Source organism: Myxocyprinus asiaticus, chromosome 19, assembly GCF_019703515.2.
Source record: "Myxocyprinus asiaticus isolate MX2 ecotype Aquarium Trade chromosome 19, UBuf_Myxa_2, whole genome shotgun sequence".
Classification (NCBI taxonomy): domain Eukaryota; kingdom Metazoa; phylum Chordata; class Actinopteri; order Cypriniformes; family Catostomidae; genus Myxocyprinus; species Myxocyprinus asiaticus.
Genome location: NC_059362.1, coordinates 3,521,258 through 3,657,500, shown reverse-complemented (window position 1 = coordinate 3,657,500; position 136,243 = coordinate 3,521,258). Strand labels below are relative to the sequence as shown.

General features: G+C 38.2%; 2 protein-coding genes and 48 non-coding genes across 50 annotated transcripts; all 50 read left to right on the top strand.

The window, feature by feature from the left end:
• The first annotated feature begins 38,374 nt into the window (after positions 1-38,374).
• trnav-uac (transfer RNA valine (anticodon UAC)) lies at positions 38,375-38,447 on the top strand. The gene has a single exon. It is a non-coding gene; the product is annotated as a tRNA-Val (tRNA).
• A 612-nt stretch (positions 38,448-39,059) lies between these two features.
• trnav-uac (transfer RNA valine (anticodon UAC)) lies at positions 39,060-39,132 on the top strand. The gene has a single exon. It is a non-coding gene; the product is annotated as a tRNA-Val (tRNA).
• A 1,834-nt stretch (positions 39,133-40,966) lies between these two features.
• trnav-aac (transfer RNA valine (anticodon AAC)) lies at positions 40,967-41,039 on the top strand. Its single transcript has one exon. It is a non-coding gene; the product is annotated as a tRNA-Val (tRNA).
• A 1,313-nt stretch (positions 41,040-42,352) lies between these two features.
• trnav-uac (transfer RNA valine (anticodon UAC)) lies at positions 42,353-42,425 on the top strand. Its single transcript has one exon. It is a non-coding gene; the product is annotated as a tRNA-Val (tRNA).
• A 1,287-nt stretch (positions 42,426-43,712) lies between these two features.
• trnav-aac (transfer RNA valine (anticodon AAC)) lies at positions 43,713-43,785 on the top strand. The gene has a single exon. It is a non-coding gene; the product is annotated as a tRNA-Val (tRNA).
• A 2,182-nt stretch (positions 43,786-45,967) lies between these two features.
• trnav-aac (transfer RNA valine (anticodon AAC)) lies at positions 45,968-46,040 on the top strand. Its single transcript has one exon. It is a non-coding gene; the product is annotated as a tRNA-Val (tRNA).
• Positions 46,041-47,354: 1,314 nt separating this feature from the next.
• Positions 47,355-47,427, top strand: trnav-uac (transfer RNA valine (anticodon UAC)). The gene has a single exon. It is a non-coding gene; the product is annotated as a tRNA-Val (tRNA).
• Positions 47,428-48,714: 1,287 nt separating this feature from the next.
• trnav-aac (transfer RNA valine (anticodon AAC)) lies at positions 48,715-48,787 on the top strand. The gene has a single exon. It is a non-coding gene; the product is annotated as a tRNA-Val (tRNA).
• Positions 48,788-50,284: 1,497 nt separating this feature from the next.
• Positions 50,285-50,357, top strand: trnav-uac (transfer RNA valine (anticodon UAC)). The gene has a single exon. It is a non-coding gene; the product is annotated as a tRNA-Val (tRNA).
• Positions 50,358-50,969: 612 nt separating this feature from the next.
• Positions 50,970-51,042, top strand: trnav-uac (transfer RNA valine (anticodon UAC)). Its single transcript has one exon. It is a non-coding gene; the product is annotated as a tRNA-Val (tRNA).
• A 1,287-nt stretch (positions 51,043-52,329) lies between these two features.
• On the top strand, positions 52,330-52,402 carry trnav-aac (transfer RNA valine (anticodon AAC)). The gene has a single exon. It is a non-coding gene; the product is annotated as a tRNA-Val (tRNA).
• A 1,998-nt stretch (positions 52,403-54,400) lies between these two features.
• trnav-uac (transfer RNA valine (anticodon UAC)) lies at positions 54,401-54,473 on the top strand. Its single transcript has one exon. It is a non-coding gene; the product is annotated as a tRNA-Val (tRNA).
• Positions 54,474-55,085: 612 nt separating this feature from the next.
• Positions 55,086-55,158, top strand: trnav-uac (transfer RNA valine (anticodon UAC)). The gene has a single exon. It is a non-coding gene; the product is annotated as a tRNA-Val (tRNA).
• Positions 55,159-57,150: 1,992 nt separating this feature from the next.
• On the top strand, positions 57,151-57,223 carry trnav-aac (transfer RNA valine (anticodon AAC)). The gene has a single exon. It is a non-coding gene; the product is annotated as a tRNA-Val (tRNA).
• A 265-nt stretch (positions 57,224-57,488) lies between these two features.
• On the top strand, positions 57,489-57,561 carry trnav-aac (transfer RNA valine (anticodon AAC)). The gene has a single exon. It is a non-coding gene; the product is annotated as a tRNA-Val (tRNA).
• A 1,498-nt stretch (positions 57,562-59,059) lies between these two features.
• On the top strand, positions 59,060-59,132 carry trnav-aac (transfer RNA valine (anticodon AAC)). Its single transcript has one exon. It is a non-coding gene; the product is annotated as a tRNA-Val (tRNA).
• A 953-nt stretch (positions 59,133-60,085) lies between these two features.
• trnav-aac (transfer RNA valine (anticodon AAC)) lies at positions 60,086-60,158 on the top strand. Its single transcript has one exon. It is a non-coding gene; the product is annotated as a tRNA-Val (tRNA).
• A 966-nt stretch (positions 60,159-61,124) lies between these two features.
• On the top strand, positions 61,125-61,197 carry trnav-uac (transfer RNA valine (anticodon UAC)). The gene has a single exon. It is a non-coding gene; the product is annotated as a tRNA-Val (tRNA).
• Positions 61,198-63,036: 1,839 nt separating this feature from the next.
• Positions 63,037-63,109, top strand: trnav-aac (transfer RNA valine (anticodon AAC)). The gene has a single exon. It is a non-coding gene; the product is annotated as a tRNA-Val (tRNA).
• Positions 63,110-63,383: 274 nt separating this feature from the next.
• Positions 63,384-63,456, top strand: trnav-aac (transfer RNA valine (anticodon AAC)). Its single transcript has one exon. It is a non-coding gene; the product is annotated as a tRNA-Val (tRNA).
• A 621-nt stretch (positions 63,457-64,077) lies between these two features.
• On the top strand, positions 64,078-64,150 carry trnav-aac (transfer RNA valine (anticodon AAC)). The gene has a single exon. It is a non-coding gene; the product is annotated as a tRNA-Val (tRNA).
• Positions 64,151-65,988: 1,838 nt separating this feature from the next.
• trnav-aac (transfer RNA valine (anticodon AAC)) lies at positions 65,989-66,061 on the top strand. Its single transcript has one exon. It is a non-coding gene; the product is annotated as a tRNA-Val (tRNA).
• Positions 66,062-66,335: 274 nt separating this feature from the next.
• trnav-aac (transfer RNA valine (anticodon AAC)) lies at positions 66,336-66,408 on the top strand. The gene has a single exon. It is a non-coding gene; the product is annotated as a tRNA-Val (tRNA).
• Positions 66,409-67,020: 612 nt separating this feature from the next.
• trnav-aac (transfer RNA valine (anticodon AAC)) lies at positions 67,021-67,093 on the top strand. Its single transcript has one exon. It is a non-coding gene; the product is annotated as a tRNA-Val (tRNA).
• A 274-nt stretch (positions 67,094-67,367) lies between these two features.
• Positions 67,368-67,440, top strand: trnav-aac (transfer RNA valine (anticodon AAC)). The gene has a single exon. It is a non-coding gene; the product is annotated as a tRNA-Val (tRNA).
• Positions 67,441-69,285: 1,845 nt separating this feature from the next.
• On the top strand, positions 69,286-69,358 carry trnav-aac (transfer RNA valine (anticodon AAC)). Its single transcript has one exon. It is a non-coding gene; the product is annotated as a tRNA-Val (tRNA).
• A 274-nt stretch (positions 69,359-69,632) lies between these two features.
• On the top strand, positions 69,633-69,705 carry trnav-aac (transfer RNA valine (anticodon AAC)). Its single transcript has one exon. It is a non-coding gene; the product is annotated as a tRNA-Val (tRNA).
• A 612-nt stretch (positions 69,706-70,317) lies between these two features.
• On the top strand, positions 70,318-70,390 carry trnav-aac (transfer RNA valine (anticodon AAC)). The gene has a single exon. It is a non-coding gene; the product is annotated as a tRNA-Val (tRNA).
• A 275-nt stretch (positions 70,391-70,665) lies between these two features.
• trnav-aac (transfer RNA valine (anticodon AAC)) lies at positions 70,666-70,738 on the top strand. The gene has a single exon. It is a non-coding gene; the product is annotated as a tRNA-Val (tRNA).
• Positions 70,739-71,699: 961 nt separating this feature from the next.
• trnav-aac (transfer RNA valine (anticodon AAC)) lies at positions 71,700-71,772 on the top strand. The gene has a single exon. It is a non-coding gene; the product is annotated as a tRNA-Val (tRNA).
• A 275-nt stretch (positions 71,773-72,047) lies between these two features.
• Positions 72,048-72,120, top strand: trnav-uac (transfer RNA valine (anticodon UAC)). The gene has a single exon. It is a non-coding gene; the product is annotated as a tRNA-Val (tRNA).
• A 1,991-nt stretch (positions 72,121-74,111) lies between these two features.
• On the top strand, positions 74,112-74,184 carry trnav-aac (transfer RNA valine (anticodon AAC)). The gene has a single exon. It is a non-coding gene; the product is annotated as a tRNA-Val (tRNA).
• Positions 74,185-74,449: 265 nt separating this feature from the next.
• Positions 74,450-74,522, top strand: trnav-uac (transfer RNA valine (anticodon UAC)). Its single transcript has one exon. It is a non-coding gene; the product is annotated as a tRNA-Val (tRNA).
• A 1,481-nt stretch (positions 74,523-76,003) lies between these two features.
• On the top strand, positions 76,004-76,076 carry trnav-aac (transfer RNA valine (anticodon AAC)). Its single transcript has one exon. It is a non-coding gene; the product is annotated as a tRNA-Val (tRNA).
• Positions 76,077-76,350: 274 nt separating this feature from the next.
• trnav-aac (transfer RNA valine (anticodon AAC)) lies at positions 76,351-76,423 on the top strand. The gene has a single exon. It is a non-coding gene; the product is annotated as a tRNA-Val (tRNA).
• A 952-nt stretch (positions 76,424-77,375) lies between these two features.
• On the top strand, positions 77,376-77,448 carry trnav-aac (transfer RNA valine (anticodon AAC)). Its single transcript has one exon. It is a non-coding gene; the product is annotated as a tRNA-Val (tRNA).
• A 3,048-nt stretch (positions 77,449-80,496) lies between these two features.
• On the top strand, positions 80,497-80,569 carry trnav-uac (transfer RNA valine (anticodon UAC)). Its single transcript has one exon. It is a non-coding gene; the product is annotated as a tRNA-Val (tRNA).
• Positions 80,570-80,835: 266 nt separating this feature from the next.
• On the top strand, positions 80,836-80,908 carry trnav-uac (transfer RNA valine (anticodon UAC)). The gene has a single exon. It is a non-coding gene; the product is annotated as a tRNA-Val (tRNA).
• A 621-nt stretch (positions 80,909-81,529) lies between these two features.
• Positions 81,530-81,603, top strand: trnav-aac (transfer RNA valine (anticodon AAC)). Its single transcript has one exon. It is a non-coding gene; the product is annotated as a tRNA-Val (tRNA).
• A 273-nt stretch (positions 81,604-81,876) lies between these two features.
• trnav-aac (transfer RNA valine (anticodon AAC)) lies at positions 81,877-81,949 on the top strand. Its single transcript has one exon. It is a non-coding gene; the product is annotated as a tRNA-Val (tRNA).
• A 1,317-nt stretch (positions 81,950-83,266) lies between these two features.
• Positions 83,267-83,340, top strand: trnav-aac (transfer RNA valine (anticodon AAC)). Its single transcript has one exon. It is a non-coding gene; the product is annotated as a tRNA-Val (tRNA).
• A 273-nt stretch (positions 83,341-83,613) lies between these two features.
• On the top strand, positions 83,614-83,686 carry trnav-aac (transfer RNA valine (anticodon AAC)). Its single transcript has one exon. It is a non-coding gene; the product is annotated as a tRNA-Val (tRNA).
• Positions 83,687-84,306: 620 nt separating this feature from the next.
• trnav-aac (transfer RNA valine (anticodon AAC)) lies at positions 84,307-84,380 on the top strand. The gene has a single exon. It is a non-coding gene; the product is annotated as a tRNA-Val (tRNA).
• Positions 84,381-84,999: 619 nt separating this feature from the next.
• trnav-aac (transfer RNA valine (anticodon AAC)) lies at positions 85,000-85,072 on the top strand. The gene has a single exon. It is a non-coding gene; the product is annotated as a tRNA-Val (tRNA).
• Positions 85,073-86,374: 1,302 nt separating this feature from the next.
• trnav-aac (transfer RNA valine (anticodon AAC)) lies at positions 86,375-86,447 on the top strand. Its single transcript has one exon. It is a non-coding gene; the product is annotated as a tRNA-Val (tRNA).
• Positions 86,448-87,388: 941 nt separating this feature from the next.
• Positions 87,389-87,461, top strand: trnav-aac (transfer RNA valine (anticodon AAC)). Its single transcript has one exon. It is a non-coding gene; the product is annotated as a tRNA-Val (tRNA).
• Positions 87,462-88,765: 1,304 nt separating this feature from the next.
• Positions 88,766-88,838, top strand: trnav-uac (transfer RNA valine (anticodon UAC)). The gene has a single exon. It is a non-coding gene; the product is annotated as a tRNA-Val (tRNA).
• Positions 88,839-89,797: 959 nt separating this feature from the next.
• On the top strand, positions 89,798-89,870 carry trnav-uac (transfer RNA valine (anticodon UAC)). The gene has a single exon. It is a non-coding gene; the product is annotated as a tRNA-Val (tRNA).
• A 22,290-nt stretch (positions 89,871-112,160) lies between these two features.
• On the top strand, positions 112,161-120,064 carry mmachc (metabolism of cobalamin associated C). The gene is made up of 4 exons (XM_051644901.1): positions 112,161-112,441; positions 112,732-112,929; positions 113,055-113,207; positions 117,966-120,064. The coding sequence occupies exons 1-4, from the start codon at positions 112,352-112,354 to the stop codon at positions 118,305-118,307; spliced, it is 783 nt and encodes a 260-aa protein (XP_051500861.1). The 5' UTR covers positions 112,161-112,351; the 3' UTR covers positions 118,308-120,064.
• Positions 120,065-126,742: 6,678 nt separating this feature from the next.
• Positions 126,743-135,504, top strand: leg1.1 (liver-enriched gene 1, tandem duplicate 1). Its single transcript, XM_051644877.1, has 6 exons — positions 126,743-127,072; positions 127,326-127,418; positions 127,535-127,719; positions 129,356-129,474; positions 133,872-134,110; positions 135,130-135,504. Exons 1-6 carry the CDS (start codon positions 126,778-126,780, stop codon positions 135,279-135,281), a joined length of 1,083 nt encoding a protein of 360 aa, XP_051500837.1. The 5' UTR covers positions 126,743-126,777; the 3' UTR covers positions 135,282-135,504.
• Positions 135,505-136,243: the final 739 nt, after the last annotated feature.

The window sequence follows — 136,243 nt, the reverse complement described above, 5'->3', positions numbered from 1 at the left end:
CAGGTATTCAAGGTGCAAGGAAACTATTTTAATGCGTTTTACTTGATTGGTGAACCACATGACACTTTTAAAGTCATTAAATTTATTAAATTTTTTACAAAATGCCCAAAAAGTTTTTCAAACAACTTGTAAAAACAACATGAACTCAAAGATTACATACTGTATCTACAAACTTGGCACATGTTTAAAACAAGATTTTTAAAATTTGTATCACCTCGGACAAACTTATTTGTCAATGACCCATTTACAAACAATCACCAGAAAAAAAAAGTTAACAGGCCAAATGTTGATATATTTTCTAACTTTAACTATTTTAATACTATTAAAATAGAATATAAAAGAATAGAATTAGAATATCCTTAGAAAATAATTTTCTATTACTGTAAAGCTTGTAGACTTAGAAGTGTGGTGTGCAAAATTGACAAATACAGAATAGTTTGTTGTGTCGGAAACAACAACTGTGTGACAGTTATAATTTTTTGAAAACATGATATAAATAATTTTCAAATCAAAAACTGTGTTCATTTCATTCTTTGTTTAGATTATCAAAGGTTTAAACATGTATTAATTCATTTTTTTCATAATGGATTTTCATAATTTAAGATGATTTTGTCTTGGTCTGGGACAAGGGTAAAACAAATTCTAAAAATAAAAGGCATTTAAAAGTAGCTAACATAAATGATGAAGGCAAGATAAAAAGTTTTCCAAGACAGTTTTAATGTGACCTTCATATAACAAAAAGAACAAAAGTTAAAATCTTATATATTTAAAATCAACCCCTGTGACATAAAGTGCCTGAAATTTAAGAAACACCCACCTACAGTGCACCCAGACAAGTTTATACCTGTAAAAGCCTGAAAGTTCTCAGTCTGAGTCAAACATACCCAAATTTGACGACATATCTCTTACTAGTAGTGATTAAAGTCAACATGAAATCATTAAATGTATTTATTTATTAGTTTTTTTAGTGGTCGACCAATATATGGCAGAAGCCGATAAATCGGACGATATTCTGACTTTTTTAATTATCAACATCACCCGATACATTTTCCCATTTGGCCGATTTGTTTCTTGAGGGCGCCGAAAATCGCCTGCTTGCATGTGAAGCATCTGAGACATGTAAACGACCAGTCACGGTTCATTTTGTTGTTACGTGCTATCATGTTACTACAATAATAGACCGGTGTGCAACACAGTGTCATTTAAATGGTCCGCAATTAGAGCCGTGGCAGACACATTTGAGCTCATAATGTTAAAGTGCTCGCCTGGTTCATTCTCCCTCTCTCTTCTTAACAGTTCCCTGTAACTTTTAACTGTCTTGTCTAATGAGAAAAAGGCAAATATCTATAAAACTAAATATCATATACCGTCTGCTAATATGCACATATCTCGTTTAAACAGATGTAATAACCCAACCTCACACAACTTCAGGAGATCCAGCATCCTGTGGAATGTTCATAAATCAACTATATTAAAAAACTTTATTTTCTAATGATAAAAGGCAAATATCAATAAAACTTGTATTATATACCATTTGCAAATATGCAGATATCTCGTTTAAAACAGATGTCATTCACGAACCTCATGAAAATCCAGCATTTTCTTCCTGTCGAGCGCTCATCTAATATCTTCCTCTGAAGCACGTATTCTATCAGCCAGAATCAAAAACTTCAGGATCAGGATCAAAAGTTCCTCTGATTCATAAATCATGACGGTCTGACCTGTGACAATCCAAGCAGGCGATCCAGGCCATTTAAACTGTCAGGAGATTACTGCTGTTCGAGCTGGATCCACACGAGTGCATGAGTGCAACTTCAAGGCTGTGTCCTAAGCCAGGAAAATGCTGCCTCCGGAGGCTGTATACGGAGGTAGGAAGAAAATAAGATGCTTTTCAAACTGTTTGGAGATCAGCTTCCTTAAGAGTTCCATTCATTCAAAATAGATGTCAGTTAAGCCAACTGTCACATGACAGAATTTACATCATATCTGTCCTCACAACAAACAGCATAGCGGAGAGGAACACTTGGACTGATGAGGAGACTTGAGTTTTCCTCAGTTTCATTAAACGACATTACCTTTATTATTAGTTAATTAGCTTGTAAGATTCCTGCAGCATTCGCTTGAACAGTGGCTGTGCTGGATGTAGAGAGAGCGGAGATGGAGGGGAGCACCTGAGGGGGAGAAACCAAGGCGGGGCTCTGACGTACTGGCATCCTCTAAAACTAAGTTTCCGAACTCGTCAGGAAACGGCCAATGTCTCTTCATATTGTGCTCACGAAATTGATTGCGTAAAGGTTGACCGTCACTGTAGTTTTAGTGCCTTGCTGTAGTCTAGAGAAAATGCACACTGGTGATTGGTTCATTTTTAATCAGCGCAGGCTACATTAAAAATGTTGTTCTGTTGGTTTAAAAACTTGTATATCTTTTTTTATATACTGCCTATAACCTACAATCAATGCAGTAGCACCTTTCAGAAATATAATAAATCAGCAATGTCATTAAATCAAATTTATTTTTTTTATTTTTTTTTTTTAATTTTGTATTTCATATTTTATCAGACTTCAAAAGTAACCCGGGCCCTAGTGGTCCCTCGCTTCCGCGATCCATGTTTGGTACCCTTTTTTTAAATGTAGATATGCAGCTGCTAAAGAGATTCCACAGAGTTCAATAAGGTGGTTCCACATGCAGTAGGTGTCACAAAAAATCAAATGCCTATAAACAACATTTGACTACTTTGTCTACTTTTGACGACACTGGATTAGGAAATAGGACTATGTATTTTTCTAGTCCAATGTGGTCAAAAGTAGCCCCTAATTGTGCAGGAATCTAAACAGCCCAATCTGGCAACACTGGATAAGCGTGCTGCCTCAGGACCACATATTGTATGCCAACTACTGAATTAACTATATTTGCATCAAAAGTTGATATCTTAGTGATGTTTTGAACTCTGTTTAATGAACCTAAAGCATCTGAACATTTTGTTTAGTCCATGTTATTTGTTTTCTACAATAAACTGAAGCTATTGTAGTGTACTGCACAGTCTTGTTTTGCAACAGACATCTTTCATATCTCTACGGAATGCTGAAAGTAAAAGAAAGCAAAGGCTGATTCACACAGGATGCGGAAAAAAATTCCACGCGGCCACTTTCTCTTGTAGTAAACAGGTTCTGTAGTGGACCCTTTTCACAGACCTATGATGCGTTTCCACCTTCTTTAACAATGTAAATGTTGCACATTTTTTTATACTTCCAATTTATAAATATTTTGTGTAAATTTATAACATTGTAATTTGCATTATATTACCATTAAATAAGTTTTAAAAAATCAGTTACCATGGCTGCGATGAGGTTTTTAACACAGCTGCTGAGGGAGTGACATAAACTTAGGCATGTTTCTCTGTTCTTACTGCTGTTATCCAGTGCTCTATATTTAGGGCCAAAGCACTGAAAGCGCAGAAGCCCTATTTTCTTCTAAGGATTATTAGGGCCCAAGCACTGAAAGTGCAGAGACCCTTTTGTTCTTCTAAGGATTCTTCTTCTTCTTTTCAAGGTTTTTAGTATTTTGGGGTAGTTAACATGGATGAAAATTCTTGAAAATTTGCACATGCATCGGAGTCATCGGCCATTAGGGCTTGGCGAAAGTTCATACATGGGCGTGCAGAGGGGGTTCTGTAGCACCACCTAGAAGATGGGCATGTTTGGGGGCTTTGTAGCACATACCTTTTGAGCTATCATCACCAAACGTTGTACACATATAGATCTCATCAAGCTGGACAATTTTTGCGTTGACAGTCATAAGCTCCGCCCAATAGGAAGTTGGCCATTTTGGATTGTTTGAAAAATGCATGCTCTGGAATTTGAAATACTGCTCCTAGGGATTTCATGTTACAAGTACCAAATGTGGGCGACATCATGCCAAGACATTGATGATGCTAAATTGCGAACAGATTTTTGATATATCAAGCGGTGTTGCCATGGCGATGCGATAAATGAACGTCAAAAAATGGGAAAAAGGAAGTGTCTCATATCTTCTGCATGCATCGTGTGATTTACATCAAAATTGAGCCAAATGTTTGGCCTTGCGGGCTGATCACATTGATGTGGTTATTATGGGTTACGGTCGTAGTGCCACCAACTGGTGGAAGAAAGTGGGGCACTTTTAACAGACGTTGAAATATCCCTCTTATGTTTACCTGAATTGCTTCAAATTGTTTTGAATAATGTCAAGACAGTGCAGATTTAAAATTCTGAAGGTATTCTTGATATCTTAAATACTGTTGCCATGGCAATGCATTAAATGTCATCATTCCTTTTTGTGCATATTCACATGTTTTGAGTTATTTGGCATGCTTGGATTTGAAAGTTTATTGTTAATAAACATATTTCTTAATTTTTATATAAATAAAATATATAATAAAAATATCAACTGAAATGTAAAAATACTAGAAAACCCAGGCTATGTCTAACCCAGTGTGTTGTAATTGCCAATCTGAGTGGCAATTACAAGAAATGTCCAATAGAGGGCATCCAAACTCCATTGTTGAATGATTCCCAAAAAAAACACTTTGAGAAGATTTTTTTTGTGTCCTGTCTAGAAGGGATCCCACTTTCGTCCATAATGTATATGAAGTATAAGTAACTACGTTTTTCAGTTAACTATATTTCTCATTTCATGTGTTAAACATCTCCAGTTCTTGAGTTGGAATTTCTGTTTCATCTGATCTATGTATGTTTTGATTGCCGATCTGGCGCTTGAATGTGTTATTTTGAATTTATGATAAATGTTTGTTCTGGCTGTTATCAATATCGTTTTGTGTCAGCAGTTTTTTCTGCATCTCGCGCTATTTTCCAGGAAATAGAAAAGCGAAATATGTCGCCCATTGTGATGGCCTTCTCGGCCATATTGTTTGTGTGTATGTAGAGCGTGTGTTTTGTCTTTATCTCTCTCTCTCTCCTAATTGCTCTCAGGTGTGGGTTAACCAGTTGATCTGATTGTTAATGTGCAGCGCCGGCACGCAGTGTGTCATGGCTGGGTTGTGCGATGGGTGTTTGTGAGCTGTGCCATCTTGGTCACCGGTGCTCTCGCACAAATTCCCTCTGTTAGAGCAGATTTTCCTGCAATTTTTTTATCTATACAGTGTTGATATGGCAACAAGTAAACAAATGAAATTTCGTCTTACCAGCATTTGTGGAAACATTTAAACTACGTGTGTGACAACTAACCTCGCTTTAGTTTGTGCCCCGTGCTCCCCTGCGACTGCTCCTGCTGCTGTGAGTTCATGAGTTTGAGCTCTTTTCCAGTCGAACCCCATAGAAAAATGCAAACAAATGTGTCCCCACTCAATATATACATCAACTGAGGTGCGGATGCAATCTTTGTTAATTAAAACACATAGTTTTATATGGATGGATTAAAACCTTTAACCTCTTATACAATGGGCGGATTGATTACCACTAGACCACTCAGTCGGACTCTTTTTATCAGCACAGATTTATGTACTTCTCCACTGACGTAGAATATCTCATGACCGACAATAGCACACACAGAGATGAAGTTTTCAAATGTATTATGTTATTATGGGAATCCCATCTCTTTCCTTTATTTTTGACAGCGGCAAAACAAATGCTTGAAAAGTCTGAAGCAGTCGCAACATTTCCAAATATACAGCAGCTGTTTGTATAATCTACATATTAACCGTGTATCCTTCTAAACATTCACAGCACCGCAGACAGTAATTTCACACGTGTCTATTACACGTATGTGGTCTTGTTTCATGAATACAGCGTGTACTTTTTTGCAATCTACCTCGAAAAAAGGAAAGTGAAATGTTACAATGTGCCCCATAGGCGGGCACATTGTAACAAGACACCCCCCCCCCCCCACCACTCCCAATGTATCTGATCTAATTAAAAAGCCTAGAAGATAAACTAAATTTTCATGTCAATAAAAGCCATTTATTAACTTTACAATAATTTTGACACTTGACAATAAATACACAACAAAGCCACAGCACTGACCGAAATAATGCATGGATTGATGACAAAACACACACACACATATTAAGGGAAATTATGTAAATTACATATTTGACTGCATGGAATTTCATGTAGTTTTTTGGAATTGGGGCACATTGTAACGCAGTGTTACAACGTGCCCCATCGGCGCAACTGGGATTTAATCCTGGCTGGTCACTTCTGCTGGCTATCTGAGAATTAAAAGACTATGTAAGATGCTAGCTAAAAGATTGGAGATTAAAATTATACCAAGTTTGTTTCATTTTAAATAAACAGTACAAACAGAGATGAAAATTTACTTTTGCTTCTTTAAAATGAACTTTTGGCGAAAAAGAACTTTTGGTTAGTTTGTGCCCCGCGCTCCCCTAGGCTACGAATCTGAAAATGGCAATATAAGCTGAACACTTGTATGCTGAAAGTAAGTGTTCATAAATGTTTTTACTGATATAATAATGTCAATTATATACAGTAGATATATGCAATATACAGAATATGACAATATGACAAAAATGACAATTTTCATATATGTATCATGTTTTTTTAAACACTTGTGGAATTTAAAGTGTACATAAATGTTCAAATATATGAACTCTAATTGTATTTGTTCGCAGTGGCGATTTCTTAGGGCCAGCAAAGCCTTCTCTGCTGGCATAACATGCCTAATAAATAAATATTTTTTATCCTTTCATTCTCATTGACCTTTTTGCCTATGTATTTTCAATTGCTTTCCACTCCTAATTAATCTACAAACGAATAGCAAAAAACTAAAAAATGTATCCAATCAGAATTTATTCCTAGATGCTTTCTAGCAAAGTGTGACAACTGTTTCACAAATCGCATGACCAAAGCCATGCTCCTTAGCTGAAGCAGCGCGTGAGTTTGAGCTCCACCTCTTCAGGCCTTCAGAATTTCCACAGAATCCCTTAACACTGCAGTGAATAGGCATCTAAAGACAGATTGTCAGATTCATCAGCCAATCAGATTGATATATTTGTTCTTGTGGGTGTGGTCTTTAGGATATGTCCCAGTCCAGGCCTTCTAGCTGGCCTTGAGTGACGCAATCACGCTTTAAGTGATGTAAGTATTTTGAAAGCGAAGAGCACGAGATCTTGCTGACGAGTCGGCTGTCATCACTGCTGGTATTGCCGTTGAGAAAGAGATCCTTACGGATTTACAAACCTGAGATGTTCTGCATGATCATGCGATTGATTAATTAAACAGGAAAGGAGGGCTGATTTTCACTTCAAGCAAATTGGTAAGTGCTTTTTGTATTGTTATAGCATCATCAGGAGTTTCTTAGTGTAAATTAGGCTGCTTGAGCATTCAGTGTCGGATCAAGTTTTGAAAAGTAACCATGTACCCTGACGAAACAAAATTTATTGCAATCAAAATTTAAATCACAAATATTATTAGAGAGCTTTTTCTTGGTATTAGACCTCATTGGTTCTGGCTTTCTTGCGTGGACGTGTTTTTAAAATGTCAGTTGGTATTATTAGTTGACTGCCACGTAATGTATGATTGGCATACGGTGTCTTATTCATTGTGAAACTGTGTTTTCTTAATGGCAAGAATTGCACTGAAGGCCTAGACTTAAAATGCACGGTCCACGGCCATATAACAGATTTAAATATCAGACAATGTAATAATGGCAACAGGCCTAATTCATTATTGAATCCTCATTTGTGTTTTTAACTTACATATTTATTGTATGTCTTTTTTAAACTTAGACAAGTTTTATTGCATTCTCTGAGGCAGAAAATTATAATACAAAAATAATTAAGGATCTTTCAATGCCCACAGCTTTCACTTAAATGGATGCTATTTTTGTGTGTGTGTTTTTTGTGTTTTTTTGGTTGCTGACTGCATATTTAGTTATTATGCACTAAAATATTTACATGTAATTGCATTTAAAATATAATTAGCACAATTACAGAGGTATATAATGATGATTTGTGAGTTTTCACTGCAAAACAACCCCAAAAATGGCAGCAAATTGCATTGCAAAATTTGAGAAAAGCAGCAGCAAATTCAGCCATTTTGTAATCCCAGCTAGCCAAATTACATGGCTACTTCCTAACTACACCGTAATTTGATGACCAAACTTTAGGTGTGGCAATGTAACTGATTACGTTGTGACAACTGGAAAAGTGAAATTTCTGTATTCGTTGCCACAACATAACTTTGGAGCAGTGCCAGTCCGTCATGATGACGTTGTGGCAAGGTCGTGGTTCAGTAGTGTCACGGAGGGGACAAAGGACACAAAAGCAGAGATGACGGTTCAATGGTTTCATTAACAAAGTTCTCAATGTCAAGATAAGGCGCACCTGGCGCCGGCTGCAGAAGTCTGAAATCCAGCGAGCCGCAATGGGCTAGTGAATGATGTGTTCGTATGATAAGTGTGCTTTGTGGAGGTCAGGAACAATCCAAAGAGAATCCGTTGAAGTTGGTGTGTTGCGAAGCAAAGCCCAGATGATATAGTCCCCGAGACGCGGGCAGAGACCGAGGAATCCTCCTCCACATGAACTGCGCACAGAATTGGCGAGGGTGACGGCAAGCAGGAAGGTAACCGCACCTCTACAGAGGGGCAACCAACAGACACACGAGCATGCTCCAACTACACGAGAGAGCACAGTTAACATGACAGTTAACCATATCAGGCAAATTACGAGGTGACACACAAGGAATGAGTAGGGAGTGCAATCAGAGTGAAGCAGATGGTAACAGGTGAGTAAATCATTGCTGTGATCAGCATCTCCCCGAGATCGATCACCGTTCCCATGTTAACGCTGATCGCGTGCCCTCTCCACCTGTGAGACAAGAGGGAGAGAGAAAAACAAACAACAGTATGAGCCGGCACAAATGCCGGAACCGTGACAAATAGTTGTTTGTTGGTAACCAGTTGGTAATTTATGCTTTGAATAAATAAAAATGTAAATGAAATCATTACAATATAATTGTTAGATCTACATATTTTTTTCAATAAATAATTATATTAAATTATAACAAAAATGTAAAATTAATCAGTTACCAAAAAAATTTACAATTAAAAATAGATAGATAGATAGATTATCTGAATAGAGATTTTTAAATATCAAAGGTTGCCATGGCGATTCACTAAATTAATGGCAAAAATAAGGAAACAGGAAGTGTCTCGTATCTTCTGCATGCATTGTGTGATTTAGATCAAAATAGAGTTGTATGTTTTTTCTTGGGGGTTAATCACATGGATGTGGCTATTGTGGGTCACGGTCATAGCGCCACCAAATGGCAAGTGTGGCACTTACAACAGACTTTGAAATAGTCCACTTACTTTTACCCAAATTGCTTCAAAATTGTTTAGACACTGCTAATGGAAAATTTTGAAGGGATGCTTGATAGCTTTAATAGTGTTGTCATGGCAGTGGATTAAATTACATGAAGTTGTAGTCAAACTGGAATGGTGATATATATCTATTACACATTGTATGTTTAGGGTCTAAGTTTACATTAATGTTGAGTTGTTGCTGTGTCCATCATGCTTTGTTTTCTGAAAGCCACAGAGTGGAAATGGACCCATGGTGCTTGGGCCCGTCATCGCTGCTTGCAGCTATATTTATTATTATTATTAGGGCCCAAGTACTGAAAGTGCAAGGCCCTATTGTTCTTCTAAGGATTATTATTAGGGCCCAAGCACTGAAAGTGTGGCGCCCTATTGTTCTTCTAAGGATTATTAGGGCACAATCACTGAAAGTGCGAGGCCCTATTGTTCTTCTAAGGATTATTATTAGGGCCCAAGCACTGAAAGTGCGAGGCTCTATTGTTCTTCTAAGGATTATTAGGGCCCGAGCACCGATGGTGCGAGGACCCTATTGTTCTTCTAGGCGTTTATAATTTTTTTCCCAAATGAATTGCATTTTTGAGGGCCTAAACATACTCGAAAACTCATGAATCTTTGCACACGCATCAGAAGTGGCGAAAATTTACATCTGATATGGGTTTCAGAATTAGGTGTGGCAAAATGGCTCAATAGCACCACCTTCAAACTTTCAACGATGTGCGGTTTACACTACGTTTCACCTACACGTACGAAAATCGGTACACATGTGTAACATGCCAATACTTACAAAAACAACAGGAAGTCTGCCATTTTGATTTTTTTCTTAAATTTTTGCTCAGTTTTTGCCATTTCCAGGCCTCGTAATTTAACGAATTCCTCCTAGAGATTTCATCAGATCTACTTCATATTTGGTTATTCTAATCTAAAGGCCTTGGCGATGCTAAATTGTGAAGCTTTTGAGTTTTCACTGCACGCCGTGGCCGTGACAGTCTGACAAATTTCGATGTTTCGCTATGAAAGAGGAAGTTGTTATAACTCATACATACAATGTCCAATCTGCCCCAAACTTCACGTTTTATAATAGTACTAGCCTGAATACATCTACGTGCCAATATTCAGTTATAATTATAGCGCCACCTACTGGCAACAGCCAGTTCCAGGTCTTGTACTTTAACAAACTCCTCCCAGAGCTTTAATCAGATCAACATTATATTTAGTCAGTTTTTTAGCATTTAATCTAAAGGCCTTGGTGATGTTAAATTGTGAAGCTTTTGAGTTTTCGTTGAAGGGCGTGTCTGTTGTGGCCTGACAAAGTTCGATATGAAGTGAGTCACATTTTTGAGGCTTAAACATGCTCGAAAACTCATGAAACTTTTCACACATCTCAAAAGTGGGAACAATTTACATCTGAGACTGGTTTTAGAATTAATTGTAGCGAAATGGCTTGATAGCGCCACGACAAAATTTCAATGAAGCAGCCCTCACGCCACGTTTCACCTACACGTAAGAAAATCGGTAGGCGTATGTAACATGTCAACACGTACAAAAAAGTCTCTTAGAACCATATCCTAAACCCAACAGGAAGTCAGCCATTGTGATTTTTCTCTTAAATTTTTGCTCAGTTTTTGCCATTTCCAGGCTTCGTACTTTAACGAACTCCTCCAAGACATTAATTCAGATCAACATCATATTCGGTCAGTCTAATCTAAAGGCCTTGGCGATTTTAAATTACAAAGCTTTTGAGTTTTCTTTGAACATCTTGTCCGTGGCGGCCTGACAAAGTTCGATGTTTCGCCATGAAACAGGAAGTTGTTATAACTCAAACATAAAATGTCCAGTCTGCTCCAAACTTTACATGTTTTATAAGAGTCCCGGCCTGAAAACTTCTATATGCCAATATTCAGTTATAGTCATAGCGCCACCTACTGGCAACAGGAAATGACATGTTTTACACTGTGATACACTCTTAACAACATTTAAGTGCAAAAAAATGCTAAAAAAATTGGAGTGAAATTCCCCTGGCACAGCAGCCCCAACGTGTACCAGGATGCGAGGGCCTGTTCATTGCTGCTTTCAGCTTTAATTAGGGCCCTAGCACTGAAAGTGTGAGGCCCTATTGTTTTTCTAAGGATTATTATTAGGGCCCAAGCACTAAAAGTGCGGAGACCCTATTGTTCTTCTAAGGATTATTATTTTTATTATGGCCCAAGCACTGAAAGTGTGAGGCCCTATTGTTCTTCTAAGGATTATTATTATTATTATTATTATTATTTTAAATTCTTCTTTTCAAGGTTTTCGGTACTTTTTGGGTACATAACATGCGTGAAAACTCTTCAAAGTTTGTACACACATCAGAGTCGCTGGCCATTAGGGCGTGGTAAAGTTACAGGTGGGGGGGGGGGTGCAGGGTGGGCTCTGCGGCGCCACCTAGAACTTGGGCATGTTTGGGGGGCTATGTAGCACATCTCTTTTGAGCTACAGTCACCAAACTTTGTACACATGTACAGATGTGCTCAAAAGTTTGCATACCCTGGCAGAAATTGTGAAATTTTGGCATTGATTTGGAAAATATGACTGATCATGCAAAAAAGGATAGTGATCATATGAAGCCATTTATTATCACATAGTTGTTTGGTTCCTTTTTAAATCATAATGTTAATAGAAATCACCCAAATGGCCCTGATAAAAAGTTTACATACCCTTGAATGTTTGGCCTTGTTACAGACACACAAGGTGACCCACACAGGTTTAAATGGCAATTAAAGGTTAATTTCCCACACCTGTGTCTTTTTAAATTGCAATTAGTGTCTGTGTATAAATAGTCAATGAGTTTGTTAGCTCTCACATGGATGCACTGAGCAGGCTAGATACTGAGCCATGGGGAGCAGAAAAGAACTGTCAAAAGACCTGCGTAACAAGGTAATGGAACTTTATAAAGATGGAAAAGGATATAAAAAGAAATCCAAAGCCTTGAAAATGCCAGTCAGTACTGTTCAATCACTTATTAAGAAGTGGAAAATTTGGGGATTTCTTGATACCAAGCCAAGGTCAGGTAGACCAAGAAAGATTTCAGCCACAACTGCCAGAAGAATTGTTCAGGATACAAAGAAAAACCCACAGGTAACCTGGAAAAAGATGGTGTGGTTGTTTCAAGGAGCACAATACAACGATACTTGAACAAAAATGAGCTGCATGGTCGAGTTGCCAGAAAGAAGCCAATGCCACAAAAAAGCCAGTTACAATATGCCCGACAACACCTTGACACGCCTCACAGCTTCTGGCGCACTGTAATTTGGAGTGACGAGACCAAAATAGAGCTTTATGGTCACAACCATAAGCGCTATGTTTGGAGAGGTGTCAACAAGTATTGTGCTCCTTGAAACAACCACACTGTCTTTTTCCAGAGCAGTCTGTATTTCTCCTTAGGTTACCTGTGGGTTTTTCTTTGTATCCTGAACAATTCTTCTGGCAGTTGTGGCTGAAATCTTTCTTGGTCTACCTGACCTTGGCTTGGTATCAAGAAATCCCACTTTTTAATAAGCGATTGAACAGTACTGACTGGCATTTTCAAGGCTTTGGATTTCTTTTTATATCCTTTTCCATCTTTATAAAGTTCCATTACCTTGTTACGCAGGTCTTTTGACAGTTCTTTTCTGCTCCCCATGGCTCAGTATCTAGCCTGCTAAGTGCATCCACGTGAAAGCTAACAAACTCATTGACTATTTATACACAGGCACTAATTGCAATTTAAAAAGCCACAGGTGTGGGAAATTAACCTTTAATTGCCATTTAAACCTGTGTGTGTCACCTTGTGTGTCTGTAACAAGGCCAAACATTCAAGGGTATGTAAACTTTTGATCAGGGCCATTTGGGTGATTTCTGTTACCATTATGATTTAAAAAGGAGCCAAACGACTATGTGATAATAAATGGCTTCATATGATCACTATCCTTAAATAAAAGACAGTTTTTTTTTTTTTTTTGCATGATCAGTCATATTTTCCAAATCAGTGCCAAAATTTCACAATTTCTGCCAGGGTATGCAAATTTTTGAGCACAACTGTAGATCTCATCAAGCCGGACAACTTTCGCGCTGACAGTCATAAGCTCTGCCCAAAAGGAAGTTGGCCATTTTGGATTGTTTGAAAAATGCATGCTCTGGAATTTGATATACTCCTCAGAGGGATTTCATGTTACAGGTACCAAATGTGGGCGACATCATGCCAAGACATCGACGATGCTAAATTGCGAAGGGATTTTTGATATATCGAACGGTGTTGCCATGGCGAAGCGATAAAATAACATCAAAAAAACTGAATAAGGAAATGTCTAAAATCTTCTGCGTGCAGAAAATTAAAAACCTCAAAATTGAGCTAAATGTTTGTCCTTGCAGGCTGATCACATTGATGTGGCTATTGTGGGTCATGGTCGTAGCACCACCAACTGGCGGAAGGAAGTGTGTCACTTTTAACAGACTTTGAAATATCCCTATTATGTTAACCTGAATTGCTTCAAAACATTTTAGAATAATGTCAAGACAATACAGATTTAAAATTCTGACGGGATTATTGATATCTTAAATACTGTTGCCATGGCAGTGCATTAAATATCATCATTTTTTTTGTGCATATTCACATGTTTTGAGGTATTTGGCATGCTTGGTTTTTAAAGTTTATTGTTCATAAACATATGTCTTTAATTTTTATATAAATAAAATATAATAATAATATCAACTGAAATGTAAAAATAATAGAAAATTGTGTCATAATGTGTAAATGTGATGAGTGGCAATAACAAGAAATGTCCAATAGAGGGCATCCAAGCTCCATGAATGATTCTGTAGGTTCTACTGGTTGTTTAGATCAGTGTTACTATCAGAAATAATTAATAATTATTTCTTTAGTCATTAATTAATATTTAAATTAAATAATAGAATCTAACTCATTAAAACATCACACGGCGCACCATTAAATGTAGTGCGCCACGTTCAGGAGCGGGTTTGGTTATTAGCAATAATTAATAATTTTCAAAGATAATTATTAATTATTAAAATCAATAGAACATTGATGAGAATCAATGTTAGCTTTTTTAATCATTTAAATCAACAATTATCAAAGATAATCATTAATTATTAACATCGATGAAACATTGATTAAAATTAACACTAGTTTATTGATCCTTCAAATTCAACAATCATCAAAGATAATTATCAATTATCAAAAATCAATAGAATATTAATGAGGATTAATATCGCCGGGGCACCACCCTGGAATCAGGGACTAATAACCAGATAGTATAACAGTCTCAATATTAGATTGTTCTCTTAGGAAAATCGACATCCGAAGAATATCGATTTTCGAAAAGAAACAATGAAGGCTTGAATCCGAGCACTGACATCCCCTGTCAGCATTTGACACAGGTGTATGCAAAACAAACCAAAACATTTCTCTTTGAAATATAACAAAGTTTATTTATGCAGTAATATAAATTAATAATCAATACAATGCAGTCAATAAACTTCTGACTTACAACTACAAACTAAACAGTGACATGATTAGATATGGTAACCAAAATAAGCCTATAACACATGAGAAGAAGGTAGGTAGGTGTGTGTGTGTGTGTGTGTGAATGTGTGTGTGTAAGGTGTGACGCGCACAAAATGGCGGATGTCACGCGAGATTTCCGGCCAGAGAATATGGCCGCGAATGTGGGCGGAGAGAAGACGATCAATGGTGTCTGCCCATTTACCGCGTTTCTCCGCTTGTACGATAACTTAGGGACAAAGCTGAGCTTTATCACGAAGCTATCTACTAGCCAAAAATGTGTGCGAGAATGTTTGTGAGGGGTCGTGTGTGTGTGTGTGTGTGGTTAGTATGAGAGAGAGAGAGAATAAAGTGGCGGCACCAAAGCCGGTTTCGCGATCGTGAGAGAGAAAGCAACTGTTAGTTTATCACTCAGAGATGTGGTGGACGGCTTGTAAACCGTCCCACGGTCTTTGGTTCTTTAATGGATAAACTCAGTGTGCCGGTATCACCCGCAATGGCGGAAATACACAACAGTCCAATGTGGTTGGACTACAACACAGCAGATCTCATTCGTGATAACAGTACATTACAGTAATACCTTGAGTATTATTAGCAGCAATGAGTGGACCCGGCGTTCCGTAAACTGTACAAGCAATAACCTTGATACACAAGAATAACACACTATAATAGTCTATCTCTGCCCAGACGTAAACCTCTTACTTGAATCGCATGAGGATGCAGCTAGAATGTGTGTTCATCCGTCGTTTGACTCCGACTCGTTTCCTCGAGGCTCGGGCGATGACGGGAGGCCGTTTCCTCACTCTGTCAGCGGGCGGTACGGCTGCTGATTCTCGGCGGGCTGGTGGAGAAATCAGCGACGTCGACTTGATTGAAGAGGGAAGAGAACTCTTTTTCTCTTCACTTCTGCAGGCAAACGGATGAAGATGCGGATTGCTCTGTGGTCTCCTTCGGATCCGTTAGAGTGCGGTGGAACACAGAGTAATCTCAACTCGTCCACCGAGATGGAGATTGTATGGCCACAGTTTCAAGTCGGATGTTACTTCCTTGTGCTACGAGGCTACACCTGAGAGCAGCAATGAGCTGCGTCTACGCATGGCGAGCAAAGTTGCTGGAAGCAAATCCTGGAAGGATCTCAGAGTTATTTCTACTCCCGATGACGTCATGGTTGAGGGGCGTTCTGTTGTGTGCCTCATCCAATAGGAGTTGAGAGTTCGATCCTTTAGTGAGCAAGGCTTCATGGGATTTGTAGTCTGTTTTGGACTCCCTTTGTTTGATTTTGGCATGGTTTTATCAGTAAGACTTTATGACTTTTTGTGTGGGCCTCAGGTTTTACGACTGTGTTAGGCCTGCCTTTGTCTTCTATCCGAATACATGAGGCCCAACAATTCCCAAAATAACAAGATATTTGGTGTCCTGTTTAGAAGGGATCCCTGTTTTGTACCATATGTATATGAAGTATGTGTAACTACGTTCTTCAGTTAATTATATTTCTCATTTCATGTGTTAAACATCTCAAGTTCTTGAGATGGAGTTTGATTCATTTGATCTGTGTATGTTTTGATTGCCGATCCAGCGCTGGAATGTGTTATTTTGAATTTATGTTTGTATTGGCTGTTATCAATGTCGTTTAGTGTCAGCAGTTTTTTCTGCAGCTTGCGCTATTTTCCAGGAAATAGAAAAGCGAAATATGTTCCCCATTGTGATTGCCTTCTCTGCCGTATTGATTGTGTGTTTTGTCTTTATCTCTCTCTCTCTCTCTCTTAATCGCTCTCAGGTGTGGGGTAACCAGGTGATCTGATTGTTAATGTGCAGCGCCGGCATGTAGTGTGTTTTCTTCCTATATAAATCAAGTGTTTCATGGCTCTGTTGTGCCATGGGGGTTCGTGAGCTGTGCCATCTTGGTCACCGATGATCTCGCGCAAATTCCCGGAGCGGATTTTCCTGCAATGTTTTATTTTTTTTAAATCTACGCAGTGTTGATATGGCAACAAGTAAACAAATTAAGTTTCGTCTTACCAGCGTGTGTGGAAACGTTTAAACCACGTGTGTGACAACTAACTCTGTGTTTGAGTTTGAGCTCTTTTCCAGTTGAATCCCATAGAAAAATGCAAAAAAATGTGTCCCCACTCATTATATACATCATAACAAAACATATACAGTGCATCCGGAAAGTATTCACAGCGCTTCACTTTTTCCACGTTTTGTTATGTTACAGCCTTATTCCAAAATGGATTAAATTCATTATTTTTTCAAAATTCTACAAACAATACCCCATAATGACAACATGAAAGAAGTTTGTTTGAAATCTTTGCAAATTTATAAAAAAATAAAAAAATTAAAAAAATAACATGTACATAAGTATTCACAGCCTTTGCTCAATACTTTGTTGAGGCACCTTTGGCACCAATTACAGCCTTAAGTCTTTTTGAGTATGATGCTACAAGCTTGGCACACCTATTTTTGGGCAGTTTCTCCCATTCTTCTTTGCAGGACCTCTCAAGCTCCATCAGGTTGGATGGGGAGCATCGGTGCACAGCCATTTTCAGATCTCTCCAGAGATGTTCAATCGGGTTCAAGTCTGGGCTCTGGCTGGGCCACTCAAGGACATTCACAGAGTTGTCCCGGAGCCACTCCTTTGTTATCTTGGCTGTGTGCTTAGGGTCGTTGTCCTGTTGGAAGATGAACCTTCGCCCCAGTCTGAGGTCCAGAGCACTCTGGAGCAGGTTTTCATCAAGGATGTCTCTGTACATTGCTGCATTCATCTTTCCCTTGATCCTGACTAGTCTCCCATTTCCTGCCGCTGAAAAACATCCCCACAGAATGATGCTGCCACCACCATGCTTCACTCTAGGGATGGTATTGGCCAGGTGATGAGCGGTGCCTGGTTTCCTCCAGCCATTCAGGCCAGAGCGTTCAATCTTTGTTTCTCATGGTCTGAGAGTCCTTCAGGTGCCTTTTGGCAAACTCCAGGTGGGCTGTCATGTGCCTTTTACTGAGGAGTGGCTTTCGTCTGGCCACTCTACCATACAGGCCTGATTGGTGGAGTGCTGCAGAGATGGTTGTTCTTCTGGAAGGTTCTCCTCTCTCCACAGAGAAAATGCTGGAGCTCTGTCAGAGTGACCATCGGGTTCTTGGTCACCTCCCTGACTAAGGCCCTTCTCCCCCGATCGCTCAGTTTGGCCAGGCGGCCAGCTCTAGGATGAGTCCTGGTGGTTCCAAACTTCTTCCATTTACGGATGATGGAGGCCACTGTGCTCATTGGGACCTTCAATGCTGCAGAATTTTTTCTGTACACTTCCCCAGATCTGTGCCTCGATACAATCCTGTCTCGGAGGTCTACAGGCAATTCCTTGGACTTCATGGCTTGGTTTGTGCTCTGACATGCACTGTTAACTGTGGGACCTTATATAGACAGGTGTGTGCCTTTCCAAATCATGTCCAGTCAACTGAATTTACCACAGGTGGACTCCAATCAAGTTGTAGAAACATCTCAAGGATGATCAGTGGAAACAGGATGCACCTGAGCTCAATTTTGAGTGTCATGGCAAAGGCTGTGAATACTTATGTACATGTGATTTTTTTTGTTTTTTATTTTTAATAAATTTGCAAAGATTTCAAACAAACTTATTTCACGTTGTCATTATGGGGTATTGTTTGTAGAATTTTGAGGAAATTAATGAATTTAATCCATTTTGGAACAAGGCTGTAACATAACAAAATGTGGAAAAAGTGAAGCGCTGTGAATACTTTCCGGATGCACTGTAGTTTTATATGGATGGATTAGAACCTTTAACCTCTTATGCAATGTGCCGTTCACATGCTTGAATGCATTTGTTTTTGCACTAGAATTACATGCAACGCCACAAAAGAGCAAAACGTATGTGTCTCGACTCAAGACGTTTCACAGTTTAAGTTCTTTAAGTTTGACATGGCGTCTAAAAACACAAATAAGCCATCAAAGACGTCTGTCTAGCACACATTTACATTGAAATCATTTATAAAACAGTGCAGACAGACACAAACACACTCAATGTGAATGGCCCCTCAGTGGAAGACTAGAACTTTGTAGAAAAGTTTGATCACACTTGCCTATTCTTTATTATTTGTTACTGCACATTTTCACTTCAAGTGAACTGGTAAGTGCTTTTTGTATTGTTATAGCAACATCAGGAGTTTTCTTAGTGTAAATTAGGCTGCTTGAGCATTCAGTGTCGGATCAAGTTTTGAAAAGTAACCGTGCACCCTGACGAAACAAAAGTTATTGCAAATAAAATTGAAATCGCAAATATTATTAGAGAGCTTTTTCTTGGTATTAGACCTCATTGGTTCTGGCTTTCGTGCGTGGACGTGTTTTTAAAATGTCAGTTGGTATTATTAGTTGACTGCCACGTAATGTATGATTGGCATACGGTGTCTTATTCATTGTGAAACTGTGTTTTCTTAATGGCATGAATCGCACTGAAGGCTTAGACAAGTTTTATTGCATTCTCTGAGGCAGAAAATTGTAATACAAAAATAATTAAGGGTATTTCAATAGGGCATTTTTTTTTTTTTTTTTTTGGTAACTGCATATTCAGTTATTATGCACTAAATATTTACATGTAATTGCATTTAAAATGTAATTAATACAATTACAGAGGTATATAATTATGATTTGTGAGTTTTCACTGCAAAACAACCCCAAAAAAATCAGAAAATTGCATTTCAAAATTTGAGAAAAGCAGCAGCAAATTCAGCCATTTTGTAATCCCAGCTAGCCAAATTACATGGCCATTTCCTAAATACACCGTAATTTGATGACCAAACTTTAGTTGTGGCAACGTAACTGATTACGTTGTGACAACCGGAAAAGTTAAACTCCCGTATTCATTGCCACAACGTAACTTTGGACCGGTGCCAGTCTGTCATGACGAAGTTGTGGCAACATCAAAGAACAATAGTTGGTTACCAGTTGGCTATTGAAAATGTAACATTTTAATTTAATTCTGCTCATGAATGAAATTACTTGAATAAAGATTCATTCATTTTGCTGAACACGACTCAAAGATCCAAGTCAGTAAAATGATCCGATCTTCCCATCACTACTGGCGCTGTCTCTTCTCCTTAAATACTTCCGCCTCCCCTCGCTGGAACGCGAGGCCGGTCTGGCTCGCAGGTGAAAGTCATTCGCCTCTTATCTTCCCGGCCTTGCTCTGCCCAGATGCTGCTCGGCTCCGCCCTGCTCGCTACAAAAGGCTATTTGAACAGTTGCGTATGAATAACGAATGCAGACGTATTTCATTTATTTTGAAAGAGAACAGAGAAAAAAATGCAACAATAAAAGAAACTGAGACCTATTGCCAAATAATTGCAACAAAATTACAAGGCTAAATGACTTCTGTGCTCATTAAACTCTACCTAGACCAACTTAACACCTAATGCATTGAATTACATTTGTTAATTTAATTTAAAGCAATTTTAGGGATATATAAAAATGGTAAATTACTTCATTACAATATAATCTTCAGATCTACATATTTTTTCAATAAATAATTATATTAAATTATAGCAAAAATGTAAAATTAATCAGTTAGAAATAAAATAACAAATTAACAATTAAAAATGAAATTTTAACCACAAAATTAACAGTTACTGTCATGGTTACAATACTACAGTAAAATCAAGGTTACTATATGGAAATTACAGTTACTATTGTAAAACAATGGTTAATTGTATCAACTATGATTTCTGCCAAGAAAACAATGGTGACAGCAGTCATTGTTACTTCAGTTATGACTACTACAGTATTACTGAAGTATTACATGGTTAATTTTCGTTAGTGTCCTTAACTAACAAAAAATGCTCTAATTACTAACTCAACATTTAACTAAATACCTGCATTTATGCATCAACATAATGTGCATTTCATATTCAACTCAACATACTGTATATTCAGAAGTTGTACATCACTATAGAATGAATAACATCGCTGTAAAAATTTATGCTAGAAGAGATGTCATAATGCAACATGAGTGTTTTAATCATATGTGTAAATCCCACATCTTCATCAACAGAGTAAGGGCAACATAACTTTGGCAATGAACACCCCGAGCACTTTAGTTTTTGTTTCATGTCTGTCTGAACTAGCAGCGAGTGCCTGTTTAAAGACGGAAGGGATTGTGTCTGTGTGCAGTTTCGGGCTCACCTGTGGCTCTGTGTGCACCGTGCACTATATATTCCCAGGTGATGACAGCGTAAATAAATAATCAAACATCGATGTATTACCAGTAAACGGCACTCACGTCAAGCAATGTCTGCAAACACTGCCTGTTTTGTAAAGGTTGATTGACCATCGCTGTTTTGATTGACCTCAAAATGAAAAAGTTTCTAGACAGGAGACTTCAATGAGGCAGGGGCTTCTATCTTGTGGCTTGTTTTCTCAGCTTGCCATTTTCAACTTCACACTAATGCATGCAGAACTGTGAATCATCAACTGATTTAACAAACTTACAGTTAATAGGACAACTTCTCCCTGTAGAAAGTTAACCCACGTGAAACACAGGTGAAGTGTGTCCATCTACAGAGCCATACAGGTGCATTAGCGGAGGTTACAACTGCGCATGTCTATTTGACGCTTTATTTTCTTTGCCAAAGTGTATGATCCAGATGCGTTATTAAACTAAAGATGAACCACGGAGCAAATGCTTACCAAACCGTGGGTGGTGAACCGTATGTTTTTTTTTGTTTTTTTTTACCGAGAACAGTTACACCCCTGATAGATAGATTCACATTTATATTATGTATACATTTATTTTAACAAATAGCATCAAACATATTTACATACATAAAAGCTTATCCTGTATAATAAACTTCCGTTAGATCACAGATTTAAAAATATTAACAGATTTTAAACTAGAAGGTAATAATGTTATTAAACCAATCTAATGTTGTTGTTGCATTTTCATCAGTGGACCCTCACAATGAAATGCATGCTGTTTTTTCTTCAGTCATTGGATTGTATCATAAGCAGAGAACATGAAACATAAGTACTGTCGCTCACATGTCGCATGTTTTAAAAATGCACTCTTAACATTTTTAGATGTTTTCACTGTAATGTTCTAATTGCAAAATAGACAAAATAGACATGATATAGTTTTTGATATAAAACAAAGCATTTGTTTTATAACCACATTCAAATGGCCCACCTGTTGGCCAGTGACAGTTAACAGGTTTAAAATGGGCATGTAAGACGGCTTCTGTAGCACCCCCATTTTCACGCACAGTCACCAAAATTTGTACATATATAGTTATCATCAAGCTGGACAACTTTCAGAATTATAATTATTAGCTCCGCCCAACAGGAAGTCATCCATTTTGGATTTTTTTAATATTGCATTCTCTGAACTTTTAAATCCTCCTCCTAGGGGATTCATGAGACTGTCACCACATTTAGACAACATTATGCCAAGATATTGAAGATGCTAAATTGCGAACAGATTTTGAAATATCGAACGGTGTTGCCATAGCGAGGCATTAAATTAATGGCAAAAAATGGGAAACAGCAGTGTCTCACATCTTCTGTGTGCAATGTGTGATTTAGATCAAAATTGAGATGTATGTTGGGGGCTAATCACATGGATTTGACAATTTTGGGTTACAGACATAGCGCCACCACCGGGAAGCAGGAAGCATAGCTATTAAAAGAGACTTTAAAATAGTTCTCTTATATTTACCCAAGTTGCTTCAAAATTGTCTAGAATAATGTCAAATGCCTAATGCATGTGTCCACCTTGCATTGTTTTCCGAAAGCCAATGGGTGGGCCCATCATTGCTGCTCACAGCTATATTTATTATTATTATTATTATTATTTTATTCTTCCTTTCAAGGTTTTCGGTACTTTTGGGGTACATAACATGCGTGAAAACTCTTGAAAGTTTGCACACACATCAGTGTCGCTGGCCATTAGGGCGTGGCACAGTTACAGGCGGGTAGGGGGCCTCTGTGGCACCACCTAGAACATGGGCATGTTCGGGGGGCTATGTAGCACATCCCTTTTGAGCTACAGTCACCAAACTTTGTACACATATAGATCTCATGAAGCCAGACAACTTTCACGCTGACAGTCATAAGCTCTGCCCAAAAGGAAGTTGGCCATTATGGATTGTTTGAAAAATGCATGCTCAGGAATTTGATTTTATGTGGACGACATCATGCCAAGACATTGACGATGCTAAATTGTAAAGGGATTTTTGATATATCGAACGGCATTGCCATGGCGAAGCGATAAAATAACGTCAAAAAAATGGAATAAGGAAATGTCTCATATATTCTGCATGCATGGCGTGATTTTACATAAACACTGAGCCAAATGTTTGTCCTTGCAGGCTGATCACATTGATGTGGCTATTGTGGGTCATGGCCAGAATTGCTTCAAAAGATTTTAGAGTAATGTCAAGACAGTGCAGATTTAAAATTCTGAAGGGATTCTTGATATCTTAAATACTGTTGCCATGGCAATGCATTAAATCTCATCATTCCTTTTTGTGCATATTCACATGTTTTGAGGTATTTGGCAAGCTTGTTTTTTTTCTCCCAATTTGGAAGGCCCAATTCCCAATGTGCTTTTAGGTCCTCATGGTTGCATAGTGATTTGCCTCAATCTTGGTGGCAGAGGACGAATCCCAGCTGCCTGAGACCATCAACCCACACATCTTATCACATGGCTTGTTGAGCACATTGCCACAGAGACATAGTGTGCGTGGAGGCTTCACGCCATCCACTGCAGCAACCACGCTCAACTCACCAAACGCCCCACCGAGAATAAACCACATTATAGCGACCACGAGGAGGTTACCCCATGTGACTCTACCCTCCCTAGCAACCGGGCCAATTTGGTTGCTTAGGAGACCTGGCTGGAGTCACTCAGCACACCCTGGGATTTGAACTAGCGAACTAGCAAACTCCAGGGGTGGTAGCCAGCTTCTTTTACCACTGAGCTACCCAGGCCCCCGGCAAGCTTGGTTTTTAAAGTTTATATAAATAAAATATAATAAAAATATCAACTGAAATGTAAAATTCATAGAAAACTGTCATAATATGTATATGTAATGAGTGGCAATTACAAGAAATGTCCGATAGAGGGCATCCAAGCTCCATTAATGATTCCCAAAATAACAGAAGATATTTGGTGTCCTGTCTAGAAGGGATCCCTCTTTCTTACGGTATGTATATGAAGTATGTGTAATTACATACTTCAGTTAACTATATTTCTCATTTCATGTGTTAAACATCTCCAGTTCTTGAGTTGGAGTTTGATTCATTTGATCTATGTATGTTTTGATTGCCGATCCATTGCTGGAATGTGTTATTTTGAATTTATGATAAATGTTTGTTTTGGCTGTTATCAATTTTGTTTAGTGTCAGCAGTCTTTTCTGCAGCTCGCACTCTTTTCCAGGAAATAGAAAAGCGAAATATGCCCCCCATTGTGATTGCCTTCTCGGCCGTATTGTTTGTGTGCATGTAGAGCATGTGCTTTGTCTTTATCTCTCTTTCTCTCTCTCTCTCTCTCTCTTAATCGCTCTCAGGTGTGGGGTAACTAGGTGATCTGATTGTTAATTTGCAGCACCGGCACACAGTGTGTTTCCTTCCTATATAAACCGAGTGTTTCATGGCTGGGTTGTGCGATGGGTGTTCGTGAGCTGTGCCATCTTGATCACCGATGTTCTCGTGCAAATTCCCGCTGCTGAAGCGGAGAGTTTGTGGTCGCCACTGTCTAAGCTTCAGAGGTCGCTGGGTTTATTTTTTCAAATATAGAACGGTCAATAAATGTGTCTGTGTTTCCGCTACTCTCATCTCCCCATATCTTTTATTGCATTTTATTTTAAAAGTGTAACACCTATCCACTGACATACAGTGGCAGACATATTCATTTCTTTGTATTTAACAAGACTGCTTTTGGGAGCCGTGAAATTATTCCAAGTTTTTTCGCAAGTGAACAGCCAGAGTGTTCAGCTCTGAATACGTTTATTAGTTTTAATTCTGCTAGAAGCTGGCGCGACTTGTGTTGACAGTGTTTGTGTAATCACATAGTCCTATATATGAGCTAATATTCAAAATATTTTTTTACATTTCAGCGCAGTGTTTGAAATAATTTTACATGCCGTTCACATGCTTTAATGCGTTTGTTTTTGCACTAAAATTACACGCAGCGCCAAAAAAAGAGCAAAACGTATGTGTTTTGACTTGAGACATTTAACAGTTTAAGTTCTTTTTAACTTGACATGGTGTCTAAAAACATGAACAAGCCATCAAAGTTGTCTGTTTAGTGCACGTTTACATTGAAATAATTTTTAAAACAGCGCAGATGGACACAAACGCGCTCAATGTGAACGGCCCCTCAGTGTAAGACTAGAACTCAAGTCAAGTGAGCTTTATTGTCATTCCGCTATATGTATAGACATACAAGGGAACTAAATGTCGTGCCTCACAGGACCACGGTGCTACATATATAAACATATTACACATAGACCTATCTAATTTACATACTTTACATATACTTTACATTGCCTATATTTTATTATTTGCTACTGCACATCTTCACCCTGCGTGCTGAGCATGACACACAATTATGACATACTTATTTAGATTACATGAATATTAATGCATCTCATAAGCTTCGAAGTGGAAAAAAAGAATTAAATGAGCGAATTGTTGCATGACACCGGAACTATTTTTTCTTCCGCTCATCTTGATGCGCAGAAATGCTAAAATACACCAGCAGTCAGACAGCACTCACCCTTTCAGTCACAGCGCTCGTTCAAAGAGGGAGCAGTGCTTTCCTGAGGTAATGACAGAAAAACAGCATCTGGAGTTATTCACACTAAGTAATGACAAACCTAGACGTGACGTATTATAATAGGTTTGTTTGACAATTTTTACAGGTTTATTTAAATTCAGAGTTGTTAAAACATTGATAATGATCTTGAATCCTCATTAATAAATGATACCCTTATTAAAACTTGCCATGGCTTTACTGTAGTAATATTGTATTAGTATCCACGACTGTAGTAACCATTTTTGTATTTTTTTTATTTATTTTTTTTTTTTTTTTGTCAGTAACCAAGGTTTTGATACAATTAACCATGGTTTTACTACAGCATTACTGTAGTATCCATATGGTAACTTGGTTTCAGTAATAGTAACCATATAATTATATCTATGGTTCATTTTGAGGTTTTATATGTGGCTTATACTAACTAACTTTTTAAGGGTTAACAAAGCAGCCCAATAATTTTCTGTTTAGGCCCATACATTTATATATAAAAAAATGAAGTAATATATTTACTAATTTTATCCAAAGAATTCGTAAAAATTCAGTTTAACAGAGGTATCGGTTTTGGTATCGATATCGGTGATATTGGCCTAAAAGTACTTGGTATCGGATCGAAAAGTAAATAAGTGGTATCGTCCATCACTACCGTCGTGCCTTCAGAATCCCTCAACAGTGCAGGTGAATAGGCATCTAAAGTCAGTTTGTCAGATTCATCAGCCAATCAGATTGATTTATTTGTTCTTGTGGGTGTGGTCAGTGTGAACATGCAGTATTCTAAACTAATTTATGTCCTCATTTGCCCTACATTAATTTAGAGGCTATTTAAACAGTGGTGCATATGAATAACGAATGCAGACTCAAATTTAATATACTTAAAATTTATTTTGACAGTGCACAGAGAAAAAAATGCAACAACAGAATTGCAATGAAATTACAAACCTAAATGACTTAAGTGCTCATATTAAAATCTACTTAGACTACCTTAACACCTAATGCCATGAATTACATTTGTAAATTTAATTTAAAGCCAGTTTATGGATAAATAAAAATGGTAAATAATTTCATTGCAATATAATCTTTAGATCTACATATTTTTTTCAATAAATAATTATATTGAATTATACCAAAAATGTTAAATTAATCAGTTAGCAAAAAATTTAAAATTACAATTAAAAATTGATATATATAGATTCTCTGAATGGTGATTCATGAGACTGTCACCACATTTAGACAACATTATGCCAAGACATCGAAGATGCTAAATTGCGAACAGATTTTTAAATATCGAACGGTGTTGCCATGGCAATTCACTAAATTAATGGCAAAAATAGGCAAACAGGAAGTGTCTCATATCTTCTGCATGCATTGTGTGATTTAGATCAAAATTGAGCTGTATGTGTTTTTTCTTGGGGGCTAATTGGAAGTGGACCAACATGGACGTGGCTATTTTGGGTCACGGTCATAGCGCCACCAACTGGCAGTAAGACTTGGTATGGTTTCTGCTCTCATCATACAAAGACAAAGTTCACTTGGTTGTATTTGACTCCGCCCAACGGGAAGTCAGCCATGTTGGATGGAATGTGGGATTTTCACATTTTCCCACTGTGTTTTGGGGGGCTTATGATGGCTGAAAACTTATGAAAGTTTACACATACATTTGTCTTAGGACATCTTTTGATTTGATATTGCAGTTCAGCATAGATGTGCCTCATCGGTTCCACAGCGCCCCCTAGTTCGTAAATGCTTATTACTTTTTCAAAACTCTTGAAACTTGGCACACCCATCAAAGTTTGGCAAGATTTTATAATTATTTTGTCATTTGTCTTGGGTGTGGCCAGTGGACTCCAAAATGCCCCCTAACATTTTGAGTGAGTTCATCACTGTGGTTGCCACAGAGTTTGTCTGATATTCACAAGTTTTGGTGAGGACATTGTTCTCACCATGACAGTCATATTTCCCATTGGCTTGTATTAGCTCTGCCCAACAGGAAGTCGGCCATTTTGGTTTGTTTGAAAAATACATGCTCTGGAATTTGAAACACTCCTCCTAGGGATTTCATGTTACAGCTACCAAATGTGCGTGACATCACGGCAAGGTATTGACGATGCAAAATTGCGAAAGGATTTTTGATATTTCGAATGGTGTTGCCATGGCAACGCGATAAAATAACTTCAAAAAATTGGAATAAGGAAATGTCTCGTATCTTCTGCACGCATGCCGTGATTTACAACAAAATTGAGCCAAATGTTTGTTCTTGCAGGCTGATCACATTGATGTGGCTATTGTGGGTCACGGTCGTAGTGCCACCAACTCACGGAAGGAAGTGTGTCACTTTTAACAGACTTTGAAATTTACCTCTTATGTTTACCTGAATTGCTTCAAAAAAAATTTGAATAATGTCAAGATAGTGCAGATTTAAAATTCTGAAGGGATTCTTGATATCTTATATACTGTTGCCATGGCAATGCATTAAATGTCATCATTCCTTTTTGTGTATATTCACATGTTTTGAGGTACTTGGCATGCTTGAATTTTCAAGTTTATTGTAATAAAAATGTACTGCATATACTTCTTATTTTTTATGTAAATAAAATATAATAAAAATATAAACTGAAATGTAAAAATACTAGAAAATCAAAGCCATATGTCTAATCCAGTTCTAAGTGGCAATTACAAGAAATGTCCAATAGAGGGCAGCCAAGCTCCATTTTTGAATGATTTCCAAACTCTCAGTCCCTTTAGGATGTCTAGAAGGAATCCCTCTTTCATCAACTTCTCGCACATGCGCAGTCTGTTATGTATGTCTAAATATGTGTAACTATGTACTTCAGTTAACTATTTTTATCAAAAGAACGACAGATAAAGTTAAAGATCCGTTAAGATGGCTAGCAAAATAACAACATCATGCTCATAAACTGCTTTTCATTTTAAACAACATAAGTATTGTATTACTGTAGTATTAAGAAGATAGCAAAATATGTGCCGCAGTGATGAACTTGAGGAAACGAGGATGGGTGGTGAGCGCTCCTCGTTGCTGCATGTTAAGTTTATGCTCTTTTCCAGTCGAATCCCATAGAAAAATGAAAAGCAAACAAATGTGTCCCCACTCAAGATATATATCCACTGAGGTGAGGATGCAATCTTTTTTAATTAAAATATATAGTTTTATATGGACAGATTAGAACGTTTAACATTTTATGCAATTAGCGAATTAATCTCATGACCGACAATAGCACACATAGAGATGAAATTATCAAATTTATTATGTTAAATATTTATTTTAGAGCTTGAATTGATCATCAAGAATGACTTTTTATCAAAGCAGACCATTTAAAATAATCTTTTACTAGAGCTCATCGTTGCTGTGCAACTTAAAACGGTGTTTCATGAGCATGACGCTGTTTTTTTGCTAGCCATCTTAAACGGATATGTCATTCTTTTGATAAGCACAGTTAAATGATGAACACAATTACACATACTTAGACTATACATAACAGACTGCGCGTATGCGAGAAGTTGACGAAAGAGTGATCCCTTCTAGACACGACCAGTTTTGCGATCTTGCCAATTCGACCAATCTCCGCATTATTTGCGGTAGCTTATAATTCCCACAAATTTTGCGAAAAAAAAAAAAACACAAATCTGAGGGATTCCCATCACTTTCCTTTATGTTTGACAGCGGCCAAACAAATGCTTGAAAGCCTGAAGCAGTCGCAACATATTCAAATGCACAGCTGGCGTACAGTGTAGCGTCTCCTCCACGTTGTGTGTTCACTATCAAAATCCTTCTAATCTTTCACGGGACCGCAGACAGCACACATACATCACAGCTAGGATTTAATCATCACCCTGAGTGCTGCGAATGAGACACAAAAACCTGTGTTTATACAAAGATTCCCTAACATTCACTTAAAATCCCCATTAGTTGTGTAATAAAATGTGATTAGAATTTGAAGTGCTATTAATACAGTAGGCTATGAATCTGAAAATGGCAATTTATGCTGAACACCTATAGGTTGAAAGTAAATGTTCATAAATGTTTTTATTGATATAAAAAGGTCACTTATATAGATATATGCAATATACTGTATATGTCAATATGACAAAATATCAGACACATTTGTGACAGAATAATTGATATTTGGTTCCAGAAATATTTCGGTAGCACAAATGTGTAGCAGAAAATTAAAGAAAGTGTTCTGTAGTATTGAGATTTTTGGGATGGAGTGTCTTGTCTAAATATACATTTAGACAAACAAATGTGTAGGAAAAAATATTCGGAAAACCCTAATAGACATGTTTCCATAGTGTAGTGGTTATCACGTTTGCCTAACACACGTCGGCCAGTCGCGTATAGGTGTAAAGGGCTTTTGTGACCTCAAGTAACCTCTTCAGCCAAGATTTGAGATTCATGGTTCGATTCCCGGCTGAATTATTTTTTTTTTTCCAATATTTATTATTTTCCCTATTATTCACATCAGGCCATTATTCAATTGTATTTTAACCTTCCACAAAACTGGATACTTCATATTTTTATTTTTGGTTTGTATTTCCACATGTATAGCTGTAGAGGAAATTTGCAACCTATGTAACTTTTTTTATAAAGTATTTGAGAAAGAATCATTCTTAATACATTTTGCAATAAATTGTCCAACCATTGTGTTTACTGATTTATTTGTTTACTTAAGTTTTATTCTAATTCTGTATTTTAAAAGAAAAGACAACATTAGAGCAGTTGTGAAATGGTCCTGTAATGAAAAGATGTATAACAGGAAAAAATGGTATCAAAAATACAAATAACAAAGTCAATATTAATCAGTTATGTATATATACATGGAGTAACATTCAGAACTAAATAAAATAAAATAAAATCATACTTTATTTGTGTAGTGCTTTTTACAAGCAATGTCACAAAGGGCTTAACAATACCCATAGACATCCAGATATCCAAACTTAACCCTCAAAGACAAGGAAAAACTCCCCAAAAAAAACTCTTAAAAAGAGAAATGAAAGGAAGAAACCTTGGGAGGAGCAATTCAAAGAGGGATCCCTCCTCCAGAGATGGATGGTTAACAAATGGTTAGGCCAGGGGTTTGGCATAAAGACAAAGACAAAAACACAATAAACAAAAAGAAAACAGTTTCTGCACCTATGTTTGAAAGTCACTATGTAATTTGTGTTGTTGTTTGCTCAATTGATGAGGTGCAAAAAGTCATTGTGGCATAGGGTATAAGGGTAGAAGTGGCTGTCTAGGTGGCTCATTGACATCCTGGAGTGGAACATGGAGAAGTATCAGTGTACAGAAGCTGGGAAAAGCTAGGTCAAGGTGGCAGCGGCGTAAGGGCGACCTAAGAGCAAACTCAGCCCCCCACCCAAGAAGGGGTGGGGTGGGGACATAAAGAGGGCGAAAAAGACAGTATCAGGAAAGATAGAGAGCTGCAAGGCAGTATAAAAATGAAGGGGCTGGTTAAAAGTGTGGGAGGGAGATAGGGAGGGAAGGAGTCCCCACTGGTTCAAATCTAACTAGTGCAGCGGTGAGGGTGGTGACACCACAGACTATTAGGCTAACCATATGACTGACTGAAGATACGTTTTAAGTCTAGATTTAAATACTGAGACTGTGTCTGCCCCCTTAATAGAAACAGGAAGTCTATTCCAAAGGAAGAGAGCTCTATAAGAAAAAGCTCTGGCCCCTACAGAATTTCTCTTGATTCGAGGAACTACCAAATAACCAGCATCTTGTGATAGGAGTGCCCTTATAGGTGTGTACTGTATAAGAAGTTCTGAGAGATATGATGGCGCGAGTCCATGAAGTGCTTTGTAAGTTAATAATAGAACTTTAAAACCAGCTCTGGCCTGCACTGGAAGCCAGTGAAGTGAGGCTAAGACTGGGGTGATATGTTCAAATTTCCTTGTTCCAGTTAATAATATAGCAGCAACGTTCTGCACTAGTTGCAGACTCTTGAGACGGGTGCTTGGTAGACCTGAAAAAAAGTATGATTATGAAACTATAGATTACAATGCATTCAATAGTATATCGTTTTTTTTACTATGGATAAGACCTCAAGGACAGTACAGGAAAACTTAAAATTCAAAACAATAGCAAATGCAATACTCATTAGACTGTCTGGATTGATGTCAGTTTAAACTGAAATGGATGCATTTGTAGAACAATCTCAAAAAGTAATAATGAATATAATAATTAGTTATGTATGTATACATGTATACAGAACTGCAGAAATATGTATGTCAAAATGTGTATTATGTACAATAGTATAGACAACATCCTAAAAACCTATTTACAGATAGAGAACCCAGGTAGAGATTATTTAAACTTATACATAAACACACACACACACACATACATATATATATATTAGTAAAAATGGTTCCAAATAAAAACCTCAGTCAAGTAAATAATATAAATAGACAACAGAACATTTGACTGCCAACTGACAGTATGAGTGTCATTGAAAACATCAGTTTTGTCTAAGTTTGTGAGTGAGTGAGTGAGTGAGTGAGTGTGTCTGTTCTACGCTCGTTTCTCCACCATCCATCTCTGCTTTTTAGTCTCATAAAATGCAGACTTCTGGAACTCAGTCCAAGTCATCTCTCCCATCATGCCCTGGGACTGGTACATGGACAAAACCTTGGTGGGACAGTAAATGTACTCCAGGGAAATAGGCATGGATGTGAGGGCTGTTGGGGCCTTGTTTGAGAGGCAGATGACAGGACCTGCACAGGCGACCAGGAGGATGAAGCTCTACAGATTTCCTCTTTTTCCTCTCTTCTGTTACCCTCTTTTGTTCTGCCCCTCTCTGTTTTGAGGCTTCGAGCTCCCGCTGGAAGAAGGCAGTTGATGCAAAATCCTCAAAGCACATTCTGGGATTGGTGAGTCCTTCAGCTGCGTAAGTCATGAAGACTTTTTTGGAGCAGTAAAAGTATTTCACCTCTGCTGACTGATAAAAAAAATGGACAGAGGAGCCGTCGCCAAGGTAACGAGACTTTGGCTGCCCACAACTGAGACAAGTCCTGGTTTTCTTTGGCTGTTGTTGTTGTTGCAACTGCTGAGCTGCTAGCTGCCTCTCCACAATCTCCTTCACCATCATCACAAGTGTAGCCTGGGTCAGAGGAGCATCCTGGGAAGGACTCACCACTGGTGGATTTACAGGAGCAGGTGTCAAGGCTGTGACTGGTACGCAGACTGTTTTACTGCCTTCTGTCAGACGCTGCCAAAGCTGCTGAGTCTCCAACATCTTCTCTGGGCAGGTGTTCAAAGAGGAGCTGGTGTTTATTAGCTTGGCAAGGTGTTTCACATACCGAGAGATATGCTGCTTTGTGGTTGGATGAAGGGGACTATTGGGGTCTTTGCAAGATCTGTGCACAAGGGCAGCATAGTCAGCATCCACCTGCGGAGGAGACAGTCTGTCAGGTAGTGTGAAGACACAGAAACACCATACCAGCCATCTGTGTCTTCATAGCCTCCAAAAGCAGCAGGTGAGTCCCCCTGTCTCAACATCCCTGTGATGCTCTTCTGCCCATACAGTCCTGCCTCAGCATCCTGGACATTCTGCACACTGAGCAGGTAAGCTAGGTGGGCCCTCTCATACTTCAGGTGCAGAGTCTCCATCACCTGGTTGGCCATGTTTTTGGGGGACTTGCCAGTGCGTCTCAGCTCATCCATCACAGTCTTACAGATGACCTTCTTGTGGGTGAGGAAGGCTGGCAGGATGTTGACAAAGCGTCTTGGCAGTTTGTCTAGCCACTGGGGTTTGTCAGCAAACCAGTACTTTTTACAAACCTTGCAGTTGAGACGGGATGCCAGAATGTAGTACTGGCCACTGGTTCCGATGATAACACGAGGCCTCCCCACACCGGCAGACACCACCTGGGGGCTGTGGCAGCCATAGAGACAAGGCAGGATGTAGCTGTTACATAATCTCTCCATTATTTCATGCTCAGGTTTCCAGATGAAGAAGGGATGGAGCTGAAAGTACTTTGGGGACGGCAGCTCAGAGTACGTCTCGATGAGCTCAGGCTGAGGTGGGTAACGCCACAAGGACACCATGTTCATGAGATGCCGTAACGGTCGGGACCCTGGCCACAGACCCATGGTCTCCATCTCTGTCTTCATCCAGATTCTCTGCTGTTGAGAGCTGTTCCAGCGGCTGACATCATGGTCATAGCTGGGTAGTGGAGGAGGAGGACACTCTGCGGTCTGTTTTGGGACAGGAGGAGAGCCTGCAAGGCATACCATTCTGAAGCCAAATGTATTTATTTATTACATTCTAAAACATGAAATCCTATTCGAAAGGTACCTTGAGAATGCAACGTTTCCTGTTGTGCTGTGGTGGGAATATGTGGCCTCACATTCCGTGGTAGAGAATCTGTTGTAGTAAGAAGTAATCAAACAAATTTGTAGCTTGTTAACATAAACAAAGTAGGTCATAACATCCATTAGAATAGCATTGGGCTGTGAGCAGCAGCTTTCAGTTCGAAACAAAAACATAATAATAATAATAATAATAATAATAATGTATTAATTTAAACAACACCTGGTCTTAAATGACTACTTATGAGGTTAGCCTACTTATTATGGGGTACTCTGGTAAATCCTATACAATGAGATCACATACCTTCTGTAGCCACCACACGCTGCTCTGACAGAGGACGTGGAATCAGGGATGGAGCCAAGGCAAGCAGCTGAGGAGGTACTGGCACTGGCACCTAATGAAAATAACACGATGAAGCACTATTCTGAGAGAAATCAGTGTTTCTAAGAATAAAAGGTGGATTGTACAGAATGTAGTGCTTTCAACCTGCTAACAAATCTTCAGGAGCTCTTGACAGCGTAGCTTCTGGTCTTCTTTGTACTGTTCAGGAAAAAGTGTTACTCTTCCCTCATTATGGCCTGGCTTACCAGTATAAACTTTAATTGTGCTAACAATGACACAGTCAAGAATTTGGCATGGTTTGTATAACATTCTAAATTTAGCTGGTTAGATAATATCCAAATTAAGATTCATACTTCAATGTAACATGCCAAAATCTTAAGACAAACTTTAAACATGTATACAAAAAGAGAACTCATGCACGCTTACCCTCTCCCCTGTTATGTTAAGTCCTTAGAACAGTTATTAATAGAACAAAAGAACACAAGCATCAGAACAGGCCAGAACATGGCCAAAATAATAAACTAAAATATGGAAAAATAATTCTGTCGTGGTTCAACAAAGTCATCCTTCCAAATCGGTGGAGCAAAACCTTGCGCTGTGGATGGTCCAATTACTGCTGCTGCTGGTGGTGAACCTGTGGAAAAGCACATTACAGTGAAATGTAACAGACTGGATAGATGAAAAGATTTAAAAATACAGGCTGTTGGTTCACTTACTGAGCTGGGTGAGGAACTTTGAAGGAGACAGGCTCATAATTTCCTTTTCCAAATCCTCATCCTCCTCCATCACTGAGAAAGAAATTTAGATGGCATTATTTATGACCAAAGGAAAGGGAAAACACCAGGACCAGGTTTAATATTTTGAACTAACCTGGAAGATCACAGGTCATGGTTGAGGTGATGGTTGGCTGTGGGGCAGAAACCACCGTGGGGGGAGGAGCTGGAGATGTAGTCAGCAGCTGGCTCTGCCTCAATAGATACTGCTGAAGCTTGTGCATTTTACTGCCAGGGACACACTTTGTCATCATGATGAATGCAGCGTACCCATCAGCCCTGCTTTTCCATATCTGCTCCCAGGTGTTTTGAGCTTTGGCCCCAAAGCCAACAAGGTTGTCTTCTTCTCTTGCCACAACAGGTGCTGCAGGTCTCTCGGAGAGGAACCTACGAAGGTCCTCAACTTCCTTGAAGCTCCTGGAGTACTCAAGAAAAGACAGTAGGCTGTCCTTTCTGTGGCTGACTGGGTTGAACTATCCAGCATTCTCCTCCTGTTCAACCTTACCGGTGAGGTACAAGGTGTAGCCAACATCATTCTCCAGCAGCCAATGAAAGGACTTGCCTTTGTATTTGCCAAACTGTAGGATGTAGTCTCCTAACACCTCCTGCCTGTCAGACACATCACCTCCTCTCAGGAGCACCTCAGAGCGGGCATTGGCCTTGACAACCTCCTCCCGTTGAGGTGCAGATTTGTCTTGCAGGGAGGGGTTGTTTTTTATTGTCATTGCATCAGCGGAGGGGTCCTGTCTTAAATGCCCCGATGGGCCTCTTCTAAACTGAACTGTCCTCCTCCCGGGAAAGAACTCTATCTTCATCATCCTGTAGATTAAAGCACATTAAAAAAAATATGTAATAAAGACTAATTTAGTAATTGTACAGTTAAAGTGTTGATAGAGATAGATAAAACAAATATGAATGAAAGTAATACGCAATAACATGTAATATGTCATTATAAATAACACATACTTCACATAGTAATACTAATATTAATACTGATAAGAGATTTAACATTACTTCACATGTAGATCTTAATGTCCTAGAATTATGTTTCAGCTCGAATGTTATAATATATTTGTATTACCTATATTGAAAGGTGCAATATAGATAAATTAATTAGTAAACATACAAAATTGAAAAGTGGTACCAGTACCAGAATAGTGATATAATTGCTGTCATTGCAGACAAACAAAACAGTAACTATCTATATGAGATAATGTCCTTAACAGTAACAGTAACAAAGGTAAGCTAATAACTAACTGGTAAACATGTAACGTTATGGTACTTCACTTTATCATTCTGGTTTCTTTATTTGATTTGGGCCCTACTATAGCATAATCTAAATACTCGGATGACAGACTATGTTACAGTTCGAAACTGGGTGGAAAAAAATGATGTCCTTATACTAACAAGGCATATCCTTGTGAAGTGGCCAAGAAGTTCTCAACACAGTGTCAACCTTTACCAGGTTCCACACAATATCAGAAACATTTGTAAAAGAATGATTGACATTTGGTTCAAGAAACATTTCGGTAGCACAAATGTGTAGCAGAAAATTAGAGAATGTTTTCTGTAGTACAGAGATTTTTGGGATGGAGTGTCTTGTCTAAATATAAATTTAACAAATGTGTAGGAGAAAATATTCAGAAACCTCTAATAGGCACGTTTCCATTGTGTAGTTGTTGTCACGTTTGCTTAACACGCGAAAGTTTCCCAGTTCGAAAATGGGTGGAAACAATTGATGGATTTACTATCAGGGCATATCCTTGTGAAGCGGACAAAAAGTCCTCAAGAAAGCATCCACTTTTACCAGGTTCCAGGCAATATCAGACACATTTGTAAAAGAATAATTGTCATTTGGTTCCAGAAACATTTCGGTAGCACAAATGTGTAGCAGAAAATTAGAGAAAGTTTTCTGTAGTACAGAGATTTTTGGGATGGAGTGTCTTGTCTAAATATAAATTTAACAAATGTGTCGGAGAAAATATTCGGAAATCTATACTATGCATGTTTCCATAGTGTAGTTGCTGTCACGTTCGCCTAACACGCGAAAGCTCCCCAGTTTGAAACTGGGTGGAAACAAATGATGGCCATATACTAACAAGGCATATCCTTGTGAAGTGGCCAAAAAGTCCTCAAGAGAGTGCTCACTTTTACCAGGTTCCAGGCAATATCAGACACATTTGTAAAAGAATAATTGACATTTGGTTCAAGAAACATTTTGGTAGCACAAATGTGTAGCAGAAAATTAGAGAAAGTTTTCTGTAGTACAGAGATTTTTTGGATGGAGTGTCTTGTCTAAATATAAATTAAACAAATGTGTAGGAGAAAATATTCAGAAACCTCTAATAGGCACGTTTCCATTGTGTAGTTGTTGTCACGTTCGCTTAACACGCGAAAGTTTCCCAGTTCGAAACTGGGTGGAAACATGTGATGGCCTTATACTATCAAGGAATTTCCTATTGAAGTGACCAAAAAGTCTTCAAGAGAGTGTCCACTTTTACCAGGTTCCAGACAATATTAGACACATTTGTAAAAGAATAATTGACATTTGGTTCAAGAAACATTTCGGTAGCACAAATGTGTAGGAGAAAATTAGAGAAAGTTTTCTGTAGTACAGAAATTTTTGTGATGGAGTGTCTTTTCCAAATATAAATAAACCAAATGTGTCGGAGAAAATATTCGGAAATTTATAATGGCCAAAAGTCCTCAAGAGAGTGTCCACTTTCACCAGGTGTGAAAACACGTTCGCTTAACAGGCGAAAGTTTCCCAGTTCGAAAATGGGTGGAAACAATTGATGGCTTTTACTATCAGGGCATATCCTTGTGAAGCGGCCAAAAAGTGCTCAAGAAAGCATCCACCTTTACCAGGTTCCAGGCAATATCAAGAAACTTCTAATAGGCACGTTTCCATTGTGTAGTTGTTGTCACGTTCGCTTAACAGGCGAAAGTTTCCCAGTTCAAAAATGGGTGGAAACAATTGATGGATTTACTATCAGGGCATATCCTTGTGAAGCGGCCAAAAAGTCCTCAAAAGAGCATCCAGGTTGCAGGCAATACTGGACACATTTGTAAAAGAATAATTGACATTTGGTTCCAGAAACATTTCGGTAGCCGAAATGTGTAGCAGAAAATTAGAGAAAGTTTTCTGTAGTACAGAGACTTTTGGGATGGAGTGTCTTGTCTAAATATAAATAAACCAAATGTGTCGGAGAAAATATTCGGAAATATATAATATGCATGTTTCCATAGTGTAGTGGTTATCACGTTTGCCTTACACGCAAAAGGTCCACAGTTCGAAACTGGGTGGAAACAAATGTTGTCTTTATACTAACAAGGCATATCCATATAAAGCGGCCAAAAAGTCCTCAAAAGAGCATCCAGGTTGCAGGCAATACTGGACACATTTGTAAAAGAATAATTGACATTTGGTTCCAGAAACATTTCGGTAGCACAAATGTGTAGCAGAAAATTAGAGAAAGTTTTCTGTAGTACAGAGATTTTTGGGATGGAGTGTCTTGTCTATATATAAATTAAACAAATGTGTAGGAGAAAATATTCAGAAACCTCTAATAGGCACGTTTCCATTGTGTAGTTGTTGTCACGTTCGCTTAACACGCGAAAGTTTCCCAGTTCGAAACTGGGTGGAAACATGTGATGGCCTTGTACTATCAAGGAATTTCCTATTGAAGTGGCCAAAAAGTCTTCAAGAGAGTGTCCAATTTTACCAGGTTCCAGGCAATATCAGACACATTTGTAAAAGAATAATTGACATTTGGTTCCAGAAACATTTCGGTAGCACAAATTTGTAGGAGAAAATTAGAGAAAGTTTTCTGTAGTACAGAGATTTTTGGGATTGAGTGTCTTTTCCAAATATAAATAAACCAAATGTGTCGGAGAAAATATTCGAAAACCTCTAATATGCATGTTTCCATAATGTAGTGGTTATCACGTTTGCCTTACACGCAAAAGGTCCCCAGTTCGAAACTGGGTGGAAACAAATGTTGTCTTTATACAAACAAGGCATATCCATATAAAGCGGCCAAAAAGTCCTCAAAAGAGAATCCAGGTTGCAGGCAATACTGGACACATTTGTAAAAGAATAATTGACATTTGGTTCCAGAAACATTTCGGTAGCACAAATTTGTAGGAGAAAATTAGAGAAAGTTTTCTGTAGTACAGAGATTTTTGGGATTGAGCGTCTTGTCTAAATATAAATAAACCAAATGTGTCGGAGAAAATATTCGGAAATTTATAATGGCCAAAAGTCCTCAAGAGAGTGTCCACTTTCACCAGGTGTGAAAACACGTTCGCTTAACAGGCGAAAGTTTCCCAGTTCGAAAATGGGTGGAAACAATTGATGGCTTTTACTATCAGGGCATATCCTTGTGAAGCGGCCAAAAAGTGCTCAAGAAAGCATCCACCTTTACCAGGTTCCAGGCAATATCAAGAAACTTCTAATAGGCACGTTTCCATTGTGTAGTTGTTGTCACGTTCGCTTAACACGTGAAAGTTTCCCAGTTCAAAAATGGGTGGAAACAATTGATGGATTTACTATCAGGGCATATCCTTGTGAAGCGGACAAAAAGTCCTCAAGAAAGCATCCACTTTTACTAGGTTCCAGGCAATATCAGACACATTTGTAAAAGAATAATTGACATTTGGTTCCAGAAACATTTCGGTAGCACAAATTTGTAGGAGAAAATTAGAGAAAGTTTTCTGTAGTACAGAGATTTTTGGGATTGAGCGTCTTGTCTAAATATAAATTAAACAAATGTTTCGGAGAAAATATTCGGAAATTTCTAATATCCATAGTGTAGTGGTTATCACGTCTGCCTTACGCGTGAAAGGTCCCCAGTTCGAAACTTGGTGGAAACAAATGATGTGCTTATACTAACAAGGCATATCCTTGTAAAGTGGCCAAAAGTCCTCAAGAGAGTGTCCACTTTCACCAGGTTCCAGGCAATATCAGACACATTTGTAAAACAATAATTGACATTTGGTTCCAGAAACATTTCGGTAGCAGAAATGTGTAACAGAAAATTCGAGAAAGTTTTCTGTAGTACAGAGATTTTTGGGATGGAGTGTCTTGTCTAAATATAAATTAAACAAATGTGCAGGAGAAAATATTCAGAAACCTCTAATAGGCACGTTTCCATTGTGTAGTTGTTGTCACGTTCGTTTAACAGGCGAAAGTTTCCCAGTTCGAAACTGGGTGGAAACATGTGATGGCCTTAAACTATCAAGGAATTTCCTATTGAAGTGACCAAAAAGTCTTCAAGAGAGTGTCCAATTTTACCAGGTTCCAGGCAATATCAGACACATTTGTAAAAGAATAATTGACATTTGGTTCCAGAAACATTTCGGTAGCAGAAATGTGTAACAGAAAATTCGAGAAAGTTTTCTGTAGTACAGAGATTTTTGGGATGGAGTGTCTTGTCTAAATATAAATTAAACAAATGTGTAGGAGAAAATATTCAGAAACCTCTAATAGGCACGTTTCCATTGTGTAGTTGTTGTCACGTTCGCTTAACAGGCGAAAGTTTCCCAGTTCGAAAATGGGTGGAAACAATAATGGCTTTTACTATCAGGGCATATCCTTGTGAAGCGGCCAAAAAGTCCTCAAAAGAGCATCCAGGTTGCAGGCAATACTGGACACATTTGTAAAAGAATAATTGACATTTGGTTCCAGAAACATTTTGGTAGCCGAAATGTGTAGCAGAAAATTAGAGAAAGTTTTCTGTAGTACAGAGACTTTTGGGATGGGGTGTCTTATTTAAATATAAATTTAACAAATGTGTCGGAGAAAATATTCGGAAATCCTTAATATGCGTGTTTCCATAGTGTAGTGGTTATCACGTTCGCCTAACACGCGAAAGGTCCCCAGTTCGAAACTGGGTGGAAACAAATGATGGCCATATACTAACAAGGCATATCCTTGTGAAGTGGCCAAAAAGTCCTCAAGAGAGTGTCCACTTTTACCAGGTTCCAGGCAATATCGGACACATTTGTAAAAGAATAATTGACATTTGGTTCAAGAAACATTTCGGTAGCACAAATGTGTAGGAGAAAATTAGAGAAAGTTTTCTGTAGTACAAAGATTTTTGGGATGGAGTGTCTTGTCTAAATATAAATTAAACAAATGTGTAGGAGAAAATATTCAGAAACCTCTAATAGGCACGTTTCCATTGTGTAGTTGCTGTCACGTTCGCTTAACACGCGAAAGTTTCCCAGTTCGAAACTGGGTAGAAACATGTGATGGCCTTATACTATCAAGGAATTTCCTATTGAAGTGACCAAAAAGTCTTCAAGAGAGTGTCCACTTTTACCAGGTTCCAGACAATATTAGACACATTTGTAAAAGAATAATTGACATTTGGTTCCAGAAACATTTCGGTAGCAGAAATGTGTAACAGAAAATTCGAGAAAGTTTTCTGTAGTACAGAGATTTTTGGGATGGAGTGTCTTGTCTAAATATAAATTAAACAAATGTGTAGGAGAAAATATTCAGAAACCTCTAATAGGCACGTTTCCATTGTGTAGTTGTTGTCACGTTCGCTTAACAGGCGAAAGTTTCCCAGTTCGAAAATGGGTGGAAACAATAATGGCTTTTACTATCAGGGCATATCCTTGTGAAGCGGCCAAAAAGTACTCAAGATAGCATCCATTTTTTCCAGGTTCAACACAATATCAGACACATTTGTAAAAGAATAATTGACATTTGATTCCAGAAACATTTCGGTAGCAGAAATGTGTAACAGAAAATTCGAGAAAGTTTTCGGTAGTACAGAGATTTTTGGGATGGAGTGTCTTGTCTAAATATAAATTAAACAAATGTGTAGGAGAAAATATTCAGAAACTTCTAATAGGCACGTTTCCATTGTGTAGTTGCTGTCACGTTCGCTTAACACGCGAAAGTTTCCCAGTTCGAAACTGGGTGGAAACATGTGATGGCCTTGTACTATCAAGGAATTTCCTATTGAAGTGACCAAAAAGTCTTCAAGAGAGTGTCCACTTTTACCTGGTTCCAGGCATTATCAGACACATTTGTAAAAGAATAACTGACATTTGGTTCAAGAAACATTTCGGTAGCACAAATGTGTAGCAGAAAATTAGAGAAAGTTTTCTGTAGTACAGAAATTTTTGTGATGGAGTGTCTTTTCCAAATATAAATAAACCAAATGTGTCGGAGAAAATATTCGGAAATTTATAATATGCATGTTTCCATAGTGTAGTGGTTATCACGTTTGCCTTACACGCAAAAGGTCCCCAGTTCGAAACTGGGTGGAAACAAATGTTGTCTTTATACTAACAAGGCATATCCATATAAAGCGGCCAAAAAGTCCTCAAAAGAGCATCCAGGTTGCAGGCAATACTGGACACATTTGTAAAAGAATATTTGACATTTGGTTCCAGAAACATTTCGGTAGCACAAATTTGTAGGAGAAAATTAGAGAAAGTTTTCTGTAGTACAGAGATTTTTGGGATTGAGCGTCTTGTCTAAATATAAATTAAACAAATGTTTCGGAGAAAATATTCGGAAACCTCTAACATCCATAGTGTAGTGGTTATCACGTTTGCCTTACGTGTGAAAGATCCCCAGTTTGAAACTTGGTGGAAACAAATGATGTGCTTATACTAACAAGGCATATCCTTGTAAAGTGGCCAAAAAGTCCTCAAGAGAGTGTCCACTTTTACCAGGTTCCAGGCAATATCAGACACATTTGTAAAATAATAATTGAAATTTGGTTCCAGAAACATTTCGGTAGCACAAATTTGTAGGAGAAAATTAGAGAAAGTTTTCTGTAGTACAGAGATTTTTGGGATGGAGTGTCTTGTCTAAATATAAATTAAACAAATGTTTCGGAGAAAATATTTGGAAACCTCTAATATCCATGTTTCCATAGTGTAGTGGTTATCCCGTCTGCCTTACGTGTGAAAGGTCCCCAGTTCGAAACTTGGTGGAAACAAATGTTGTCTTTATACTAACAAGGCATATCCATATAAAGCGGCCAAAAAGTCCTCAAAAGAGCATCCAGGTTGCAGGCAATACTGGACACATTTGTAAAAGAATAATTGACATTTGGTTCCAGAAACATTTCGGTAGCCGAAATGTGTAGCAGAAAATTAGAGAAAGTTTTCTGTAGTACAGAGATTTTTGGGATGGAGTGTCTTGTCTAAATATAAATTAAACAAATGTGTAGGAGAAAATATTCAGAAACCTCTAATAGGCACGTTTCCATTGTGTAGTTGTTGTCACGTTTGCTTAACAGGCGAAAGTTTCCCAGTTCGAAAATGGGTGGAAACAATTGATGGATTTACTATCAGGGCATATCCTTGTGAAGCGGACAAAAAGTCCTCAAGAAAGCATCCACTTTTACCAGGTTCCAGGCAATATCAGACACATTTGTAAAAGAATAATTGACATTTGGTTCCAGAAACATTTCGGTAGCACAAATGTGTAGCAGAAAATTAGAGAAAGTTTTCTGTAGTACAGAGATTTTTGGGATGGAGTGTCTTGTCTAAATATAAATTTAACAAATGTGTCGGAGAAAATATTCGGAAATCTATACTATGCATGTTTCCATAGTGTAGTGGTTATCACGTTCGCCTAACACGCGAAAGTTTCCCAGTTCGATACTGGGTGGAAACATGTAATGGCCTTATACTATCAAGGAATTTCCTATTGAAGTCACCAAAAAGTCTTCAAGAGAGTGTCCACTTTTACCAGGTTCCAGACAATATTAGACACATTTGTAAAAGAATAATTGACATTTGGTTCAAGAAACATTTCGGTAGCGCAAATGTGTAGGAGAAAATTAGAGAAAGTTTTCTGTAGTACAGAAATTTTTGTGATGGAGTGTCTTTTCCAAATATAAATAAACCAAATGTGTCGGAGAAAATATTCGGAAATTTATAATGGCCAAAAGTCCTCAAGAGAGTGTCCACTTTCACCAGGTGTGAAAACACGTTCGCTTAACAGGCGAAAGTTTCCCAGTTCGAAAATGGGTGGAAACAATTGATGGCTTTTACTATCAGGGCATATCCTTGTGAAGCGGCCAAAAAGTGCTCAAGAAAGCATCCACCTTTACCAGGTTCCAGGCAATATCAAGAAACTTCTAATAGGCACATTTTTTATTGTGTAGTTGTTGTCACGTTCGCTTAACACGTGAAAGTTTCCCAGTTCAAAAATGGGTGGAAACAATTGATGGATTTACTATCAGGGCATATCCTTGTGAAGCGGCCAAAAAGTCCTCAAGAAAGCATCCACTTTTACTAGGTTCCAGGCAATATCAGACACATTTGTAAAAGAATAATTGACATTTGGTTCCAGAAACATTTCGGTAGCACAAATTTGTAGGAGAAAATTAGAGAAAGTTTTCTGTAGTACAGAGATTTTTGGGATTGAGCGTCTTGTCTAAATATAAATTAAACAAATGTTTCGGAGAAAATATTCGGAAATTTCTAACATCCATAGTGTAGTGGTTATCACATCTGCCTTATGCGTGAAAGGTCCCCAGTTCGAAACTTGGTGGAAACAAATGATGTGCTTATACTAACAAGGCATATCCTTGTAAAGTGGCCAAAAGTCCTCAAGAGAGTGTCCACTTTCACCAGGTTCCAGGCAATATCAGACACATTTGTAAAACAATAATTGACATTTGGTTCCAGAAACATTTCGGTAGCACAAATTTGTAGGAGAAAATTAGAGAAAGTTTTCTGTAGTACAGAGATTTTTGGGATTGAGCGTCTTGTCTAAATATAAATTAAACAAATGTTTCGGAGAAAATATTCGGAAATTTCTAATATCCATAGTGTAGTGGTTATCACGTCTGCCTTACGCGTGAAAGGTCCCCAGTTCGAAACTTGGTGGAAACAAATGATGTGCTTATACTAACAAGGCATATCCTTGTAAAGTGGCCAAAAGTCCTCAAGAGAGTGTCCACTTTCACCAGGTTCCAGGCAATATCAGACACATTTGTAAAACAATAATTGACATTTGGTTCCAGAAACATTTCGGTAGCAGAAATGTGTAACAGAAAATTCGAGAAAGTTTTCTGTAGTACAGAGATTTTTGGGATGGAGTGTCTTGTCTAAATATAAATTAAACAAATGTGCAGGAGAAAATATTCAGAAACCTCTAATAGGCACGTTTCCATTGTGTAGTTGTTGTCACGTTCGTTTAACAGGCGAAAGTTTCCCAGTTCGAAACTGGGTGGAAACATGTGATGGCCTTAAACTATCAAGGAATTTCCTATTGAAGTGACCAAAAAGTCTTCAAGAGAGTGTCCAATTTTACCAGGTTCCAGGCAATATCAGACACATTTGTAAAAGAATAATTGACATTTGGTTCCAGAAACATTTCGGTAGCAGAAATGTGTAACAGAAAATTCGAGAAAGTTTTCTGTAGTACAGAGATTTTTGGGATGGAGTGTCTTGTCTAAATATAAATTAAACAAATGTGTAGGAGAAAATATTCAGAAACCTCTAATAGGCACGTTTCCATTGTGTAGTTGTTGTCACGTTCGCTTAACAGGCGAAAGTTTCCCAGTTCGAAAATGGGTGGAAACAATAATGGCTTTTACTATCAGGGCATATCCTTGTGAAGCGGCCAAAAAGTCCTCAAAAGAGCATCCAGGTTGCAGGCAATACTGGACACATTTGTAAAAGAATAATTGACATTTGGTTCCAGAAACATTTTGGTAGCCGAAATGTGTAGCAGAAAATTAGAGAAAGTTTTCTGTAGTACAGAGACTTTTGGGATGGGGTGTCTTATTTAAATATAAATTTAACAAATGTGTCGGAGAAAATATTCGGAAATCCTTAATATGCGTGTTTCCATAGTGTAGTGGTTATCACGTTCGCCTAACACGCGAAAGGTCCCCAGTTCGAAACTGGGTGGAAACAAATGATGGCCATATACTAACAAGGCATATCCTTGTGAAGTGGCCAAAAAGTCCTCAAGAGAGTGTCCACTTTTACCAGGTTCCAGGCAATATCGGACACATTTGTAAAAGAATAATTGACATTTGGTTCAAGAAACATTTCGGTAGCACAAATGTGTAGGAGAAAATTAGAGAAAGTTTTCTGTAGTACAAAGATTTTTGGGATGGAGTGTCTTGTCTAAATATAAATTAAACAAATGTGTAGGAGAAAATATTCAGAAACCTCTAATAGGCACGTTTCCATTGTGTAGTTGCTGTCACGTTCGCTTAACACGCGAAAGTTTCCCAGTTCGAAACTGGGTAGAAACATGTGATGGCCTTATACTATCAAGGAATTTCCTATTGAAGTGACCAAAAAGTCTTCAAGAGAGTGTCCACTTTTACCAGGTTCCAGACAATATTAGACACATTTGTAAAAGAATAATTGACATTTGGTTCCAGAAACATTTCGGTAGCAGAAATGTGTAACAGAAAATTCGAGAAAGTTTTCTGTAGTACAGAGATTTTTGGGATGGAGTGTCTTGTCTAAATATAAATTAAACAAATGTGTAGGAGAAAATATTCAGAAACCTCTAATAGGCACGTTTCCATTGTGTAGTTGTTGTCACGTTCGCTTAACAGGCGAAAGTTTCCCAGTTCGAAAATGGGTGGAAACAATAATGGCTTTTACTATCAGGGCATATCCTTGTGAAGCGGCCAAAAAGTACTCAAGATAGCATCCATTTTTTCCAGGTTCAACACAATATCAGACACATTTGTAAAAGAATAATTGACATTTGATTCCAGAAACATTTCGGTAGCAGAAATGTGTAACAGAAAATTCGAGAAAGTTTTCGGTAGTACAGAGATTTTTGGGATGGAGTGTCTTGTCTAAATATAAATTAAACAAATGTGTAGGAGAAAATATTCAGAAACTTCTAATAGGCACGTTTCCATTGTGTAGTTGCTGTCACGTTCGCTTAACACGCGAAAGTTTCCCAGTTCGAAACTGGGTGGAAACATGTGATGGCCTTGTACTATCAAGGAATTTCCTATGTGAAGTGACCAAAAAGTCTTCAAGAGAGTGTCCACTTTTACCTGGTTCCAGGCATTATCAGACACATTTGTAAAAGAATAACTGACATTTGGTTCAAGAAACATTTCGGTAGCACAAATGTGTAGCAGAAAATTAGAGAAAGTTTTCTGTAGTACAGAAATTTTTGTGATGGAGTGTCTTTTCCAAATATAAATAAACCAAATGTGTCGGAGAAAATATTCGGAAATTTATAATATGCATGTTTCCATAGTGTAGTGGTTATCACGTTTGCCTTACACGCAAAAGGTCCCCAGTTCGAAACTGGGTGGAAACAAATGTTGTCTTTATACTAACAAGGCATATCCATATAAAGCGGCCAAAAAGTCCTCAAAAGAGCATCCAGGTTGCAGGCAATACTGGACACATTTGTAAAAGAATATTTGACATTTGGTTCCAGAAACATTTCGGTAGCACAAATTTGTAGGAGAAAATTAGAGAAAGTTTTCTGTAGTACAGAGATTTTTGGGATTGAGCGTCTTGTCTAAATATAAATTAAACAAATGTTTCGGAGAAAATATTCGGAAACCTCTAACATCCATAGTGTAGTGGTTATCACGTTTGCCTTACGTGTGAAAGATCCCCAGTTTGAAACTTGGTGGAAACAAATGATGTGCTTATACTAACAAGGCATATCCTTGTAAAGTGGCCAAAAAGTCCTCAAGAGAGTGTCCACTTTTACCAGGTTCCAGGCAATATCAGACACATTTGTAAAATAATAATTGAAATTTGGTTCCAGAAACATTTCGGTAGCACAAATTTGTAGGAGAAAATTAGAGAAAGTTTTCTGTAGTACAGAGATTTTTGGGATGGAGTGTCTTGTCTAAATATAAATTAAACAAATGTTTCGGAGAAAATATTTGGAAACCTCTAATATCCATGTTTCCATAGTGTAGTGGTTATCCCGTCTGCCTTACGTGTGAAAGGTCCCCAGTTCGAAACTTGGTGGAAACAAATGTTGTCTTTATACTAACAAGGCATATCCATATAAAGCGGCCAAAAAGTCCTCAAAAGAGCATCCAGGTTGCAGGCAATACTGGACACATTTGTAAAAGAATAATTGACATTTGGTTCCAGAAACATTTCGGTAGCCGAAATGTGTAGCAGAAAATTAGAGAAAGTTTTCTGTAGTACAGAGATTTTTGGGATGGAGTGTCTTGTCTAAATATAAATTAAACAAATGTGTAGGAGAAAATATTCAGAAACCTCTAATAGGCACGTTTCCATTGTGTAGTTGTTGTCACGTTTGCTTAACAGGCGAAAGTTTCCCAGTTCGAAAATGGGTGGAAACAATTGATGGATTTACTATCAGGGCATATCCTTGTGAAGCGGACAAAAAGTCCTCAAGAAAGCATCCACTTTTACCAGGTTCCAGGCAATATCAGACACATTTGTAAAAGAATAATTGACATTTGGTTCCAGAAACATTTCGGTAGCACAAATGTGTAGCAGAAAATTAGAGAAAGTTTTCTGTAGTACAGAGATTTTTGGGATGGAGTGTCTTGTCTAAATATAAATTTAACAAATGTGTCGGAGAAAATATTCGGAAATCTATACTATGCATGTTTCCATAGTGTAGTGGTTATCACGTTCGCCTAACACGCGAAAGTTTCCCAGTTCGATACTGGGTGGAAACATGTAATGGCCTTATACTATCAAGGAATTTCCTATTGAAGTCACCAAAAAGTCTTCAAGAGAGTGTCCACTTTTACCAGGTTCCAGACAATATTAGACACATTTGTAAAAGAATAATTGACATTTGGTTCAAGAAACATTTCGGTAGCGCAAATGTGTAACAGAAAATTCGAGAAAGTTTTCTGTAGTACAGAAATTTTTGTGATGGAGTGTCTTTTCCAAATATAAATAAACCAAATGTGTCGGAGAAAATATTCGGAAATTTATAATGGCCAAAAGTCCTCAAGAGAGTGTCCACTTTCACCAGGTGTGAAAACACGTTCGCTTAACAGGCGAAAGTTTCCCAGTTCGAAAATGGGTGGAAACAATTGATGGCTTTTACTATCAGGGCATATCCTTGTGAAGCGGCCAAAAAGTGCTCAAGAAAGCATCCACCTTTACCAGGTTCCAGGCAATATCAAGAAACTTCTAATAGGCACATTTTTTATTGTGTAGTTGTTGTCACGTTCGCTTAACACGTGAAAGTTTCCCAGTTCAAAAATGGGTGGAAACAATTGATGGATTTACTATCAGGGCATATCCTTGTGAAGCGGCCAAAAAGTCCTCAAGAAAGCATCCACTTTTACTAGGTTCCAGGCAATATCAGACACATTTGTAAAAGAATAATTGACATTTGGTTCCAGAAACATTTCGGTAGCACAAATTTGTAGGAGAAAATTAGAGAAAGTTTTCTGTAGTACAGAGATTTTTGGGATTGAGCGTCTTGTCTAAATATAAATTAAACAAATGTTTCGGAGAAAATATTCGGAAATTTCTAACATCCATAGTGTAGTGGTTATCACATCTGCCTTATGCGTGAAAGGTCCCCAGTTCGAAACTTGGTGGAAACAAATGATGTGCTTATACTAACAAGGCATATCCTTGTAAAGTGGCCAAAAGTCCTCAAGAGAGTGTCCACTTTCACCAGGTTCCAGGCAATATCAGACACATTTGTAAAACAATAATTGACATTTGGTTCCAGAAACATTTCGGTAGCAGAAATGTGTAACAGAAAATTCGAGAAAGTTTTCTGTAGTACAGAGATTTTTGGGATGGAGTGTCTTGTCTAAATATAAATTAAACAAATGTGCAGGAGAAAATATTCAGAAACCTCTAATAGGCACGTTTCCATTGTGTAGTTGTTGTCACGTTCGCTTAACAGGCGAAAGTTTCCCAGTTCGAAAATGGGTGGAAACAATAATGGCTTTTACTATCAGGGCATATCCTTGTGAAGCGGCCAAAAAGTCCTCAAAAGAGCATCCAGGTTGCAGGCAATACTGGACACATTTGTAAAAGAATAATTGACATTTGGTTCCAGAAACATTTCGGTAGCCGAAATGTGTAGCAGAAAATTAGAGAAAGTTTTCTGTAGTACAGAGACTTTTGGGATGGAGTGTCTTGTCTAAATATAAATAAACCAAATGTGTCGGAGAAAATATTCGGAAATATATAATATGCATGTTTCCATAATGTAGTGGTTATCACGTTTGCCTTACACGCAAAAGGTCCCCAGTTCGAAACTGGGTGGAAACAAATGTTGTCTTTATACTAACAAGGCATATCCATATAAAGCGGCCAAAAAGTCCTCAAAAGAGCATCCAGGTTGCAGGCAATACTGGACACATTTGTAAAAGAATAATTGACATTTGGTTCCAGAAACATTTCGGTAGCACAAATGTGTAGCAGAAAATTAGAGAAAGTTTTCTGTAGTACAGAGATTTTTGGGATGGAGTGTCTTGTCTATATATAAATTAAACAAATGTGTAGGAGAAAATATTCAGAAACTTCTAATAGGCACGTTTCCATTGTGTAGTTGCTGTCACGTTCGCTTAACACGCGAAAGTTTCCCAGTTCAAAACTGGGTGGAAACATGTGATGGCCTTGTACTATCAAGGAATTTCCTATTGAAGTGACCAAAAAGTCTTCAAGAGAGTGTCCAATTTTACCAGGTTCCAGGCAATATCAGACACATTTGTAAAAGAATAATTGACATTTGGTTCCAGAAACATTTCGGTAGCACAAATTTGCAGGAGAAAATTAGAGAAAGTTTTCTGTAGTACAGAGATTTTTGGGATTGAGTGTCTTTTCCAAATATAAATAAACCAAATGTGTTGGAGAAAATATTCGAAAATCTCTAATATGCATGTTTCCATAGTGTAGTGGTTATCACGTTTGCCTTACACGCAAAAGGTCCCCAGTTCGAAACTGGGTGGAAACAAATGTTGCCTTTATACTAACAAGGCATATCCATATAAAGCGGCCAAAAAGTCCTCAAAAGAGCATCCAGGTTGCAGGCAATACTGGACACATTTGTAAAAGAATAATTGACATTTGGTTCCAGAAACATTTCGGTAGCACAAATTTGTAGGAGAAAATTAGAGAAAGTTTTCTGTAGTACAGAGATTTTTGGGATTGAGCGTCTTGTCTAAATATAAATTAAACAAATGTTTCGGAGAAAATATTCGGAAATTTCTAATATCCATAGTGTAGTGGTTATCACGTCTGCCTTACGCGTGAAAGGTCCCCAGTTCGAAACTTGGTGGAAACAAATGATGTGCTTATACTAACAAGGCATATCCTTGTAAAGTGGCCAAAAGTCCTCAAGAGAGTGTCCACTTTCACCAGGTTCCAGGCAATATCAGACACATTTGTAAAACAATAATTGACATTTGGTTCCAGAAACATTTCGGTAGCAGAAATGTGTAACAGAAAATTCGAGAAAGTTTTCTGTAGTACAGAGATTTTTGGGATGGAGTGTCTTGTCTAAATATAAATTAAACAAATGTGCAGGAGAAAATATTCAGAAACCTCTAATAGGCACGTTTCCATTGTGTAGTTGTTGTCACGTTCGCTTAACAGGCGAAAGTTTCCCAGTTCGAAACTGGGTGGAAACATGTGATGGCCTTATACTATCAAGGAATTTCCTATGTGAAGTGACCAAAAAGTCTTCAAGAGAGTGTCCAATTTTACCAGGTTCCAGGCAATATCAGACACATTTGTAAAAGAATAATTGACATTTGGTTCCAGAAACATTTCGGTAGCAGAAATGTGTAACAGAAAATTCGAGAAAGTTTTCTGTAGTACAGAGATTTTTGGGATGGAGTGTCTTGTCTAAATATAAATTAAACAAATGTGTAGGAGAAAATATTCAGAAACCTCTAATAGGCACGTTTCCATTGTGTAGTTGTTGTCACGTTCGCTTAACAGGCGAAAGTTTCCCAGTTCGAAAATGGGTGGAAACAATAATGGCTTTTACTATCAGGGCATATCCTTGTGAAGCGGCCAAAAAGTCCTCAAAAGAGCATCCAGGTTGCAGGCAATACTGGACACATTTGTAAAAGAATAATTGACATTTGGTTCCAGAAACATTTCGGTAGCAGAAATGTGTAGCAGAAAATTAGAGAAAGTTTTCTGTAGTACAGAGACTTTTGGGATGGGGTGTCTTATTTAAATATAAATTTAACAAATGTGTCGGAGAAAATATTCGGAAATCCCTAATATGCGTGTTTCCATAGTGTAGTGGTTATCACGTTCGCCTAACACGCGAAAGGTCCCCAGTTCGAAACTGGGTGGAAACAAATGATGGCCATATACTAACAAGGCATATCCTTGTGAAGTGGCCAAAAAGTCCTCAAGAGAGTGTCCACTTTTACCAGGTTCCAGGCAATATCGGACACATTTGTAAAAGAATAATTGACATTTGGTTCAAGAAACATTTCGGTAGCACAAATGTGTAGGAGAAAATTAGAGAAAGTTTTCTGTAGTACAAAGATTTTTGGGATGGAGTGTCTTGTCTAAATATAAATTAAACAAATGTGTAGGAGAAAATATTCAGAAACCTCTAATAGGCACGTTTCCATTGTGTAGTTGCTGTCACGTTCGCTTAACACGCGAAAGTTTCCCAGTTCGAAACTGGGTAGAAACATGTGATGGCCTTATACTATCAAGGAATTTCCTATTGAAGTGACCAAAAAGTCTTCAAGAGAGTGTCCACTTTTACCAGGTTCCAGACAATATTAGACACATTTGTAAAAGAATAATTGACATTTGGTTCCAGAAACATTTCGGTAGCACAAATTTGTAGGAGAAAATTAGAGAAAGTTTTCTGTAGTACAGAGATTTTTGGGATTGAGCGTCTTGTCTAAATATAAATTAAACAAATGTTTCGGAGAAAATATTCGGAAACCTCTAACATCCATAGTGTAGTGGTTATCAGGTTTGCCTTACGTGTGAAAGGTCCCCAGTTTGAAACTTGGTGGAAACAAATGATGTGCTTATACTAACAAGGCATATCCTTGTAAAGTGGCCAAAAAGTCCTCAAGAGAGTGTCCACTTTTACCAGGTTCCAGGCAATATCAGACACATTTGTAAAATAATAATTGAAATTTGGTTCCAGAAACATTTCGGTAGCACAAATTTGTAGGAGAAAATTAGAGAAAGTTTTCTGTAGTACAGAGATTTTTGGGATAGAGCGTCTTGTCTAAATATAAATTAAACAAATGTTTCGGAGAAAATATTTGGAAACCTCTAATATCCATGTTTCCATAGTGTAGTGGTTATCCCGTCTGCCTTATGCGTGAAAGGTCCCCAGTTCGAAACTTGGTGGAAACAAATGATGTGCTTATACTAACAAGGCGTATCCTTGTAAAGTGGCCAAAAGTCCTCAAGAGAGTGTCCACTTTCACCAGGTTCCAGGCAATATCAGACACATTTGTAAAACAATAATTGACATTTGGTTCCAGAAACATTTCGGTAGCAGAAATGTGTAACAGAAAATTCAAGAAAGTTTTCTGTAGTACAAAGATTTTTGGGATGGAGTGTCTTGTCTAAATACAAATTAAACAAATGTGTAGGAGAAAATATTCAGAAACCTCTAATAGGCACGTTTCCATTGTGTAGTTGTTGTCACATTCGCTTAACAGGTGAAAGTTTCCCAGTTCGAAAATGGGTGGAAACAATAATGGCTTTTACTATCAGGGCATATCCTTGTGAAGCGGCCAAAAAGTCCTCAAGAAAGCATCCATTTTTTCCAGGTTCTACACAATATCAGACACATTTGTAAAAGAATAATTGACATTTGGTTCCAGAAACATTTCGGTAGCAGAAATGTGTAACAGAAAATTCGAGAAAGTTTTCTGTAGTACAGAGATTTTTGGGATGGAGTGTCTTGTCTAAATATAAATTAAACAAATGTGTAGGAGAAAATATTCAGAAACTTCTAATAGGCACGTTTCCATTGTGTAGTTGCTGTCAAGTTCGCTTAACACGCGAAAGTTTCCCAGTTCGAAACTGGGTGGAAAAATGTGATGGCCTTGTACTATCAAGGAATTTCCTATTGAAGTTACCAAAAAGTCTTCAAGAGAGTGTCCACTTTTACCAGGTTCCAGGCAATATCAGACACATTTGTAAAAGAATAATTGACATTTGGTTCAAGAAACATTTCGGTAGCACAAATGTGTAGCAGAAAATTAGAGAAAGTTTTCTGTAGTACAGAAATTTTTGTGATGGAGTGTCTTTTCCAAATATAAATAAACCAAATGTGTCGGAGAAAATATTCGGAAATTTATAATATGCATGTTTCTATAGTGTAGTGGTTATCACGTTTGCATTACACGCAAAAGGTCCCCAGTTCGAAACTGGGTGGAAACAAATGTTGTCTTTATACTAACAAGGCATATCCATATAAAGCGGCCAAAAAGTCCTCAAAAGAGAATCCAGGTTGCAGGCAATACTGGACACATTTGTAAAAGAATAATTGACATTTGGTTCCAGAAACATTTCGGTAGCACAAATGTGTAGCAGAAAATTAGAGAAAGTTTTCTGTAGTACAGAGATTTTTGGGATGGAGTGTCTTGTCTAAATATAAATTAAACAAATGTGTAGGAGAAAATATTCAGAAACTTCTAATAGGCACGTTTCCATTGTGTAGTTGCTGTCACGTTCGCTTAACACGCGAAAGTTTCCCAGTTCGAAACTGGGTGGAAACATGTGATGGCCTTGTACTATCAAGGAATTTCCTATTGAAGTGACCAAAAAGTCTTCAAGAGAGTGTCCACTTTTACCAGGTTCCAGGCAATATCAGACACATTTGTAAAAGAATAATTGACATTTGGTTCAAGAAACATTTCGGTAGCACAAATGTGTAGCAGAAAATTAGAGAAAGTTTTCTGTAGTACAGAAATTTTTGTGATGGAGTGTCTTTTCCAAATATAAATAAACCAAATATGTAGGAGAAAATATTCGGAAATTTATAATATGCATGTTTCTATAGTGTAGTGGTTATCATGTTTGCATTACACGCAAAAGGTCCCCAGTTCGAAACTGGGTGGAAACAAATGTTGTCTTTATACTAACAAGGCATATCCATATAAAGCGGCCAAAAAGTCCTCAAAAGAGAATCCAGGTTGCAGGCAATACTGGACACATTTGTAAAAGAATAATTGACATTTGGTTCCAGAAACATTTAGGTAGCACAAATGTGTAGCAGAAAATTAGAGAAAGTTTTCTGTAGTACAGAGATTTTTGGGATGGAGTGTCTTGTCTAAATATAAATTAAACAAATGTGTAGGAGAAAATATTCAGAAACCTCTAATAGGCACGTTTCCATTGTGTAGATGGTTGTCACGTTCGCTTAACACGTGAAAGTTTCCCAGTTCAAAAATGGGTGGAAACAATTGATGGCATTTACTATCAGGGCATATCCTTGTGAAGCGGCCAAAAAGTCCTCAAGAAAGCATCCACTTTTACCAGGTTCCAGGCAATATCAGACACATTTGTAAAAGAATAATTGACATTTGGTTCCAGAAACATTTCGGTAGCACAAATGTGTAGCAGAAAATTAGAGAAAGTTTTCTGTAGTACAGAGATTTTTGGGATGGAGTGTCTTGTCTAAATATAAATTAAACAAATGTGTAGGAGAAAATATTCAGAAACCTCTAATAGGCACGTTTCCATTGTGTAGTTGTTGTCAAGTTCGCTTAACACGCGAAAGTTTCCCAGTTCGAAACTGGGTGGAAACATGTGATGGCCTTGTACTATCAAGGAATTTCCTATTGAAGTGGCCAAAAAGTCTTCAAGAGAGTGTCCAATTTTACCATGTTCCAGGCAATATCAGACACATTTGTAAAAGAATAATTGACATTTGGTTCCAGAAACATTTCGGTAGCACAAATTTGTAGGAGAAAATTAGAGAAAGTTTTCTGTAGTACAGAGATTTTTGGGATTGAGTGTCTTTTCCAAATATAAATAAACCAAATGTGTCGGAGAAAATATTCGGAAATTTCTAATATCCATAGTGTAGTGGTTATCACGTCTGCCTTACGCGTGAAAGGTCCCCAGTTCGAAACTTGGTGGAAACAAATGATGTGCTTATATTAACAAGGCATATCCTTGTAAAGTGGCCAAAAGTCCTCAAGAGAGTGTCCACTTTCACCAGGTTCCAGGCAATATCAGACACATTTGTAAAACAATAATTGACATTTGGTTCCAGAAACATTTCTGTAGCAGAAATGTGTAACAGAAAATTCGAGAAAGTTTTCTGTAGTACAGAGATTTTTGGGATGGAGTGTCTTGTCTAAATATAAATTAAACAAATGTGTAGGAGAAAATATTCAGAAACCTCTAATAGGCACGTTTCCATTGTGTAGTTGTTGTCACGTTCGCTTAACAGGCGAAAGTTTCCCAGTTCGAAAATGGGTGGAAACAATAATGGCTTTTACTATCAGGGCATATCCTTGTGAAGCGGCCAAAAAGTCCTCAAGAAAGCATCCATTTTTTCCAGGTTCTACACAATATCAGACACATTTGTAAAAGAATAATTGACATTTGGTTCCAGAAACATTTCGGTAGCAGAAATGTGTAACAGAAAATTCGAGAAAGTTTTCGGTAGTACAGAGATTTTTGGGATGGAGTGTCTTGTCTAAATATAAATTAAACAAATGTGTAGGAGAAAATATTCAGAAACTTCTAATAGGCACGTTTCCATTGTGTAGTTGCTGTCACGTTCGCTTAACACGCGAAAGTTTCCCAGTTCGAAACTGGGTGGAAACATGTGATGGCCTTGTACTATCAAGGAATTTCCTATTGAAGTGACCAAAAAGTCTTCAAGAGAGTGTCCACTTTTAACCAGGTTCCAGGCAATATCAGACACATTTGTAAAAGAATAATTGACATTTGGTTCCAGAAACATTTCGGTAGCACGAAATGTGTAGCAGAAAATTAGAGAAAGTTTTCTGTAGTACAGAGATTTTTGGGATGGAGTGTCTTGTCTAAATATAAATTTAACAAATGTGTCGGAGAAAATATTCGGAAATGTTCTAATATGCATGTTTCCATAGTGTAGTGGTTATCACGTTCGCCTAACACGTGAAAGGTCCCCAGTTCGAAACTGGGTGGAAACAAATGCTGTCCTTATACTAACAAGGCATATCCTTATAAAGTGGCCAAAAAGTCCTCAAAAGAGCATCCAGGTTCCAGGCAATACTAGACACATTTGTAAAAGAATAATTGACATTTGGTTCCAGAAACATTTCGGTAGCACAAATTTGTAGGAGAAAATTAGAGAAAGTTTTCTGTAGTACAGAGATTTTTGGGATTGAGCGTCTTTTCCAAATATAAATAAACCAAATGTGTCGGAGAAAATATTCGAAAATCTCTAATATGCATGTTTCCATAGTGTAGTGGTTATCACGTTCGCCTAACACGTGAAAGGTCCCCAGTTCGAAACTGGGTGGAAACAAATGCTGTCCTTATACTAACAAGGCATATCCTTGTAAAGTGGCCAAAAAGTCCTCAAGAAAGAGCCACTTTACCAGGTTCCAGGCAATATCTAGACACATTTGTAAAAGAATAATTGACATTTGGTTCCAGAAACATTTCGGTAGCACAAATTTGTAGGAGAAAATTAGAGAAAGTTTTCTGTAGTACAGAGATTTTTGGGATTGAGCGTCTTGTCTAAATATAAATTAAACAAATGTTTCGGAGAAAATATTCGGAAATTTCTAATATCCATAGTGTAGTGGTTATCACGTCTGCCTTACTCGTGAAAGGTCCCCAGTTCGAAACTTGGTGGAAACAAATGATGTGCTTATACTAACAAGGCATATCCTTGTAAAGTGGCCAAAATGTCTTCAAGAGAGTGTTCACTTTTACCAGGTTCCAGGCAATATCGGACACATTTGTAAAACAATAATTGACATTTGGTTCAAGAAACATTTCGGTAGCACAAATGTGTAGCAGAAAATTAGAGAAAGTTTTCTGTAGTACAGAAATTTTTGTGATGGATTGTCTTTTCCAAATATAAATAAACCAAATGTGTCGGAGAAAATATTCGGAAATTTATAATGGCCAAAAGTCCTCAAGAGAGTGTCCACTTTCACCAGGTGTGAAAACACGTTCGCTTAACAGGTGAAAGTTTCCCAGTTCGAAAATGGGTGGAAACAATTGACGGCGTTTACTATCAGGGCATATCCTTGTGAAGCGGCCAAAAAGTCCTCAAGAAAGCATCCACCTTTACCAGGTTCCAGGCAATATCAAGAAACTTCTAATAGGCACGTTTCCATTGTGTAGTTGTTGTCACGTTCGCTTAACACGTGAAAGTTTCCCAGTTCAAAAATGGGTGGAAACAATAATGGCTTTTACTATCAGGGCATATCCTTGTGAAGCGGCCAAAAAGTCCTCAAAAGAGCATCCAGGTTGCAGGCAATACTGGACACATTTGTAAAAGAATAATTGACATTTGGTTCCAGAAACATTTTGGTAGCACAAATTTGTAGGAGAAAATTAGTGAAAGTTTTCTGTAGTACAGAGATTTTTGGGATTGAGTGTCTTGTCTAAATATAAATTAAACAAATGTGTCGGAGAAAATATTCGGAAACCTCTAATAGCATGTTTCCATAGTGTAGTGGTTATCATGTTTGCCTATACGTGTGAAAGGTCCCCAGTTTGAAACTTGGTGGAAACAATTGGTGGCTTTTACTATCAGGGCATATCCTTGTGAAGCGGCCAAAAACTCCTCAAGAAAGCATCCACCTTTACCAGGTTCCAGGCAATATCAGACACATTTGTAAAAGAATAATTGACATTTGGTTCCAGAAACATTTCGGTAGCACGAAATGTGTAGCAGAAAATTAGAGAAAGTTTTCTGTAGTACAGAGACTTTTGGGATGGAGTGTCTTGTCTAAATATAAATTTAACAAATGTGTCGGAGAAAATATTCGAAAATCTCTAATATGCATGTTTCCATAGTGTAGTGGTTATCACATTCGCCTAACACGCGAAAGGTCCCCAGTTCGAAACTGGGTGGAAACAAATGCTGTCCTTATACTAACAAGGCATATCCTTATAAAGTGGCCAAAAAGTCCTCAAAAGAGCCACTTTACCAGGTTCCAGGCAATATCAGACACATTTGTAAAAGAATAATTGACATTTGGTTCCAGAAACATTTCGGTAGCACAAATGTGTAGCAGAAAATTAGAGAAAGTTTTCTGTAGTACAGAGATTTTTGGGATGGAGTGTCTTGTCTATATATAAATTAAACAAATGTGTAGGAGAAAATATTCAGAAACCTCTAATAGGCACGTTTCCATTGTGTAGTTGTTGTCACGTTCGTTTAACAGGCTAAAGTTTCCCAGTTCGAAACTGGGTGGAAACATGTGATGGCCTTAAACTATCAAGGAATTTCCTATTGAAGTGACCAAAAAGTCTTCAAGAGGGTGTCCAATTTTACCAGGTTCCAGGCAATATCAGACACATTTGTAAAAGAATAATTGACATTTGGTTCCAGAAACATTTCGGTAGCAGAAATGTGTAACAGAAAATTCGAGAAAGTTTTCTGTAGTACAGAGATTTTTGGGATGGAGTGTCTTGTCTAAATATAAATTAAACAAATGTGTAGGAGAAAATATTCAGAAACCTCTAATAGGCACGTTTCCATTGTGTAGTTGTTGTCACGTTCGCTTAACAGGCGAAAGTTTCCCAGTTCGAAAATGGGTGGAAACAATAATGGCTTTTACTATCAGGGCATATCCTTGTGAAGCGGCCAAAAAGTCCTCAAAAGAGCATCCAGGTTGCAGGCAATACTGGACACATTTGTAAAAGAATAATTGACATTTGGTTCCAGAAACATTTCGGTAGCCGAAATGTGTAGCAGAAAATTAGAGAAAGTTTTCTGTAGTACAGAGACTTTTGGGATGGGGTGTCTTATTTAAATATAAATTTAACAAATGTGTCGGAGAAAATATTCGGAAATCCCTAATATGCGTGTTTCCATAGTGTAGTGGTTATCACGTTCGCTTAACACGCGAAAGTTTCCCAGTTCGAAACTGGGTGGAAACATGTGATGGCCTTATACTATCAAGGAATTTCCTATTGAAGTGACCAAAAAGTCTTCAAGAGAGTGTCCACTTTTACCAGGTTCCAGACAATATTAGACACATTTGTAAAAGAATAATTGACATTTGGTTCCAGAAACATTTCGGTAGCAGAAATGTGTAACAGAAAATTCGAGAAAGTTTTCTGTAGTACAGAGATTTTTGGGATGGAGTGTCTTGTCTAAATATAAATTAAACAAATGTGTAGGAGAAAATATTCAGAAACCTCTAATAGGCATGTTTCCATTGTGTAGTTGTTGTCACGTTCGCTTAACAGGCGAAAGTTTCCCAGTTCGAAAATGGGTGGAAACAATAATGGCTTTTACTATCAGGGCATATCCTTGTGAAGCGGCCAAAAAGTCCTCAAGATAGCATCCATTTTTTCCAGGTTCTACACAATATCAGACACATTTGTAAAAGAATAATTGACATTTGATTCCAGAAACATTTCGGTAGCAGAAATGTGTAACAGAAAATTCGAGAAAGTTTTCGGTAGTACAGAGATTTTTGGGATGGAGTGTCTTGTCTAAATATAAATTAAACAAATGTGTAGGAGAAAATATTCAGAAACTTCTAATAGGCACGTTTCCATTGTGTAGTTGCTGTCACGTTCGCTTAACACGCGAAAGTTTCCCAGTTCGAAACTGGGTGGAAACATGTGATGGCCTTGTACTATCAAGGAATTTCCTATTGAAGTGACCAAAAAGTCTTCAAGAGAGTGTCCACTTTTACCAGGTTCCAGGCAATATCAGACACATTTGTAAAAGAATAATTGACATTTGGTTCAAGAAACATTTCGGTAGCACAAATGTGTAGCAGAAAATTAGAGAAAGTTTTCTGTAGTACAGAGATTTTTGGGATTGAGTGTCTTTTCCAAATATAAATAAACCAAATGTGTCAGAGAAAATATTCGGAAATTTATAATATGCATGTTTCCATAGTGTAGTGGTTATCACGTTTGCCTTACACGCAAAAGGTCCCCAGTTCGAAACTGGGTGGAAACAAATGTTGTCTTTATACTAACAAGGCATATCCATATAAAGCGGCCAAAAAGTCCTCAAAAGAGCATCCAGGTTGCAGGCAATACTGGACACATTTGTAAAAGAATAATTGACATTTGGTTCCAGAAACATTTAGGTAGCACAAATGTGTAGCAGAAAATTAGAGAAAGTTTTCTGTAGTACAGAGATTTTTGGGATGGAGTGTCTTGTCTAAATATAAATTAAACAAATGTGTAGGAGAAAATATTCAGAAACCTCTAATAGGCACGTTTCCATTGTGTAGATGTTGTCACGTTCGCTTAACACGTGAAAGTTTCCCACTTCAAAAATGGGTGGAAACAATTGATGGATTTACTATCAGGGCATATCCTTGTGAAGCGGCCAAAAAGTCCTCAAGAAAGCATCCACTTTTACCAGGTTCCAGGCAATATCAGACACATTTGTAAAAGAATAATTGACATTTGGTTCCAGAAACATTTCGGTAGCACAAATGTGTAGCAGAAAATTAGAGAAAGTTTTCTGTAGTACAGAGATTTTTGGGATGGAGTGTCTTGTCTATATATAAATTAAACAAATGTGTAGGAGAAAATATTCAGAAACCTCTAATAGGCACGTTTCCATTGTGTAGTTGTTGTCAAGTTCGCTTAACACGCGAAAGTTTCCCAGTTCGAAACTGGGTGGAAACATGTGATGGCCTTGTACTATCAAGGAATTTCCTATTGAAGTGGCCAAAAAGTCTTCAAGAGAGTGTCCAATTTTACCATGTTCCAGGCAATATCAGACACATTTGTAAAAGAATAATTGACATTTGGTTCCAGAAACATTTCGGTAGCAGAAATGTGTAACAGAAAATTCGAGAAAGTTTTCTGTAGTACAGAGATTTTTGGGATGGAGTGTCTTGTCTAAATATAAATTAAACAAATGTGTAGGAGAAAATATTCGGAAATTTATAATGGCCAAAAGTCCTCAAGAGAGTGTCCACTTTCACCAGGTGTGAAAACACGTTCGCTTAACAGGCGAAAGTTTCCCAGTTCGAAAATGGGTGGAAACAATTGACGGCGTTTACTATCAGGGCATGTCCTTGTGAAGCGGCCAAAAAGTCCTCAAGAAAGCATCCACCTTTACCAGGTTCCAGGCAATATCAAGAAACTTCTAATAGGCACGTTTCCATTGTGTAGTTGTTGTCACGTTCGCTTAACACGTGAAAGTTTCCCAGTTCAAAAATGGGTGGAAACAATAATGGCTTTTACTATCAGGGCATATCCTTGTGAAGCGGCCAAAAAGTCCTCAAAAGAGCATCCAGGTTGCAGGCAATACTGGACACATTTGTAAAAGAATAATTGACATTTGGTTCCAGAAACATTTTGGTAGCACAAATTTGTAGGAGAAAATTAGTGAAAGTTTTCTGTAGTACAGAGATTTTTGGGATTGAGCGTCTTGTCTAAATATAAATTAAACAAATGTTTCGGAGAAAATATTCGGAAACCTCTAATCAGTTTCCATAGTGTAGTGGTTATCACGTTTGCCTTACGTGTGAAAGGTCCCCAGTTTGAAACTTGGTGGAAACAATTGATGGCTTTTACTATCAGGGCATATCCTTGTGAAGCGGCCAAAAAGTCCTCAAGAAAGCATCCACTTTTACCAGGTTCCAGGCAATATCAGACACATTTGTAAAAGAATAATTGACATTTGGTTCCAGAAACATTTCGGTAGCACGAAATGTGTAGCAGAAAATTAGAGAAAGTTTTCTGTAGTACAGAGACTTTTGGGATGGGGTGTCTTATTTAAATATAAATTTAACAAATGTGTCGGAGAAAATATTCGGAAATCTCTAATATGCATGTTTCCATAGTGTAGTGGTTATCACGTTCGCCTAACACGCGAAAGGTCCCCAGTTCGAAACTGGGTGGAAACAAATGATGGCTATATACTAACAAGGCATATCCTTGTGAAGTGGCCAAAAACTCCTCAAGAAAGCATCCACTTTTACCAGGTTCCAGGCAATATCGGACACATTTGTAAAAGAATAATTGACATTTGGTTCCAGAAACATTTCGGTAGCACAAATGTGTAGCAGAAAATTAGAGAAAGTTTTCTGTAGTACAGAGATTTTTGGGATGGAGTGTCTTGTCTAAATATAAATTTAACAAATGTGTTGGAGAAAATATTCGAAAATCTCTAATATGCATGTTTCCATAGTGTAGTGGTTATCACATTCGCCTAACACGCGAAAGGTCCCCAGTTCGAAACTGGGTGGAAACAAATGCTGTCCTTATACTAACAAGGCATATCCTTATAAAGTGGCCAAAAAGTCCTCAAAAGAGCATCCACTTTACCAGGTTGCAGGCAATATCTGGACACATTTGTAAAAGAATAATTGACATTTGGTTCCAGAAACATTTAGGTAGCACAAATGTGTAGCAGAAAATTAGAGAAAGTTTTCTGTAGTACAGAGATTTTTGGGATGGAGTGTCTTGTCTAAATATAAATTAAACAAATGTGTAGGAGAAAATATTCAGAAACCTCTAATAGGCACGTTTCCATTGTGTAGATGGTTGTCACGTTCGCTTAACACGTGAAAGTTTCCCACTTCAAAACTGGGTGGAAACAATTGATGGCATTTACTATCAGGGCATATCCTTGTGAAGTGGCCAAAAAGTCCTCAAGAAAGCATCCACTTTTACCAGGTTCCAGGCAATATCAGACACATTTGTAAAAGAATAATTGATATTTGGTTCCAGAAACATTTCGGTAGCACAAATGTGTAGCAGAAAATAAAAGAAAGTTTTCTGTAGTACTGTGATTTTTGGGATGGAGTGTCTTGTTTAAATATAAATTAAACAAATCTGTCGGAGAAAATGTTCGAAAAGCTCAAAAACGCACGTTTCCGTAGTGTAGTGTTTATCACATTCGCCTAACGCGCGAAAGGTCCCTAGTTCGAAACTGGGTGGAAACAAATGCTGTCCTTATACTAACAAGGCATATCCTTATAAAGTGGCCAAAAAGTCCTCAAAAGAGCATCCAGGTTGCAGGCAATACTGGACACATTTGTAAAAGAATAATTGACATTTGGTTCCAGAAACATTTAGGTAGCACAAATGTGTAGCAGAAAATTAGAGAAAGTTTTCTGTAGTACAGAGATTTTTGGGATGGAGTGTCTTGTCTAAATATAAATTAAACAAATGTGTAGGAGAAAATATTCAGAAACCTCTAATAGGCACGTTTCCATTGTGTAGATGGTTGTCACGTTCGCTTAACACGTGAAAGTTTCCCACTTCGAAAATGGGTGGAAACAATTGATGGCATTTACTATCAGGGCATATCCTTGTGAAGCGGCCAAAAAGTCCTCAAGAAAGCATCCACTTTTACCAGGTTCCAGGCAATATCAGACACATTTGTAAAAGAATAATTGACATTTGGTTCCAGAAACATTTCGGTAGCACAAATGTGTAGCAGAAAATTAGAGAAAGTTTTCTGTAGTACAGAGATTTTTGGGATGGAGTGTCTTGTCTATATATAAATTAAACAAATGTGTAGGAGAAAATATTCAGAAACCTCTAATAGGCACGTTTCCATTGTGTAGTTGTTGTCAAGTTCGCTTAACACGCGAAAGTTTCCCAGTTCGAAACTGGGTGGAAACATGTGATGGCCTTGTACTATCAAGGAATTTCCTATTGAAGTGGCCAAAAAGTCTTCAAGAGAGTGTCCAATTTTACCATGGTTCCAGGCAATATCAGACACATTTGTAAAAGAATAATTGACATTTGGTTCCAGAAACATTTCGGTAGCAGAAATGTGTAACAGAAAATTCGAGAAAGTTTTCTGTATTACAGAGATTTTTGGGATGGAGTGTCTTGTCTAAATATAAATTAAACCAAATGTGTAGGAGAAAATATTCGGAAATTTATAATGGCCAAAAGTCCTCAAGAGAGTGTCCACTTTCACCAGGTGTGAAAACACGTTCGCTTAACAGGCGAAAGTTTCCCAGTTCGAAAATGGGTGGAAACAATTGACGGCGTTTACTATCAGGGCATGTCCTTGTGAAGCGGCCAAAAAGTCCTCAAGAAAGCATCCACCTTTACCAGGTTCCAGGCAATATCAAGAAACTTCTAATAGGCACGTTTCCATTGTGTAGTTGTTGTCACGTTCGCTTAACACGTGAAAGTTTCCCAGTTCAAAAATGGGTGGAAACAATAATGGCTTTTACTATCAGGGCATATCCTTGTGAAGCGGCCAAAAAGTCCTCAAAAGAGCATCCAGGTTGCAGGCAATACTGGACACATTTGTAAAAGAATAATTGACATTTGGTTCCAGAAACATTTTGGTAGCACAAATTTGTAGGAGAAAATTAGTGAAAGTTTTCTGTAGTAAAGAGATTTTTGGGATTGAGCGTCTTGTCTAAATATAAATTAAACAAATGTTTCGGAGAAAATATTCGGAAACCTCTAATATCCATAGTGTAGTGGTTATCATGTTTGCCTTACGTGTGTAAGGTCCCCAGTTTGAAACTTGGTGGAAACAATTGATGGCTTTTACTATCAGGGCATATCCTTGTGAAGCGGCCAAAAACTCCTCAAGAAAGCATCCACCTTTACCAGGTTCCAGGCAATATCAGACACATTTGTAAAAGAATAATTGACATTTGGTTCCAGAAACATTTCGGTAGCCGAAATGTGTAGCAGAAAATTAGAGAAAGTTTTCTGTAGTACAGAGACTTTTGTGATGGGGTGTCTTATTTAAATATAAATTTAACAAATGTGTCGGAGAAAATATTCGGAAATCCCTAATATGCTTGTTTCCATAGTGTAGTGGTTATCACATTCGCCTAACACGCGAAAGGTCCCCAGTTCGAATCTGGGTGGAAACAAATGATGGCCATATACTAACAAGGCATATCCTTGTGAAGTGGCCAAAAACTCCTCAAGAAAGCATCCACTTTTACCAGGTTCCAGGCAATATCGGACACATTTGTAAAAGAATAATTGACATTTGGTTCCAGAAACATTTCGGTAGCACAAATGTGTAGCAGAAAATTAGAGAAAGTTTTCTGTAGTACAGAGATTTTTGGGAAGGAGTGTCTTGTCTAAATATAAATTTAACAAATGTGTCGGAGAAAATATTCGAAAATCTCTAATATGCATGTTTCCATAGTGTAGTGGTTATCACATTCGCCTAACACGCGAAAGGTCCCCAGTTCGAAACTGGGTGGAAACAAATGCTGTCCTTATACTAACAAGGCATATCCTTATAAAGTGGCCAAAAAGTCCTCAAAAGAGCATCCCAGGTTCCAGGCAATATCAGACACATTTGTAAAAGAATAATTGACATTTGGTTCAAGAAACATTTCGGTAGCACAAATGTGTAGGAGAAAATTAGAGAAAGTTTTCTGTAGTACAGAGATTTTTGGGATGGAGTGTCTTGTCTAAATATAAATTAAACAAATGTGTAGGAGAAAATATTCAGAAACCTCTAATAGGCACGTTTCCATTGTGTAGTTGTTGTCACGTTCGTTTAACAGGCGAAAGTTTCCCAGTTCGAAAATGGGTGGAAACAATTGATGGCTTTTACTATCAGGGCATATCCTTGTGAAGCGGCCAAAAAGTCCTCAAGAAAGCATCCACCTTTACCAGGTTCCAGGCAATATCAGACACATTTGTAAAAGAATAATTGACATTTGGTTCCAGAAACATTTCGGTAGCCGAAATGTGTAGCAGAAAATTAGAGAAAGTTTTCTGTAGTACAGAGACTTTTGTGATGGGGTGTCTTATTTAAATATAAATTTAACAAATGTGTCGGAGAAAATATTCGGAAATCCCTAATATGCATGTTTCCATAGTGTAGTGGTTATCACGTTCGCCTAACACGCGAAAGGTTCCCAGTTCGAAACTGGGTGGAAACAAATGATGGCCTTATACTATCAAGGCATATCCTTGTGAAGTGGCCAAAAAGTCCTCAAGAAAGCGTCCACTTTTACCAGGTTCCAGGCAATATCGGACACATTTGTAAAAGAATAATTGACATTTGGTTCCAGAAACATTTCGGTAGCACAAATGTGTAGCAGAAAATTAGAGAAAGTTTTCTGTAGTACAGAGATTTTTGGGAAGGAGTGTCTTGTCTAAATATAAATTTAACAAATGTGTTGGAGAAAATATTCGAAAATCTCTAATATGCATGTTTCCATAGTGTAGTGGTTATCACATTCGCCTAACACGCGAAAGGTCCCCAGTTCGAAACTGGGTGGAAACAAATGCTGTCCTTATACTAACAAGGCATATCCTTATAAAGTGGCCAAAAAGTCCTCAAAAGAGCATCCAGGTTGCAGGCAATACTGGACACATTTGTAAAAGAATAATTGACATTTGGTTCCAGAAACATTTAGGTAGCACAAATGTGTAGCAGAAAATTAGAGAAAGTTTTCTGTAGTACAGAGATTTTTGGGATGGAGTGTCTTGTCTAAATATAAATTAAACAAATGTGTAGGAGAAAATATTCAGAAACCTCTAATAGGCACGTTTCCATTGTGTAGATGTTGTCACGTTCGCTTAACACGTGAAAGTTTCCCAGTTCAAAACTGGGTGGAAACAATTGATGGCATTTACTATCAGGGCATATCCTTGTGAAGTGGCCAAAAAGTCCTCAAGAAAGCATCCACTTTTACCAGGTTCCAGGCAATATCAGACACATTTGTAAAAGAATAATTGACATTTGGTTCCAGAAACATTTCGGTAGCACAAATGTGTAGCAGAAAATTAGAGAAAGTTTTCTGTAGTACAGAGATTTTTGGGATGGAGTGTCTTGTCTAAATATAAATTAAACAAATGTGTAGGAGAAAATATTCAGAAACCTCTAATAGGCACGTTTCCATAGTGTAGTGGTTGTCACGTTTGCTTAACACGCGAAAGTTTCCCAGTTCGAAACTGGGTGGAAACATGTGATGGCCTTGTACTATCAAGGCATATCCTATGTGAAGTGGCCAAAAAGTCCTCAAGAGAGTGTCCACTTTTACCAGGTTCCAGGCAATATCAGACACATTTGTAAAAGAATAATTGACATTTGGTTCCAGAAACATTTCGGTAGCACAAATGTGTAGCAGAAAATTAGAGAAAGTTTTCTGTAGTACAGAGATTTTTGGGATGGAGTGTCTTGTCTAAATATAAATTAAACAAATGTGTAGGAGAAAATATTCGGAAATTTATAATGGCCAAAAGTCCTCAAGAGAGTGTCCACTTTCACCAGGTGTGAAAACACGTTCGCTTAACAGGCGAAAGTTTCCCAGTTCGAAAATGGGTGGAAACAATTGACGGCGTTTACTATCAGGGCATGTCCTTGTGAAGCGGCCAAAAAGTCCTCAAGAAAGCATCCACCTTTACCAGGTTCCAGGCAATATCAAGAAACTTCTAATAGGCACGTTTCCATTGTGTAGTTGTTGTCACGTTCGCTTAACACGTGAAAGTTTCCCAGTTCAAAAATGGGTGGAAACAATAATGGCTTTTACTATCAGGGCATATCCTTGTGAAGCGGCCAAAAAGTCCTCAAAAGAGCATCCAGGTTGCAGGCAATACTGGACACATTTGTAAAAGAATAATTGACATTTGGTTCCAGAAACATTTTGGTAGCACAAATTTGTAGGAGAAAATTAGTGAAAGTTTTCTGTAGTAAAGAGATTTTTGGGATTGAGCGTCTTGTCTAAATATAAATTAAACAAATGTTTCGGAGAAAATATTCGGAAACCTCTAATGGCACGTTTCCATAGTGTAGTGGTTATCATGTTTGCCTTACGTGTGTAAGGTCCCCAGTTTGAAACTTGGTGGAAACAATTGATGGCTTTTACTATCAGGGCATATCCTTGTGAAGCGGCCAAAAACTCCTCAAGAAAGCATCCACTTTTACCAGGTTCCAGGCAATATCAGACACATTTGTAAAAGAATAATTGACATTTGGTTCCAGAAACATTTCGGTAGCACGAAATGTGTAGCAGAAAATTAGAGAAAGTTTTCTGTAGTACAGAGACTTTTGTGATGGGGTGTCTTATTTAAATATAAATTTAACCAAATGTGTCGGAGAAAATATTCGGAAATCCCTAATATGCTTGTTTCCATAGTGTAGTGGTTATCACGTTCGCCTAACACGCGAAAGGTCCCCAGTTCGAATCTGGGTGGAAACAAATGATGGCCATATACTAACAAGGCATATCCTTGTGAAGTGGCCAAAAACTCCTCAAGAAAGCATCCACTTTTACCAGGTTCCAGGCAATATCGGACACATTTGTAAAAGAATAATTGACATTTGGTTCCAGAAACATTTCGGTAGCACAAATGTGTAGCAGAAAATTAGAGAAAGTTTTCTGTAGTACAGAGATTTTTGGGATGGAGTGTCTTGTCTAAATATAAATTTAACAAATGTGTCGGAGAAAATATTCGAAAATCTCTAATATGCATGTTTCCATAGTGTAGTGGTTATCACGTTTGCCTAACACGCGAAAGGTCCCCAGTTCGAAACTGGGTGGAAACAAATGCTGTCCTTATACTAACAAGGCATATCCTTATAAAGTGGACAAAAAGTCCTCAAAAGAGCATCCAGGTTCCAGGCAATATCAGACACATTTGTAAAAGAATAATTGACATTTGGTTCAAGAAACATTTCGGTAGCACAAATGTGTAGGAGAAAATTAGAGAAAGTTTTCTGTAGTACAGAGATTTTTGGGATGGAGTGTCTTGTCTAAATATAAATTAAACAAATGTGTAGGAGAAAATATTCAGAAACCTCTAATAGGCACGTTTCCATTGTGTAGTTGTTGTCACGTTCGCTTAACACGCGAAAGTTTCCCAGTTCGAAACTGGGTGGAAACAATTGATGGCTTTTACTATCAGGGCATATCCTTGTGAAGTGGCCAAAAAGTCCTCAAGAAAGCATCCACTTTTACCAGGTTCCAGGCAATATCAGACACATTTGTAAAAGAATAATTGACATTTGGTTCCAGAAACATTTCGGTAGCACGAAATGTGTAGCAGAAAATTAGAGAAAGTTTTCTGTAGTACAGAGACTTTTGGGATGGAGTGTCTTGTCTAAATATAAATTTAACAAATGTGTCGGAGAAAATATTCGGAAATCTCTAATATGCATGTTTCCATAGTGTAGTGGTTATCACGTTTGCCTAACACGCGAAAGGTCCCCAGTTCGAAACTGGGTGGAAACAAATGATGGCCTTATACTAACAAGGCATATCCTTGTGAAGTGGCCAAAAACTCCTCAAGAAAGCATCCACTTTTACCAGGTTCCAGGCAATATCGGACACATTTGTAAAAGAATAATTGACATTTGGTTCCAGAAACATTTCGGTAGCACAAATGTGTAGCAGAAAATTAGAGAAAGTTTTCTGTAGTACAGAGATTTTTGGGATGGAGTGTCTTGTCTAAATATAAATTAAACAAATGTGTAGGAGAAAATATTCAGAAAATCTCTAATAGGCACGTTTCCATAGTGTAGTGGTTATCACGTTCGCCTAACACGTGAAAGGTTCCCAGTTCGAAACTGGGTGGAAACAATTGATGGCCTTTACTATCAGGGCATATCCTTGTAAAGTGGCCAAAAAGTCCTCAAAAGAGCATCCCAGGTTCCAGGCAATATCAGACACATTTGTAAAAGAATAATTGACATTTGGTTCCAGAAACATTTCGGTAGCACAAATGTGTAGCAGAAAATTAGAGAAAGTTTTCTGTAGTACAGAGATTTTTGGGATGGAGTGTCTTGTCTAAATATAAATTAAACAAATGTGTAGGAGAAAATATTCAGAAACCTCTAATAGGCACGTTTCCATAGTGTAGTGGTTGTCACGTTCGCTTAACACGTGAAAGTTTCCCAGTTCGAAACTGGGTGGAAACATGTGATGGCCTTATACTATCAAGGAATTTCCTATGTGAAGTGACCAAAAAGTCCTCAAGAGAGTGTCCACTTTTACCAGGTTCCAGGCAATATCAGACACATTTGTAAAAGAATAATTGACATTTGGTTCCAGAAACATTTCGGTAGCAGAAATGTGTAACAGAAAATTCGAGAAAGTTTTCTGTAGTACAGAGATTTTTGGGATGGAGTGTCTTGTCTAAATATAAATTAAACAAATGTGTAGGAGAAAATATTCAGAAACCTCTAATAGGCACGTTTCCATTGTGTAGTTGTTGTCACGTTCGCTTAACAGGCGAAAGTTTCCCAGTTCGAAAATGGGTGGAAACAATAATGGCTTTTACTATCAGGGCATATCCTTGTGAAGCGGCCAAAAAGTCCTCAAGAGAGCATCCACTTTTACCAGGTTCCAGGCAATATCAGACACATTTGTAAAAGAATAATTGACATTTGGTTCCAGAAACATTTCGGTAGCACGAAATGTGTAGCAGAAAATTAGAGAAAGTTTTCTGTAGTACAGAGACTTTTGGGATGGAGTGTCTTGTCTAAATATAAATTTAACCAAATGTGTCGGAGAAAATATTCGGAAAATCTCTAATATGCATGTTTCCATAGTGTAGTGGTTATCACGTTCGCTTAACACGCGAAAGTTTCCCAGTTCGAAACTGGGTGGAAACATGTGATGGCCTTGTACTATCAAGGCATATCCTATGTGAAGTGACCAAAAAGTCTTCAAGAGAGTGTCCACTTTTACCAGGTTCCAGGCAATATCAGACACATTTGTAAAAGAATAATTGACATTTGGTTCAAGAAACATTTCGGTAGCACAAATGTGTAGCAGAAAATTAGAGAAAGTTTTCTGTAGTACAGAAATTTTTGTGATGGAGTGTCTTTTCCAAATATAAATAAACCAAATGTGTCAGAGAAAATATTCGGAAATTTATAATATGCATGTTTCCATAGTGTAGTGGTTATCACGTTTGCCTTACACGCAAAAGGTCCCCAGTTCGTAACTGGGTGGAAACAAATGTTGTCTTTATACTAACAAGGCATATCCATATAAAGTGGCCAAAAAGTCCTCAAAAGAGCATCCAGGTTGCAGGCAATACTGGACACATTTGTAAAAGAATAATTGACATTTGGTTCCAGAAACATTTAGGTAGCACAAATGTGTAGCAGAAAATTAGAGAAAGTTTTCTGTAGTACAGAGATTTTTGGGATGGAGTGTCTTGTCTAAATATAAATTAAACAAATGTGTAGGAGAAAATATTCGGAAACCTCTAATAGGCACGTTTCCATTGTGTAGATGGTTGTCACGTTTGCTTAACACGTGAAAGTTTCCCAGTTCAAAACTGGGTGGAAACAATTGATGGCATTTACTATCAGGGCATATCCTTGTGAAGCGGCCAAAAAGTCCTCAAGAAAGCATCCACTTTTACCAGGTTCCAGGCAATATCAGACACATTTGTAAAAGAATAATTGACATTTGGTTCCAGAAACATTTCGGTAGCACAAATGTGTAGCAGAAAATTAGAGAAAGTTTTCTGTAGTACAGAGATTTTTGGGATGGAGTGTCTTGTCTAAATATAAATTAAACAAATGTGTAGGAGAAAATATTCAGAAACCTCTAATAGGCACGTTTCCATAGTGTAGTGGTTGTCAAGTTCGCCTAACACGCGAAAGTTTCCCAGTTCGAAACTGGGTGGAAACATGTGATGGCCTTGTACTATCAAGGAATTTCCTATGTGAAGTGGCCAAAAAGTCTTCAAGAGAGTGTCCACTTTTACCATGTTCCAGGCAATATCAGACACATTTGTAAAAGAATAATTGACATTTGGTTCCAGAAACATTTCGGTAGCACAAATGTGTAGGAGAAAATTAGAGAAAGTTTTCTGTAGTACAGAGATTTTTGGGATGGAGTGTCTTGTCTAAATATAAATTAAACCAAATGTGTCGGAGAAAATATTCGGAAATTTCTAATATCCATAGTGTAGTGGTTATCACGTCTGCCTTACGCGTGAAAGGTCCCCAGTTCGAAACTTGGTGGAAACAAATGATGTGCTTATACTAACAAGGCATATCCTTGTAAAGTGGCCAAAAGTCCTCAAGAGAGTGTCCACTTTCACCAGGTTCCAGGCAATATCAGACACATTTGTAAAACAATAATTGACATTTGGTTCCAGAAACATTTCGGTAGCACAAATGTGTAACAGAAAATTCGAGAAAGTTTTCTGTAGTACAGAGATTTTTGGGATGGAGTGTCTTGTCTAAATATAAATTAAACAAATGTGTAGGAGAAAATATTCAGAAACCTCTAATAGGCACGTTTCCATTGTGTAGTTGTTGTCACGTTCGCTTAACAGGCGAAAGTTTCCCAGTTCGAAAATGGGTGGAAACAATAATGGCTTTTACTATCAGGGCATATCCTTGTGAAGCGGCCAAAAAGTCCTCAAGAAAGCATCCATTTTTTCCAGGTTCTACACAATATCAGACACATTTGTAAAAGAATAATTGACATTTGGTTCCAGAAACATTTCGGTAGCAGAAATGTGTAACAGAAAATTCGAGAAAGTTTTCGGTAGTACAGAGATTTTTGGGATGGAGTGTCTTGTCTAAATATAAATTAAACAAATGTGTAGGAGAAAATATTCAGAAACTTCTAATAGGCACGTTTCCATTGTGTAGTTGCTGTCACGTTCGCTTAACACGCGAAAGTTTCCCAGTTCGAAACTGGGTGGAAACATGTGATGGCCTTGTACTATCAAGGAATTTCCTATTGAAGTGACCAAAAAGTCTTCAAGAGAGTGTCCATTTTAACCAGGTTCCAGGCAATATCAGACACATTTGTAAAAGAATAATTGACATTTGGTTCCAGAAACATTTCGGTAGCCGAAATGTGTAGCAGAAAATTAGAGAAAGTTTTCTGTAGTACAGAGATTTTTGGGATGGAGTGTCTTGTCTAAATATAAATTTAACAAATGTGTCGGAGAAAATATTCGAAAATGTCTAATATGCATGTTTCCATAGTGTAGTGGTTATCACGTTCGCCTAACACGTGAAAGGTCCCCAGTTCGAAACTGGGAGGAAACAAATGCTGTCCTTATACTAACAAGGCATATCCTTATAAAGTGGCCAAAAAGTCCTCAAAAGAGCATCCAGGTTCCAGGCAATACTAGACACATTTGTAAAAGAAAAATTGACATTTGGTTCAAGAAACATTTCGGTAGCACAAATTTGTAGGAGAAAATTAGAGAAAGTTTTCTGTAGTACAGAGATTTTTGGGATTGAGCGTCTTTTCCAAATATAAATAAACCAAATGTGTCGGAGAAAATATTCGAAAATCTCTAATATGCATGTTTCCATAGTGTAGTGGTTATCACGTTTGACTTACACGCAAAAGGTCCCCAGTTCGAAACTGGGTGGAAACAAATGTTGTCTTTATACTAACAAGGCATATCCCTATAAATCGGCCAAAAAGTCCTCAAAAGAGAATCCAGGTTGTAGGCAATACTGGACACATTTGTAAAAGAATAATTGACATTTGGTTCCAGAAACATTTCGGTAGCACAAATTTGTAGGAGAAAATTAGAGAAAGTTTTCTGTAGTACAGAGATTTTTGGGATTGAGCGTCTTGTCTAAATATAAATTAAACAAATGTTTCGGAGAAAATATTCGGAAATTTCTAATATCCATAGTGTAGTGGTTATCACGTCTGCCTTACGCGTGAAAGGTCCCCAGTTCGAAACTTGGTGGAAACAAATGATGTGCTTATACTAACAAGGCATATCCTTGTAAAGTGGCCAAAATGTCTTCAAAAGAGTGTCCACTTTTACCAGGTTCCAGACAATATTAGACACATTTGTAAAACAATAATTGACATTTGGTTCAAGAAACATTTCGGTAGCACAAATGTGTAGCAGAAAATTAGAGAAAGTTTTCTGTAGTACAGAAATTTTTGTGATGGAGTGTCTTTTCCAAATATAAATAAACCAAATGTTTCGGAGAAAATATTCGGAAATTTATAATGGCCAAAAGTCCTCAAGAGAGTGTCCACTTTCACCAGGTGTGAAAACACGTTCGCTTAACAGGCGAAAGTTTCCCAGTTCGAAAATGGGTGGAAACAATTGACGGCGTTTACTATCAGGGCATGTCCTTGTGAAGCGGCCAAAAAGTCCTCAAGAAAGCATCCACCTTTACCAGGTTCCAGGCAATATCAAGAAACTTCTAATAGGCACGTTTCCATTGTGTAGTTGTTGTCACGTTCGCTTAACACGTGAAAGTTTCCCAGTTCAAAAATGGGTGGAAACAATAATGGCTTTTACTATCAGGGCATATCCTTGTGAAGCGGCCAAAAAGTCCTCAAAAGAGCATCCAGGTTGCAGGCAATACTGGACACATTTGTAAAAGAATAATTGACATTTGGTTCCAGAAACATTTTGGTAGCACAAATTTGTAGGAGAAAATTAGTGAAAGTTTTCTGTAGTAAAGAGATTTTTGGGATTGAGCGTCTTGTCTAAATATAAATTAAACAAATGTTTCGGAGAAAATATTCGGAAACCTCTAATATCCATAGTGTAGTGGTTATCATGTTTGCCTTACGTGTGTAAGGTCCCCAGTTTGAAACTTGGTGGAAACAATTGATGGCTTTTACTATCAGGGCATATCCTTGTGAAGCGGCCAAAAACTCCTCAAGAAAGCATCCACCTTTACCAGGTTCCAGGCAATATCAGACACATTTGTAAAAGAATAATTGACATTTGGTTCCAGAAACATTTCGGTAGCCGAAATGTGTAGCAGAAAATTAGAGAAAGTTTTCTGTAGTACAGAGACTTTTGTGATGGGGTGTCTTATTTAAATATAAATTTAACAAATGTGTCGGAGAAAATATTCGGAAATCCCTAATATGCTTGTTTCCATAGTGTAGTGGTTATCACGTTCGCCTAACACGCGAAAGGTCCCCAGTTCGAATCTGGGTGGAAACAAATGATGGCCATATACTAACAAGGCATATCCTTGTGAAGTGGCCAAAAACTCCTCAAGAAAGCATCCACTTTTACCAGGTTCCAGGCAATATCGGACACATTTGTAAAAGAATAATTGACATTTGGTTCCAGAAACATTTCGGTAGCACAAATGTGTAGCAGAAAATTAGAGAAAGTTTTCTGTAGTACAGAGATTTTTGGGAAGGAGTGTCTTGTCTAAATATAAATTTAACAAATGTGTCGGAGAAAATATTCGAAAATCTCTAATATGCATGTTTCCATAGTGTAGTGGTTATCACATTCGCCTAACACGCGAAAGGTCCCCAGTTCGAAACTGGGTGGAAACAAATGCTGTCCTTATACTAACAAGGCATATCCTTATAAAGTGGCCAAAAAGTCCTCAAAAGAGCATCCAGGTTCCAGGCAATATCAGACACATTTGTAAAAGAATAATTGACATTTGGTTCAAGAAACATTTCGGTAGCACAAATGTGTAGGAGAAAATTAGAGAAAGTTTTCTGTAGTACAGAGATTTTTGGGATGGAGTGTCTTGTCTAAATATAAATTAAACAAATGTGTAGGAGAAAATATTCAGAAACCTCTAATAGGCACGTTTCCATTGTGTAGTTGTTGTCACGTTCGTTTAACAGGCGAAAGTTTCCCAGTTCGAAACTGGGTGGAAACATGTGATGGCCTTAAACTATCAAGGAATTTCCTATTGAAGTGACCAAAAAGTCTTCAAGAGAGTGTCCAATTTTACCAGGTTCCAGGCAATATCAGACACATTTGTAAAAGAATAATTGACATTTGGTTCCAGAAACATTTCGGTAGCAGAAATGTGTAACAGAAAATTCGAGAAAGTTTTCTGTAGTACAGAGATTTTTGGGATGGAGTGTCTTGTCTAAATATAAATTAAACAAATGTGTAGGAGAAAATATTCAGAAACCTCTAATAGGCACGTTTCCATTGTGTAGTTGTTGTCACGTTCGCTTAACAGGCGAAAGTTTCCCAGTTCGAAAATGGGTGGAAACAATAATGGCTTTTACTATCAGGGCATATCCTTGTGAAGCGGCCAAAAAGTCCTCAAGAAAGCAGCATCCAGGTTGCAGGCAATACTGGACACATTTGTAAAAGAATAATTGACATTTGGTTCCAGAAACATTTCGGTAGCACGAAATGTGTAGCAGAAAATTAGAGAAAGTTTTCTGTAGTACAGAGACTTTTGGGATGGGGTGTCTTATTTAAATATAAATTTAACAAATGTGTCGGAGAAAATATTCGGAAATCCCTAATATGCGTGTTTCCATAGTGTAGTGGTTATCACGTTCGCTTAACACGCGAAAGTTTCCCAGTTCGAAACTGGGTGGAAACATGTGATGGCCTTGTACTATCAAGGAATTTCCTATGTGAAGTGACCAAAAAGTCTTCAAGAGAGTGTCCACTTTTACCAGGTTCCAGACAATATTAGACACATTTGTAAAAGAATAATTGACATTTGGTTCCAGAAACATTTCGGTAGCAGAAATGTGTAACAGAAAATTAGAGAAAGTTTTCTGTAGTACAGAGATTTTTGGGATGGAGTGTCTTGTCTAAATATAAATTAAACAAATGTGTAGGAGAAAATATTCAGAAACCTCTAATAGGCATGTTTCCATTGTGTAGTTGTTGTCACGTTCGCTTAACAGGCGAAACGTTTCCCAGTTCGAAAATGGGTGGAAACAATTGATGGCTTTTACTATCAGGGCATATCCTTGTGAAGTGGCCAAAAAGTCCTCAAGATAGCATCCACTTTTACCAGGTTCTAGACAATATCAGACACATTTGTAAAAGAATAATTGACATTTGATTCCAGAAACATTTCGGTAGCAGAAATGTGTAACAGAAAATTCGAGAAAGTTTTCTGTAGTACAGAGATTTTTGGGATGGAGTGTCTTGTCTAAATATAAATTAAACAAATGTGTAGGAGAAAATATTCAGAAACTTCTAATAGGCACGTTTCCATTGTGTAGTTGTTGTCACGTTCGCTTAACACGCGAAAGTTTCCCAGTTCGAAACTGGGTGGAAACAATGTGATGGCTTTTACTATCAGGGCATATCCTATGTGAAGTGGCCAAAAAGTCCTCAAGAAAGCATCCACTTTTACCAGGTTCCAGGCAATATCAGACACATTTGTAAAAGAATAATTGACATTTGGTTCCAGAAACATTTCGGTAGCACAAATGTGTTGCAGAAAATGAAAGAAAGTTTTCTGTAGTACTGTGAGTTTTGGGATGGAGTGTCTTGTCTAAATATAAATTAACCAAATGTGTAGGAGAAAATATTCGAAAAGTTCTAATAGGCACGTTTCCAAAGTGTAGTGGTTTTCACCTTTGCCTAACACGTGAAACGTTCTCAGTTCGAAACTGTGTGGAAACAATTGGCGGCTTTTACTATCAGGGCATATCCTTGTGAAGTGGCCAAAAAGTCCTCAAGAAAGCATCCACTTTTACCAGGTTCCAGGCAATATCAGACACATTTGTAAAAGAATAATTGATATTTGGTTCCAGAAACATTTCGGTAGCACAAATGTGTAGCAGAAAATGAAAGAAAGTTTTCTGTAGTACTGTGATTTTTGGGATGGAGTGTCTTGTCTAAATATAAATTAACCAAATGTGTAGGAGAAAATATTCGGAAAGTTCTAATAGGCACGTTTCCAAAGTGTAGTGGTTGACACCTTTGCCTAACACGTGAAACGTTCTCAGTTCGAAACTGTGTGGAAACAATTGGCGGCTTTTACTATCAGGGCATATCCTTGTGAAGTGGCCAAAAAGTCCTCAAGAAAGCATCCACTTTTACCAGGTTCCAGGCAATATCAGACACATTTGTAAAAGAATAATTGATATTTGTTTCCAGAAACATTTAGGTAGCACAAATGTGTTGCAGAAAATGAAAGAAAGTTTTCTGTAGTACTGTGAGTTTTGGGATGGAGTGTCTTGTCTAAATATAAATTAACCAAATGTGTAGGAGAAAATATTCGGAAAGTTCTAATAGGCACGTTTCCAAAGTGTAGTGGTTGACACCTTTGCCTAACACGTGAAACGTTCTCAGTTCGAAACTGTGTGGAAACAATTGGCGGCTTTTACTATCAGGGCATATCCTTGTGAAGTGGCCAAAAAGTCCTCAAGAAAGCATCCACTTTTACCTGGTTCCAGGCAATATCAGACACATTTGTAAAAGAATAATTGATATTTGGTTGCAGAAACATTTCAGTAGCACAAATGTGTAGCAGAAAATGAAAGAAAGTTTTCTGTAGTACTGTGATTTTTGGGATGGAGTGTCTTTTCTAAATATAAATAAACCAAATGTGTAGGAGAAAATATTCAGAAAGTTCTAATAGGCACGTTTCCAAAGTGTAGTGGTTGACACCTTTGCCTAACACGTGAAACGTTCTCAGTTCGAAACTGTGTGGAAACAATTGGCGGCTTTTACTATCAGGGCATATCCTTGTGAAGTGGCCATAACTTCCTCAAGAAAGCATCCACTTTCACCAGGTTCCAGGCACTATCAGACACATTTGTAAAAGAATAATTGATATTTGGTTGCAGAAACATTTAGGTAGCACAAATGTGTTGCAGAAAATGAAAGAAAGTTTTCTGTAGTACAGAGATTTTTGGGATGGAGTGTCTTGTCTAAATATAAATTAAACAAATGTGTAGGAGAAAATATTCAGAAACCTCTAATAGGCACGTTTCCATTGTGTAGTTGTTGTCACGTTCGCTTAACACGTGAAAGTTTCCCAGTTCGAAAATGGGTGGAAACAATTGATGGCTTTTACTATCAGGGCATATCCTTGTGAAGCGGCCAAAAAGTCCTCAAGAAAGCATCCACTTTTACCAGGTTCCAGGCAATATCAGATACATTTGTAAAAGAATAATTGACATTTGGTTCCAGAAACATTTCGGTAGCACAAATGTGTAGCAGAAAATTAGAGAAAGTTTTCTGTAGTACAGAGATTTTTGGGATGGAGTGTCTTGTCTAAATATAAATTAAACAAATGTGTAGGAGAAAATATTCAGAAACTTCTAATAGGCACGTTTCCATTGTGTAGTTGTTGTCACGTTCGCTTAACACGCGAAAGTTTCCCAGTTCGAAACTGGGTGGAAACATGTGATGGCCTTGTACTATCAAGGAATTTCCTATGTGAAGTGACCAAAAAGTCTTCAAGAGGGTGTCCAATTTTACCAGGTTCCAGGCAATATCAGACACATTTGTAAAAGAATAATTGACATTTGGTTCCAGAAACATTTCGGTAGCAGAAATGTGTAACAGAAAATTCGAGAAAGTTTTCTGTAGTACAGAGATTTTTGGGATGGAGTGGCTTTTCCAAATATAAATAAACCAAATGTGTCGGAGAAAATATTCGGAAATATATAATATGCATGTTTCCATAGTGTAGTGGTTATCACGTTTGCCTTACACGCAAAAGGTCCCCAGTTCGAAACTGGGTGGAAACAAATGTTGTCTTTATACTAACAAGGCATATCCATATAAAGCTGCCAAAAAGTCCTCAAAAGAGCATCCAGGTTCCAGGCAATATCGGACACATTTGTGAAAGAATAATTGACATTTGGTTCCAGAAACATTTCGGTAGCACAAATGTGTAGCAGAAAATTAGAGAAAGTTTTCTGTAGTACAGAGATTTTTGGGATGGAGTGTCTTGTCTAAATATAAATTAAACCAAATGTGTCGGAGAAAATATTCGGAAAGCTCTAATAGGCACGTTTCCATAGTGTAGTAGTTATCACGTTCGCCTTACACGCGAAAGGTCCCCAGTTCGAAACTGTGTGGAAACAATTGGCGGCTTTTACTATCAGGGCATATCCTTGTGAAGTGGCCAAAAAGTCCTCAAGAAAGCATCCACTTTTACCAGGTTCCAGGCAATATCAGACACATTTGTAAAAGAATAATTGATATTTGGTTCCAGAAACATTTCGGTAGCACAAATGTGTAGCAGAAAATGAAAGAAAGTTTTCTGTAGTACTGTGATTTTTGGGATGGAGTGTCTTGTTTAAATATAAATTAAACAAATGTGTAGGAGAAAATATTCGGAAAGTTCTAATAGGCACGTTTCCAAAGTGTAGTGGTTGATCACCTTTGCCTAACACGTGAAACGTCCTCAGTTCGAAACTGTGGTGGAAACAATTGGCGGCTTTTACTATCAGGGCATATCCTTGTGAAGTGGCCAAAAAGTCCTCAAGAAAGCATCCACTTTTACCAGGTTCCAGGCAATATCAGACACATTTGTAAAAGAATAATTGATATTTGGTTCCAGAAACATTTCGGTAGCACAAATGTGTAGCAGAAAATTAGAGAAAGTTTTCTGTAGTACAGAGATTTTTGGGATGGAGTGTCTTGTCTAAATATAAATTAAACAAATGTGTAGGAGAAAATATTCGGAAAGCTCTAATAGGCACGTTTCCATAGTGTAGTGGTTGATCACGTTTGCCTAACACGTGAAACGTTCCCAGTTCGAAACTGGGTGGAAACAATTGATGGCTTTTACTATCAGGGCATATCCTTGTGAAGTGGCCAAAAAGTCCTCAAGAAAGCATCCACTTTTACCAGGTTCCAGGCAATATCAGACACATTTGTAAAAGAATAATTGACATTTGGTTCCAGAAACATTTCGGTAGCACAAATGTGTAGCAGAAAATTAGAGAAAGTTTTCTGTAGTACAGAGATTTTTGGGATGGAGTGTCTTGTCTAAATATAAATTTAACAAATGTGTAGGAGAAAATATTCGGAAATCTCTAATATGCATGTTTCCATAGTGTAGTGGTTATCACGTTCGCCTAACACGCGAAAGGTCCCCAGTTCGAAACTGGGTGGAAACAAATGATGGCCTTATACTAACAAGGCATATCCTTGTGAAGTGGCCAAAAAGTCCTCAAGAAAGCAGCCACTTTTACCAGGTTCCAGGCAATATCAGATACATTTGTAAAAGAATAATTGACATTTGGTTCCAGAAATATTTTGGTAGCACAAATGAGTAGCAGAAAATTAGAGAAAGTTTTCTGTACTACAGAGATTTTTGAGATGGAGTGTCTTGTCAAAATATAAATTAAACAAATGTGTAGGAGAAAATATTCAGAAAGTTATGATAGGCACGTTTCCAAAGTGTAGTGGTTGACACCTTTGCCTAACACGTGAAACGTTCTCAGTTCGAAACTGGGTGGAAACAATTGATGGCTTTATACTATCAAGGCATATCCTTGTGAAGTGGCCAAAAAGTCCTCAAGAGAGTGTCCACTTTTACCAGGTTCCAGGCAATATCAGACACATTTGTAAAAGAATAATTGACATTTGGTTCCAGAAACATTTCGGTAGCAGAAATGTGTAACAGAAAATTCGAGAAAGTTTTCTGTAGTACAGAGATTTTTGGGATGGAGTGTCTTGTCTAAATATAAATTAAACAAATGTGTAGGAGAAAATATTCAGAAACCTCTAATAGGCACGTTTCCATTGTGTAGTTGTTGTCACGTTCGCTTAACAGGCGAAACGTTTCCCAGTTCGAAAATGGGTGGAAACAATTAATGGCTTTTACTATCAGGGCATATCCTTGTGAAGCGGCCAAAAAGTCCTCAAGAAAGCATCCACTTTTACCAGGTTCCAGGCAATATCAGACACATTTGTAAAAGAATAATTGACATTTGGTTCCAGAAACATTTCGGTAGCAGAAATGTGTAGCAGAAAATTAGAGAAAGTTTTCTGTAGTACAGAGATTTTTGGGATGGAGTGTCTTGTCTAAATATAAATTAAACAAATGTGTAGGAGAAAATATTCAGAAACTTCTAATAGGCACGTTTCCATAGTGTAGTGGTTGTCACGTTCGCTTAACACGCGAAACGTTTCCCAGTTCGAAACTGGGTGGAAACATGTGATGGCCTTGTACTATCAAGGAATTTCCTATTGAAGTGACCAAAAAGTCTTCAAGAGAGTGTCCACTTTTACCTGGTTCCAGGCAATATCAGACACATTTGTAAAAGAATAATTGACATTTGGTTCCAGAAACATTTCGGTAGCACAAATGTGTAGCAGAAAATTAGAGAAAGTTTTCTGTAGTACAGAGATTTTTGGGATGGAGTGTCTTGTCTAAATATAAATTAAACCAAATGTGTCGGAGAAAATATTCGGAAATTTCTAATAGGCATGTTTCCATAGTGTAGTGGTTGATCACGTTTGCCTAACACGCGAAAGGTTCCCAGTTCGAAACTGGGTGGAAACAAATGATGGCTTTTACTATCAGGGCATATCCTTGTGAAGCGGCCAAAAAGTCCTCAAGAAAGCATCCACTTTTACCAGGTTCCAGGCAATATCAGACACATTTGTAAAAGAATATTTGACATTTGGTTCCAGAAACATTTCGGTAGCACAAATGTGTAGCAGAAAATTAGAGAAAGTTTTCTGTAGTACAGAGATTTTTGGGATGGAGTGTCTTGTCTAAATATAAATTAAACAAATGTGTAGGAGAAAATATTCGGAAACTTCTAATAGGCACGTTTCCATAGTGTAGTGGTTGTCACGTTTGCCTAACACGTGAAAGGTTCCCAGTTCGAAACTGGGTGGAAACAATTGATGGCTTTTACTATCAAGGCATATCCTTGTGAAGTGGCCAAAAAGTCCTCAAGAGAGCATCCACTTTTACCAGGTTCCAGGCAATATCAGACACATTTGTAAAAGAATAATTGACATTTGGTTCCAGAAACATTTCGGTAGCACAAATGTGTAGCAGAAAATTAGAGAAAGTTTTCTGTAGTACAGAGATTTTTGGGATGGAGTGTCTTGTCTAAATATAAATTAACCAAATGTGTCAGGAGAAAATATTCGGAAATTTCTAATATGCATGTTTCCATAGTGTAGTGGTTGATCACGTTTGCCTTACATGTGAAAGGTCTCCAGTTCGAAACTGTGTGGAAACAATTGGTGGCTTTTACTATCAGGGCATATCCTTGTGAAGTGGCCATAAAGTCCTCAAGAAAGCATCCACTTTACCAGGTTCCAGGCAATATCAGACACATTTGTAAAAGAATATTTGATATTTGGTTCCAGAAACATTTCGGTAGCACAAATGTGTAGCAGAAAATTAGAGAAAGTTTTCTGTAGTACAGAGATTTTTGGGATGGAGTGTCTTGTCTAAATATAAATTAAACAAATGTGTAGGAGAAAATATTCGGAAACCTCTAATAGGCACGTTTCCATAGTGTAGTGGTTGATCACGTTTGCCTAACACGTGAAACGTTCCCAGTTCGAAACTGGGTGGAAACAATTGATGGCTTTTACTATCAGGGCATATCCTTGTGAAGTGGCCAAAAAGTCCTCAAGAAAGTATCCACTTTTACCAGGTTCCAGGCAATATCAGACACATTTGTAAAAGAATAATTGATATTTGGTTCCAGAAACATTTCGGTAGCACAAATGTGTAGCAGAAAATTAGAGAAAGTTTTCTGTAGTACAGAGATTTTTGGGATGGAGTGTCTTGTCTAAATATAAATTAAACAAATGTGTAGGAGAAAATATTCAGAAACCTCTAATAGGCACGTTTCCATAGTGTAGAGGTTTTCAAGATTGCCTCACACGTAAAAGGTCCCCTGTTCGAAACTGGGTGGAAACAGTTGTTGGCTTTTACTATCAGGGCATATCCTTGTGAAGCGGCCAAAAAGTCCTCAAGAAAGCATCCACTTTTACCAGGTTCCAGGCAATATCAGACACATTTGTAAAATAATAATTGAAATTTGTTTCCAGAAACATTTCGGTAGCACAAATGTGTAGCAGAAAATTAGAGAAAGTTTTCTGTAGTACAGAGATTTTTGGGATGGAGTGTCTTGTCTAAATATAAATTTAACAAATGTGTCGGAGAAAATATTCGAAAATGTCTAATATGCATGTTTCCATAGTGTAGTGGTTATCACGTTTGCCTAACACGCGAAAGGTCCCCAGTTCGAAACTGGGTGGAAACAAATGATGTCCTTATAGTAACAAGGCATATCCTTATAAAGTGGCCAAAAAGTCCTCAAAAGAGCATCCAGGTTCCAGGCAATACTGGACACATTTGTAAAAGAATAATTGACATTTGGTTCAAGAAACATTTCAGTAGCAGAAATGTGTAACAGAAAATTAGAGAATGTTTTCTGTAGTACAGAGATTTTTGGGATGGAGTGTCTTGTCTAAATATAAATTAAACAAATGTGTAGGAGAAAATATTCAGAAACCTCTAATAGGCACGTTTCCATTGTGTAGTTGTTGTCACGTTCGCTTAACACGTGAAAGTTTCCCAGTTCAAAAATGGGTGGAAACAATTGATGGATTTACTATCAGGGCATATCCTTGTAAAGTGGCCAAAAGTCCTCAAGAGAGTGTCCACTTTCACCAGGTTCCAGGCAATATCAGACACATTTGTAAAAGAATAATTGACATTTGGTTCCAGAAACATTTCGGTAGCACAAATGTGTAGGAGAAAATTAGAGAAAGTTTTCTGTAGTACAGAGATTTTTGGGATGGAGTGTCTTGTCTAAATATAAATTAAACAAATGTGTAGGAGAAAATATTCAGAAACCTCTAATAGGCACGTTTCCATTGTGTAGTTGTTGTCACGTTCGCTTAACACGTGAAAGTTTCCCACTTCAAAAATGGGTGGAAACAATTGATGGATTTACTATCAGGGCATATCCTTGTGAAGCGGCCAAAAAGTCCTCAAGAAAGCATCCACTTTTACCAGGTTCCAGGCAATATCAGACACATTTGTAAAAGAATAATTGACATTTGGTTCCAGAAACATTTCGGTAGCACAAATGTGTAGCAGAAAATTAGAGAAAGTTTTCTGTAGTACAGAGATTTTTGGGATGGAGTGTCTTGTCTAAATATAAATTAAACAAATGTGTAGGAGAAAATATTCAGAAACCTCTAATAGGCACGTTTCCATTGTGTAGTTGTTGTCACGTTCGCTTAACACGCTGAAAGTTTCCCAGTTCGAAACTGGGTGGAAACATGTGATGGCCTTAAACTATCAAGGAATTTCCTATTGAAGTGACCAAAAAGTCTTCAAGAGGGTGTCCAATTTTACCAGGTTCCAGGCAATATCAGACACATTTGTAAAAGAATAATTGACATTTGGTTCCAGAAACATTTCGGTAGCACAAATGTGTAACAGAAAATTAGAGAAAGTTTTCTGTAGTACAGAGATTTTTGGGATGGAGTGTCTTTTCCAAATATAAATAAACCAAATGTGTCGGAGAAAATATTCGGAAATATCTAATATGCATGTTTCCATAGTGTAGTGGTTATCACATTCCCCTAACACGTGAAAGGTCCCCAGTTTGAAACTGGGTGGAAACAAATGATGTCCTTATACTAACAAGGCATATCCTTATAAAGTGGCCAAAAAGTCCTCAAAAGAGCATCCAGGTTCCAGGCAACATCAGACACATTTGTAAAAGAATAACTGACATTTGGTTCCAGAAACATTTCGGTAGCACAAATGTGTAACAGAAAATTAGAGAAAGTTTTCTGTAGTACAGAAATTTTTGTGATGGAGTGTCTTTTCCAAATATAAATAAACCAAATGTGTCGGAGAAAATATTCGGAAAAATATAATATGCATGTTTCCATAGTGTACTGGTTATCACGTTTGCCTTACATACAAAAGGTCTCCAGTTTGAAACTGGGTGGAAACAAATGTTGTCTTTATACTAACAAGGCATATACATATAAAGCGGCCAAAAAGTCCTCAAAAGAGCATCCAGGTTGCAGGCAATACTGGACACATTTGTAAAAGAATAATTGACATTTGGTTCCAGAAACATTTTGGTAGCACAAATTTGTAGGAGAAAATTAGTGAAAGTTTTCTGTAGTACAGAGATTTTTGGGATTGAGCGTCTTGTCTAAATATAAATTAAACAAATGTTTCGGAGAAAATATTCGGAAACCTCTAATATCCATAGTGTAGTGGTTATCATGTTTGCCTTACGTGTGAAAGGTCCCCAGTTTGAAACTTGGTGGAAACAATTGATGGCTTTTACTATCAGGGCATATCCTTGTGAAGCGGCCAAAAACTCCTCAAGAAAGCATCCACCTTTACCAGGTTCCAGGCAATATCAGACACATTTGTAAAAGAATAATTGACATTTGGTTCCAGAAACATTTCGGTAGCCGAAATGTGTAGCAGAAAATTAGAGAAAGTTTTCTGTAGTACAGAGACTTTTGCGATGGTGTGTCTTATTTAAATATAAATTTAACAAATGTGTCGGAGAAAATATTCGGAAATCCCTAATATGCGTGTTTCCATAGTGTAGTGGTTATCATGTTCGCCTAACACGCGAAAGGTCCCCAGTTCGAAACTGGGTGGAAACGAATGATGGCCATATACTAACAAGGCATATCCTTGTGAAGTGGCCAAAAAGTCCTCAAGAGAGTGTCCACTTTTACCAGGTTCCAGGCAATATCGGACACATTTGTAAAAGAATAATTGACATTTGGTTCCAGAAACATTTCGGTAGCACAAAAGTGTAGGAGAAAATTAGAGAAAGTTTTCTGTAGTACAGAGATTTTTGGGATGGAGTGTCTTGTCTAAATATAAATTAAACAAATGTGTAGGAGAAAATATTCAGAAATTTCTAATATCCATAGTGTAGTGGTTATCACGTCTGCCTTACGCGTGAAAGGTCCCCAGTTCGAAACTTGGTGGAAACAAATGATGTGCTTATACTAACAAGGCATATCCTTGTAAAGTGGCCAAAAGTCCTCAAGAGAGTGTCCACTTTCACCAGGTTCCAGGCAATATCAGACACATTTGTAAAACAATAATTGACATTTGGTTCCAGAAACATTTCGGTAGCAGAAATGTGTAACAGAAAATTCGAGTAAGTTTTCTGTAGTACAGAGATTTTTGGGATGGAGTGTCTTGTCTAAATATAAATTAAACAAATGTGTAGGAGAAAATATTCAGAAACCTCTAATAGGCACGTTTCCATTGTGTAGTTGTTGTCACGTTCGCTTAACAGGCGAAAGTTTCCCAGTTCGAAAATGGGTGGAAACAATAATGGCTTTTACTATCAGGGCATATCCTTGTGAAGCGGCCAAAAAGTCCTAAAGAAAGCATCCATTTTTTCCAGGTTCTACACAATATCAGACACATTTGTAAAAGAATAATTGACATTTGGTTCCAGAAACATTTCGGTAGCAGAAATGTGTAACAGAAAATTCGAGAAAGTTTTCGGTAGTACAGAGATTTTTGGGATGGAGTGTCTTGTCTAAATATAAATTAAACAAATGTGTAGGAGAAAATATTCAGAAACTTCTAATAGGCACGTTTCCATTGTGTAGTTGCTGTCACGTTCGCTTAACACGCGAAAGTTTCCCAGTTCGAAACTGGGTGGAAACATGTGATGGCCTTGTACTATCAAGGAATTTCCTATTGAAGTGACTAAAAAGTCTTCAAGAGAGTGTCCACTTTTACCTGGTTCCAGGCAATATCAGACACATTTGTAAAAGAATAATTGACATTTGGTTCAAGAAACATTTCGGTAGCACAAATGTGTAGCAGAAAATTAGAGAAAGTTTTCTGTAGTACAGAAATTTTTGTGATGGAGTGTCTTTTCCAAATATAAATAAACCAAATGTGTCGGAGAAAATATTCGGAAATTTATAATATGCATGTTTCCATAGTGTAGTGGTTATCACGTTTGCCTTACACGCAAAAGGTCCCCAGTTCGAAACTGGGTGGAAACAAATGTTGTCTTTATACTAACAAGGCATATCCATATAAAGCGGCCAAAAAGTCCTCAAAAGAGCATCCAGGTTGCAGGCAATACTGGACACATTTGTAAAAGAATACTTGACATTTGGTTCCAGAAACATTTCGGTAGCACAAATTTGTAGGAGAAAATTAGAGAAAGTTTTCTGTAGTACAGAGATTTTTGGGATGGAGTGTCTTGTCTAAATATAAATTAAACAAATGTTTCGGAGAAAATATTCGGAAACCTCTAACATCTATGTTTCCATAGTGTAGTGGTTATCACGTTTGCCTTACGTGTGAAAGGTCCCCAGTTTGAAACTTGGTGGAAACAAATGATGTGCTTATACTAACAAGGCATATCCTTGTAAAGTGGCCAAAAAGTCCTCAAGAGAGTGTCCACTTTTACCAGGTTCCAGGCAATATCAGACACATTTGTAAAATAATAATTGAAATTTGGTTCCAGAAACATTTCGGTAGCACAAATGTGTAGGAGAAAATTAGAGAAAGTTTTCTGTAGTACAGATATTTTTGGGATGGAGTGTCTTGTCTAAATATAAATTAAACAAATGTGTAGGAGAAAATATTCAGAAACCTCTAATAGGCACGTTTCCATTGTGTAGTTGCTGTCACGTTCGCTTAACACGCGAAAGTTTCCCAGTTCGAAACTGGGTGGAAACATGTGATGGCCTTGTACTATCAAGGAATTTCCTATTGAAGTGACTAAAAAGTCTTCAAGAGAGTGTCCACTTTTACCTGGTTCCAGGCAATATCAGACACATTTGTAAAAGAATAATTGACATTTGGTTCAAGAAACATTTCGGTAGCACAAATGTGTAGCAGAAAATTAGAGAAAGTTTTCTGTAGTACAGAAATTTTTGTGATGGAGTGTCTTTTCCAAATATAAATAAACCAAATGTGTCGGAGAAAATATTCGGAAATTTATAATATGCATGTTTCCATAGTGTAGTGGTTATCACGTTTGCCTTACACGCAAAAGGTCCCCAGTTTGAAACTGGGTGGAAACAAATGTTGTCTTTATACTAACAAGGCATATCCATATAAAGCGGCCAAAAAGTCCTCAAAAGAGCATCCAGGTTGCAGGCAATACTGGACACATTTGTAAAAGAATATTTGACATTTGGTTCCAGAAACATTTCGGTAGCACAAATTTGTAGCAGAAAATTAGAGAAAGTTTTCTGTAGTACAGAGATTTTTGGGATGGAGTGTCTTGTCTATATATAAATTAAACAAATGTGTAGGAGAAAATATTCAGAAACCTCTAATAGGCACGTTTCCATTGTGTAGTTGTTGTCACGTTCGCTTAACAGGCGAAAGTTTCCCAGTTCGAAAATGGGTGGAAACAATTGATGGCTTTTACTATCAGGGCATATCCTTGTGATGCGGCCAAAAAGTCCTCAAGAAAGCATCCACTTTTACCATGTTACAGGCAATATCAGACACATTTGTGACAGAATAATTGATATTGGTTCCACAAACATTTCGGTAGCACAAATGTGTAGCAGAAGATTAAAGAACATTTTCTGTAGTACTGTGATTTTTGGGATGGAGTCACTTGTCTAAATATATATTCAACAAATGAGTAGGAGAAAATGTTGGTAATGCCCTCATAGACACGTTTCTGTATTGTAGTGGTTATCACCTTTGCTTTACGTGTGAAATGTTCCCAGTTTGAAACAGGGTGGAAACACTTGATGGCCTTTTACTATAAAGGCATATACTTGTGAAGTGGCCACAATGTCCTCAAGTTGACATCCAATTTTACCCTGTTCCAGGCAATATCAGACGCATTTGTGACAGAATAATTGATATTTGCTTACAGAAAGATTTTGGTAGCACAAATGTGTAGCAGAAAATTCAAGAACATTTTCTGTAGTGCAGTGGTTTTTTGGATGGATTGACTTGTCTAAATATATATTCAACAAATGAGTAGGATGAAATGTTGGTAATGCCCTCATAGGCACGTTTCCATTGTGTAGTGGTTATCACCTTTGCCTTATATGTGAAAGTTCTCCAGTTTGAAACTGGGTGGAAACACTTGATGGCTTTTACTATAAGGGCATATCCTAGTGAAGTGGCCAAAAAGTCCTCAAGGAGGCATCCACTTTTGCCAGGTTTCAGACAATATCAGACACATTTGTGACAGAATAATTAATATTTGGTTCCAGATAAATTTCAGTAGCACAAATGTGTAGCAGATAATTAAAGAAAGTGTTCTGTAGTACTGTGATTTTAAGGATTGAGTGTCTTGATAGGGGTCACGTGACATCATGCGAGGTGCGGACATGTGAGCGGCGAGCTCTGCGCACTTTACTAATTTAATTACTGTTTGTGTCATAAACCGGTGAGATTTGATACACCCTGATTCATAACTGTTCTTGGAAGACAATATGTCAAAAAATTCAAAATCCTCAGGTTCTGGAGATATTAAAGACACTTATGTGCACGGGCTGATTCCCTGGAGCAACAGGCTGAAAGCCCCAGACTCAATTCGGATGGTGAACTGAAAGAAATCCAACGTGAAATGATGAATGTGTTGACAATGATGACGAAGGTCGTTGCAGACTTGGAGGATCTTGCTGTGATACATCGGTCAATTACTTCCATGGAGACTAAATTCTTGTTTACAAGATTGTCGGACATCGAGAGACGAATCAATTATCTGGAGTCATCGGAGAGGGAATTAGCTGCTAATCCTCTAGCTACAAAGGGAGATTTGGAACGCGTTTTGGAAAAATTGGAAGATCTTGAGAATTGTATCCGGCGAAACAACGTCTGAATTGTTGGAATTCCTGAGCATGAAGAAGGCCGAGATATGGTGAAATTCCTAGACGACCTCTTCCTGAGTCTGCTCGAAATAACAGCCCATAATCTGGAAATCGAGTGAGCTCTCAGAGTGTCAGCTCGGAGATTGGCTGATTGAGACAGGCCCTGATCAATTCTGGCCAAATTTCTGAGATCATCCGATAAAGATCTCGTGTTACACAAGGCGAGGAGTAAAGGAGGGCTTTCCTGGAAGAACCACAACATTTTCTTGTTACCAGACTTTGCGAATTCGACAAGAGAGAAACATGATCGATTCAAGGAATGCAAGAAACTCTTACATCAACAGAAGATCGCTTTTGCACTGATGTTCCCGGCCAAACTGAGAATAGATGCTAAGGATGGCCGCAAAATATTTACATGCCCACAGCAAGCATTGGCCTACGTAAAACACTGGAATGAGTAAGCCCTTGGGTGATTTTCATGTTGCTGTTTAGTGGACCTGTCTCACTGAACATACACTCGATTGTCCAAGGAAGCTGTGCGCCTTTTTTGTTTCGTTTTGTGCTGGTTCCGCCTAGCAGCTGGAGTTTGTTTCTGTAATATAATTTCTTCGGGACAGCTTGTGCATGAATCTGCTTGTTTTGGGTGCTTATGTCTCCTGTCGGATGGAGTTGGTTTTGTGCAGTATTCTTGCAGGACATTGGAGTGAGTTTGACTGCCTAAAGAACTAAACGATGTTTTGTGGAGGAACACAACTTCGAGACAATTAAGTGGATGAATCTACAATTTTTTGTGTTTATTCCGCTTATGAGCTGGAGTGTGTTTTATAGATTATCTTCTGTTGTGTAATTCTGTATTACAATTTTTTGTATAGAAGCACCGGACTTGAGCAATCTGATGGCAAAGTTGTCGCGGGGGACTCTCTTAGGCATACATGGACTGTTTGAGTTTAGAGGGATGGACGCCAGTTGGTCGCTGTCGTGCGCAGGGGTTAATGCACACGTTTTTCTTTTTTCTGTTTTTTCTGTTCTGGGGAAATTTCGGTGTTTGATTGTTGCACTAATGTGGAATGTGGTCTTTATAATTTGATTTTTGACACATAATCTAATTTCTCTAATAGGTGAAAATGTCAAATGTTAATATGAATGGACTGTCTCTCTCCACATGGAATGTGAATGGGTTGGGGCACCCCATTAAAGAAGGAAGGTTATTTCTTTTCTTAAACATAAGAAATATGATATAGTGTTTCTTCAAAAAACGCATCTTTCCTCGCAGGAAGCTGAAAAATTTGGGAAGATATGGGGTGGGCATGTTTTCTTTAGCGCTGGCTCAATTAAGAGTCATTATATTGAGAGTAAACATCTACAATTCAAATGTCTTAAACAGATTAATTATAAATTAGGAAGAGTCATTATTGTTTTAGCAGAAATTCAGGGGCAAAGGTTGATTTTGGCTAATATTTACTCACCTAACGATGATTATCAGTACTTTTTATAGATCTTGAAGGGATGTTTCAAGCCGCTAGCACCCCTCCGAGGAGACTTTAATCTTTTGATGGACTTAGTCCTTGATCATAGTGAAGCAAAAGTGTGTAAGCCCCCTGAAGCAGCATTGACGCTTCACAAGATGGTAAAAATACAGATCTTTGGAGACTTTTGAACCCATCTGGTAGGGACTATACATTTTTTACATCAGTCCATAAGATTTATTCTAGAATAGATTTTTTTTTAATTATATCTAAGTCCCTCATTTCATCTGTTGTTGATTGCTCAATTGGAAACATTTTTTTGTTTCCAATGAGTTTAGAGGTGTTGCCACATATGGAGAAAAATAAATCATATAGTTGCCGCTTTAATGTATCCCTTTTGCAAAATCCTGATTTCCAACAAATGTTAAAGGCTGAAATCAATGTTTATATGGAGACCAACTGGTCCTCAGTATCCTCTGTGGGCGTGGCTTGGGAGGCACTTAAGGCAGTTCTTAGGGGTCGGATCATACAGTATGCCTCAAGGCACGAGAACTCGTGGAATTGGAAGAGAATATTAAAAGTACCGAGACAGAATTGAAGCGGCGAATGTCATCTGATGGCCTCAGAGAATTGACCCGATTGAAATACAGATATAAAACTATTTTGTTGCAGAAGGTGAAGTTTTGGTTATTCAGGGCAAGACAGTCATATTTTGAGTCGTGGTCTTTTTCTACCATTCCCTCAGTGAAATCTGCTGGTGGTGAAATTTTTAACTCAGCCATTGATATTAATAATGCTTTTAAAGAATTATATCTTGATCTTTATAGTTCCACATCTTTGTCTAATGATGAAGATATTAGAAACTTTGTGGAACCATTAGAACTCCCTAAACTGACGACTGAGCAAAAAAATTATCTTGATTCTGAGATTACCTTGGAGGAGCTTGACGAGGTAATTAAGGCCTTACCATAGCAGTGCTCCTGGCGCCTGGAGGAGGAGGAGAAGGGCTCCTGGTCCCCAGGCATTCCCGGCTACAGATGTCGTTCCCCAGTTGCTGCCAGCATTCTCGGCCACAGAGGCCGTTCCCCAGTCGCTGCCAGCGTTCCCAGCCACGGAGGCCGTTCCCCAGTCGCTGCTAGCATGCCAGGCCATGGAGCCCGTTCTCCAGTCGCTGCCAGCGTTCCCGGCCAAGGAGGCCGTTCCCCAGTCACTGCCAGCGTTCGAAGCCAAGGAGGCCGTTCCCCAGTTGCTGCCAGCATACGAGGCCAAGGAGGCCATTCCCCAGTCACTGCCAGCGTTCGAGGCCAAGAAGGCCGTTCCCCAGTTGCTGCCAGCGTTCGAGGCCAAGGAGGCCATTCCCCAGTCACTGCCAGTGTTCTCGGCCAAGGAGACCGTTCCCCAGTCGCTGCCAGTGCGTCCGGCCACGTATGCTGTTCCCTTGTTGCTGCCAGTGCTCCTGCCCATGGAGGCTGGTCCCCTGTCCCTGCCAGCGCTCACAGCCACTGAGATTGTTCCCCTGTCCCTGCCAGTGCCCCCAACCACGGAGTTTGGTCCCCTGTCACTGCCAGCGCTTGCAGCCACTGAGACTGTTCCTCTGTCCCTGCCGGTGCCCCCGACCACGGAGGTCAGTCCCCTGTCATTGCCAGTGCTCGCAGCCACTGAGACTGTTCCCTGGCCACTGCCAGTGCCCACAACCACAGAAGTCATTCCCCTATCCCTGCCTGTGTTCACATCCACAAAGGCTGGTCCCCTGCCAGTGCCCACGACCATGGAGGTCGTTTCCCTGTCCCTACCTGTGTTCACTGCCACATAGGCTGGTCCCCTGCCACTGCCAGAGCCCACTACCGCAGAGGTCGTTTCTCTGTCCCTGCCTGTGTTCACAGCCATGAAGGCTGTTCCCCATCACAGCCTGTGCTCATAGCCATGGAGGCTGTTCCCCTGTCTTTGCCAGAGGACCGTAGCATTATCATCCCATGTCTGTTTTGTCAAAGCATGTTTACGTTTTGCCCTTATGTGTTTCAGGTGTCGCTGGCATGCTGAATCAGCATTTCTATGGGAGCCCTGATTGTTTCCATGGGAATGCTGATCATTACAACCTTCAATTGCAAGCGGCCCCGTGTTTGTTTCTCTTATTTAAACTCCTGCGTGTGTCATGTCCGATGTCGGATCATTGTGGTGTAACTTGTACTGTGACTGTTACTGTGGTGTGACTGTTCACATGTGTGCTGTCTATGGTGAAGTCTAACTGTTCTCTTTTATGTAGTGGGAGTGAGGTCATGTATCCGCTGGTTGCCTGTCTATTGAGATGCGGTTACCTGTCTGCTTGCATTCGCTCTCACCTGTCGGAGCCCAGTACTGTGGTGGAGGATTCCTCGGATGTCTGCCCGCATCTCAGGAGAATCGTCTGGGCTACTGCTTGCTTTAAGTTTGAAAAAGGAACTGGTTGAGTTGTTTAAATAAATTCCAATTGAACTTTCCCTCTGCTTTTGGGTACTGTCTCTCCCCTCACGCACCATGACACCATCTCTTAAAGTTGACCACATTTATATTCACATCAGCAATTAAGGTAATTATCTGGTTAAGACTTTATTCTGAAAAAAGTTAAAATGCACCATAAAGGTTTAAATGCTCCATATAGTATTCATCTATTCTAAATATTCCTGCATATGTAAAACAAAGAATATTAAACTTGCTCTGTCTTTTTTCTTCTTGTTCTTCTTTAAACTGTGTTAAATTTGAGAATGTTAAGTGTTCTTGAGCTCTGAAAAGGCACTGTATAAATTTAATATTATTGTTATTATTATTATTTAACTAAATAATGGTGTCCTATCATAAAAATTCCTGATAGACTTTCACCTGTTTGTAGGCTATATTTATTTATTATATTTCTTTTAAAGCCTGAATTTGTATTTATTATTCACTGAAAAAAATGTGCTTGACATTTCAAATTTTGCTTGACATCTCCTACCTCCAGAATAATGTTGTTATACATGAACAGATGAACGAAAATTCTGTTTCAGGCAGATATTAATATCAGAAATTCCAGGAGAAACCAAAGTTAACAACATATTCCACAGTTAATGTGGCCAAAAAATTCAGCTTCATCTGTTAAGACATTTTTTTTTTTTTATTATAATTTAATTAAATAATTATTGTATAATAATAATAATAATTATTATGCTGACCTGATCTTCTTTTTGGAATTTAAAAGGCCTAATCACCATTCACTTACATTGTATGGACCTACAAAGCAGAAATATCTTTGTTTGTATTCAGCAAAAGAAAGAAATTCATACACACCTGGGGCGGCATAAGGGTAAATGATGAGATAATTTTCATTTTGGGTGAACTATCACTTTTCTTACATGAGGGTGAGTAGATTAAAAACTGATATCTTTAAAAGGTTTAAAATTGTATAATAAACATTAACTTACCATTAAACCTGTCGAAAAAACTAAGGTAACCGCCACTCTAAAAGCTTTCCCCTCACAAACGCATCCATTTGTTGTTCTGACTAGACATTAAAAGACACTTTAATTACACTACTTACCTTATTGTATATAAAGTCTTAGGAAACCACTCTTGGCTTACGATAAAAGCATGCATTACATCAGCTCGCACGCACAAGCATTAAAATAGGGTTGCAGCCTTGAGAAGTCCGACTCATTTCCGAGAATCTGTAGATTTGAGCAGTTCGTTTCAATGAACCGGTGAACCGGTTCATCGGTTCTTTAAATTCATCACGTGTTTCAGATGTTTTACATACTTTAAATGCATTTTAATAAATGTCAGTGTGGGCAAATAGGTGTTTTTAACATTTGAGCTCTGAGGATCATTTTACTCACCGGTATTTGACTCATTTGAGTCAGACCAAAAGACCAAATCAGTGAATTGTTTACTTGAGGAATGCTCTGACCAGATCAGTCCATTTCAATGAAAGAAATGACTCAAAGGGACAATATTACTTTGGGGTCCAGTATAAGCTGCAATAAATGTGGCGAGTTTTGGAGAATAAATGGTAAAGAATTCAATATTAATTGAGACAAATTTATCTGAACAATTAAACAGCAGAGAACTTTTATTCTGTCTCACAGCATTGAAAGGACGATGGTGCAGGTTGACCAATCAGAAGAAAGGGACATTTCAGACCCACCCAGATGTGCAAATCAAATATTCAAGCCATATAGTAGTGAAATATATGACACACCCCTGGCTATTTTTCCAATTTCATATTTTTAACTTGTGCATTAAATTGAAATTATGAAAAACAAGTTATTATTTGTTTTTTAATATTGTTTTTTTAAACTAATAATGAAATAAATCGTTTTTGGACTCAAGATGGTGCCGAGTATGGCTACTGCGTTGCAAGCTCCGACACAACATAGCAATGTTTTGTTTGTTTTGTTCATAATTCTTATGTTTTTTGTCTTGGATGTTGTCTGCCTTATTGTCTACGACAGACAAACACTTTTGGACATTGGTTCAGCGATCTCACACCGAAAACCGGACTTCACATTCCTCAATGCCGACCCGCTGTTTACAAACACGCAAGCAGAGCCCTTTGTCTGGGCAGCACGGCCGCGGAAACGCAGGAGGAAAAGGGGAAACAGAGCCGGCGTTCTCATCAGAGTAAGACGGCGTTCAAATCGACCCCCGCTACCCACTATTCTACTGGCAAATGTTCAGTCTCTGGATAACAAGCTCTGCGAGCTGGAAGCGCAGATCTCTTTCCAAGGAGAGACGAGGGACTGCTGCATTATCTGCCTAACAGAAATTGGATGTCTGCGGAGATTCCAGACTCAGCCATTGAACCCGCGGGGTTCTCCGTGCACCGAGCGGACAGAGCGAAAGACCTCTCAGGTAAAACTAGAGGAGGTGGTGTATGTTTTATGATCAACAAATCCTGGTGTGATCAGAGGAACGTACATTCCATCAAGTCTTTCTGTTCTCCTGATCTGGAATTTCTTATGCTTCTGTGTCGACCATTCTGGCTACCGAGGGAATTTACAGCGGTCATTATCACTGCTGTGTACATCCCCCCACAAGCCGACACAGACCGGGCACTCAAGGAACTGTATGGGAGTATAAGTGAGCAGGAAACCGCGCACCCTGAGGCCGCGTTCATTGTGACCGGGGACTTTAATAAAGCCAGTTTAAAATCAGTCGCACCAAAATATCACCAGCACATTAGTTTCAACACACGAGGGGACCGGGTTTTGGACCATTGCTACTCTCCCTTCCGGGATGGCTACAAATCCCTCCCCCGCCCACCATTTGGCAAATCGGACAACTCTTCCATTCTGCTTCTGCCCGCTTACAGGCAGAAATTGAAACAGGAAGCACCCACCCTCAGAACGATCCAGTGCTGGTCGGACCAATCAGACTCTATGCTACAAGACTGTTTTGATCACACAGACTGGGAGATGTTCCGGTCCGCCTCTGATGACGACATCAAGCTCTACGCTGATAGCGTAATGTGTTTCATCAGAACGTGCGTAGAGGAAGTGATTCCGACCAGAACTGTACGAATCTATCCGAATCAGAAGCCATGGATCAATAGCGATGTTCGCGCGGCACTTAATGTGTGGACCTCCGCTTTTAATTCCGGGAACGCGGAGGAGCATAAACAAGCCAGTTATGCCCTCCGAAAAACTATCAAAACAGCAAAACGCCAGTACAGGAGCAAGATTGAAGGACAGTTTAACACCACCAACTCTAGAAGCATGTGGCAGGGAATTAACATCATCACGGACTTTAAAGGGAATAAAAAGTCCGCCATGAACACCGCTGCCTCTCTACCGGATGAGCTAAATACTTTTTATGCTCGTTTCGAGGGAAATAACAACGCCCTCGTGGAGAGATCTCTCGCAGCTGAAGCTACAGAGGTCAGTTCACTCTCCGTCTCTGTAGCGGATGTAACCCGATCCTTCCGACGGGTGAATATCCGCAAAGCCGCGGGCCCAGACGGCATTCCGGGCTGCGTCATCAGAGCGTGCGCGAACCAGCTGGCTGGTGTTTTTACGGACATTTTCAACCTTTCCCTCTCTTTGTCTGTAGTCCCCACATGCTTTAAAACATCCACCATTGTGCCTGTACCAAAACAATCAAAAATAACTTGTTTAAATGACTGGCGTCTTGTTGCTCTGACCCCCATCATCAGCAAATGTTTTGAGAGACTAATCAGAGATTACATCTGCTCTGTATTGCCACTCAATCTTGACCCGCTGCAGTTTGCTTACCGCAACAACCGCTCCACTGATGATGCCATTGCATCTACAATACACAATGCTCTCTCCCACCTGGAAAAAAAGAACACTTATGTGAGAATGCTGTTTGTAGACTACAGCTCAGCATTCAACACCATAGTGCCCTCTAAGCTAGATGAGAAACTCCAGGCTCTGGGCTTAAACAGCTCGTGCAGCTGGATCCTGGACTTCCTTTCAAGCAGACGCCAGGTGGTTAGAATAGGCAGCAACATCTCCTCATCACTAACCCTCAACACTGGAGCCCCGCAGGGCTGTGTTCTCAGCCCACTACTGTATTCCTTGTACACACATGTCTGTGTGGCAACACATAGCTCCAATGCCATCATTAAGTTTGCTGATGACACGACGGTGGTAGGTCTGATCACTGACAATGATGAAACAACCTACAGAGATGAGGTGCACACTCTGACACACTGGTGTCAGGAGCACAACCTCTCCCTCAACGTCAGTAAGACAAAGGAGCTTGTGGTGGACTTCAGAAGAAAAGACAGAGAACACAGTCCCATCACCATCAATGGAGCACCAGTGGAGAGAGTCAGCAGCTTCAAGTTCCTGGGTGTCCACATCACTGAGGAACTCACATGGTCCGTCCACACTGAAGTCGTTGTGAAGAAGGCTCATCAGCGCCTCTTTTTCCTGAGACGGCTGAGGAAGTTTGGAATGAACCGCCACATCCTCACACGGTTCTACACCTGCACTGTGGAGAGCATCCTGACTGGCTGTATCTCCGCCTGGTACGGCAATAGCACCACCCACAACCGCAAAGCACTGCAAAGGGTGGTGCGAACTGCCAGACACATCATCGGAGGTGAGCTTCCCTCCCTCCAGGAAATATATACAAGGCGGTGTGTGAAAAAAGCTTGGAGGATCATCAGAGACTCCAGCCACCCGAGCCATGGGCTGTTCTCACTGCTACCATCAGGCAGGCGGTATCGCAGCATCAGGATTTTAATGCTCATAACAGCTTATGGGGTGGTAAGGACACAGACAATAATGGGAAAAAAGTAGAAAAATTTATGGAAGAGCATTCACTGGTATGTCTGAACAGGGCTGTCCCAGCACATGCATCAAATTATACAATATTTTGAGCAGGCAGGTAGTCATCAGGGCTTTAGAAGAATGGCAGAGCAAAGCGTGGGCACACTGTATCATCAAGTGTAACTCAGACAAGAATATGGTCAATTTAGTGTTAAGAAAGTTTTTACATGTGTACACTTGTCTATTTCTATGGCTTTTGCCCTATGTGGAAAACAAATGCGGGGTTGAGGGAACAGGAGCGGTCGGGAAGAAAATCACTGTGGGCAACGTGCGTAAACATGGAGTAAATTTCAGTGGGAGAGGTCAGGCGTGGGACTTTGTCGTGCAGATCTCGAACGGGATAATGCTTTTTGTCACATTGTACAGTCCACTTGTTTTAAACAATATTTTCCTGACACTGCTTTCCCCTCCAATTTAAACCAACGAGGTGTAGAAACCTCGTTAAATAAAACAAATTTGCTCTCTTTCATTGATTGTCTTCCTTTTATTCCTTTCACATATTCTCCACAACACACCGTAAGAGCTAAAACATGCAAATAAAATAGTATGTAAAATAGTATGGGAACTTGCAGGGGGAAATTGATTTAAACAAAACAATGAGACAACACAATTGGCTATTTTACAACAAAATCACACATTTAACCCAACATCTTAGCATAAACAACATAAAACTGACCGTAAACCAAAGAAACTGACAGAAACACAAAGATAATATTAACATAAAATAAAAATTACTCACCTTGTGCCCTTATCAACCAGGTGCTAGATACAAAATAAAAAAATAAATGGGCAAATGTCCACTTTAAGGTGCCGTTTACACGACAAAGTTTTCAACTAAAAACGGAAAACTCTATATGCATTTTGGCTGTTCGTTAACACGACAACAGCGTTTTGGGGCCTGAAAACGCAAACTTTTGAAAACGGGTTTCAAAGGGCTAGTTTTTGAAAATGATGCCGTTATCGTTTCCGTGTAAACATACAAAAACACGAATTTGTGAAAACGATGACATCATGCACACGCATATTACGTGTTCAGTCTATAGGCATGCGCGCGAGTACTTCAAAAAAACGCTCGAGACATTCAAAACTACAATGGCGGACTACAGGACTGTGTTTGTGCTGCTCAAGATTTTGAGTTTATTGACACTTCTCCAACAAAGTAATTGTAGTAATAAAGCAACCTCATCGTCCGTCCAGACAAAATTGCTTGATGCTTTCGCCATCTTCATTGTTTGTATTCACCACTCTGTGGAAGAATGCTTATGTGCGCAAGTGCGTAGTGTTTCTTTACAAAGTGACATTGACAACTACTGGCCTGGCATGCATAATACAGTCATTTTTGCGGATCAGTGTGAATGGGAATCGTTTTGACAACGTTGTTGTCTGTACACGAAAATTTTCAAAAATGCAAAGGAAAAACTTTTCTGTTTTTAGTGCATCGTTGTTGTGTAAGCGTACCCTCAAACTCTGTTAATTACACTGTGGCTCATTAACTGGTCTTAACTCTCCCGTTCTTCAGAGGCACTTCAAAATAAAAGTCCCGATAGGCGAAATAACTAAAAAAAATATAATAACAGTAAAAACATAAAAACACATATCTTGTGGCTTTTAATGTTATACTAATATAATCAACTAAGAACTAAGCTATAAATAACTGAGGGTTATTTATACCAGGTTCTACCTGGTTTTATTGAAGGCCCGCCTCCGACTTGTGAAATGACCAATCAGTTCTGGGGGGGCCAGGGCCACCCTTTGCCCCCCATCTGGACACGCCCCAGAGTAGGGATATTTTTCATTTATATATGTTATCCAAAATACGGTACAACAGAAAAATCATGGTTTAAGATGGGAATATAAAAAGGCAAACTGGGAGAAATGTTAAATGTTTTGTAAAGAAGCATTTAATAGCCTGTCCTTGGAAGGAATTATTGAGGGAAAAATATAGTAAAGTAGTGGATGGAATTAATTTAGCAGCGAATCAGTCTATTCCATTATTAGAAGGCACAGGAATATTAATACTTCAAGAAATACAACACCAGGGAAAGACATGGTCAATTGTAAAATATTAATGAAATTGCCAATGGTAGCTTTAAAAGTGTTGTTGAACTTATACAATCATATATGGAATGAAGGTATCCTATCTAAAGCTTGGAAAAGTGCAGCTGTTATTCTAGTAGCTAAATCAGGGAAAGATGTAACAAAATACAGCAGTTATGCTCTTACCTCTTCATTATGTAAAATAATGGCAAAAAAGACTGTCATGTGGCTTAATTATGCTATGGAGAAAAAGGAAATATTGTCACAATTTCGTAGTGGTTTTTGGAAAGGTAGATCTACAATAGATAACTTGGTATTGTTTGAAAATGAAGTAAAAAAATAAAAAAAATAAAAAAGCTCTAGTAATGAAAGAATCCCTAATTGCAGTCTTGTTTTAACTGTAGAAAAGGCATATGATACTTCATGAAAGTAATACATTTTTATTTGAACGTACCTTTCGGGTAAGAATTGGAGAGGAACTATCAGTTTCATATGACTTTTTGGCAGTGTAATTAGTCCATTGCGGTTTAATTTAATAATTATGTATTTTACAAAATAAAACCAGATATGGGAATGGCTCTGTATGTGGATGATGGAGCATTATGGAAAAGAGGTAGAAATTTAAAAAATGTAGTTAAGAGGGGAATCAGAGAGGTTGAGGAATGGTCCTTGGATTGGGAGTTAACATTTTCAGAACCAAAGACTCGATATATGATTTTTACAAGGAAAATGAGTATGGAGTGAAGGGAGACTGACTTGATTGCGTCATTCACAGTTTGTCATTGGAGTGGGCGGTCCCTCCTGGGCTCGTTTTGTGGGCTTCGCTGGCCGCCGTTCTCTGATTGGTGAAGCTACTCTGCTAGAACATGGGTAATGTAGTTGTTCACCAGGAATTCTGCTCTCAAACAACAAGAGTTTTTAAACAATGAAGTTGAAATAATGCAGACTGATGGCTTCAACGGAAGCTTATACCATCAATGAATGAATTGGGAGCTCATGGTACAATATGTATTTAAATGTTTTATAAGTTTCGTTGAAAATCAATTTGTCAATGGAAAAAAATTAATGGGATTTTTACTTACGGAACCAGACTGTTGCGCTTTATTGCCTGTGATCACTATGATATATTCACGTGCAGATCCGGAGTCATAACGTGGTATTTTCATTTTGATATTATATTATTAGTTCACACTTTTATAACCAAAATATTATGTGCGTTGAGGAAGATAAACAACACTCTTGTTTACATATTTTAATATGATTATTCAAGTTTTTTGTCCACTACACATTATTGTTTATAGTGCACTTTTGATCAAATAACCTTGAAGTTATATGGTTAACCAGTAGAAAGAGAGCCAGAATTCAGATATCTCAGTTTGTGGTTTGATGAAACACTGACCTGGCAACAGCATATGAATACAATTTAAATAAAGTGTAAAAATATAATTAATTGCATGTATACAGTAGCCAGTTATGACTGAGGAGCTAGTAACAGTTCATTGCTATATATATATATATATATATATATATATATACCAAGTTCTAATACATTCTAGCATAGATTATGGTTGCATGTACTGGGGGCAGAAGCTAAGACAGTTTTGAAGAAATTAGATATTATACAGTCTAGAGCCTTGGGAATAGGAATATGCTGTCGAGCAATAAGATCATCCCCAGTAGATGCAATTAAGGTAGAAATGGGAGAGATGCCATTAGAAATTGGCTGTAACATACTGAGTGAATCTACAAGGAGCAGTGAACAGTCACTGTACCTGCATAGTTATGGAGGATTGTTGGGAATATAAAAATATTGGGGGCAACATTTTTGGGTGGAAATATGGGCAGTGGGTCAAGGAATGTGGCCTTGATAATATAATCTTCTGCCCTACTGTGCCTCTGTCTGGTACTCCACCATGGAAGTTTCCAGAACTTATTAGAGTTTATTAGAGGCTTGGAAAACGTCTGAAGAAGGATATAATATCAGAAGTGAGGTAAGTTCTCTTCTGACTGAGACATTTTATGCAGCCTTACAGGTGTATACAGATGGATCTAAAGAACCAATCAGTTAAAAGGTTTAAAATACAGATAAGCCTGAAGTTATCTAATAAACTGTCTCTATATTCTGTAGAATTAAAGGAGTATTCCGGGTTCAATATGAATTTAGCTCAATCGTCAGAATTTGTGGAATAATATTGACTACAGCAAAAAATTATTTTGACTTGTCTGTCATTTTCTTTAAAAAAAAACAAAAAAAACAGTGAGGCACTTACAATGGAAGTGAATGGGGACAATTTTTGGAGGGTTTAAAGACAGAAATGTAAAGCTTATACTTTTATAAAGCACACATTAATTCTTCTGTTAAAAATTATTTGAGCTGTAAAGTTGTTTAAATCATCATTTTTACAGTCTTTTTAGGGTTTAAGGCAGGGTTGTCAAACTCGGTTCCTGGAGGGCCACAGTCCAGCAGAGTTTAGCTCTAACCATAATTTAATACACCTGAAGCAGCTAATCAAGGTCTTCAGGAGTACTTGAAGGAGGCATTTTGGAGCAGGGCTGGAACTAAACTCTGCAGGGCTGCGGCCCTCCAGGAACTGAGTTTGACATCCCTGGTTTAAGGGTTTGTTGACATTACATCGTCATGGCAATCAAGTTGTAAAATTTCCTAAAACTTTAAACAGAAAATGTTAGTAAGCAATTTTATCACACTTAAATCATGTTAATACGCATATTGGTTATGTCTTGTGGCTATACTTTTGAAACAGTGAGTATTTTAACATTTACGGATTGGCCCCATTCACTTCCATTGTACCTCACTGGAACCCAGATTTTTGCTTCTTTTTTTTTTCTTTTTTTTTAAGAAAAAGACCAGCAAGTCAAAATGTATGTTTGTGGTAATCAATATTATGCCACAAAAGCTGTTGGTTGGTCTTAACTTGTATTGAACCCGGAATATTCATTGAATTGCTTTAAAATTAGGCTTGCAATGGGTTGTACAGGTTAAACCAAGTAAGGTGGTAATATGCTCAGATTCTTTGGCCCTAAAAAGCATCTTATATGCTAGATCAGATGGAGAGGATATATTAATGGAAATCTATTCATTATTAAATAGATTAAAGGAATTTGGTGTAATGGTGTATTGGTGTTGGGTGCCGGCACACGTTGGGCTGATAGGGAATGAATTTGCTGATAAACTAGCTAAAGAAGCATTAGATAAAAGGATGGTGGATGTTACAATACCCATGGGGAGGAATTAGGCAAAATCTGTAATAAATGGAAAATGTATAAACAAATGGCAAGAAAGGTCGGCAAGCAGCAGCACATGAACTGCTAAACTAAACTAAAGTGTAAGAGCAGTGCAAATGTGTTAAGAGCTATCTGTCTCTTTACATTTAATTTTGTGACATTACATATTTTAGCCAGCATGTGGCGGCAAAAAAAAAAACATTTTTGTGTGTAATATGTGCCAGTTAGGTGATGTAAAGTGAGTCAGCGTCACTCAGTGTTTATATTCAACAGCACTTCCGTGATCGCTCATATTACATCTACACTACTAAAGCTAGGAAATAGCTTTAAACGGCTTTAAACTAACAACTTCAGCATTAAGGCTCATCAAAACTGAGAGACACAACAGACTGATTAATTACACAAACTCAAGGCGCTTACCTCTTACCGGAGTTTCCACATTGGAGAGGACATACTGTTCAAAATGGCGGAGGAGATTGCGTTTTTTATCGTAAATGACTCGCACCAGCGCACCAGCTACCACAAAATAGGGAGGAATACCCCTGCTTGGACGGCTATTTTTCCATTGAGAAAATAGGATGAATTTCACTTCAGAAAGCTGACTAACAGACTACAGCATCATCAACAGATGATCGCACACGCTCCATCTCTCTCTCTCTCTCTCATGCGCACACACACACACACACACACACACACACACACACACACATCCTTGTTTCTCCAATAACATGTTAGAAACAGCCCAAGCCGTGATACTAGTAGTTCTAAAGTGATGTTTTTGAGAGGCTTGGACACATCATTTGGTTTGAACCAGCAACAGCAGATTCTGATCCGTGGTGTAAGAAAGTAGTTTTATGCACTAATGCATTTTTTATGACCGTACTCAGTTTTTCCTAATTTAAAAAAAATTACTTGTTCATTGAACTGTTGTATAAAAGCATTATCACACTCGCAATCATGCTATATGGCCATAAATCAGCATTGCATTGATTACCTGTGGCACTTGACCTGCGGCCGAATCACAGCAGTGCTGATGTAGGGCCATATTGCACTCTTGCTCGTGTGATATTGCTTATATATATATATATATATATATATATATATATATATATATATATATATATATATATATATATATATAAACTCAGCAAAAAAAAGAAACATCCCTTTTTCAGGACACTGTATTTTAAAGATAATTTTGTAAAAATCTAAATAACTTTACAGATCTTTATTGTAAAGGGTTTAAACAATGTTTTCCATGCTTGTTCAATGAACCATAAACAATTAATGAACATGCACCTGTGGAACGGTCGTTAAGACACTAACAGCTTACAGACGGTAGGCAATTAAGGTCACAGTTATAAAAACTTAGGACACTAAAGAGACCTTTCTACTGACTCTGAAAAACACCAAAATAAAGATGCCCAGGGTCCCTGCTCATCTGCATGAACGTGCCTTAGGCATGCTGCATGAAGGCATGAGGACTGCAGATGTGGCCAGGGCAATAAATTGCAATGTCCGTACTGTGAGATGCCTAAGACAGCGCTACAGGGACACAGGAAGGACAGCTGATCATCCTCGCAGTGGCAAACCATGTGTAACAACACCTGCACAGGATTGGTACATCCGAATATCACACTTGCGGGACGGGTACAGGATGGCAACAACAACTGCCTGAGTTACACCAGGAACGCACAATCCCTCCATCAGTGCTCAGACTGTCCGCAATAGACTGAGAGAGACTGGACTGAGGGCTTGTAGGCCTGTTGTAAGGCAGGTCCTTACCAGACATCACCGGCAACAACGTCGCCTATGGGCACAAACCCACCTTCGCTGGACCAGACAGGACTGGCAAAAAGTGCTCTTCACTGACGAGTCGCAGTTTTTTCTCACCAGGGGTGATGGTCAGACTTGCATTTATCATCGAAGGAATGAGCGTTACACCGAAGCCTGTACTCTGGAGTGGGATCTATTTGGAGGTGGAGGATCCGTCATGGTCTGGGGCGGTGTGTCACAGCATCATCAGACTGAGCTTGTTGTCATTGCAGGCAATCTCAACACTGTGCGTTACAGGGAAGACATCCTCCTCCCTCACGTTGTACCCTTCCTGCAGGCTCATACTGACATGACCCTCATGTCAGTTCTGTGCATGATTTCCTGCAAGACGTCAGTGTTCTGCCATGTCAAGCGAAGAGCCCAGATCTCGATCCCATTGAGCACGTCTGGGACCTATTGGATTGGAGGGTGAGGGCTAGGGCCATCCCCCCAGAAATGTCCGGGAACTTGCAAGTGCCTTGGTGGAAGAGTGGGGTAACATCTCACAGCAAGAACTGACAAATCTGGTGCAGTCCATGAGGAGGAGATGCACTGCAGTACTTAATGCAGCTGGTGGCCACACCAGATACTGACTGTTACGTTTGATTTTGAAAAAGTCATTTTTGATCAAATCTAGACAGGCCCCATTTCCGGCAGCCATCACTCCAACACCTTATCCTTGAGTAATCATGCTAAATTACTAATTTGGTACTAGAAAATCACTTGCCATTGTAGGGCTTTACTGGTTGTTTAGATCAGTGTTACTATCAGAAATAATTGGTAATTATTTCTTTAGTTATTAATTAATATTTAAATTAATTAATTTAATCTAACTCATTAAAACCTCATATGGGGCTCCAGTAAATGTAGTGCACTACGTTTTAGGAGCGGGTTTGGTTATTAGCAATAATTAATAATTATCAAAGATAATTATTAATTATTAAAATCAATAGAACATTGATGAGAATCAATGTTAGCTTTTTTAATCCTTTAAATCAACAATTATCAAAGATAATCACCAATCATTAACATCTATGATACATTAATTAAAATTAACACTAGCTTATTGATCCTTCAAAATCAACAGTTGTTAAAGATAATTATCAATTATCAAAAATCAACAGAATATTAATAAGGATTAACATTGACGGGGCACCACCCTGGAATCAGGGACTAATAACCAGATAGTATAACACTCTCAATATTAGATTGTTTTCTTAGGAAACTCGACATCCGAAGAATATCGATTTTCGGGAAAAAAAAAAACAATGAATGAAGGCTTGAATCCGAGCACTGACATCCCATCAGCATGACACAGGTGTATGCAAAACAAACCAAAACACTTCTCTTTGTAACATAACAAAGTTTATTTATGCAGTAATATCAATTAATAATTAATACAATGCAGTCAATAAACTTCTGACTTACAACTACAAACTAAACAGTGATATGATTAGATATGGAAATAAAAATAATCCTGTAACACATGAGGGTGTGTGTGTGTGTGTGTGTGTGTATGTGTATGTGTGTGTGTGTGTGTTGTGTGTGTGTGTGTGTGTGTGTGTAAGGAGGGACGCGCACAAAATGGCGGACGTGACTCCCGTGGAGAGTATGTCACGCAAGACTTCCGGCCAGGGAATATGACCGCGAACGTGGGCGGAGAGAAACCAGTCAATGGTAGCTTAGGGACAAAGCTGAGCTTTATCACGAAGCTATCTACTAGCCAAAAATGAGTGCCAGAATGTTTGTGAGGGGTTGCGCGTGTGCGTGCGTGTGTGTGTGTGTGTGTGTGATTAGTACGAGAGAGAGAGAGAGAGAGAATTAATTGACGGTCCCAAAGCCGATCTCGTGATCGTGGTAGAGAAAGCAGCTGTTAGTTTATCACTCAGAGACGCGGTGGACGGCTCGTAAACCGTCCCGCGTTCTTTGATTCTTTAATGGATAAACTCAGTTTGCCGGTCTCACCCGCGATGGCAGAAATGCACAACAGCCCAATGTGGTTGGACTAAAATACAGCAAATCACATTCGTGATAATTAATACCCTGAGTATTAATAATGAGCGGACATGGCAGTCCGTAAACTATACAAGCAATAACCTTGATAAACAAGAATAACACACTATAATATTCTATCTCTGCCCAGACGTAAACCTCTTACTTGAATCGCATGAGGATGCAGAATGTGTGTTCATCCGTCCTTTAACTCAGACTCGGTTCTTCGAGGCTCGGGTGATGACGGGAGGCCGTTTCCTCGCTCTGTCGGCGGGCGGTACGGCTGCTGATTCTCGGCGGGCTGGCAGAGAAATCAGCAACGTTGACTTAATTGAAGAGGGAAGAGAAATCTTTTCTCTTCACTTCTGCAGGCAAACGGATGAAGATGCGGATTGCTCGGCGGTCTCCTTCGGATCCGTTAGAGTGTTCAGTGGAACACAGAGTAGCCTCAACTCGTCCAGCGAGATGGAGATTGTATGGCCACAGTTTTAAATCGGACGTTACTTCCTTGTGCCTCAAGGCTACACCTGAGAGCAGCGATGAGCTGCGTCTACACACGGCGAGCAAAGTTGCTGGAAGCAAATCCCGGAAGCATTTCAGAGGTATTTCTACTCCTGATAATGTCATGGTGGAGGTGCGTTCTGTCGTGTGCCTCATCCAATAGGAGTTGAGAGTATGATCCTTTAGTGAGCAAGGCTTCATGGGATTTGTAGTCTGTTTTGGACTCCCATTGTTGGATTTTGGCGTGATTTTTATCAGTATAATTTATGACTTGGTATGTGGGGGCCTGAGTTAGGTTTTACGACTGTGTTAGGCCTGCCTTTGTCTTCTATCTGAATACATGAGGCCCAACACCATTATATCAAACACAGTTGAAAGCTATTTGGTTCGTTAAATGAAGCTTAACATTGTCTTTGTGTTTGTTTTTGAGTTGCCACAGTATGCCATAGACTGGCATGTCAAAAATGGCAATAAAGAAACCGCTTTCTCTTGAAACTTGTCAGTCAATCATTGTTTTGAGGAATGAAGGCTATACAATGCTTGGAATTGCCAAAAAACTGAAGATTTCATACAAAGGTGATAAACAATGATGAGACAGGCCACATAAAGCTATGTAGCTAATGTATATAAAGTTACTGTACATTATATCAAGGTCATGTCAGCTCCGACAATGCTACATGCCACGGTAATGCTCCTTCACTTAGGTGAGCGAGCTAGAGTTGTGACAGCAGAGAGTGGTGACCGAGTAATGTGCCTCCACTTATATGAAAAATTTACATTTTAAATAGTCTGCTTTGCTTATGTTTGGCATTCATTGTTCTATTTTCTAGATTTAGCTATGTGGTTAGCAAATTGCACACATTTATACAAGGCTTGTTGTTGGTTCAAATAAAAAAACTAAAAAAATAAACTTACTGTATTGTTTAAGACTGGGAAAAGTGAAGACTTAAGTATTGAATAATTGTTTGATACATTCTGTACTTGATGGTTTCTAGGGGAAGAGTCATCCAGAAAACCTGATGCAATGCTTGCAATTTTTTTTTTTTATTGTTTTAGGTGGATGGTAAAACTTGGAAAAGGAGTGTTGAATAAAGATGGTTAAGTTGATTTCAGCTCCTTAGTGTTTGTTTGTATTTGTTTGCTCATAGAAAACAAAGGAAAATTCACTTCTGCAATGCCTTTTGATTATTTTATCAAGATATTTCTCATGGTACACTGATACAAACACACACACACACACACACACACACACGTTGGTGCAGTTATCATTATGAGGACTCTCCATAGACATAATGATTTTTATACTGTACAAACTATAGATTATATCCCCTAATCCTACCCCTAAACCTAACCCTCACAGAAACCTTTTTGCATTTTTACATTTTCAAAAAAACATAATTTAATATGCCATTTCCCTTGTGGGGACCGCTGGCTGATCCCCACAGTGTAGGTGATCTCAGGTTTTACTCAGGTCTTTGGATGCGGACATTTGGTCCCCACAACTGAGGTTAAACCTGTATGCACACACACACACACACACACACACACACACACACACACACACACACACACACACACACACACACACACACACACACACACACACACACACACATATATGGCAATAAAAGAGGTGAATGAAGAGGAATCTTCATTTGTTTTCTGTGGGTGTTTTTATGGGAATGTGGATCTTTCAGATCAATTTGAGGAGTGCCTATGATTTGCATGTTCACATTTTATGTGTCATGCAGTGTGGGACTCGCACTGGTCTGGTCTTGGTCTTGGTCTTGACTCGGTCTCGATACACTCTGGTCTTGGTCTTGACTTGGTCTACTAAACTAATTTGATATAAAATTAGTTTAGTACACTTACGATAAAATGTGGACATATATAAACAATGATTAATAATTAATAATTAAATTAATAATTTGTAATATTTATAAAATTAGTTTAGTAGTTTAGTTGTTAGTTAGATTAGTTAGTAGTATAAAGAGAAGCCTGGGCTCTGATTTGTCCCGGGGTAGGGTGAAGTGTCGCATCCCAACAATTGCAGACGCTTCACCCATGCAGGACGTATAATGTACAGAAGGTGGCGGTAATACTCCAAAGGAGTGAATGGCCATTAAAGAAGAAGAAGAAGAAGAACTACATTTCCCGTCATTCCTTGTGGCAGCACAACGGAAGTCAAGATTAAAAGACATCGATAATGCATCGACTCGTAATAGGTCATGCACATCTATTGACAGTAATTTTCATTCAAAATTCACCCTGACTTTGTCGGTAGATAAAAAGGAGAGCAAGAAAATCCGAAGGACTTCGTGAGAGTAGAAGCTCTCAATATCCACGCGTTCCCTTTTCAAATATGGCGACCTCCAGTAAAGAGGTGAAGGAATGTATAGAGAGTCTCCGCGAGAGTTTAAAATCGTACGGGTTTGAAATCTATCCTTTCAAGGTAATGTGTTTGGCTCAATGAACATAATGAAAAATCATTAAAAAGTCTGGACTTCTGATTTAAGGCTTATTCGGATGGGTGTCCTTGTAACGCATGTAGCCTATAAGAAATGCATGTGAAATATATAGCTGGTTCTGTTCATAAACGGTCACTCACAATCACCTTTATACAGAAATGAGAGCGATAAACGTGTTTAGCCAATACAAGTATAACTATAAGCACTAGATGTAACCTAAATGGAAGTGTTTGGTAGGCCTGTCTATTAATAGTCATTTCCATGGTTATTACAGGTTGGATGGTATAATGCAGTGACATCTCAGGCTCATCACCTCTCATATCCAGCAGACACTCTGGCAGTAGTGGTCCTGAGCACACCTTCAATGTTTGAGAGGGCATTCCTGCCTTTCTTAAAGAGCCAAAGCTGTGAGAATGTCAGAGACCCTGTGGATCAGTGTGTCAGTCACACAGTCTCATCTTGTGTCTCTCAGGTATATAGTGAGCTGCACAATATCACAATGTGACTTTACCAATAGCAAGGTTTCTGTCTTGATTCTAGAGCTTCATTCCATTATCCAACCATATTGTCTTAAACTCCTCAATCTTTTCTATTCAGTGTTTTCCCAATCAATCTGTGGATGTCAGTTATGATTATGAGATGCTTCCCAGTAGAAGACCCAAGTTTCTTGCCCAGACAGCAGCCCACGTATCAGGAGCAGCATACTACTACCAGATGTCAGATATTCACAATCCACCATGGGGAGACAAGGTCAGTGGCCAGTACAGTGAAACACTTCCATGTTTACATGTCTAACATCTGAACTAGCGGTGTTATAAGAGGAGAAAGATCGGAGCAAAATTTCTTGATTCAGATCTCATTAGTAAATGTAAAGTTAACCCCTTTCACCCTGAAGACATTTTTAAGGATTTCATACTTAAATGGCATACCCAAAAATAAGAGCTTATAACTAATAGCAAAGAGTAAAGTATACATTTTTAGCAGGTTTTATTGAACACTAAAACAAGTGAAAACTTTGAATGCAAAACAAAAAAACAAATTAAAAAAATTAAAACGAATTAACAAATAAACATTATGTAAACTAATTGCCTATTGATAAAATTCAGATCACTTTGGCACCTTATTCCATCACCCTCTTGTGCGCAGTCTATGTATGTGCGCTCCTGGTCTGAATTGTCGTGAATTGTTCAGATATGGAATCTAAAGTTGTGTTCGACGGAGGAGTTGAAAACAGAGCCCTAAAGCCAGACACTTTGCTCTCCCTGTCATGCACTGAACTACATCAGTCTCGGAAGATGCAATGTCTCGTGCAGTGTTTGCAGACGAAGTAGAATTCAGTTAGACAGATGCTTGAATTTTACACAAAATAATCAGAAATATTGTTCATTTGAAAGGTTTATGTGCTGCTTAATACAGTGCCTGCTGTGTGTACAAGACAAAAGCCTGTATTCTTTCAATACCAATAAAGGAGTCAGTATTTGTAATAATTTTTTTATTTTTTTATATGAATAAACATATTATAAGATATTACTATGACAAACATAATATAGCATGTAGGACTGTTTGTTTAACATGTTTTGTTTTTTTTTGTGGGTGTGATTATATAAAAAATGTGTTAAAAAAATTAATGCAATTAACCATGTCCCCGGTCCATAAGCATGGAGTACCACCTGTTTTCTCCAGGGGGCAGTAAGAGAAACTCGCTGTATAGGCAACGCAACAGAGAACAAAACACACTTACCAAGGGCAGACATCACAAGATGAGAACATGTTCTTGCATTCAAACACAGCTTGATGGAGCGTAAATCTGAATGCAGGGATCTCAATACGTGTTTTTCTAAGTTTCAAACATAGTTTAACTTGACACAGCATCCTAAAAACGGTATGTTTATGATGCAATCGAGATGCTCCAAAAGCATCCGTCTGATGCAAGTGTACATTGACGCATTCTTAAAAAACCCCTTATAATAAATCTTGGACTGATTGACTCATTGGGTGAATTCAGTTGCAAAATGGATTGCTGTGAATTGTAGGCCACTGATAGGCTTATGTTCAATATATTGCATTCTGTAGCAACGTTTTGTATTGTCTTTTTGTCTTTATTTTAAAAAAAATCTATTTTAAATATAACTTTTTATAATTATTTAATCATTATATACTGAATTATTGTTATTTGAGGGGCTTTCTCTGCAAATATTTATGTATGCGACTAATTACGATTAATCAGCATACCATGTAATTAATTCGATTACAATTTTTAATCGATTGACAGCCCTAATAACATGATATGAACATAATGTACTGTTATAAATCACGGATTTGAAAAACACGGCTTTGTGAGAGTTTTCACAGAACTGGAGGTGTCAGAATAAACACCTTGGTAATAGCATACTACCATACTATTATTTCTGCCATAGACTGACATGGCAGAAGTAGTAAGAGTTGTTGTGAAGCATGCCATTGCGAACGCATCCCATGAAACACGTCACCGTTGTCCGAGTCTGGCCAATCGCAAATAAGCTGTGTCCATTTAGAGCTCGTGCAGCTGCTCTGGAGAAACTGCGCCGGCTGAGCTAGGCGGCTGCTCTCGAATTGCTCTCGCAGCACTTTCATGGCATACGTCACGGTGACACGGCGATGGCACCATCTCAAGTCGGACAAAATTTTTTAACCGAAATGCACTGCTTCAAGTCCAGCACCGACTGGTCTGCGCAGCTCTGCATGAAGTCGAAAACACCTTAACACTCTCTAGACAGCCAATGAGGACAATGTGTTTCAGTGAATTGATACCAGAGAAACCGTCGCCATAGAGACACCATTAGTGATAGCCACCATAGCTTGTTATGACACTCTTTGAGTAATATTTCAGGAACTACATATCGTATTACGTCGAGTGTGGGCTTGTTTTATTCGGAGACATCTGCTGTAAGTTGTGATATGCCATTTTCTACATCATGTTTATTTTAAATGAAGTTATAAACCAAAATGTGATGATAATTCTGTTTTCTCTGTTTATCGTACGTGCATTTCACACGCTAATAATCACTGTAGAATGACTGCACCCAAGAATTTCACACACTATTGCACTTGTGTATATGGTTGTGTGACAGTAAAAGTGATTTGATTTGATAGTTTGATCTCTGAGTGAAACAAATTTGCTCATTATATTCTACTAATCAAGACCTTTCAAAATACTGTAAATGACGCATGGCTCTGTGATCTTTTCATCTTTTTACTGGTTCTAAATATGATTGTTGTGATTGTAAATTTGTGAATTATGAAAATGAAACAGTTCTACTTTGTCAGCAAATTTAAAAGTAGTATTTTAGAATTGTTAGATCAGCTATATTCATTGTAAAGGTAAGAGTCTAAGCTTTAAAACGACACCTATTTTGTGCAGATCGAGCAACTGTTTGAGTAATATCATAATATATTTTTTTCGTGATCAGCGGCCGGTACCAGGCCGCTCCGAATGTAAGAGGTTAGATATTGCCTCTACAGTAACTTTGCTTCAATTGAAGCACACAAGATTCTCTTTGAACATTCTCATATTTTACTGGGATAACACAGATCTTCAGGTTTTGCCAAACTTGTGGAGTGTTTATGCTGTCATTAAAGCAAATGAGAATATATACAAAATTGTACAAAATTCTGAAATTAATTTTAATGTTTCAATTCAACTTGTTCTCATATTGTACACTCCAAAAAATAAATAATAAATTAGAACATAAACCTGAAGTAACTTTTTTAATGTTAAAATTAGTGGTCGACCGATATGGGTTTTAATGGCCGATGCCGACATCCAGAGTGCAGGGTGGCCGATAGGCTGATACAATGCCGATATATCACACAATTTAATATAGTAAATAACAAACATAAAATTGCTAAAAAAAAAATAAAAAAAAACTCTTATTTAGCACTATATTTACTCAATTTCACACAAAACTAAAATAATTGTATTGTATTTTAAATGATAGCAGTTTCTTCAGATTTCTGTTCAGTCATCAAATGTTAGTAATTTATTTGCACATGAAGAAATTGTTAATATAAATTAGGAAGAAGGAAATAACAGTACACACAGTAGTCCAGCAACCATGGATGGCGTATGCACATTAAAAAGCGCATTTACTCCAAAAATACAGAATCAAACCAATTGTTCATACAGTGCATAGTGAATTAGACATTTCCTTATAGCACACGTGAAGTGCTTTTACCTTGGGCTGCATCCGAAAACGTAGGCAGCTGTCTTGCTACCTTGCTGCCTAATCGGTTAATGGCTTAACTGACATCTGTTTTTGAATGAATGGAACTCTTAAGGAAACTGATCTCCGAACAGTTTGAAAAGCACCATATTTTCATCCTACCTCCGTATACAGCCTCCGGAGGCAGCATTTTCCTGGTTTCGGAAGCAGCCTTGAAGTTGCACTCACGTGCTAGTGCGGATCCAGTGCGAGCAACAGTCTCCTGACAGTTTAAATGGCCTGGATCGCCTGCTTGGATTGTCACAGGTCAGACCGTCATGATTTATGAATCAGAGGAACTTTTGATCCTGATCCTGAAGTTTTTGATTCTGGCTGATTGAATACGCGCTTCAGAGTAATATATTATATGAGCGCTCGACGGGAAGAATGCGCTGGAATTTTGTGAGGTTCGTGAATGACATCTGTTTTAAACGAGATATCTGCATATTTGCAAATGGTATATAATACACGTTTTATTGATATTTGCCTTTTATCATTAGAAAATAAAGTTTTTTAATATAGTTGATTTATGAGCATTCCACAGGATGCTGGATCTGCTGAAGTTGTGTGAGGTTGGGTTATTACATCTGTTAAAACGAGAGCAGATGGTATATGATATGAGTTTTATTGATATTTGCCTTTTTATCATTAGACAAGACAGTTAAATGTTATAGGGAACTGTTGAGGAGAGAGAGGGAGAATGAACCAAGCGAGCACTTTAACATTATGAGCTCAAATGTGTCTGCCGCGGCTCTGATATGCGGATCGTTTAAATGAGACTGTGTTGCACACCGGTCTATTATTGTAGTAACACAATGGCACATAACAACAAAATGAACCGTGACTGGTTGTTTACATGTCTCAGTCGCTTCACATGCAAGCGCCCTCAAGAAACAAATCGGCCAAACAGGAACATTTATCGGCTGATAATTAAAGTCATAATATTGGCTGATTTATCGGTCTCTGCGACGTATCGGTCAACCACTAGATAAAATAATGTATCCTATAACTGCTTAATATGCAGAGAAAACTATTAAAATTAAGCTATTGAGTTTGGGCCGGGTCTATCTGTTTGTTCGATTAATGGCAGGGTTTTGCAGTTTCGTTTGGTAGCACTGAAATGTCACACTTCAGCTTTAATGAAAAAAATTTTACTCAAATTCCAAACAGTATATTGTTTGATCTTTGTTTAATTGTAGCATGTTGTATTGTTTGTCGGTTTCATTCAAGACTGCAACACTGTTTATTTTCTCCTTATTCCATACAGAAGATGTTTGGAGTGTGTATACACCACAAACTGGGTGGCTGGTTTGCTATACGAGCCCTGCTGGTAGTTAAGGATGTGCAAGTGGGAGCAGAACTTCAGCAAAAAGATCCCCCAGACTGTGTGAGCGCACAGGAGGATAGGATAGAGCTGCTGGAGAAATTTAACTTCTGCTGGCAGGATTGGACCTACAGAGACATTGTACCCACAGAGGAGAGTTACTCTCCTCAGCAAAGAGAGTATTTCTTCACTCCTCCAGCACAGCGGGTGGCGCTGCTCAGACGTTGGGGCTTTATGACAGAGACTGACACTGAAAAACAGTGTTCCATGAACAAACAGGGGTGATTAAAGGAATGTTCTAGGTTCAATCAAATTTAAGTTCTATCGAAAGCATTTGTGGCTTAATGTTTATTACAACAACAAAATAGTTTAAACTCATCCTTTTTTTAATTTTTTTATTTAAATGTGTGTTCATTAAAGGCACTTACAATGGAAGTGATCAGGACTATTTCACAAAATAAATAGTTCAACTAAAAAACATAATTTTCTCATCCTTTACTCACCCTTATGCTGTCTCAAACAATGGGGTCCAACACTTTCAAACTCCAAAAGGCACATAGCGAAAGCATAAAAGATTTAAGAGCTTAAAATCATTTGATTTCATTCTGATAAATCTTGACATTAGCAGTCTCCTTGGTGCGTTCATGGGAGAAATCGATTACACTTGGGTTTGAGTGCTTGACATGATGAGGGAATTAACATTTGCTTTAAAATACACATTGTTTTTAAAAGTATAACCAGACGACTTAAACATAATACATGTTAACCTGACTCTAGTGTGATAAAATCGCTTACTAACCTTGTAGTAGCCAATAATTTAATAACTACCGTTAATGTAATAACTGCCAATAATGTAATACTTTTTTTATTAACCCAGCCAATAATGTAAGAACTTATTACATTATGAGCAAAAAGTTATTACGTTATTGGTTCAGAAATGTTATTACATTATTGGTAAGTTATTACATTATTGACTTTTATTACATTAAGAATGGAAAATGTATTACATTATTGGCAGTTATTACATTATTGGCTGCTACAAACCTTGACCGTGTTATATCCAATATTTATTTATATTTTTTGTAATGATGATATAACGGCAGTAATCCCAGTAGCATGATGTCCGCACAGTGATACCAAATAGGGAGGTAATGTACCTTCTTTAAGTGCTTTCACGAAAATATGAGCAAAATATTTCAGCCTTTAAAACCCTCCAAAAACTGGTTTTACTTCCATTGTAAGTGCCTTACTCTAATCCTGTTTTTGCTTCTTTTTTTATTTAAGAAAATGGGGGATGAGTAGAAATGATTTTTTGTGAAAATCAACACTATGCAACAAATGTTGTCGATTGAGCCTAACTTGTATTGAGCATGGAACCTTCCTTTAAGCAGGCTTTTACGTTTTCCCATTAAAACGTAATTATTTTCCCTCAGCTGAATAATTTTGAATGAATGTATTTAATCTTGCCATCGCTTAGATATTGTGAACATGAATGCAATTCTTACTTCTCACCAGTTCTCTGGTTTGTACTACAGAAAAAAATTATGAAATGCTCTTTCAACCTTTTTAATGTAATAAAATTAGGAAACTTTTTTTTTCTGCTCATTTTAGATAACCTTTTTATTTAACTTTATTGACATTCCCACATACCTAAAATATCACTATGAAGGTGCAGAGGGAGGCATTTCTTTATATCTTTATATAGAAGAGTGAAAGCTGTTGTACCAGAAAAAGGAGGGATTAATGCCCTTGCTTTTTACATTAAATGTTGAGTAAGACACAAGGGCATTGAGAGGTGTTCTGAGTGGCTAAGCCTTGAGCAGGCCAGGTCAAGTTGTTCCACACCAGACTTGGTAAACCATTTTTATATGGACTTAGCTTTGTGCACAGGGACATTGTCAAAAGAGCCCACCCCAGACTGCTACCACAAAGTTGAAAGCACATGATTCTCTAGACTGTCATTTTATAACAGTAAGGTTTATTTTCCATGGAATTGTAAAACCTGTTAATGAATATTGTTATAAAGAATATTGCTGAGTTGACATTTGAATTTTTTCTCATTGGATGATGAATTACAACCATGGCTACAGGTAAATTCAAATGATAATCATGATTGACGCTTTATTGGCTACAGAAATGCGCGCATAGTGATATGGCGTCTGACAGGAATGGAGCATTTACTCAGAGGGGCTCTGAAGAAGCGGCACTCGTGAAACATCTCATTTGTAAACAAAATGAACTGGTACACCCCATTCGTGAACCAGAATCTACTGACCAACTGAAGGGAGGGGGAATGTGGTTCATTTACTTTGGCATTGGCATTCTATCGAATTGTATCTTTTGCCCTGTGTGACATGTGCTACGATATTGATTTGGTGTGATGTCGTGCAATGAGTGCTCCAGATAAACTTTAGTACCGCTATAAGGTACTATACAAATCTAAAAGAACCCAATAACACCTGGTTTTTGTTGACTGATGGGGAGATGCGAGGATTTCATTGCACTGACATGTTAACTCAACTAGAAACAGAAACTACTTCAGTTTTCCGCCAAAATAAAGGCTTGAGGATTTAACCGGACTGCATAGCAATGCCACATGCAAGTAAGGAAATTCAAAACTATAGAATAATAACAAATAATGATTATCATTATTAGCCTATAAAATAATATGTTTCTGTAATAATCTCTAAACTTAATTATAACTTTAAGAAATGTATTATATTAACAGAAAACTAATAGATTTGTTTGTTCAAATCGTTAAGATCGACATGAATGTTTAAAAGTGGCTGATGTTCTAACATTACAATGACATAAGGATGGTACTGAAACTCATTATATTTATGAGACCATTATTGCTGTCTTTTTTTACAAAATACTTTCACAAACAGAAGGAAAACAATAGATCTGCTTTGTTTTTATACTGCTCCACTCCATTAAAGGCAGGCACAGGAACAATTTTTTCCCTCAGGCTATCCACCTCATGAACAGTTAAAACTGCCCCAATTACTTTCCTTTTGTCAGTACAGTCATGTGCAATGTTTAATTCATCCATTCCTACTTATATCCATATTTAATTTATGTTCTTTAACATATCCAACCTCTTCTTCAATACATTACATCACCTGCACATAACTGTATATCTGAATATAAAATATTCTAACAACATTATTGCGTTATTGTATATTTCCCTTTTTTTTATCTGTTATATATATATATATAGGGCTTTACTGGTTGTTTAGATCAGTGTTACTATCAGAATTTTATTAATTTATTATTAATGATTAAAATCAATAGAACATTGATTAGAATCAATGTTAGCTTTTTTAATCCTTTAAATCAACAATTATCAAAAGATAATCACCAATCATTAACATCTATGATACATTAATTAAAATTAACACTAGCTTATTGATCATTCAAATTCAACAATCATCAAAGATAATTATCAATTGTCATAAATCAACAGAATATTAATAAGGATTAACATTGACGGGGCACCACCCTGGAATCAGGGAGTAATAACCAGATAGTATAACAGTCTCAATATTAGATTGTTTTCTTAGGAAACTCAACATCCAACGAATATCGATTTTCGGGAAAAAAACAATGAATGAAGGCTTGAATCCGAGCACTGACATCCCGTCAGCATGACACAGGCGTATGCAAAACAAACCAAAACACTTCTCTTTGTAATATAACAAAGTTTATTTATGCAGTAATATCAATTAATAATTAATACAATGCAGTCAATAAACTTCCGACTTACAACTACAAACTAAACAGTGATATGATTAGATATGGAAATAAAAATAATCCTATAACACATAAGGTGTGTGTGTGTGTGTAAGGAGGGACGCGCACAAAATGGCGGACGTGACTCTCGTTGAGAGTATGTCACGCGAGACTTCTGGCCGCGAATGTGAATGGCGGAGAGAAACCAGTCAATGGTAGCTTAGGGACAAAGCTGAGCTTTATCACGAAGCTATCTACTAGCCAAAAATGTGTGCCAGAATGTTTGTGAGGGGTCGCATGCGTGTGTGTGTGGTTAATACGAGAGAGAGAGAATTAAGTGACGGCCCCAAACCACTGTTGCAGCTGTTAGTTTATCACTCAGAGACACGGTGGATGGCTCGTAAACGTCCCGGTCTTTGATTCTTTAATGGATAAACTCAGTTTGCCGGTCTCACCCGCTATGGCGGAAATGCACAACAGTCCAATGTGGTTGGACCACAATACAGCAAATCAAATTTGTGATAATTAATACCCTGAGTATTAATAATGAGCGGACATGGCAGTCCGTAAACTGTACAAGCAATAACCTTGATACACAAGAATAACACACTATAATATTCTATCTCTGCCCAGATGTAAACCTCTTACTTGAATCGCAGGAGGATGCAGAATGTGTGTTCATCCGTCCTTTAACTCAGACTCGGTTCTTCGAGGCTCGGGTGATGATGGGAGGCCGTTTCCTCGCTCTGTTGGCGGAGAAATCAGCGACGTTGACTTGATTGAAGAGGGAAGAGAAATCTTTTCTCTTCACTTCTGCAGGCAAACGGATGAAGATGCGGATTGCTCGGCGGTCTCCTTCAGATCCGTTAGAGTGTTCGGTGGAACACAGAGTAATCTCAACTCGTCCAGCGAGATGGAGATTGTATGGCCACAGTTTCAAGTCGGACGTTACTTCCTTGTGCCACGAGGCTGCACCTGAGAGCAGCGATGAGCTGCGTCTACACACGGCGAGCAAAGTTGCTGGAAGCAAATCCCGGAAGCATTTCAGAGGTATTTCTACTCCTGATGATGTCATGGTTGAGGTGCGTTCTGTCGTGTGCCTCATCCAATAGGAGTTGAGAGTTCGATCCTTTAGTGAGCAAGGCTTCATGGGATTTGTAGTCTGTTTTGGACTCCCTTTGTTTGATTTTGGCGCGGTTTTTATCAGTAAAATTTATGACTTGGTATGTGGGGGCCTGAGTTAGGTTTTACGACTGTGTTAGGCCTGCCTTTGTCTTCTATCTGAATACATGAGGCCCAACATATATATATATATATATATATATATATATATTATGTCACTATATGTATATATGTTTAAATGTTTGTGTTTGTATGTATGTATATACGATGCATTCTCTTGCACTGGAACCTTCTGACATCATGACAAATTCCTTGTGTGTGTAAGCAATAAAGCTCATTCTGATTCTAAAGTCTCTGGGTAGATTTGTTGAAAGATTTTTATAAAGCAAAAAAATTGGTTCAATCATGAACAACTCAATCGCTGCGTCCAAATATCCAAATTTCACAGTGTGTGCGAGACACTGTGGCTTGAAGGCCTCTCCAGGTCTCCGTCTAACCATTAAACGACCAGGTGGAGGATCGGTGATGATCTGGAGGTGCTTCAGCAAGGATGGAATCGGGAAGATTCATCTTTGTGAAGGACGCATGAATCAAGCCATGTACAAGATTACCCTGGAAGAAAACTTGCTTCCTTCTGCTCTGACAATGTTCCCCAACTCTGAGGATTGGTTTTTCCAGCAGGACAATGCTCCATGCCACATAGCCAGGTCAATCAAGGTGTGGATGGAGGACCACTGGATCCAGACCCTGTCATGGCCAGCCCAATCTCCAGACGTGAACCCCATTGAAAACCTCTGGAACGTGATCAAGATGAAGATGGATGGTCACAAGCCATCAAACAAAGCCGAGCTGCTTGAATATTTTAGCCAGGAGTGGCATAAAATCACCCAACAGCAATGTGAAAGACTGGTGGAGAGCATGCCAAGACGCATGAAAGCTGTGATTGAAAATCAGGGTTATTCCACCAAATATTGATTTCTGAACTCTTCCTAAGTTAAAACATTTGTATTGTGTTGTTTAAAAATTAATATGAACTTGTTTTCTTTGCATTATTCGAGGTCTGAAAACACTGCATTTTTTTGTTTGTTATTTTGACCAGTTGTCATTTTCTGCAAATAAATGCTCTAAATGACAATATTTTAATTTGGAATTTGGGAGAAATGTTGTCAGCACTTTATAGAATAAAACAAACACATACCTATTGATAGTAAATCCAGAGAAACTGATCATTTTGCAGTTGTCTTTAAATTTTTTCCAGAGCTGTGTGTGTGTGTGTATATATATATATATATATATATATATATATATATATATATATATATATATACCAAGAAACTTGTTCCCTCTGCTTCAGTGGTGCTTGTTTAACAAAACCAGAGTAGATTATTTTTGCGGTTGTTGTTATTACATCACATATTCAGTTCACGGGTCAATACCCACGCCCCCTGATTAAGTATGTCTGGTATCTATTCATACTACTCACATGCAAACTTAAAAAGTGCACTGCTTTTACCTGCCAAGAAGTGTGTCCATCAAATACACTACATAATGACTACGTTTACATGGATGTGAGAAAGTGGCATATTGCGAGAAAGCAGCGTTCCTGTTTAACTGCCTGAATTGCTACATACATGTTTGGTTGCCCTCAGTGACACATGGGACATGGAACTATTATGTCACACAGTTACTCACACTTGACCTCTCTCATTCAACAATGACAGGTGCTCTCTGTTCTGTCTGCCCAAACATGTTTTTCACCAAACCAGATGACCCTATTGCCATTTTATTTGAATGGTTACACAAGCTGCACACTGTACTCAAGTAAACAACACATTTAACAACATACTGTGGCTTAAAATGTATTGGACACTTAAGTCAAAATTTAGAACGTTTGAATGTCATTTTCATTAAATAACAAAATATCAAAGCAAGTTTAGTATTCTTTAGTATTCCTCAATCTATCTCTTAAAAAAAAAAAAAAAAGTCAAAATTGCAAAAAATAAATAAATAATAATTTTATAATGGTTTAAATACCAAAAGTGTATAGGGTCTTCAGAGACCCGAAGTGTGTAAAGGTGCCGGGTTTTTTTCTCCCGAACTTCCATAAATTATATTTATCTTTTATGGTTAATTACTTTTTAAATTTAATATCATAACATATCTATTTCTTTTTTTATTAAAAGAGAAATTAATACTATATTCATACAAATAAATACTATATCACATTGACTTTCTGTGCAACAATGAACTATCAACACTGGTGAATTATCAGTATTTGATATGCATATACACATACATAATATACATGTTATTTCTTACTCAAGGTGGCGCTGATGTTTCAGTGATTGATTTGATTTACATTTGACATTGCTAGCTGATGTACAAAACAACATGGAAGTAAACTGTAGCAAGTACAACACATGAACAGTATGAATATGACTATTGTCATTTGGGTGTACTACTGAAATAATAGACTCAATAAGTGCCTGAGAAAATACATATGCGTAGTGTATGTGTAACTTACTGTAGGTGTAGCTGGTGTGTATCTTATGTGTAGATTATGTGTTCTGTGTAGCTCAATATGTGTTTGACAGCCTCATGAATCTCATGAAATTTAAAATAAAAATAAAGTGCTAAGTGAGTGTATTACAGTATATTACTTGAGATCTCCTTTGAAGGTTTATTATGCTACATATGTTCATTAAAAATGTATATATTTCAGATATTAGTCCCTATTTTAAGAGTGCAGTGCTATGCAATAAGTCATACGTGCATGCATGCAAAGTCAATGAGCATGAAGTTTTGGTATTTTCGTGCAAGCATGCACAATGTCTAGGTGTTAGCAAAGTGCTAATGGGCTGGGTCAAGTGCAATTTAATTCTGAGGTTCCATTTACTCAAGCACCAGCGATATAAACAAAGACAGCACATTCATAAAAAGTCATTGTTGCAATGAATTAGAAGAATAGAAATATGGATTTATGCTCTTTTGTGCATTAACTGCATCCTTGTTGAATGTCAGGCATATTTCTATGACAGCGACATGCTCCTTTTATACGGATGGAAAATGTGATTCTTGTCAGAATTTGGATGTAGGCTCCGTTAAATTATAGAGATTGTAAGTATAATTAATCATTTTCATCTACTGACAGGCAAATCACGGCTAGTATTAACAGTGATTGTATCGACCTTCCAGGTTAGGCTGTGGATTTTTTGCACACACTTCACTTCTACCAGACGATTTTGCTTTAATATGTTAAATAATTGATTAAAAACCAAAACAATGAAACAAAAATATTTCTTATTCAAATTACACTTCAATCGAAATATAATCAAAATAACGAAGTGGTCAAAAAACCTATAGAACCACCTCCCGTAAAATCCAAACGTATATATATTTTGATATATAATTTGATGTTTCACTATATTTTCAAAGTTTGATCATGAACTTTATGGCCACCTGCCTGTGGAATCACCAAACTGCAAATGAAGGAACTGAGTTTAGACTTTGCGCTGAAAACATACCTGCTTTTATAACATATCTTCTTAGCACACTGACCAGTTTCTCAGGAAACTAGCTTATTGCGCTTTGTGACACTTCATTAACATACAATGCACCCAGAGTTTGTGCGCATACCGCCACCCATGCCCAGTTGTACTTTGCGCTAGCACGAAAATGGAGCTTAGAATTAGCGCTTTCACAGAAATTAGATAAGACATTGTGCACCTAGCGCCATCATGAAAATAGAGCCTTGTGACTCTTTTTGACTTCATCCCCATCCTCAACCTTTTATGGCTCTGCATCCATTTGGAATCAATATGATCAAAGTCCTTTGATTCCCCATAGATAAAAGCTCCTCTCCTGCCCACACAGCTTCAGCAGTCCACCCACATCTTCCAATATGCATTTCATTAAAATAGTGGTTGCTGTAATCTTGTCAGCTGTGCTCTGCCAGGCAGCAGTAGTAACTGAGAATGGCCTTCCTATTCTTTGGGAAAAAGCCCCAAGTCAGCTTTCTGAGCTGCCCACAGCTGACGGTGTGATCCAGGTAAACCCATGGGACTACCTGCAGAGGATGGCCCTGTACAAGGTGCTGATCAACTCCACTAACCCTTACATGAGATCCATGGGCCCTGGATCGACAGAGAACCCTATGTGGAGTCTTCCTCTACAGCTGGGCTGGAAACTCAGATCAGGTATCAATCAGTTTACCACTGTGATATGGCTAGAAAAGTGAGCTGCTTATGATTATTGTTTAAGTTACTAAGTATTAACATAAGTAATTACTGAGTAATAATTATTATCAACATGTAATAAGAGCTGCTAGTACTAATATATTATTATTGTTATGACTAGTACTTAATAATAGTAACTTGTAATATGTGTATCACGGACACTGTAAAACCATTCTAAATCCAATTGCATCCAAATGCCACCTTTGCGTCACAGGCAGGTTGACTGACCCAACCTTGGGCAGTACCAGCACTTGTGGACTGGAAAGTTCTGAACCTGTTTGCATCTCTCCCCAAAGCTGGTATGCATGTAAGTGCTGTTTTACATTTACACCACTAGAGGGACCAAAAGTTGAAAGCCACCATTTTTACATGCCTTCCTGTAATTTTTCGTTCTCACAATATAAGTGCTGTTGTTCTCTCTAGGTATAAACTACTACATGTCCGTGCTTCCATTCCTGGCAGCAGTTCAGACTGGTATAGTTGGAAAGGGTGAGATTCAGGTGCACATTCATGTTCCGGCTGAGCTGGCTCAAGATTACTGCTCCAGTTTCACAGAGTGCTCCACCAAATATCCTGATGCCATGACTAAATGGCAAACATTCTTCAAGGTAAAATGTTATCTTTTTTTTATTTTTATTTTTTTTTTATAATGCAATTACATTACATTTTGAGTGTGGCAAAAGTTCTGTTTATATCAATTGAATTTCATTGTTAAGGCTACTTAGGTTTTTTTTTTTTTTTTTTGACAAGGATACTTAAATGGGGTCAAGAGTTCACCCAAAAATGAAAATTTTCTAATCATTTACTCACCCTTATGCCATCCCAGATGTGTATAACTTTCTTCTGTTGAACACAAATTAAGATTTTTAGAAGATTATCTCAGCTCTGTATGTCCATACAGTGCAAGTGAATGTGTGACCAAAACGTTGAAGCTCCAAAAAGCACATAAAGGCAGCATAAAAGTAACCCACATGACTCCAGTGGTTTAATCCATGTCTTCTGAAGTGACCTAATAGGTTTTAGGTGAGAACAGACCAAAATACAACTCCTTATTCCCTGTATATCTTGCCATTGCAGTCTCTAGCCATGATCATGATTTCAAGCTCAACTACACTTCCTAGTGCTTGACACATACATCGAATGCTAGATGGCGCTATAAGAAATGTAATAGAGTGCAACAGTGACTGCCCACTTTTTCAGCTATCTGTGTTCCGGAAGTATTTTCATTTCTTCCATTGACTTTTTACAAAATCCTTCATAACGGAGTAGTAAGCCATGAACCAAACCAACCAGCTACAAGGTGAATCACAACATGACAAACTTAGTTTTGTGGCAAGACATTTTTAGTAAAACTACAATCCCATGAAGCATTGTGAATGAAGTCATTGAATAAAAAAACAATGTGAATATATAAAACTATTGATTTTAGTTTGATGATTATAAGTATAGAAACAATATATTTTACGTTTATTGCAAAATATTCCGATATGTACAAATGTATAAGTAGTTTAAGGGTGAAGGGAGACTGACACGATTACATCATTCACAGTGCATCATGGGAGCGTGTGGTTGCTCCGAGGCAAGTTTCGCTAGTTTCGTTAGCCATGGTTCTCTGATTGATGGATCTTTCTCAGCTGTACCGTGGGAAATGTAGTTGTTCACCATGAATTCCACTATCAAACACGATTTTTAAACAATGCAGTTGAAATAATGCAGACAGATGGCTTCAACGGAAGCATATACCATCGATGAACAACCTTGTAGCTTACGGTAGGTCAGTCTTTAAAGGTTTATAAGTTATCGTTGAAAATCAATTAGTCTATGGGATAAAACTTCCAGAACCAGACTGTTGCGCTCTATTGAGCTTGAAACCAAGGTCGCCAAGGAGACTGCTGTCAAGATTTACAGTGAAAAAATAAGTTATATTTTGGTCTGTTTTCACCCAAAACTGATTGGGTCGTTTCAGAAGACATGGATTAACCACTGGAGTCATAGGATTAGCTACTTTTATGATGCTTTTGTGGAGCTTCAAAGTTTTTGCCACCATTCACTTGCATTGTAAGGACCAACAGAGCTGAAATATTCTTCTAAATATCTCTGTTTTTGTTTAGCAGAAGAAAAAAAGTCATACACATCTGGTATGGCATGAGGGTGAGTAAATGATCAAATAATTTTTATTTTTGGGTGAACTATTCCTTTAATGGTTAACTATACATTCCTCTTTTTCTGTGTCTCTCTTCGTAGTCTCTGCAGCAAATGAGTGAATCCGAGGACACAGATTTTGACAAGAAGGACAAGATTCTGGGACTGATGTGGGCAGCAGAGGAGGATTCTCAAACTGCCTCATTTGCCTGCAGTGAAAAGTACATAATATGCAGTATATGCCTAGTACAGGTGGTACGTGATAGATATCAGGGATACAAAAGTGACTTGTTAGGCTTACACAATATTGCACAATTGATAAAATGTCATGATACAGTTTTTAAACCTCACAGCAGTTTTTACCTATTGCACACAATGTGTTTGAAATGAATGTTAAGAGTTATCAAGACTGTTAGCATATTCAAACATTTGCATAACACTACCGATAATATCTTGTGCAACCCAGTTTCAAGGGGCAATATTTGTCCCCTGCAACTGGTTTTGTTTTCTTTCTTTTTTTAACCTTTACCTAACCTCATAAAAACAGTACAGTATGTCAAATACTTAAACATTTTAATCCTCAACTGAAAGTTTTGGAGGTTACCAAATCCACACAAAATAAAAACAGTAGCTGTAAGAAATGCACATGGTCATAACACAATAAAATCTCTGGCTAGAATGCATTGTAAATATTTAGCCTGCCCCAGTGTTAGATTATACAGCTCTATACTGTCTACTGTCATAGTAGATGTTGATCAGAATCAGAATGAGCGTTATTGCCAAGTATGCTTACACACACAAGGAATTTGCAGTGCAAATGCAACCGTTTATACATGCATACAAACATAAACATTTAAACATATTTACATATAGTGACATTAAGATATAACAGATGAAAAAAAGAGAAATATACAATAGAGCAATAATGTTGTTTGAATATTTTAGATACAGATATACAGTTATATGCAGGTGATGTAATGTATTGAAGAAGAGGTATTTCTTATTTGGGATTTGGGAGCAGTTTTAACTGTTCATGAGGTGGATGGCCTGAGAGAAAAAAAACTGTTCCTGTGCCTGGCTGTTCTGGTGCTCAGTGCTCTGTAGCGCTGGCCAGAGGGCGACAGTTCGAAAAGGTAGTGTGCTGGGTGAATGGGTTCAAGACTGATTTTACCAGCCCTTTTCTTCCCTCTGGATGTGTACGCTTCTAGCAGGGTGGGTAGGGGAGCACCAATAATCCTCTCAGCAGTCCAAACTATCCTTTGAAGTCTTCTGATGTCTGACTTGGTAGCTGAACCAAACCAGACAGTTATAGAAGTGCAAAGGACAGACTCAAGTGACTTCTGAGTAGAACTGTATCAGCAGTGCCTGTGGCAGGTTGAACTTCCTCAGCTGGTGAAGGAAGTGCAACCTCTGCTAGGCCTTTTTCAAAATCGTGTCTTTGTGGGTCTCCCACTTCAGGTCCTGTGAGGTGGTAGTGCCCAGGAACCTGAATGACTCTGCTGCCACAGTGCTGTTCAGAATGGTGAACGGGGTCAATGTTAGGGTGTTCCTCCTAAAGTCCACTGTAATTTCCACTGTTTTAAGTGTGTTCACCTCTAAGTTGTTTTGACTGCATCAGCCAGCTGTTCAACGTCCCTTCTGTATGCAGACTCATCGTCATCCTGGATGTAGTAGTGTCATCTGCAAACTTCAGGAGCTTAACCGAGGGGTCCTTGGCGGTGCAGTCATTTGTGTACAGGGAGAAGAGTAGTGGGGAGAGCACACATTAAAGGGGCACCATTGCTGATTGTATTTGTGCTGGAGGTGAATTTCCCCATTCTCATTAGCTGCTGCCTGTCTGTCAGAAAGCTGGTGATCCACTGACAGATAGAGGCAGGAACAGAGTGCTGGGTTAATTTAGTCCATAGGAGAGCGGTGTTGATGGTGTTAAAAGCCGGACTGAAGTCAACAAATAGTATCCTTGCATAAGTCCCTGGTCTGTCAAGATGTTGAAGTATGTAATGCAGTCCCATATTGACTGCATCATCCACAGACCTGTTTGCTCAATAGGCAAACTGCAGGAGATCCAGAAAGGGTTCAGTGATGTCCTTCAGGTGGGCCAACACCAGTCTCTCAAATGACTTCATGACCACAGATGTCAGAGCAACAGGTCTGTAGTCATTAAGTCCTTTGATCTTGGGTTTCTTTGGGACGGGAATGATTGTGGAGTGTCTGAAGCAGCAGGGAACTTCACACTGCTCCAGTGATCTGTTGAAGATCTGTGTGAAGATGGGAGCCAGCTGGTCAGCACAGAATTTTAGACAAGTGGGTAAAACACCATCTGGGCACTGTGCTTTTCTTGTCTTCTGTTTCCAGAAGACCCGGCACACATCCTCTTCACAGATCTTAAGTGCAGGTAGAGTAGCAGGAGAGGTGAGCAGGGGGGTTGCAGGAGGTGTAAATGTTCATGTGCTGTGAAGGTCAGAGTGGGTGTGGTGTGTGAGAATGGACTTTTCAAATCTACAGTAAAACACATTTAGGTCTTCAGCAATTATTGATTCCATACAGTGTTGGGGGATGGTGTCTTGTAGTTGGTAAAGTCTTTCAGGCCTCTCCACACTGATGCAGGGTCGTTAGCTGAAAAATGTTTTTTCAGCTTTTCAGAATAGCTTTTTTAGCCACTCTGATCTCCTGGCCTTGTTCAGACTGCCACTAAAAATCAGATTTATTGCAAATCCAGATTGTATCCAGATGAGTTTTTGATAGTCTGGACAGCAAAAAAAAACCACATGAAATCTGATTTTTCCGAATCTGATTCAAACCACATCGGGAGGTGGTTTCAAATGCGATTGAAATCTGATTTTTTCAGATGTGTCTCAGTCCGGATGCTCTGGCTGCTCAAATCGGATTTCAAATGGTCTTTTGCGTCACTCTTAACGTGACACACAATGATGACATCAAAAATCGGTGACTGCAGCACGGAACATCACAATATTTACCAGTCTCCTCCGTCGCTGAGTTTTTCTTATGCGACGGAGGAGTTCTGCACCGCGACTGGACAGGGCGCTTATTTGGAGAGCGAGATGATGCACCTCCATTTTTACCACATCTGTTTTGAAAGCATCGTCACGGGGGTATGCCTATGTCATTACCAAAGCAACCCATTCAGATAGGTTGGTTATGTCTGAACGCGCAAATCTGATTTGATAACTTGCAATTAATAGTGCGGACAGTCTGCCTGAAAAGATCTGATTTGAGAAAAAATCAGATTTGCCTGCAGTCTGAACATAGCCTAAGTCAGTCTGTTTTTGGCTTGATTATACAAGATTTTATCCCCACTTCTGTAAGCATCCTCTTTGGCCTGACAAAAGCTACCTGAGGTTTGCTGTAAACCATGGTTTGTCGTTGTTTTATGTTAAATAAGGCCTAGTAGGAATGCACATATCCTTACAGAAACTGATATATATGATGTCACAGTATCTGTGAGCTCGTCCAGGTCTGTGGCTGTACCCTCAAAAACACTCCAATCAGTGCAGTCAAAGCAGGCTTGTAGTTCCAGCTCTGCTTCATTGGTCCATCTCTTTACAGTCCTTACTACAGGTTTAACTGATTTTAGTTTCTGCCTGTAGATCGGAAGAAGATGAACCGGACAGTGATCAGAGAGTCCCAAATCTGCTCGAGGAACAGAGCGATATGCATCCTTATTTGTTGTGTAGCAATGATCCAGTATATTTCTGTATCTGGTGGGGCATGTAATGTGCTGTCTGTATTTGGGCAGTTCACGACTGAGATTTGCCTTGTTAAAATCCCCAAGAATAATAATAAGTGAGTCCGGGTATTGTTGCTCCGTGTCTGTGATCTGATGCAATGCTGTGCTCACACACGCGTGTGGAGGAATATAAATACTCAGCAGAATTAATTAGGAAAACTCCTGTGACGAGTAGAAAGGCTTACAGTTTATGAAGAGTGCTTCTAAATTAGGACAGCACATCTTCTTCAGCTTTGTTACATCTGTACATCAACATTAGTTGTTGTAAAAACACGTTCCACCGCCTCGTTTTCCCCGTTAAATCCACGGTGTGATCCGCTCTGAACAGCTGGAAACCCAGTAGATGTAATGCACTGTCCGGAATGGCTTCACTCAGCCAGGTTGTCATGAAGCACAATGCAGCAGAATTTGCAAAGTCCTTATTTTTGCAGATGAGAAGAATTAATTCATCCGTTTTGTTAAGAAGAGAGCGGAGATTCGCTAGATGGATGCTTGGCAGCGTGGTTTGAAAGCCACGTTGTTGGAGCTTGACCAGTGCGCCGGCTTGATTCCCATGCTTGTGTCTTTTAATGCGATTGTGCTGCACCGCTGCTCCTCTGACTAAAATGTCCTGCAAAACGTCAGAATAATCAAAAATTGGTAAAAGACTGTCTGGTGTGTGCTGCCAAATATTCAAGCAGCACGTCTCTGGTAAAACTGATCGAAATAAATTACTAAACACAGGACAAACAAACAAAAACTGCAAAAGAACTTGAAAGCTCCATACCGAGGCGGCCATCCGCCGCGTCATGATGTAACCTTTGATATAATCACTGTTTGAAGTTTTGGAGTTGTGGAGAGCTGTTTTCCCTGACATCTTTTGTGCTGTAGGCAGAAGCTGTACTCCTCTCCTGAGGTTCAGTTTGGAGAGAGCTGGCTCAACTCAGCAGCGTATGTAGCAGCTGCTCATTTCCACAGCAACATTGAGAAGTCAGAGAAGTTCATGGATCCTTTGCCGAGTCGGGTGCTACAGGAGTCTGACAGCCCGCCAAACATTGCCGATCTGAGTGCTGAGGAGAACCACACACTCTACATTTTCAGTTGGATGACCACTGTGAACCGACTTCTTGGTGAGAATATGAGGGGAAATGGGGGAATGGAGAGAGGTTATGTTTGGTGCAATATCTAAATGGATTAATACTGGACAGAAATAAAGAGGAAAGGTTTTATGCACTGAATTAAATACCAAAACTGATCAAGGCATGTGTAAGAAACACATTTTTTGTTTTGTAAGAAAAAACAATTTGCCAACAAGTGTTATCATATGCAGTTTTGCTTCTCAAGTTAATTTATCTTGTTTTAAGGATCAATAGATATTTTAACTGGAAACAAGACAAAAATATTGATTAAGAATCATTTTTTTAAAGATATACAGTAGGAGAATGATTAGCAAATGACTTTATTTGCAAATATTATACAATGCAAAATATCACATACATAATAAACTTGTAAAATCAATCTCAGTCCAGATAACTTAAAGGAATATTCCAGGTTCTATAAAAGATTGTGCTCAAAACAGCAAGAGGCAGCAGGTGAATGACAGAGAATTGCTTGTCCTCTTCAGAGTTGTAACTTGACACGTGTCTTTTAAAAGTGGACCGAGATATGTTTCAAGCAGTCAAAGATGTCTGTCTGTGCATGTTTAAATACAAATATAATTCAAAATAGTCCAGATGGGACCCCTTTGTTGTTCAGGAATAGTTAGGGCACAATAGGCCTTGTTTGTCCTTCTCTCTCAGTTTATGAACTGAAGCACCAGTGGGCAGGGCCAAGGGTATGTTGTTGTAAAAGTTGGCGTTGATGATTTTGAGCTGTTGAGGCGGTCATGAATTAATGTAGCCCAAATGACTTAGGGAAGTCACAGAAGTAGAGAATGAGGCGTTTTTGCAGCTTGGTTTCAATAAATGTTTTTATTGGATTGGGGATTAAGTTTTGAGTTCTGAAATAAACCATATGTTTTTATAGTAGAAAGACCTCTTATATGTCAAAAAAACAAGGACAATTTGATTCCTCATGACATGACCCCTTTAAATTGTATTAAACTCGGAAAATTCCTTTAATTGAGCATTATTTTGCTATTTTAAAACAGGTGGCTCTCTAGTGAATCTCTGGCGTGGTGCTATGTGTTCACCCCAGGCCCGTGAGAAAGGTCAGGCCCTCCTCCACAACCTCATACTTGACCCCAAGTTCCCTAGTTCCAGTCTGATGTCCATTCTGACTGAGATGGCCACCAGCTGTTGACAGGACACAGTATCTGTTTACAATCTCCAGTGGATTTAAACACTGTATACAATAAACGCCAGTTTCTAAAAGGTTCATTCTTTTTAGTAGATTTTATAGTGAACAGCTTTTATTAAACTGCAGGTGCTTGCCGCAACAACAATACATCCCAGATGTTACCATAACAACCAGTGTAAACATACATCATTTATATCTTTAACTAAATAAAAACCGAAAAATCAAACATGGCTCCTTACTGTCCCATTTATTTTCAGTAAACCAGACAAAATACACAACATTACGATATTGGTCTCACCACAAGATACCGTTATTTGAAAAAAATACACCTTTTTCAATTATATGGTTTTAATTAACAGGACATTACAAAAAAGTATAACCTTAGGTAACAAAAAAACAAAACAAAAAAAATTCCACTGTCATCATTACTTAAAGGTGCACTCAGTAATTTTTTCTCATTAAAAAATTATTATTTTGTAATATATGTAGAAAGTCATGACCACTCACATTAAAATGAAGACTACAGTCATATCAGTAACCTTATAAACACTGTTTTATTGTACATGGAGAGGGTTCGCACATGGGGGCTGCCATGTTAGAATCACATGACCAGCCGAATACTACTTGCTTAATTTCAGTAGCCATCCTGTTTTGGCTTTGTAATCCAAATCTGCACATATTTAATGTAAATACTTTTCTTGTAAGCGAGATATAAAGATAGAAATATCGCCTATTTGCGCAGAATCTGAACATATCTGGGTTACGTGAACCATAACCATAGTTGATTCTTTGCATTGATTTATCCACCTTAACCTCCTGAAACCTCCGCATGACTGCTGTGTGCATTTTCCATTCCCCTTTTTGATTTGACATAAAGCAATTTAGCAAACAGTTTTCCTAAAAATTTATGTCCACATATGTGGACAGTGGGACTAAATTGCGAAATTTTAAATAACACCAAGCTA

Bases quoted from the DNA above. Each gene is read 5' to 3' on its own strand.
- leg1.1 (XM_051644877.1), top strand. From the start codon at position 126,778: ATGCATTTCATTAAAATAGTGGTTGCTGTAATCTTGTCAGCTGTGCTC. The intron at 129,475-133,871 runs GTACATAATATG...TTTGTGCTGTAG, and splicing joins TCATTTGCCTGCAGTGAAAA to GCAGAAGCTGTACTCCTCTC. The intron at 134,111-135,129 runs GTGAGAATATGA...ATTTTAAAACAG, and splicing joins CACTGTGAACCGACTTCTTG to GTGGCTCTCTAGTGAATCTC.
- mmachc (XM_051644901.1), top strand. From the start codon at position 112,352: ATGGCGACCTCCAGTAAAGAGGTGAAGGAATGTATAGAGAGTCTCCGC. The intron at 112,442-112,731 runs GTAATGTGTTTG...TGGTTATTACAG, and splicing joins TTGAAATCTATCCTTTCAAG to GTTGGATGGTATAATGCAGT. The intron at 113,208-117,965 runs GTCAGTGGCCAG...TATTCCATACAG, and splicing joins ATCCACCATGGGGAGACAAG to AAGATGTTTGGAGTGTGTAT.